A 118,321-nucleotide genomic window follows, 5' to 3' on the forward strand; every position below is an offset into this window, starting at 1 on the left:
CTGCCTCAATTTGCCGATTACTGACTGCTCAGGCCGATAATCGTTCAGTATAATAGCACGTTAAAAGGCAAATTACTGAAAGGTCATGATGTGTGAGCGAGCTGAGCATTAGAACACCAGTCCCCTCTCTCTCTCTCTCTCTGGGCCGCTAGAGGCGCTGTAGTCCCTGGCACTTGCCCCGGTAAGCCCTGTGCTGACTCCGGCCCTGATAATGTCTACAACATCTATAGAGACAGCCCCCGTGATAGATGTACATTACATATATGCACAGTTATGTAATCGTTGCAATATTCACAAGAATACAAATTATTCCAGTGTCTGACAACTAAAGATACACATGTATAACAGCAGGTGGCGCCACTGTACTTGGGATTGGCCACGTTCACTAATACATCAGTATTACTTTATGCAACTAGGTCTAATTTTTTATGCATTAGTGTATCAGTGTTGGAGACCTGTCCGATGCCTTAATAGACACCGGGTCTTGCCACAAGAGGACGTAATGACTTCCCTGGCTTCTATATAAATGCTGTCTCATAAAAAAGGAATCGGGACTCAAACAGTACTTTTTGCTAATTCTTTTCTTTGTTCAAAAAAAATGTAATACGAAATATTAAAACAAAGACATAACCACAGTGCAGAGACGTTCGGGAATCCGGTCTTCACGCCAGCAAGACGGCGCTCTTCGTTCTCCCTAGTCCATAGGAGACTCTCACTCTCGGGGAACTAGACAGAGACGTGCTCACGTCGCAGCGTTTCAGTGATCCTCCCCCTTTCTCAAGCGATAATATAAATATATTCTATAATAATGCTCCCAGGATTCCCAGGCATTATTTGTTTTTAGGGCTGAAAAAAACATTCTAAAATAGAATATGCGGTTTTGTTTCTGGTGTTTTATCCAGGGCTGGCTCCAAGTTTAGTGAGCCCTTGGGTGACAGAGCCTAAGCGGGCCCCTCATCCATCCATCCACTATGCACTTGAGTCACCGCTAACATACACAAACACACTCTATTGACACACACACACACGACTGAATGACAAACATTACTGACACACAATACTTACTGACTGACACACACACACATTACTGACTGACTCACACACGTATTACTGACTGACACATTCACAAGCACACACACAGATGATTGACAAACATTACTGACACATTAATTACTGCCTGACAAACATTACTGACTGACACACATTACTGACTGACACATACACACATTACTGATTAAATCATTAATTACTGACTAACACATTAATTACAGACACATATTATTAACTGACACACATATTACTGACTGACACACAAACATTACTTACACGCGCACACATATTACTGACTGACACACATATTACTGACTGACACACACACACTACTGACTGACACATACACACAACACTTACAGTTCACCTGTAATTAGGTTGAGGTCATGTGATCAGGTCCTTTATCTCTCTCTCTCTCTCTCTCTCTCTCTCTCTATGGAAGCGTTAGAGAGAGCCGGGTACAGCACTGTAAGAGAAACAGATCGCTGATCTCAGGGAGACCTGCCAAACGATAGCACTGCCGGTTAAAGCGCTCAATGCAGTGAAATCCTAGGTGCATTGCTCCCTGGGAAACATGAATATGAAAAAGAAGAGCCCGTGGATTCTCATTTAAGAGTCTCAAAACACAGGACTAGCCAGATATCCCTCCGGGAAGGACCCAGCCGGGGGGTGGGGGTTGGGGGGGGAGGGCTCCTGTAGGGAAACCACCAAAACCACCATATTAAGTGGCCCTACAAGTCAATGTAAGGACAAGGGGAAAAAACAAGGCCAGGTAACCATCCACATACAGCTGTTTTGGGTTGTTGACCCTCATCAGTGTGGAGCAGGATTCTGGCTAGGTGGGAACAATGCCTAGTAGAGCCATAAGAGAAACAGATCACTGATCTCAGCGAGACCAGCCAAACAACAACACTGTCGGCTGCCGATTAAAGTGCTCAATGCAGTGAAATCCTAGGGGCATTGCTCCCTGGGAAACATGAATATGCAAAAGTGGAGCCCGTAGAGCCTAATTTAAGAGTCTCAAAACACAGGACTAGCCAGATATCATCCCGACGGCATGAATAGAGCTGCAGGTCATGTGCCATACCAGCAGCTCTATTCAAAACAAAGGAGCCATGGGCCGATATTGAGGTTGTACCCCCGTCCCACCACCCCACGATCTCTAATAGGAGACAAGTTATTTTATCTTGAACTACCCCTTTAAGATTATACATAGGAATACAGTAGACCAGGGGTGCTCAACTGGCAGACCGTGGAGGCCAGCTGTCTGGACCCCTGGTCAGACCTCCTAACCGGCCTGGAACCGGTCCGTCCCGGGGCGGTTAAGAGGTCCCGCTCCGCACAGCAATGCCTCCCGCCCCATAGGCGTACTGTCCTTAGATGTCAGTACGCCTGTGGGGCTGGGGGCAGTGTCGGTCCGGCCCCCGGCTGATAAGCGGTCTCTGGGGACGTCCCGGGGATTCCCCAGCAGAGCGCGCACCAGTGACCTCAGTGTACGCCGCCGGCCTGAACTTCCGGGAAGTACATCAGCCGGGGGCCGGACCGACAGGAGAGAAGAAGAAGACAGCCGCAGCGAGGTGCTAGGTGAGTTGTGTTTTTTTTTGTTTTTTGTTTTTTTTTTGTCTGGGGGCCATCTATAAGGGGAGAGCGCACAGGGGGGCTATATACTACAGGGGGGACCTCACAGGGGGCTAAATACTACCGGGGGAGAGCACAGGGGGGCTATATACTACTGGGGGGAGCTCACAGGGGGCTATATACTACAGGGGGAGAGCACAGGGGCCTATATACTACTGCGGGGACCTCACAGGGGGCTATATACTACAAGGGGAGAGCAAAGGGGGCTATATACTACTGGGGGGAGCTCACAGGGGCTATATACTACAGGGGGAGAGCACAGCGGGGCTATATATATATTACTGGTGGGAGCTCACAGGGGGGCTATTTACTACTGGGGGGAGCTCACAGGGGGTTATATACTGCAGGGGGAGAGCACAGGGGGGCTATATACTACTGGGGGAGCACACATGGGGGCTATATACTACTGGGGGGAGCACACAGGGGGGCTATATACTACTGGGGGAGAGCGCACAGGGGGGCTATATACTACTGGGGGAGCTCACAGGGGGCTATATACTACTGGGGGACAGCGCACAGGGGGCTATATACTACAGGGGGTGAGCACACAGGGGGGCTATATACTACTGGGGGAGCAACAGGGGGCTGTATACTACTGGGGGAGAGCGCACAGGGGGGCTATACACTACTGGGGGAGCAACAGGAGGGCTGTATACTACCAGGGCAGTCACCCCCTTTGTACCTAATATCAAAGGGCTGGTGAGAGAGAAAATATGCCAGTTTTCCCGCTAATAAGCAGCAATTCCGTATGTAAATAAATGAACGTTTGTGAAAAGTAACAAAACACGTTTCCTACTGATGTTCAGCTCGGACCTTCACCTGACTATAGACCCCGGTAAGTGGACTTTCACTAAAAGTTGTTGAGTACCCCTGCAGTAGACAGTAAAATTTTATTCTGTTCTGAACCCCCCAGCCCCAGTAATGATGAGTCTGACCCTAGATCTGCGTAGATCCTCTCAGACACTCAGTGATTCATTTACCGGTGAGTGACGGGAGAGGCGACACACAGAGGTGAATGGTGTAAGAGAGGATACACGTGTGGGAAGGAATGTCCAATTTCAGGGTAGTGTCACTCAGGCATCAGCGCTCCGGTGGGACATTCTGCAGAATGAAATGTACTGCTGTTATATGAGACAGTATTATATGAAAGGCTTACATATAACACTCTGCTATTGGAAAGTGCATAAATGGAGACTTGTGCCCAGAATCTTTAAAGGAGTACTCCGGTGCCCACACCCCTCTCCACCAACGCACTACGTTCCGGCGCCCACACCCCTTCACACCAGCGTGCCACCTCCCGGCGCCCACACCCCTCCCCACTAACACGCACCATCCCGGCACCCACACCCCTCCCCACCAATGCGCTACATCCCGGCGCCCACACCCAATGCACTACCTCCTAGCGCCCACACCCCTCCCCACCAACACACTACATCCCGGCGCCCACACCCAATGCACTACCTCCTAGCGCCCACACCCAATGCGCTACCTCCCGGCGTCCACACCCCTCCCCACCAACGTGCAAACTCCCGGCGCCCACACCCCTCCCCACCAACGCGCAAACTCCCGGCGCCCACACCCAAAGCACTACCTCCCGGCGCCCACACCCAAAGCACTACCTCCCGGCGCCCACACCCAACGCGCTACCTCCCGGCGCCCACACCCCTCCCCTCCAACATATGAGGGCATCTGTGTGACCACTTGGCTGATGACTAAACTGACAGCATCGTAGGGATCTATAAGGATCTATCATGTTGTCACCTAGTCTGATTACATCTACGGCCAGAGATGGGCTTCCAACCATAACACAGACACAGAAATGCTCTCATAATACATTCTAAGCGAAAACATGGATAACTAAATGTAATAAGGAACCAAAGTGACAGTGTAGGAGCTGTAATATTTTATTACCTTTTGTACAGTAAACCATATCTGTCATTCTTTTTTTTTTCCCTTGAATTTATTTAGCAAAATACTGTATTTAAAGTGATTATTGTCACTCCCCACTACCCCTTACTCTATGTGCAGTTCTATACAGCATCCACAAGCTTCCATGCTGCACATTTGTGATATATATACAGGTATGGTTCAGGGAAGAAAAAGAGTGCTGCACCTCACACCTATGGCTGATACTAGTACCTCTCGGCTGCATAAAAAACATCAGAATTCTGTATGTGAATTGATCAAGCCACACGGCCCATGTACCGCGTGCAGGTATCTGATACACATGGGTCCCTACACTAAGTCCACACTGTGCCAGTCAGCGACCACCCCCCCCCCAGGCGTGCACAGTCAGGCAAGGGAGGCCATGGAATGGCCCTGCAACCCCCATGCCACAGGACCAGACCCAAAAATGCCACACCAAAACCCAGCCAGCACCACCGGCGGAGGAAGCTGCCCCCAAACAGCACAAGTCTGGATAAGGTATTGCACTCACCATAGCTATCAAAGATAGAATGGGACAGACAGGAGGGATTAAAACCATGAGCACTCAGGTGTCTCCTGCTAATTGCGGTCATGTGGGTCTCACCAGGAGGAGTGCAAAACACGGAGAAAAGAGAGAAACAAAATACGGTTCAGGGAAGAAAAAGAGTGCTGCACCTCACACCTATGGCTGATACTAGTACCTCTCGGCTGCATAAAAAACATCAGAATTCTGTATGTGAATTGATCAAGCCACACTGCCCCATGTACCGCGTGCAGGTATCTGATACACATGGGTCCCTACACTAAGTCCACACTGTGCCAGTCAGCGACCACCACCCCCGCAGGCGTGCACAGTCAGGGAAGGGAGGCCATGGAACGGCCCTGCAACCCCCATGCCACAGGACCAGACCCAAAAATGCCACACCAAAACCCAGCCAGCACCACCGGCGGAGGAAGCTGCCCCCAAACAGCACAAGTCTGGATAAGGTATTGCACTCACCATAGCTATCAAAGGTAGAATGGGACAGACAGGAGGGATTAAAACCATGAGCACTCAGGTGTCTCCTGCTAATTGCGGTCATGTGGGTCTCACCAGGAGGAGTGCAAAACACGGAGAAAAGAGAGAAACAAAATACGGTTCAGGGAAGAAAAAGAGTGCTGCACCTCACACCTATGGCTGATACTAGTACCTCTCGGCTGCATAAAAAACATCAGAACTCTGTATGTGAATTGATCAAGCCACACTGCCCCATGTACCGCGTGCAGGTATCTGATACACATGGGTAATATACAGGTATATTAGGTACAAGAGCCCACAATAGCAGCTTAGTGTGGCCCAGACACTTCAGACCTCCCCATCCATGCATGACTCATAGCCACTAGGTTGGGATGCCCACTAGACATTAGAAATGGCCCTGTGGCTGTCAATCATACCTGAAGCTTACAGAGCAGCAGAGGGGGTGTTGTGAAGTGTCTCGGCCATACTAAAGGCCCTATTCTACAGAATATTCCATGGCCCTATTCCACGGCCAATATTGGCCATTACATCTGAGAATCATACCGTGGAATAGAAGGCAACGATCAGCCGACATCATTCATGTACATGTTGAAAAACAATGGAATAGGAGCGGCGGCAGCCGACCGCCACTATCCTCTATGGCAGGGATGGGGAACCTTTGGCCCTCCAGCCGAAGGTTCTGCATTCCTGCTCTATGGGCTGCCTGGACGATCTAGCGATCACCTGGGCAGGGCAGCCCAGCCCTCGCGGCCCCTCCCGCATTCACCTGCTCGCTGCCACCACATGTAATAGCAGTGGCAGTGGGAGGAGAACAAGGAGCAAATGAGCGCTGATAGCGCTCGTTTTCTTCCCACTGTCGGCCGGTGGAATAGGGTACTAAGCTAGGGTGTTGTGGGTAGGGGAACACCCCCTGGGCTCTTCTGCCTAATTAGCATATTAATAAAAAGCAATGAATAACAGTAAAAAAAAAAATCACTTTTTATGTGCAAGCCGTTCAAACATTTCCAACTTTTCTGAATTTGGCGCAGACCTTGATAATTGTCCCTCATTTCTCTTAAACTCATGAGTAACGTTTCTCAAACACACGTCATATATGGAGGCTGGTAACAGATCGCCATTAGCTGGATATCTGGCAGAAACTCAAGTCTATTTTACCATGAGCTTTGCTATGTTATATTTTATATGTTATAGTGTATGTTATATTTGTTTCTCCTATCCAGACCTCAGTATGTTAGAGATCATCTCTTTTTTTTTTTAGTAACAATGACAGAGACACTTCAGTAGGCCCTTTTCTTGGTGACTTCTAGTCATGGGGGGTTCAGTGTGAGGAGTTATCCACAGGCCACGCTACACAGTGAGCCGAGTAGAAGCAGATTGTCTCCGTATGCTGAGTAGTGGTAATGACCTGTAACTGCAGCTAGAAGTGAGCAGGAGCTGAGCTGCAGTTACAGGTCACCACCACTACACAGTGTATGGAGACAAACTCCCTTCATTATGTAGTGTGAGCCCAGAAGAGCCGATGGCGGGTGCTGGGTGTCTGCACCCGACACATCAGTTATCCTGCCTCCAAAAAAACATTGTGATTGCACATTACTCTCCTGCACAGAGGGGGCGCTGTCATGTCAGCACAGCTGATCAGCATACAGAACTCATTTAAATGAAGAGAGTAGGATATCAGGGAAAATAGGAGCAAATCCCAGTATCTTCTCCCTCTCAGCCTCCAACCTATCCCTAATGCTGATAATACCTGTGAAGGGTGCAGACAGCAGGGGGCAGTATAACTCTAAAGAGATATATAGTCCCTGTTGGGGATGCTCTCGCCTTCCTCCTGTGTGGATCCTATAAAGCTTGGTTTACATATATAAGTTTGCATCAGTTGGAGTTTTTATCTAAAAACTGACCACAACTGATGCCAAAAATGCATCAGTTGTCATCAGTTTTTCTATCGTTTTTTTCATAAAAAACAATCATTTTCCATCAGTTGGCACAATTAGATCTCATCAGTTGACTTTTTTTCCCCTGTATGTTTTCCTGTCATTTTCAATGGGATTTTAAAGTCCTAATGGGGGGAGCTCAAGGGGGGCTATATGGGAGGGGGAGAGCGCACAGGGGGGGGGGGCTAATTGGGAGGGGGAGAGCGCACAGGGGGGGGCTATATATTACTGGGGGGAGCACACAGCAGGGCTATATACTACTGGGGGAGAGCACACAGCGGGGCTATATACTACTGGGGAAGAGCGCACATGGGGGCTATATACTAATGTGGGGAGCTCACAGGGGGGCTATATTGGGGAGAGCGCACAGGGGGGGGCTAATTGGGATGGGGAGAGCACACAGAGGGGCTATATACTACTGGGGGAGAGCACACAGGGGGGGCTTTATACTACTGGGGGAGAGCACACAGGGGGGCTATATACTACTGGGAGAGCAACAGGGGGGGCGATAAACTACTGGGGGAGCTGAATATTACTGGGGGAGCAACAGGGGGGGCTATATATTACTGGGGGAGAGATATGTTTATTGTATAGGGTGGGCTTTGAAAGGTCCCCTGGGTGCTGGCAGAGCACTCCTGGCTGAACGCTGGATGCCTCGCCGAACAGGACGCATGCCGTACGGCTTTGGCATCCGGCATTCAGCCAGGAGTGCTCTGCCAGCGCCCAGGGGGACCTTATAAAGCCCACCCTATACAATAAACATATCTCTCCCCCAGTGCACTCACCCCCAGTAATATATAGCCCCCCCCTGTTACTCCTCCAGTAATATTCAGCCCCCCCTGTTGCTCCCCCAGTAGTTTATGGCCCCCCCTGTTGCTCTCCCAGTAGTATATAGCCCCCCTGCTCTATTTGTTTAAATGGGTGCGGCGCCGGAGCGGCCATCCGTCAGGACGCTGCAAAATACGTCCAGACGCACCGACAGTTCGGCGATGCGGCAGCCCCTTTTTCCCCCTCCGCATGTTTTGAACGATCCCATTGAAAACAATGGGATCAGTTTAATGATGCGTTTCCCTCCGGCGCTTTTCTCCTGCGCTGGAGGGAAACGCTGCCGCACCTCCGCATATATGTAAACCCGCTATGTATGTTTGGTCCTTCTTCTGTGTTATGGGGACCCTACTACTACTACTACTGGGGGTCCTGTCACGCTACGGGGTCCTATAGGAGACAAGCTTTAGAGAAGCATTGGATGTCATTCTTATAGGGGAGGGGGGTCAGCGTCCGTCCCTGTTATGAGGGAGGTCAGTGGCTGTCACTGTTATTGGGAAGTGCTCTGTACTGTAGTTGTCATTATTATGGGGGTCTGAGCGCTTATCCGTGCGAATTCTTTAGTATGACCGGGCCCATAAGGGTTAAAGTCTCTAGCGATGGCAGTGGCTCTTGTCTGCTGTTACAGCACCTCCTTGCTAGGAAGCAATGAGTTGTGTGCATGAACATGTTAGGATACATTCACATGTTCCGGAATGTTTTAGGACCATATATTATGGCCATAGTCCACAAAGAATGCATTCATAATACATCTTAATTTGTAACATTGCCTGTGCTGAAATGCTGTACAGATCACTTTACAGCAGCCTCTTCTTATCACTACAGACACAGCAGGAAGTCTCAGCTTAGTTTTAGCCCCAGTGGTGAGAATGAGAACTGCAAGATATCAGTACTATTTTATAGTAGAGACAGAATAATAATGGGAAATTAGAAAAAAATGTCACCAAAAATTCTTTAAAAATATGTTTAACATAAAAACATTATTTAAACAAGAAGTCATTTTCTGAAGACACATTCCCTTTAAGACTCTTTTACAATGGCCGATTACCACTAAAAAGCAATCCTAGGGCCAGTGATCAGGCGATGAGCGGGCAAACTTATTGGCTGATTTGATCTTTTGTGCGATTAGTAAAATCGATATCGGCCATGCATCTGGCTAATCTCTGCCCGTCCACATGCTCTGTAGGGATGACTGACAGACAAAGAGGCCTGTTAGAAGCCATCCTGATACTGTACAAAGGTGTGGGGGGGGGGGAGCACCTATAAGACAGAATACACAGCTGGGGTCATCTGTAAGGGAGACTACACAGGGGGGCCATATATAAGGGGCACTACACAAAGGGGGGCATCTATAAACTACACGGATGGGGACCATATATAAAGGGGCCATCTGAAAGGGGGACAACACGGGGGGTGGGAGCGTATACGATAGGGGAGGCACAGTGGGGGGCAACTTCTATAGTGGACTACACAGAGGGGCCATCGATAAGGGGGGGTACAGAGAGGAGGGTTATATACTATAGGGGATGCACATGGGGCCATCTATATGGAAGACTGAACAAGGGGCCATCTATAAGGGGGCTACATAGAGGGAGGCATATACTATAAGGGGGATCACATAGAGTCAGCCTACCCACTAAATGAGGGCATAAAGGGCCAATACAGATGTGCAATCTGTAGAGAGATGAGGATGGTGCCGGAGTGAGGAGCCTAATATGTCTGTCTGGCAGATTCTGTGGATTCTGTGATTCTGAGAATTTCTCATAACCCCCCAGGGCAGATGGAGAAGAAGATGAAAAGGGAAGAACTCTGACCAGAGAAGACGTCCCCTGTGAGTCCCTTAATGTAACTGCACTGTGATGTATATGGTGTACAGAGCCTGTGTAGAGCTGGGTTTGTTTTCATGGCGTAGTGGTCGGTCGAGGGGGGCAATACAAAGTTTGCTATGAAGCCCAGCCAATTCTAGTTACGCCCCTGTCAGTACCGGCAGGTCTGCAGCCACCTGGGGGGTTGTGTGCGGAGGGATAGTTAACTCATTAACTCCTTCCTTACTGATACAGTGTTCTTTATTGATACTGAACACCTCACCTACCTTATTTTTGGGTTGCGAAACGAATCGCCTGCGTTTCAATTATTTTTTATGGGAAAATTTGCTTTGATATAACAGTGATTTGGATTTCAAGCACGTTTACAAAACGATTACTGCTGGTAATCCAAGATTTCACTGTATTGATCTACCAATGTGCAAAGACTTTGGAGGGAACGTTTGTATCTGACAACAAGCTGATTGCTGTTTCCAGCCAGGAGAGTTAGGGCCGTATTACACAGGACGATTATCATGCAAAAAATCGTTAAATCGTTCGAATTCAAACGATAATCGTTCTGTGTAATTGCAGGCAACAATCAGAAAATTGTTTGTGTGTCGATGATCGTTGACTTGGATCTGAACCTAAAATTATCGCTAATTGTTCCATGTAATCCCACATTCGCTCTAGTTCTGCATTTGTTCACTAACCGCTTAGTGTAATAGCACATAGTCCATTGTTTTGCTGGGATCAGAAGGAATAAACGATCATAGTAACGATTGTATCTAACGACTATCGTTCTGTGTAATATGGTGAACAATTTCAGGTTAACGATAAACAATCTCGTTTGCGATCGTTTATCGTTAGTCGCTAATAGTTAAAAATCGTTCCGTCTAATAGGACTTTTATGCCTGGGATTTCTTACAAGCTCAATGTAAAGTTATGTTATGTAGATCAGTTATATATATATATATATATATATATATATATATATATATATATATATATATATATATATATATTGGGATCAATGTATTATAATGAGTGTGCATGAGGAATATAGTATGTCCCCTCCGGAAATTCTTTCCGTATTTTTTCTTCAATGAAAATGAATTTCCCCATGAGGTATCCGTGGGTTCCGGGTCTGCTTCTGGTGTCAGTTCCTGATAACCCACCAGACGTGGCTCTTCCCATCATGATATTAGGTCACCTGTTTTATTTCAGCATTGTTTATTCTGCAACCTTTGCCGCTAGGTCTCACCGCAGCTTACAGGAAGGGCTCAGACTCATGATACTTGATGAAAGGTTTAAAGGATTATATGAGGAAGGTCATTGCCTGACACAGGAATTCCTGGATACAGGGATGGGAGAACGGTACAGAGCATGATAATGGATCAGGACTATTGCACAATAAAGACGCCTGTAGGTATTATTTACAATTAGAGCGGGTCTACGAACAGTCTGTTTTATATCCACCCAATCAGCTACAACTGTGACCATGGTAAAGTACTGCAAATAGGGCAATCTCTGTTCAATATTGCCTCCCAATGAGTCCCATTACAGTAGTTAAAGGGGAAGTTCACACATATATATATATATATATATATATATATATATATATATATATAGCAAGGTAGAAAACCGCAGCACTCCGGATAAATTCAAAAGAAAGTAGTATTTATTTTCACCCAAACACTTGCGACGTTTCGCTCTCGCTGACAGCTTTATCAAGCAGTGTAACAACATGTGCTCCAGTCAAAGTATAAATGTGTTCACATACAAATAGGATGATTGACAAACAATCAATAAATCAAGTGAATAAAGGTATAAAATTCATATGGCATATAGTGACAGTGATTGACAAAAAAATAAAGTATAATTATATTTTACATTGTGCATGTGTGACAGTACTGTGAATCCATTTTAGTGTAATATAATAATAGATATAACAGATAAATCTTCATAATACATCAATTGGGTACACAGCGGGGGGTCACTCACCAAGGAGACATGTACAGGTGTGGCAATAAGATCATAACAAGATACAAAGAAAGTCATGGCGATTGTATCCATTCGGCAGCAAACGATGGCGTCTCTGCGGTACAACTGCGCATGTCCATGCGGCAAGCCAATCGGATCGCCCTGTATACGTCACAGGGTAACCCGGACAGTTCATTGGTGGAGCCAACATGTATAGTAAACAAAACATCATGTGTTGTTGTAAAAACTGTTGCTAGATAAACAAACCATCAGCGAATAAGTGGGCATATACTCGGTATAACGACACTCACACCTCCGTCGCCCGACTCTCCAATTAACATGGGAAACAGATGCAGCCCCCCGGCGTGCAGCCAGCCGAAGGTCAGCCACGTACCGGTACGGCAAACCTGTAGAACGTAACAGTAAAAACCGCAGGAGCGCCGACACCGGAACACCATGCGATCCACCGAACATTCACCCCATGGGGGCCAAGGCTTGGGAGAAACCACACACACCACCGAGTCGGGAGTGGAACATTGAATAAGCAATGATGAAAAAGAAGACGCAACAGTGTGTACAGCAACCGAGTTTTAACAAACAGATTTTCATGCCACTGTCATCCTGGATTTTGTTAACCCCATGTGTCCCATAGAAAGATTGCTTGATTCTTTACATCTAAATAAAAGAGAGAAAGATTTTTTAGGTATACATAAATATATACTAGTATATACAGAGCATCATGTCTATACAGTGGTCCAATCGTCACTAGAGTAAGAGACCACAGGAAACCACAAAGGCAGGAGTAGAACGACTATCTTAGGTACCTCGGTAATATTTTGTAGTCGACATTTGAGACCCTTAGGCTTAAGGGAGTCAAGTTCGTGAATCCAACGTAACTCTTTCTTCTTAACTATAGCTAGCCTGTCACCACCCCTAGTGGATACAGGGACCTGATCGATGATCATCACCTTCAGGTCACCTTCATGATGTTGCATCTCAGAAAAGTGCTTAGGCACAGGAAGATCCATCCGTTGTGCACGGATGGTGTACCTGTGCTGGTTAAGTCGCGTCTTAGCATCGTAAGTTGTCTCACCAATATAGAGAAGAGGGCAAGGGCACCAGAGGGCATAAATAATCCATGACGAATTACAGGTGAGATGTCCCTTTATCTTGTATGTTTTACCTGAATTGGGATGGATAAACACATCTCCTTTAACGACATGTTTGCAATTAACACACCTCTTGCATGGAAAGCAGCCATCTCTAAGTGGACCGAGCAAAAGTTGTGTTGGGGGTCTGTCCTTGTGTATACTGGCTTTAACCAGTTTGTCTCTCAAGCTAGGTGGCCTTTTGTATGACAGTAAAGGTTTGTTTTGAAATTCTTCAATGTTCGGGAAAATCCTTTTAAGAATTGACCAATGTCTATGCAGAATCTGTGCTATCTGTCCACTAATACCACTAAACTCTGACACAAAGGGAATACGCTTGGTGTCAGCACGTTTCTGGCTTTTCTGTAGGAGACTACTTCGCTCAAGGGACATAACTTCATTTTTGTACCTAGAAGTAATTTTCTTGGGGTACCCATGTGAGTGAAATTGTGCAGCTTTAACATCAATGGCAGTACGTGCTTTGTCAGGGTCCTCAACTATCCGTTTTATACGAATAAATTGGCTCTTGGGCAAAGAGTCAATGGTTTTTCTGGGATGGTTAGATTCGTACCTTAGGAGAGTGCTTTTGTCCGTTGTTTTGGTATATAAGTCAGTCTTAAATTTATCACCATCTCTGTACACCAAAGTGTCTAAAAATTGGACCTGGTGCTCAGACACGGTGAGGGTGAATTTAATGTCAGGGTCCATGTTGTTTAACAGGTCATGAAAGGCGTGGAGGTCAGAAAGACTCCCCCCCCAAGCCAGGAACACATCATCTATGTATCTCCACCACGCCACAATGTGGCGGGCGTGGTGGGACACATAGATGTGCGATTCCTCAAGATGGGATACAAATAAATTAGCGAACGAAGGCGCCACGTTAGAGCCCATGGCGGTCCCCTTCTTTTGCAAGTACATCCTGTTATCGAAAAGAAAAAAATTACACCCCAAGATCATGTCTAATAAGGTTAAGAGAAAATCAACACAGCCCCTACTGTAGGTGGAACCATGTAATGTAGCAGCAATAGCCCTAATACCCTTTTCATGGCCTATGGATGTGTATAAGCTCTCTATGTCCAATGAGGCAATGTAGGTGACTTGAGAGGACTGTAAAGTACTGAGTCTATTTAAGAAATGGGTAGTGTCCTGTAAATGTGAAGACATTTTGTATACAAAAGGTTGTAGCACCCTATCCAAGTACTCAGAGGCTTTACACAGTATTGAACCCTGGCTGGCCACAATTGGGCGGCCATTGATCGATCCTACCTTAAAAGGAGTTTCCCGAACATTGAAGAATTTCAAAACAAACCTTTACTGTCATACAAAAGGCCACCTAGCTTGAGAGACAAACTGGTTAAAGCCAGTATACACAAGGACAGACCCCCAACACAACTTTTGCTCGGTCCACTTAGAGATGGCTGCTTTCCATGCAAGAGGTGTGTTAATTGCAAACATGTCGTTAAAGGAGATGTGTTTATCCATCCCAATTCAGGTAAAACATACAAGATAAAGGGACATCTCACCTGTAATTCGTCATGGATTATTTATGCCCTCTGGTGCCCTTGCCCTCTTCTCTATATTGGTGAGACAACTTACTATGCTAAGACGCGACTTAACCAGCACAGGTACACCATCCGTGCACAACGGATGGATCTTCCTGTGCCTAAGCACTTTTCTGAGATGCAACATCATGAAGGTGACCTGAAGGTGATGATCATCGATCAGGTCCCTGTATCCACTAGGGGTGGTGACAGGCTAGCTATACTTAAGAAGAAAGAGTTACGTTGGATTCACGAACTTGACTCCCTTAAGCCTAAGGGTCTCAATGTCGACTACAAAATATTACCGAGGTACCTAAGATAGTCGTTCTACTCCTGCCTTTGTGGTTTCCTGTGGTCTCTTACTCTAGTGACGATTGGACCACTGTATAGACATGATGCTCTGTATATACTAGTATATATTTATGTATACCTAAAAAATCTTTCTCTCTTTTATTTAGATGTAAAGAATCAAGCAATCTTTCTATGGGACACATGGGGTTAACAAAATCCAGGATGACAGTGGCATGAAAATCTGTTTGTTAAAACTCGGTTGCTGTACACACTGTTGCGTCTTCTTTTTCATCATTGCTTATTCAATGTTCCACTCCCGACTCGGTGGTGTGTGTGGTTTCTCCCAAGCCTTGGCCCCCATGGGGTGAATGTTCGGTGGATCGCATGGTGTTCCGGTGCCGGCGCTCCTGCGGTTTTTACTGTTACGTTCTACAGGTTTGCCAAACCGGTACGTGGCTGACCTTCGGCTGGCTGCACGCCTGCGGGCTGCATCTGTTTCCCATGTTAATTGGAGAGTCGGGCGACGGAGGTGTGAGTGTCGTTATACCGAGTATATGCCCACTTATTCGCTGATGGTTTGTTTATCTAGCAACAGTTTTTACAACAACACATGATGTTTTGTTTACTATACATGTCGGCTCCACCAATGAACTGTCCGGGTTACCCTGTGACGTATACAGGGCGATCCGATTGGCTTGCCGCATGGACATGCGCAGTTGTACCGCAGAGACGCCATCGTTTGCTGCCGAATGGATACAATCGCCATGACTTTCTTTGTATCTTGTTATGATCTTATTGCCACACCTGTACATGTCTCCTTGGTGAGTGACCCCCCGCTGTGTACCCAATTGATGTATTATGAAGATTTATCTGTTATATCTATTATTATATTACACTAAAATGGATTCACAGTACTGTCACACATGCACAATGTAAAATATAATTATACTTTATTTTTTTGTCAATCACTGTCACTATATGCCATATGAATTTTATACCTTTATTCACTTGATTTATTGATTGTTTGTCAATCATCCTATTTGTATGTGAACACATTTGTACTTTGCCTGGAGCACATGTTGTTACACTGCCTGATAAAGCTCTCAGCGAGAGCGAAACGTCGCAAGTGTTTGGGTGAAAATAAATACTACTTTCTTTTGAATTTATCCGGAGTGCTGCGGTTTTCTACCTTGCTATACGTTTGACACAACTGGTCTCTCGTGCCTACCGCTTGACACCAACTTATATTACAATTGTGGAGTGCTGCAGGATTTTTTCTTTGTGTATATATATATATAATTTTTTATTTATTTATTTATTTAAAATCAACTGGTGCCAAAAAGTGCCAGAGATTTGTAGTTTACTTCTATTAAAAAAAAAAATCTCATCTTCCAGTACTTATCAGCTGTTGTATATCCTACAGGAAGTGGTGACTTCTTTCCAGTGTGGAGAACAGGAGAGGTTTTCTATTGGAATGTGCTACTGCTCTGGACAGTTCCTGACATGGACAGAGGTGGCAGCAGAGAGCACTCTGTCAAACTGTAAAGAATACACCACTTCATACCAGACATACAGCAGCTGATACGTACTGGAAGACTGGAGATTTTTTTTTTTTTTTTTAAAGAAGTAAATTACAAATCTCTGACACTTGCTTGGACCAATTGATTTAATTTTTTTTTGTGAACTACCCCTTTAAGCCTCTCTGTGTGCCCGATACATTATTAGTTACTGTCTTCCTTTGTGCCTCTATAGAGTAGTTAGGTAATTTTTATTCCTCTGACACTCTTCTTGTCTTCATTCACCGTGCTGCAAGCCCAGACTGTTAACTGCAAGCAGACAGCTATGTTCATCTAATCTCAAATAACACCTTTAAATTGAATATCTAGAATCAGGATATCAATCTCAATCCGATCGCAAAGGGATTGAGATGCTCCTGTACTCTGATGGGGCCAATTCTCAATTGATTCCTTAATAGAACCAGTCGGATTCGCGATATTACATAGCTTATACGGAGGCAGCCATTGTGCAGGTTTATGGTCTTCACTAATGGTGGTCCCTGCCCCCCCCCCCCCCCCCCCCCCCCCCCCTCGCACACATTACGGCTATTTTTATAGGCAGCTAATTGACCCGTCAGCATGATTCAGGACTGTGGGAGCTCTTGGAAAGTACCAGAACATATTATAGCGGTATTGTATGCCGTACGCTCTATTTTAGTCTGAAGATGCACGGACAACTGAGGAGTAGAGATCAGCAAATATCCAGCACACTCTGTCCGAACCAGAACTAGCTGCATTTCAATATGGGAGGCTGAAGAAGATGGATGCCGCCCTAGGGAGTCCTGGAAGACATGTATACAGCCTGTGGCCTACGGCTGTATCCATGTTTTCCAGGTAGCCTGAAGGCCGCATCTAACTTCTCCAACCACCAGTAATGGATGAACTCGAACATGCTCAAATGTCGCTCATCTCTACTGAAGTGGCACCAGATGTATTAAATGGCATTCTTAAAGGGGTAGTGCAGTGTAAAGCATTATTTCACTAAATAATGCACATTACAAAGTTATACAACATTGTAATGTGTGTTATTTAAAGGGGTTATCCAGCGCTACAAAAACATGGCCACTTTCCCCCTACTGTTGTCTCCAGATTGGGTGGGTTTTCAAACTCAGTTTCATTGAAGTAAATGGAGCCTAATTGCAAACCGCACCTGAACTGGAGACAACAGTAGGGGGAAAGTGGCCATGTTTTTGTAGCGCTGGATAACCCCTTTAAGTGAATGGCCCCCTTCCCGTGTCCCCACCCTAGACCCGGAAGTGTGATGCTGTATACCCAGGCCGCCATCTTGGGACGATCACGTCATCCTAATGAGGCCGGACGGACCGCTCCAGCCCTCCCTCATACCGGCCCCCCGCCAGCGCGTCATCAGCTGCTCAGCCGCGATTGGCTGAGCAGTTATGCTCAGCCAATGGCGGCTGAGCAGCTGAAGAACAGATCCTCTCGGACAGACTACATTATTGGCAGAGAAGAGTCTGCTGGGAGCCATCTGTTGTCTGCTGATTATTTGCATACACATTTCTAATGAAAAAGAGTTGCTACTTACTACGGCCAAAATCAGCCGTTTCAGATAACTTCCAGCTAACACCCAGACAGAAATTACACGGAGCGATAATCTGCAAAATCAGGCAGCTATCTGCCATGTAATAGATCCAGTGAATATAGTTAGATGCACGGCCGGTGGCCAATGATTTTTTTTAGCAAATTGAAAGACCGTGATCAGCCGAGAAAAGGAGCATTTGCTCCCTTGCTGTTACACGGGTCAATATCTTCCCGATTCGGCAATTAATCAGACTTAAGAACCCGTCATCTAGACCAGACGTGTCACACTCAGGCCTCCAGCTGTTTTAAAACTACAATTCCCATCATGCCTGGCCAGGCATGATGGGACTTGTAGTTTTGCTACAGCTGGAGGGCCGCAGTTTGACATCCCTGATGCTATCTAATCTATCACCCTCTTGTTATAGAGCAGAAGGAGCTGAGCAGATTGATATGTATCTTTTGTAGGAAAATATTCAGTATAACTTGTAACATGTTGAAACTCCTGCTTATTCTCTAGTATCTGTGTGAGATTTAAAAAAAAAAAAAAAATCTCAAGTCTTTTATAGATGAGGCTGTTTCTTGATCTATGTTGCTCTCGTGCTGTATACATAAAATAAAAACATAAACGTAACATAAACATAAAAGCTTGTCTTCAAGTACTTAGCAGCTGCTGCATGTCCTGCAGGAAGTGGTGTATTCTTTCCAGTCTAGAAAGCAGAAGAGGTTTTCTATGATTTGCTCCTGCTCTGGACAGTTCCTGACATGGACAGAGGTGGCAGCATAGAGCACTGTGTCAGACTGGAAAGAGAACACCAGTTCCTGCAGGGCATACATCAGCTGATAAGTACTGGAAGACTGGAGATTTTTTTTTAATAGGAGTAAATTACAAATCCATATAACTTTCTGATACCAGTTGTTCTGAAAGAAAAAGATTTTTGACGGAGTACCCCTTTAATTAATCCAAAGTTTGCTGTGACATTTAAAGGAGTATTTCACCCATGCCCTCCCCAAACAAATTGTTCAGAAGCCCCTTGGTCTTACTCACAGACCCCCTTTAAGTTTTTAGACACCTCCCCTTTTGTTCTCGGGGCCTCTATTCTTCCGCTTAAACTTTCTGTATGTCAGGGACTTTATTAAAGATGGCCCCGGCCGAGAAGCTACATCCCCTGGCATGCCGCAGGCCTCCTGCATATTAGTATGTGTACCCACCTGCTTTTTATTTCCCGCCCAGTGCGACACTACTATGCTGCCTAACACAAAAGCAAGCAGGGGCCACAGGACTGGCGCTACTGGGAGATGTTGATCACGTATTGTCCGTTTTTGCAGTGGGCCGGGTTGTAAATGATAACCCGGCCCACTGCAGTGACGGAGGACTTATGATCCACGTCTCCGATGGGAGGGGGGAGAGAGGGGAGCGGGACGGAGTGGAAGCAGTTCAGCAGCTTTTTTAAGGGGTGAAACCACAGGAACGGTGCAGAGGCCGCTATTACAGCACAGTACAGAGATATAAAGATTGCTGCATACAATTCAATAGAGAGTTAATCCGTTTGAGAGGAATACCCCTTTAAGCTCACAGATACCTGTGGAACACAACATCAAGACAGCAGGTGCCTTCCCATCAGCCACAGATATGGGGCAGTAAAGAGCTGAAGAGTCACGTCTGGGCAGCTTCTTATAGCAGCATTGTCTGACTAATCGCACGTCAGGCTGAAGTCCACAATTACCAAGTGAGATAGGAAGTGTGATTTTATTCTGTGACATCTCAGCCACAAATAGCTTCTTATCCGTCTTGGCATCTGGACGGCAGCTACTGTCTTAAAAGAAATCTTCAGTCACAATGCCGAAATGAGTCTTAAAGGGGACCTGTCACCCTGGCTGCCAGGCTGAAGGCGGCCCGACCCCCCTGGTTGAGCCCCTTATACTTACCCCTTTCTCGAAGTCCCGCCGCCGAGAAAACCCTGTCGGAATCCGTGCACCCGCTCACCTGAGATGAGTCCGACGCCCATGGAGAATGACTGCTCCAAGGCCCTATTACACAAAGCGATTATCGGCCATATTTGGTTGATTATCGGCCATTTCGGGTGACAATCGCTTCGCTTTGTGTGTGTTCGTCCGCTGAACGCTGGCTCTGTTACATGGGAAGACATCTGCCTGATTTGTTGGATAATGTCTCCGTGTAATATAGGGCTTTGAGTGAAGGTGGCCGAACATCTTCAATAACCGACAGCCGAACAATCATCTTGTCTTCGGTTATCTTTCCTATACTCTCCCAGTCCTCCCGGTACAGAGGAATGTTCAGCACAGCCTTCCTGTATTCTCTATGGGAGGGTTTATTCGCAGCCAGAGAGCTCTGACTGCAGCTTTTCACCCCCAGAACAAAGGGGTCGGATGTTTATTTTCCCATCACGTCCGACCCCTATCTCCATCGACATCATCTGCTGGTGGACGGTCAGAAGAGCCCCATACACCCTATACTGATGGCCAAACCTGCTGTGAGCAGCCAACAAAAGTACTGTATAAAGTGTATGAGCACCTATAGGAAGAAGATAACTATATCAGGTTCTTAATATCCGTCCTCTAATGATAGGTAGAAGAGTATTGTTATTTAGAGTCACGTATGTATTAACCCCTTCGTGCTGCAGCTAGTTTGGGCCTTAATGACCAGGCTAATTTTTCAAAATCTGACCTGTCTCACTTTATGCTCTTATAGCTCAGTGATGCTTTCACTTATGCTAGCGATTCTGAGACTGTTTTTTCGTCACATATGGCACTTTATGTTAGTGGCAAAATTTGGTCACTACTTTGTGTGTTTTTTGTGAAAAACATCAAAATATCATGAAAAATTAAAAAAAATTAGCATTTTATGAACTTTGAAATTCTCTGCTTCTAAAAAAAGAAAGTTGTAGCACATAAATTAGTTACTAAGTCACATTACCAATATGTCTTGTTTATTCTGGCATAATTTGGTAAACATATTTTACTTTTTTAGGGTGTTATGGGGCTTAGAAATTTATCAGCAAATTATCACATTTTCGTGAAAGTTTCCAAAACTGATTTTTTTAGGGACCAGTTCTTTTTTTAAATGGATTTAGAAGTCTGGTATCCTGAAAACCCCCATAAGTGACCCCATTTTGGAAACTACACACCTTAAAGAATTAATCTAGGGGTACAATGAGCATTTTAACCCTACAGGGGCTGGAGGAAAGTATTCACAATTAGGCAGTAAAAAAACGGAAAATTAAAATTTTCCAATAATATATACGTTTAGATTAAAGTTTCTCATTTTCAAAAGGAACAAGAGAAAAAGGTACCACAAAATTTGTAAAGAAGGTTCTCCTAAGTGAAAAGGTACCTCATATGTGGGCATAAACCACTGTATGGGCACACAGCAGGGCTCAGAAGGAAAGGAGTGCCAATTAGCTTTTTCAATGCAGATTTTGCTGAAGAAGTTTCCGAGCGCCAGGTGCGTTTGCAGAGCCCCTGTAGTGCCAGCGGAGTAAAATCTCCCAATAAGTCACTCCATTTTGGAAAGTACACCCCTCAGAGAATTCATTTTGGGGTGCGGTGAGCATTTTGACCTCACAAGTATTAGAGGAAAGTATTCAAAAGTAGACAGTAAAAATAAAAAACACGAATTTTTCCAATAATATGTTCCTTTAGTTTGAAATTTCTCAATTTCACGAGGAACAGGAGAGAAATGTCACCCCAATATATGTAACACAGGTTCTCCTGAGTAGAACGGTACCCCATATGTGGGCATAAACCACTGCATGGGCACACAGCCGGGCTCAGAAGGGAAGGAGCGCCAATTAGCTTTTTCAGTGCAAATTCTTCTGAAGAAGTTTCTGAGCGCTAGGTGCGTTTGCAGAGCCTCTGTAGTGTCAGCAGAATAACCCCCCCCCCCCCAAAAGTCACCCCATTTTGGAAAGTACACCCCTCAAAGAATTCATCTTGGGGTGTGGTGACCATTTTGACCCCACAGGTATTAGAGGAAAGTATTCAAAATTGGCCAGTAAAAATGAAAAACTCGAATTTTTCCAATAATATGTTGGTTTAGTTTGAAATTTCTCAATTTCACGAGGAACAGGAGAGAAAATGTACCCCAAAATCTTTAACGCAGGTTCTCCTGAGTACAGCGGTACCCCATATGTGGGCATAAACCACTGTATGGGCACACAGCAGGGCTCAGAAGGGAAGGAGCGCCAATTTACTGGAGCAAAACCGCAGCTAGTAATGGTTATTAGAATAGCGCAGTTACTAAAATAAAATAAAAAAATGAGATTACAGGAAATGTGGGGTGTTTACAGGCAACCTGGGGTGGTTATGGGCAACCTGCTGTAGTTACGGCAACCTGGGGTGGTTACAGGCAACGTGGGGTGGTTACGGGCAACGTGTGGTGGTTACGGACAACCTGCAGTGCTTACAGACAATCTGGGGTAGTTACGGGCAATGTGGGGTGGTTACGGATAAACTGAAGTGCTTATAGGTAATCTCGGGTGTGTACCTGTAATCTGGCATGGTTACCGCAATCTGGAGGGGGTCATTGGCAATTTGGGGTGGTCAGAGGCAACGTGCGGTGGTCAGAGGCGACGTGGCGTGGTCAGAGGCAACGTGGCGTGGTCAGAGGCGACGTGCGGTGGTCACGGGCAACCTGCTGTTGTTACGGCAACCTGGGGTGGTTACAGGCAACGTGGGCTGGTTACGGGCAACGTGGGCTGGTTACTGGCAACCTGCTGTGCTTACAGACAATCTGGGGTGGATACGGACAACGTGGGGTGGTTACGGGCAACCTGCAGTGCTTACAGACAATGTGTGGTGGTTACGGGCAATGTGGGGTGGTTACGGATAAACTGAAGTTCTTATATGCAATCTAGGGTGTGTACCTGTAATCTGGCATGGTTACCGCAATCTGGAGGGGGTCATTGGCAATTTGTGGTGGTCAGAGGCAACGTGGCGTGGTCAGAGGCGACGTGCGGTGGTCAGAGGCAACGTGCGGTGGTCAGAGGCAACGTGCGGTGGTTACGTGCAATCTGGGGGGTTACATGTAATCTGGCGTGATTACGGGCAACCTGGGGGGGTTATGTGCAACCTGGAAGGGTTACAGACAATCTGGGATTGTTACTGATAAACTGAAGTGCTTATAGGTAATCTGGGGTGGGTACATGTAATTTGGGGTGGTTACGGGCAATCTGGAGGGGGTCACTGGCAATTTGGGGTGGTTACGGGCAACTTGCGGTGGTTACGGGCAACGTGCGGTGGCCACAGCCCGCACAGCTCTGTGAGTCGGGTCGTGACATCACCATGTTATCCAGGAAGTGACATCACCATATTATCCAGGAAGTGACATCACCATGTTATCCAGGAAGTGACATCACCATGTTATCCAGGAAGTGACATCACCATATTATCCAGGAAGTGACATCGCCATGTTATCCAGGAAGTGACATCGCCATGTTATCCAGGAAGTGACATCGCCATGTTATCCAGGAAGTGACATCACCATGTTATCCAGGAAGTGAAGCCTAGATGCAGTATTAAGTGCAGGGAAAAAAGCACTTTATAAGCATTTCCCATAACAAGGGTGTATTAGTGATTTATATAACTTTTGGGGGCACAACAATACTTTAATAAAAATTTTCATTGTACTTCTCCATTTAGCTTCTACCTATTAAGAAACCAATTACATTATCAGTTCATATTGAAAAGTCCCAGAGTTATGAAGCAGAAGTGTATTCTCTGCCCACATGGCACCTCACCCATCACCGTAGTCCTCCAGCTTCTGGGTATTGCTCTTGCGTGCTTTTCACTCCTTGCATTCCTCGAATTCCTTTATTTAACCTCATGGCAGGACCCAGAAGTAGAGGAAGGTTTGTAGTAAGCAGCCCCAGCCTCCAGGAACATACCATTCAGCCTTTACAGAGGTTGCGTCATCCTGAAGGTAGTCACCGACCAAGCAGCATGAATTATTGACAACCAGGGAAGCTGTAGACTTCCTCATTCACATCTCTCTTCCCAATATCACCATCATGATGGCCATATCGTGCTCCATGTGGTCTTTGTAATGCGCACTGCATGTCGTACCTCCTCCCTTATCCACAGTTACATTTATAATTCTAAGTTAAAATGTGTCCGTATTCCTGCTTATTCAGTGTCTGCATACTATATACTTGCAGTGATCTTTTTTTCTGGGAAATGTTATTTTTACATTGCAGTAAAGTATTATACCTACATTATACAGTGGTACCTTGGTTTAAGAGTAACTTGGATTAAGAGCATTGCTTTGGTGTAAGAGCTCCCTGTACTGGGTGGGAGGGGGAGTCGGGGAGGGGCATAGTCTGCATAGCGGGGTCTACAGCGCTGTACTCTGACCCAGGAAGTCTCCCTCACCTTCCAAATTATAGCAGAACCACTTCAGGCTGGGGCTTGCATCAGGGGACAGGACTGTGGAGGTAATCTCCTCATAGCTGTAACCCCTCTCTCCCCGGACAGAGAGCGCTGCATGTATGTGCCCACATCTGCCCTGCTCATTCCTACACAGAGACGTTTTTGTCACTGTCCTCCTGCACAGCTCTGTGATTGTCACTTCCTGATTGGTCCATGCTAAACACACCCCCTTCCCCACTGCAGTCATGTGACCACACAGACCTCTGACAGCAGCCCTGCTTCTCTATTCTAGCCTGTTGTACTACGCTACTGCATTATGGGGATCTGTAGTTCCATCCTGTATCCACAAACAGCTGCTGTTTTTCAGGTTTTTGCACTTACTCTACATTATACTCCACATGCTGATTGCTATACTGTGCAGTAACTTATAATATCACATATTCATCTATTTCGAAATGTTTGTTTCATCTGTTCTACATGTTATTCAGAATACAAAGTCATTATTTTGGGGGTTTGGAACCAATTGTCTGCATTTCAATACTTTCTTATGGGAAATTTTGCTTTGGTTTAAGAGTGGATTTGGATTACAAGCACAGTCCCGGAACGAATAATGCTCATAATCCAAGGCACCACTCTACCAATTCTTTTACTTGTCCTGCTAAATCGGTCTACATCCTCATCTGGCAGCTGACAACGCTTTCTCCCTATTTCCCCTGAAGAGGTTCTGATCCTTCCCTGACAAGCAGGAAACAAAGCTGTTTCTATTGGCGGCTCTGTGGTGAACAGAGAATCCAGAGAACTGGCTATGGGAAGAGTAACTGAGCATGTGTGTCCTCCAATTCTCAGCTCGTAGGTGGACTTGTACATCACTACACACTGTGACCACCAGGTGGCACTATACTATGTAAGTAAATTCATAACTCTTTTTTTTTCACAGCATGTAAATGTCAAATATATATATATATATATATATATATATATATGTGTGTGTGTGTAATATATATATATATATATATATATATATATATATATATATATACTGTATGTGTATATTACAAGCAATACAATGAATATAATATTTAATGTGAAACTAACCCTTAAAAGTTTTCTGGTTTAGACAACCATTTTTAAATTCCCAATTAATAAATGTAGGGAGCCACACATATTAGAGTGGCAAGCAGCTACACAGAAACACCTCTCTCTTTGGTGGACCCATGACAAAAGATTTGGTCGGTCAGGTTCTCAGTGTTTAGACCCTGACTGATTGTTAAGAAAAGCAGAGAGAGAAGTGAACGGCAGAGCACTTCTTTCTCCTTGCTCTTTGTGTGTGGCCGAGTCAGTCTGGGAGTCAGTCTTGGAATTACTTCTGGCCCATTCTAGTGACTGCATATTCCACGCTCCCCCTGTGCCCCCCTGCATCATCTTCAGGTTCCCAGATGAGAGATCCCACCTACTTTTCTGAGACAGACTTGTCTCGGCAGTGACAGCCCGCTCAGCCAATCACTGGCTGAGATGGGACAGAGTCACAGCCAGAGATTGGCTGAGCGGGCTGTCACTGTCACTTTCTCCGAAGTGGAGGCGGGGTCACTTGCAGCCAGCCGGGGTATATGGAAGAGAGTGAGGGGAATGAGGAGAGGCTGATTGTGGTAGTAGTCTCTCCTGAGTGTGGCGCTGAGCTCCTCAGTGAGGGGATGCACCGAGGGCTACAGAGGGAGAGTGTGCTGTACCTGCAGGATAGTTGGATCTTGTCACGGTCACAGGTGGGCACGAGGCTTCTGCAGGTACAGGGGGACTCTCTGGCGCTTTCTCTCTCTCTCTTCTGTGGGCTACTGCAGAGGTTCCTGTAGGGGGGCTGCACCTGTCCTGAAGATGATGCAGGGGGACATTGGGGACACAGAAGGGTAAGAATATGTTGTTTGTTATGTTATCTCCATAGCTAGCAAAATTTTAAATAATAAATATTTTTGAACAAGTCAAAAGCAAGGCTGTAACCCCACCCCAAACCACTGGTACCATTCCGTCGGTTTAATGAATCCATGCCCGGGGCCAAGGGGGGGGGGTCCTTTTGGTGCTGGTATTGCAATATCAATAGATTCACTTCAAAAGGAAACTAACAGCAGGTTCAAAGCATCTTACCTGCTGTTATGTCCTTATAGTACACAGGAAGCCTTGATTTACCTTGAAGGGACAGTGTGGGTCCTCTGAGTAATAGTAGCTGAGCCCTGCCCCCACTTCTTATAATCTATCCTGCTTTGTTTGTTACTAGAGATGGACTGAGCCTAACAGCAGGCAGTGCACAGCAAATTGCAGGGTAGTAAGATACCTAGCGGCCATGATTTTAGAGCTCTTTTTTCTGGCTAAAAGAGCAATTTTTAGTAAATTAAGTGACTATGTTACTATGTTAGGTCATATAGACTATGAGATGGAGGGAAGTTGTTTTAAAGGACAGTGACCATTTGAAAAAATACAGTCAAGATGTGTGGCTGCATGTGCTGTGAACCTTGTGGGCTGTGGTCACGTGTCAGACAATTGCACTAAACCACTGTCTAGTCTTTACGAAACTGCAAAATTTCAAATGCATTCTAAAGGATACCTATAATTTAAACAAACTTTTGACATGCCATAGCGACATACCGGTCGAGGTCCGGATGCTGAGACCCCCACAAATTGATAGAATGAAGGGGTCGGCGGAATTATAATGGAGCCCTATGGCACTTCTGGTGGATTTTCTCGCAATGGATGTGCCAGAAGTTCCATAGGGCTCCATTATAATTCCATCAGCTGCCAGTTTAGCAGTGAGAATGGATACGAAGAGGCAAAGCACGCTCCTAACGGTGCTCCGGACTGAGGATTACACTACTAACAGCACGGAACGGTGCAGAGGAGGAAGGTAAGAGGCATATCTTCCTCCTCAACGCCCCCTGCACAATAAGGGGCTATCAGCAGGAATCATCTACTCTGCTGATAGATCCCCTTTAAATCATAGGTACCATTTAAGAAAATGGTGATGAAATGACAAGTTCATTGAATAGCGACTGCAGAAAACCCTGTCAGTGCACACTATGGAGCGAGCGGCTCCGGACGGATGCTCCATAGACGCTCCATAGGCCGGTCTTATACAGTGTGTGAACATAGCCCAAAATAAATACAGTCCCCACTACAAAAAAATAAAAAATAAAATACAAGCATCAGACCCCTTAACAAAGATCCTCAAAATACAGTCTAATACAGTTACATAGGCTTAAGAATACACAGCTCCACCCCTGTCATCAGGCTGTGTGTGGTATTACAATGCAGCTCCATTCACTTCAATGCAACTGAGCTGCAAAACCTCACACCCAGACAGAGGACAGGGGAGGTGCTGTTTCTGGAAGAAGAAGGAGAAGAAGAATATAATACCTATAGATCCCAAGAGAGTACTTCCCATGTCAAGTGTAATGGATGCCCCGCTCAGCCAATCAGTGACTGTTATGGGAAACCACTGCAGTCTCTGATTGGCTCAACAGCTAGTCCATCAGCTGGCTCAGGCTTTTTCCTCGTGACGTCATCAGAACTCGGGGGAAAATGCCTTCTGGCGCAGGCAGGGGAGAGGTAAGTAGCTTTTTCTTATGATGTTCCCCTCTGCCCTGCCATATTTTAAATTTTTTTTAAAAAAGGCGGTCTTCTCCTTTCAGCTGAAAAAAAGTAAAAAAATCATAAAAGATGATAAAAGGTGACAAACGATTGATGAAAAGTATCAATTCTGGAAGAATGCAGCCATGTTTTTCTATGGCTGGGTTCACACTACGTTTCAAAAAAACGGATGAAAACTAATGAAAAAACCGATGCATTTGTGTGCATCCGGTTTTCCCATTGACTTTTCTATTATAAAGGAAAAAAAACGGATTGAAACGGGGGTCGACTACGTTTTTGTGTATGTTAAAAAAACGATTCCGTCAACGGAAAAACTGATCAAAACTGATGCACACAAATGCATCATTTTTTTTTTTGCAAAAAACGGATTGCAAAAACGTAGTGTGAACCCAGCCTAAGGGCCCTATTACTCGGGACGATTATCGTGCGAAAAAATCGTTATAGCATTCGAATTTAAACTATAATCGTTCTGTGTAATTGCAGGCAACGATCGACAAAACGTTCGTATGTCGTTGATCGTTGATTTAGATCTGAACCTAAAATTATCATTAATCGTTCGCTGTAATGCCACATTCGTTCGCACAAAATCTGCATTTTTTCACTAATCTTTCAGTGTAATTGCACATTGTTCATTATTTTGCTGGGATCAGAGTAAAGATCGAAATAACGATCGTAGTAACGACCATCGTTCTGTGTAATATGGCGAACGATTACAGGTTAACGATAAACAATATCGTTTATCGTTAGTTGTTAATCGTTCAAAATCCTGCCAGGACAACCACTTTAAATGCACACCGAGACTAGACACCCTAAACATACACACACCCAATCTGCTGCAGCTTGCAGTTCTCCTAACTCTTTGCCGCCATAGACTGTCCAGGGCTGCAGGAACAGGGAGAGGTGAGTATAGTGTCAGGAACATTTCAGGTAAATCCTCGGTTCTCCTCGTAGAGAGTTTGTAAGTATTTTTTTGTATTCTTTACATGAAGCAGTTGCTATATCTCCTCTTCTTGCCTCTATGACACCTGCTCTCACATAAGCTTTCTCCGAAATCTCCTTCAATGCCTGTTAATCCCTACTTTGTAGCTCCTGCTGATCCTTCAGTTTTCTTGGTCCCCTCCTATTCCCGTCCTCTGCCCCCACCCTCTGACTCTCTGATGTATTTCTGTCCCAGCCACGGCAGGGAGCGAGTACTAGGCTCCTGGAAGCAGAGCTGCAGGAAGGAGACAGGTACTGTGCCCTGTGTGAGTATGGGAGGACAATCTACACACACCAGCTGCTTGCTGCTATTCCGCCTGTTTACGACTCTGCTCTATAATCTCCAACTAAATATCCGTCGCCTTATTGCGGGGACTGCTTCTGATTGTATGTGAATGCTATATTATTCCGAGAATACAAAAGCTTTGAGAGTGAATGCGAGCGATATCGTAATGTGGATGTAGCAGAGCTGAATTTGTGGCTTTTTTATGCGTTTTGTCACGCTTTGTCACGATATTGCAGCGGTCTTGTGTAAAGCCAAAGATTAACAATAACTGACATACTCAGCTCTAATGTACCTAACAAAATCAGCTCTGCTACATCTGGGCTTTTAGTGCAGCTGTCCGAGGATATGTATTCGGGTACGTGACCCATGCGCTGGATGCACACACTCGTTTCTAGCTTAGACGTCTTGTATTATTAGCAGTGGTGCAATGCAGGGGCTGAGCTGCCTGGGATTTCTCTCTTACCTTATGTACAGTAAGCTGACGCCCCCTCCTCTCATTGTTTTGGTGACGACGGTGATTACTATGGGGGTAACCTTGGCTGTCTGCTGTCAGAGGTGAAGGGGGATTAGATCAACCATCTTATATTTTTACTGTTAATCCTTAATTCTACCTGAGATAGCGATGCAGGATGGATCCGATCACTTCTAATCCTCCCGCTCCCCTTTAAAAAAAAATAAAAAAAAGGTCAAAGACAGAAAAGCAGCATCTGTTGTGCCACGCATTTCACATTAACAGGACGACTGATACTACTGAAATATATACAGAACAGCCGACCCGGTGAAGATGCCAATGTATTACAGAATACAGGGTTATAGGATCCCATAGACGACGCGTTTCATGCCGGAGGTCTATAAAGATAAACTAAGTGTAGTGAGATGGTCTGATCGTACCCAGTGTCTGCATTATGGTATGTATGGGTATGCATTATAGTGTGTATGGGTATGCATTATAGTATGTATGGGTATGCCTTATAGTGTGTATGGGTATGCATTATAGTATGTATGGGTATGCATTATAGTATGTATGGGTATGCATTATAGTGTGTATGGGTATGCATTATAGTATGTATGGGTATGCATTATAGTATGTATGGGTATGCATTATAGTGTGTATGGGTATGCATTATAGTGTGTATGGGTATGCATTATAGTATGTATGGGTATGCATTATAGTATGTATGGGTATGCATTATAGTGTGTATGGGTATGCATTATAGTGTGTATGGGTATGCATTATAGTGTGTATGGGTATGCATTATAGTATGTATGGGTATGCATTATAGTATGTATGGGTATGCATTATAGTGTGTATGGGTATGCATTATAGTGTGTATGGGTATGCATTATAGTGTGTATGGTTATGCCGCTTCCTGATGGTTGTGACTGATAGGCTGTTACTGCAGTCAGGTTGTAGAGACTTTGTGTCCTGGAGACTGACATTAGGTGTCATACTGCATAGTGGGGACATGTACGCTGATGTAGCAGAGCTGAAATCCTCATGTAATGTATTTCATATCTATATATCTATCTATTCAGGTATATCTATTGTCTATCTATCTTATATACAGTATATCATATGTCTATCTATCTATCTATCTATCTATCTATCTATCTATCTATCTATCATCTATCTCCTATCTATCTATCTCCTATCTATCTATCTCCTATCTATCTATCTATCTATCTATCTATCTATCTATCTATCTATCTATCTATCTATCTATCTATCTATCTATCTTTCTCTCTTTCTATACAAGTACTGTATTGATTTGGGCAGCTACAGTACCATGAACAATTGAATGTAAAACCGAGTCATGTGACAGTAAATGGCGTGTCGTACAAGCATCTGATTCTCTCTGTCCATGAAAGGGCCTTTTATTTCTACAGTATTAGTTTTGTGTGATGCTGTATATATTACCGCTTTATTGGGTTTTATACATGCAGGAAGCAATTCTCTCTCTTAGTCCTTGATGTCATTTCTCTATTATCAGTTTGGGAACTGGCATTTGTCTTAAAATCAGGTCAGACTTACTTTTATGCTTCGGAAATATACTGAAATATACTTCCAACTAGACATATATATATATATAGGCATACATAGCATACTGTATATATAGGCATACATAGCATACTGTATATATCGGTATACATAGCATACTAATATATATATATATATATATATATATATATATATATATATAGATACATAGCATAATGTATATATAGGCATACATGGCATACATATATATATATATATATATATATATATATATGTTCTCCCCGGCTGCTCTCAATCAACTTCTGGACCAAATCCTGACTGATAGCAGTCCATTCTTGCACAATCAATGCTTGCATTTTGTCAGAATTTGTTGGTTTTTGTTTGTCCACCCGTCTCTTGATGATTGACCACAAGTTCTCAATGGGATTAAGATCTGGGGAGTTTCCAGGCCATGGACCCAAAATCTCTATGTTTTGTTCCCTGAGCCATTTAGTTATCACCTTTGCTTTATGGCAAGGTGCTCCATCATGCTGGAAAAGGCATTGTTGATGGCCAAACTGCTCTTGGACGGTTGGGAGAAGTTGCTCTTGGAGGACATTCTGGTACCATTCTTTATTCATGGTTGTGTTTTTAGGCAAGACTGTGAGAGAGCCGATTCCCTTGGCTGAGAAGCAACCCCACACATGAATGGTTTCAGGATGCTTTACAGTTGGCATGAGACAAGACTGGTGGTAGCGCTCACCTCGTCTTCTCCGAATAAGCTGTTTTCCAGATGTCCCAAACAATTGGAAAGGGGATTCATCAGAGAAAATGACTTTACCCCAGTCCTCAGCAGTCCACTCCCTGTACTTTTGCAGAATATCAGTCTGTCCCTGATGTTTTTTCTGGAGAGAAGTGGCTTCTTTGCTGCCCTCCTTGAGACCAGGCCTTGCTCCAAGAGTCTCCGCCTCACAGTGCATGCAGATACACTTACACCTGCCTGCTGCCATTCCTGAGCAAGCTCTGCACTGCTGGTAGCCCCATCCCGCAGCTGAAACACTTTTAAGAGACGGTCCTGGCGCTTGCTGGTCTTTCTTGGGCGATTTGTACAACACAAACATTGTCTGTGAATAAATGGCATCCACGCACACGGATGCTCTCCCATCCGAATTCAGCAGGAATGAAGATCAGCACCGGCCGGAATGGTCTTCCTAAACCCCGGCTGTTCTGTGACCCGGCCAGGTCAAAGAACGGCCGGGTTCCCACATTTTATGTATGTCACCACGTACAGCCGAAACCTCCAATAGGCGTATGGCCACTAATCCTGGTAACTGCACATGACTACTGGGGAAGAAATGGGAGCCTGGTTTCGGCCACCTGCATTTCTCTACATGTAGAAACATTGTCTGAATCGCGTTTTTCATGGTTTTTAACAGCTTTAAACTTTTCCAAAAAAAATTCCACATAGAATCAATGATTAGATCTGTCTGCATATTGTCTGAGGGAATTCTCACCACAGGACTGGTAGATTAGTAGGTAATATTTCCAGGTGTCACATTTACCACAGTCACCAGACCTGACCAATACCGCCATACTGTGACTGGATAACACCACCACACCAGTCCTGACCAATACCGCCATACTGTGACTGGATAACACCGCCACACCAAACCTGACCAATACCACCATACTGTGACTGGATAACACTGCCACACCAAACCTGACCAATACCACCATACTGTGACTGGATAACACTGCCACACCAAACCTGACCAATACCACCATACTGTGACTGGATAACACTGCCACACCAAACCTGACTAATACCACCATACTGTGACTGGATAACACCACCATACCAAACCTGACCAATACCACCATCCTCTCCCCCTCTCAAAAAGACACCAGATTTACTGGCAAGTCTGAACAGGAGGTGGGAGACTAGAATGTCTAATTTTATACAGAGCACAAAATACTTTAGGCTGTGTTCACACTATCATTCGTTGCCCCCTTCCACAGTTCCCTCATTTGATGAAAGAATAGAGCAGCATGCAGGACTAATATTCCCATTAAAAAGACAGACGTGACAATGCTACCTCGACACAACCAAAGTCAGTGTGAGCCGTCGAGGGCCATTTGCAACTGATGGTCCAAAGCTGCCATGATGAATTATAATATAATGGATACCATGATGGCAGCATGGACAGATTCTTACATGACCAGGAAATGTCTGTAGATGACCAGTAAGGTAGTTTTAATGCGACTGGTAATCAATACTGAAGAAATATAGAAGTTTCCAATTTTTTTTCTAGTGTCCCACCATGAGTGTTCTTTATCTCTCATTTGCACCTCTCAAAAAAGCTTCTTACTCCAGGTAAATTGGTTATAGTGTGCACCACTAGATGTCAGTATTTTATATATGTATGCTCTTATGTATTGCACAGCTGAAGCTAGCAATGGGTTATTATTTTATATGTACCATGTGCTTTTGCTGACTTATAGGAGATGCTCTTTACTTTTGGCCTATCTCTTTCTTTCTCTTGCACACACTGCTTCCCACCACTCACATGGTAAATTGCTCAGCCCCTGTAGGAAGTAGTCACTTTGTGGGAGGAAGTGTAACGTCAGTTCTTACCCAGATTCTCGTGGAAGAAGGACACACAGAGCCAACATCCATACTGTAGCCAAGCCAGGGCCAGGCTTATGCCAGGACCCTCATCCGGGACAGAAGTTCAGTTCAGTTCAGTTGGTTGAGTCTAAGACATGTGTGGTCAGATGCAGCTAGACATGACCATTTCTTTCAGTACTTATACTATATCTACTATGCAGTGCTAAACACTACAAAGGGAAAAGAGTCTAGGAACATCCTAGCCCACGCCGTGAACCAGTCTAAAAAGTGCAGGGTGGTGTCCTGATACCGAAAAAGGAAGTAGCCTGGATAGGGCAAAGCTACCAAGAGGGTCTACATATCCTATCTTGCAGTGCAGGTAACTGGCACATCCCCAGAAAATTAGCTTCACCTAGGTAACCACAACTGGGACTTGTATCACCCTTGGAGGACGAGTCACTCGACACTGTAGGGCAGAAGGTGGCCAGACTAAAACACAGCAATCGCTGAGCTCAGGGAGACCAGCGACAAAACAATCAAATGGAGTACTCACTGAAGAGTCTCCACTGATGCATTGCCTCCTATAAATTTAAATATGCAAAAGAAGGGTCCGTGGAGTCTCAGTTACGAGTCTTAAAACACTGGAACAGCCAGATATCCCTCCAGGGGAAGAAAGCCTATTGCCAAGGGGGTGCCTCCCAGTGGGGAGATCACCAAACCACCCTGGTACGTAGCCCCTTAAGTCCCACTCGGTTGAGAGTATTGGAACATAAATAGGGAAATATCAGGGTGGCCCCTTTAACGTCAAAGTCTAACTCTGTATTGCGACATGACAAGGGTTTACCAAGGCAGGCATCCATCGCCACAGAGTTATGCTATGTTTACACGTACGATTATCGTTCGTTATCGTTACGTTAAAGGGGCCACCCTGATATTTCCCTATTTATGTTCCAATACTCGCAACCGAGTGGGACTTAAGGGGCTACGTACCAGGGTGGTTTGGTGGTCTCCCCACTGGGAGGCACCCCCTTGGCAATAGGTTTCCCTCCCCTGGAGGGATATCTGGCTATTCACGTGTTTTAAAACTCGTAGCTGAGATTCCACGGACCCTTCTTTTGCACAGACTAAAGTCTATACACAGGTACAAGTAACTTCTCACTCTAAAGTATTCTCTCAGGTTCCGGCAGAGTCCATTGCTACATTGGGTTGGGACTCCCTTGACAAACTCTTCTCCTCTATGCTACTCTACTTCCAACTCTTCAAGCACCGCTACAACTACCTAAACTCTAGTCAACTTCTTCAAGCATCTTCTGAGCACAAACAAGTTCCATCACTAAAGTCTGTGTAAAGATCTATTTTCTGCAAAAGTGTATTGTGCTACCAAAAGACTGTACAGTAAAGCTGTTATATTTTTATATCACTGGGACTCAGTCATCCTTTCCTCCGCACCAGCACCTATACACAATAGCTGTACACCTTGGGTTATTTTTCTCCTTTCTGTGGGTGGCGGTACCAATAGTCCGGGTGGGTCAATTGCCACTCAGGACTACTGTGACAAGAGCCCAAGGGACCCACTACAGCCCGGCAGGTTACCGACCAATTAGGGAACACTACAGACCGGCCACACTAAAGTAGGTACCAACATCACACCTGTTTGCTGGACTAGCACTGGCGTCACAACAATACCACCACATACATACACTGTATAATGACATTTTTCAGATGTGTATTTTTTAGCTACAGGGCCCCAGTACATCTATAACAGGGATAAAGGATGCAGCCATTGTACTCACACTCAGACGCTATCATCTATTCTTTTTTACAATCAGGAAGTAATTTCAAATGAAAAAACTCTATTATCTCACTAATAATGTAGTTTAAGGCGGAAAACAAAATAGAAAATGATATCATAGCACCATAAAACTAAGCAGGTGTGCCCTTCCCTGTTATAGTCACAGGCTGTCAATGCTGTGATGTCTTAAGGCTGGAATGAGCTTTTCCTGGTGATGCAGATGACCTTTATACCTACAGGTTATAGGTTCTCCCTATTACTGACAGCTAACCAGGGCAGACCTGGTAGATCAGAAATTTCACAACCTGACCTGTGACAGTGCCACCTTTAAAGGGATATTCAATTTGTTAGCTGAGAAAAATTAAATATTATCATCATTAACCCCTAGACGACCCTGGACGTAGGGTTACGTCATGGAAGTCTGTCCCCAGACGACCCATGACGTAACCCTACGTCCTGGGTGTTTCTCCCGCTATGAAGCGCGCTCCGGAGCGGAGCACGCTTCATAGCAGGTCGGGGCCGGCTGCAGTGAGCAGCCGGGACCTCACCGGTAATGACACGCTGCAGCGATCGCGCTGCCGCGTGTCACTAACCCCTTAATCGGCGCACCGCGGCGTTTAAGTGTAAGTGACAGGGGGAGTGCCCTGTCACTTACTGATCGGGACCCCCGCAGTCCCGATCGTTGAAACGGACCGCCGGAGGTCTCTCACCTGCCTCCATGCGGTCCGATCGGCGATCTGCTACACTGAGCCTGCACAGGTAGGCTCAATGAGCAGAGCGCCGATAACACTGATCAATGCTATGCCTATGGCATAGCAATGATCAGTGTGGAAATCAAATTATTGAATGTAAAAGTCCCCCAAAGGGACTTCAAATGTGTAAAAAAAAAAAAGTTCAAAACACTATTACACTACCCCAAAACCCCTCCCCCAATAAAAGTTGAAATCACCCCCCTTTCCCATTATATAAATAAAACATATAAAAATAAATAGATAAACATATAATATACAGTAGCGTGCGTAATTGTCCGATCTATTAAAATATAACAAGCGTCATTGCGAACGGTAAACGGCGTACACGAAAAGAGGGGAAAAACTGCGCAGATTAACGATTTTATGTTACATTATATATTAAAAAAAATCAATAAGTGATCAAAACGTCCGATCTTCACAAATATGGTATTAATAAAAACTAGAGATCATGGCGGAAAAAATGACACCCCATACAGCCCCATAGGTGAAAAAATAAAACCGTTATAAGCGTCACAATAGGCCCATTTTATTAATATTTAATTGCCAAAAAAAAGGATTTCATAAAAAAAAAAAAATTTAAACATTAGAGAATCTGTGTAACCTGCATATGGTTGTGTTCGGACTGACCTATAGAATAATAGTATCATGTCGCTGTTACCATATAGTGCATTACGTAGACACAGGAACCCCCCAAACGTTACCATATTGCATTCTTTTTAACGATTTCACCTATTTATATCTTCATAAATAATATATTTGGGGTTCCATCATACATGTTATGGTAAAATGAATGACGCCATTACAAAGTACAACTATTCCTGTAAAAAACAAGCACTTACATGGCTTGTAGATAGAAAACTGAAAGTGCTAGAGCTCTTAGAAAGGGAGGAGGGAAAAACGAAAACACTAAGATCAAAATTTGCGCGGTCCACTGGGTCATTTTGGGCCTGGTCCTCAAAGGGTTATAGGGGAACTCCGGATAAGGAAAACTTGTTTTCTATTAAAAGTACATTAAAAGTTATATAGATGTGTCTATACAATGTATTACCGTATCTGTACAGTTCTGCCACACTGGTAGCTGATAGAAATCCAGGAAGTGAAAAAAAATGGCCTCTGTGCCAATCCACATTGTCTCCAGCTCCTTCTGCTATCCCCCTTAGGAGACAAATCTTCCATTCCTCTGTCTCACATTGTGTGTATCTGCTGGGGACAGGCTGATGATGCAGACAGGAGGCAGGGCGTGCTTCACCATCTCTGACCGGCCAGATGCAGGTACTTTAACTTGTGCAAAAGTCTACAGAGAAATTAGGGCTGTGTTCACACATGTTGGAGTGTCATTGCAGTACTGCAGCATCTGCACAAAAATGATGCAGTAACACAAATAGATAATGCTAAACAGCAGAGAGGATAAGAGCCGACACTGCCAATCCCACCTGCACAAAAAACAAGGCATAAACAGTATATCATGTAAGATAATATCGGATAAAGTCCTTTTTGTGGGAATCAACTTCAAAAATAAAAGATGCTTGATCATAATGTGTGTGGAAAGGAAAAAAAAAATTGTTAAAAAAGTTATTTGCTTTATTCCAATATCAGCATTACAGGTAGAGTATACAGTGTGCTGTGCGGGTGGGACCACAATGAAATGATTAAGTACTGCAAATAATTCAGTAACACAATGAAACTGCAATGTGTGAACACAGCCTAGATGTTCTGCAACAGATTTGGGCGGGGAATAGGCAGGGTGGGGGACTGTGATGGAACAGCTGAGGGAAAGCATTGCATTCTGGAACCTGTAGTACTGAGTACATCTGCTCAACCAGGAAATACAGAAACACAAAATAGAACAAAACCCCCCAAAACAAATGGATTTTCGGTAGTTTCAAAACTGGGATAGACAGGTAAGTAATGTTATATGCTTCTGCAGAAGTTTCATTTTTTTTCTACCTCTACCCGGAGTTCCCCTTTAAGGTCCCCATACACCTAATACCAAAGTAATCCATACCCAGCTATGCTATGGAGAGAAAACTGCCAACAATTCTTTAAAGAGAATGGCCACCTGCGTAAAACTTCTGCACAGTACTATGTTCTATTAAAAAAAAAGGGATAGTTACCTTCCCCCCCCCCCCCCCCCAATCTCCTCAGGTGCCTCCCAGTCCTTGTTTTTCACTGCTTCTTTCTTGCTTCTGTGATGTGCCGCCCCCACAGGGCCCACCCTGCTCAGCCAGACAGTGACAGTCAATCAGAGCAGCAGCTGCAGGAGGTTGGGGGAGGTGAGTATCAGCGCTGTTTGGTAATCTCATAGAGCTACTAGCCATATATATAATATATTTTTTTTTAACCCCCGCACAACCTTTTTTGTGTTCTATTTTTTGTAATATGTTTCTAGAAGCTGCAGCTGTTATTTTGTCATCGGAAAGTAGAAACTGTCTCGGAATGTTATTTGCAGATGTGCTGCTCCTTTGCCATGCGATGCAATGTGTATGACGGTCTTGGTTTATTGGAGTAACATGACTCCTCGGGAGGCCTCTGTTTGTGTAACATATCCATAGGGGGATCCCGCTCATAAGGTGTGGCGGAGGTTCAGACGCAGGGTACCTTGTCATGTTGTACACATATGGTGACTGTAGAGGAAGTAATTGCTGTTAGGGGTGATACCTGCTGTAAGTCATAGACCACGCCATTCCCTCTCATTATAAATGCAGCAAGGATGTAACAGCTATGTGTAATTGCGCAAAGTGTGGTAAAAAGAAATATGAGACATGAATTTAATTATTTTTCCGTCATAAAATTAACCACTTCTGTCAAAAAAGATTAAAATATCTCAATATTTGTTTAAACATTGTACCAATTTTTTTGCGCCATGATGTGTATTTCTGTCAGTCTTTTGGTCAGTATTTGTACTGTGGAACTGACAGGGCAAAATTATAATGGAAAAATTTGCAGTTAGTTTATGTTACCATTTCACTTCCCATTTAACCAGATGGTCGTGTGCCCCAAAAGACTGGCGGAAATACTATGTGTGAACATAACCTAACTGTGCAAACCTTTCTATGTTTTTAACCCACTCCTGGTTTTGGTTGAAATAATACTAACCAAATGACCGTCAGGTCTGCCCCAGATCTGTGACGCCTCCCCTTTCTTCCTCCCCGCCCTCCTCATCATTAGAAACACCCCCAGGCAGGATTTCTATTCATAGCTCTCCAAAATACTGCCTGGGGGTGTTTCTAATGATGAGGAGGGTGGGAAGAAGAAAGGGGAGGCGTCACAGACCTGGGGCACAGACAATCTAGGCCACCCCAGTATGACACAGCGCTGCAAGTTAAACAGATCATTTTTTGGTCTATCCAAGGCACCAGGCACAATTTAAAAGACACAACCGGTAAAGACTTACTCTCATCAAACAGATGGTACTAGCAGTTTGGTGGGGTGGGGTGGTGGATACAGAGTCGCCTCAAATTCAAGAACTTAGCAGTAATCACAAAGCCTTAAAGGGATTTTCTGGGACATTTAGGGCCCTATTCCACCGGACGATTATCGTTAGCATAATTATTAACGATTAACGATCTCAAACGACCGCTATTGCGAAAGACCTGAAAACGTTCACTCATTTCCATGGAACGATAATCGTTACTTATGATCATAATTGCGATCGTTTCTTCTTCCGTATTTATTCGCTATTGCGTTCGTATCTATTGCGAACGACCGAACGATGTCTTATTCAATGCGAATGATTTGCGAACGAGCAACGATAAAAATAGGTCCAGGTCTTATAAAGCGATCAACGATTTCTCGTTCGGTCGTTAATCGTTAACTGCATTTCAACCGAACGATTATTGTTTAGATTCGAACGATTTAACGATAATCTGAACGATAATCGTCCGGTGGAATAGGGCCCTTAGAGTGATCGGTTATCATCAGATCATCAGTGTCTGATTGTCAGGATTCCACCAGCCAGCTACCCCACAGATCAGCTGTTCGGCAAAGCTACAGCTGTGGCATATACACAATGACCAGGGCCAGAGGCAGTCTGTGCTGGGATACTGTAGCTTAGCTCCCATTGAAGTGGATCGGAGCTGCAGTAACCAGATACAGCCACTGCACAATGAATGGTACCATCTATTTCCAGTCCCGTTCATGGTGTATATGCCACAGCTGCGGCTCTGCCAAACAGGCATTATTCACCTTTTCTTATGATAGGTCATATTGGATTTGTGATACAAGTTACAGTGGGGATTTGTCCATAAGGTCTCCAGCCCATCACAAGAATATGGGTCTCAAGTGCCCCTGTATTAAAGGGGTTATCCAGCGCTACAAAAAAAATGGCTACTTTCCCCCCTCTCTAGTCTCCAGTTCAGGTTTGGTTTGCAATTAAGCTCCATTTACTTCCATGGAACTTCAATGGAAATGGAGTTCCAAACCCCACCCAATCTGGAAACAAGAGAGGGGAAAAAGTGGCCATGTTTTTGTAGCACAGGATAACCCCTTTAAGTTCTAAGTTCAACAACTTAGCTATCTTTGGGAGTCCCGTAGTGTTTGTATAGAGTGGCAGTGTGCAGACTCGATAGGAACATTTGGGTCACACATTTTTATGATTGGGTTTCAGCTTTCAAGCACCTGCAGACCAGACATTTATCATCTAGTGTTTGTATAGGTGCTAAATTATCACCAGCAGAAATCTTTTACTTTCAAATTAACTGGTGTCAGAAAGTTGTGTAGATTTGTAATTTACTTCTATTTAAAAATCTCAAGTCTTCCCATACTTATCAGCTGCCGTATGCATTGCTGAAAATGGTGCTTTCATTCTAGTCTGACACAGTGATCTCTACTGCCACCTCTATCCGAGACAGAAACTGTACAGAGCAGGAGAGGTTTTCTATGGGGAATGCTCTGGACAGTTCCTGAGGTGGCACCAGAGAGCAGAGGTCAGACTGGAAAAAAACAGCACTTCCTGCAGGACATACAGCAGCTGATAAGTAGCAACCAGTTGATTCGAAAGAAAAAGATTTTCGATGGAGTACCCCTTTAAGAAATCAACCTTTAAAACTCCAGCAAATAATTTCACTTTACAACCTCTTTACATAGTAACTATAAAAATAGGAGAATGGCAGAATGACAGCTCTATTGTTATCTTGGTAAGCCTTGATAAATGTGACCTAGACAGGCAGAGGTAAGAGATGCTGTGTGTCAGCTGTAGCTCAAAGGATGCAATTAAAACTCCCTTTACATGGGCCAATTATCAGCCAGGAGCCTTGCTAGAAACTCATTTGGCCAATGATCGGCCCATTTTAAGTGTACCTGTCATTACAACTAAAATCTAAATCAACAGTAGATGTGATATAGACAAGTTTGCAATATACATTCATTATTTATTTATTTTTTTTTTTATCATGCTGTAAAACAAAGCTGTACTTACCAGAAATCCAGGTCCAGTCTCCTGAAGCTTATGAGTCTTGTGTTGGTTGAAAAAAAGAGACTACACACATGAAGTCCCGGCCAGTACAGAGAGTCACAGCTCAATGTGTCCATCAATCACATGACTGCCTTCTCTCTGTGAGCGCTCAGATGGCCTGGGGTACACAGGAGTTCTTGTGTTTAGACTCTTTGGGGAAAAAAAAGTCAGAAAACAGGAAGTGCCGTGTAAATTGCAAATATGCTTTATATCACATCTACTGCTGATTTAGATTTTGAAAGTTGTAACGACAGCGACACTAAAAGTATCAGCGATTAGCCAAGGAGCGGGATCTTCGGCTGATCACATCTTTTGTGCAAGCATTATAGGGAATCGGTCAGCACCCGGGTCCTACCTGAGGTGGTGTCAGTGTGCTGTAGCTGGCAGTCCCCTAGTGAGCATGGTACTGTTTGGTTATTTGTCCGTGCAGTGGATTATGCACGATCTCAGGTCTCCTACTGTAATGAAGAGTCAAAGAGGAGCTGTGGCTCAGTGTTTGTGCCGCACTCTAGCACTCCTAAACTCCTTTCTTCTCCCTCTTCAGATATAGTTGAAGCTTCTAGGGGGAGATTTATCATCAATATTGTGTAAAGCAGGGGTGGGGAACCTTTTCCATGTCGAGGGCCAGTCAGGCATTAATAAAATAATTTGAGGGCCGCATACTGTGCGCGGCAGTTAGTAGCGTGGGTTTGCAGCACCCGGGGCAAGGCAAAGTATTGTTCCCCTAGTGCCCCTGCTATTGTAGTTAACCCCCAGTGATGCCCCTTGTAGTCTAGTTAACCCCCAAGTCATGCCTCTGGTAGGCCTAGTTAACCCCCCAGTGATGTCCCTGGTAGCCTAGTTAACACCCCCCCCCCCCCCCCCCAGTGATGTCTCTGGTAGCCTAGTTAACCCCCCCCCCCCAGTGATGTCCCTGGTAGCCTAGTTAACACCCCCCCCCAGTGATGTCTCTGGTAGCCTAGTTAACCCCCCCAGTGATGTCCCTGGTAGCCTAGTTAACACCCTCCCCCAGTCATGTCCCTGGTAGCTTAGTTAACCCCCCCAGTCATGTCCCTGGTAGCCTAGTTAACACCCCCCCCAGTCATGTCCCTGGTAGCCTAGTTAACCCCCCCCAGTCATGTCCCTGGTAGCCTACTTAACATGTGGGTATGTCGAGGCCAGCCACTATGCATAGTAGGCATCACCGAAAGAGGTGGTGTGCGGACCAAGGGGGTGTTCTGTGGGACCGAGGAAGGCCCCCAGTGCTCCTATGAAGATGACTTGCATATTTCATCTTAATCAAAATGCTGAAAAGTGGCGGGACCAGCAGGAAAATGAAGACACGTTTGCACGAACCTGCTGATAGTTTCCTTTTAAGATCTATCTCCATAATGTAGATACTAATCCCGGGATTGTCGCTGTCGGCTGAAAATCTTTCCTTAATTAAAGACTAATTAGGTTATTGCTGATCAGCTGAATGTTGACCGCCCGGCTGTCAGAGACGGCCTGACACTGTGGAGAAGACTGTAGCAGTTTTCACCATGTCTGTCTGCTCTGATTCTGGCTCTATTGGTCCGGCTTGTCACATGAATGCTCACAGGATTAAAGAGATGCGATTGCTGATATAGCAGTCTCAGTTACAAAAAAAACAATAGTGTAAACTTCTGTCTTGTGGTGAACAGACTAAAAAAAAGGATACATAAAAATAAGCACTGTCCTTTCAAAAATGCCCCCAAGAAATATTGCAGTATAGCTAAACTCAAATTTCTGTTAAAAGAAAAACTAATTCCAACCTAAAGCCTAAAAAAAAGTGAAATAAAAAAATTAAAAGATTAAATTTATAATTCAACAAATTTGGTCACATGCTTTTTCTGATTTAAACTTATTTGTCCCCTATACATGGGACAAGCATGAGACCGTGGAGGGGGCCACCCCGGCTTCTTTGTTTTGAATGAAGCCATGGGTCAGCGCATGAACTGCAGCTCTATTAATTCTCTATGGAGCCACCGGAAAGAGTCAAGTAGCATCAACCCGCGACTCCATTAACCCCTAGACGACCCAGGATGTACAGTTACTCCCTGGCTGCCTGTCACCAGACGACCCTGAGCGTAACTGTACTTCTTGGGTGTTTATCCCGCTATGAAGCGTGCTCCGGACCGGATCGAGCTTCATAGCAGGTGGGGGCGGCTGCAGTGAGTAGCTGGGCCCTCACCGTTAATGACAGGCTGCAGCGTTAATGATAGGCGCGACCGCGACGTTTAAGTGTAAGTGACAGGGGCAGCCCCTGTCATTTACCGATCGGGACCCCCACAGTCTGACAAGCGGGAGTCCCGATCGTTTTAATGGACCGACGAAGGTCTCTTACCTTCCTCTGTGCAGTCCGATCGGCGCTCTGCTGATTGAGTCTGCCACAGGCAGACTGAGCACAGTGCCTGTTACACTGATCAATGCTAGTCCTATGGCATAGCATTGTACAGTGTATGCAATGTAAGTATTGCAGGTAAAAGTTCCCCAGGGGGACTTAAAATGTGTAAAAAAAAAAAAAAAAAGTAAACATTTCTTTAAAAACACCCCAAAGCCCCTCCCCCAATAAAAGTTAAAATCACCCCCCTTTCCTATTATATAAATAAAACATATAAAAAAAAATAAGTAAACCTATTATATATCGTAGCGTGCATATTTGTCAGATCTATTAAAATATAACAATCGTCATCGTGAACGGCGTAAACGAAAAGGGAAAAAATGCGAGGATTTCCGATTTTTTGTTACTATATATATATATATATATATATATATACAAAAAAAATAATAAAAAGTGATCAAAATGTCCGAGCTACACAAATATGGTATTAATAAAAACGAGAGATCATGGCGCAAAAAATGACACCCCATACAGCCCCGTAGGTGAAAAACTAAAACCGTTATAAGCGTCACAATAGGACCACTTTATTAATAATTAATTGTAAAAAAAATTATAACATTAGAGAATCTGTGTAAACCTGCATATGGTTGTGTTCGGGCTGACCTATAGAATAATAGTATCATGTCGCTTTTACCATATAGTGCATTACGTAGACACAGGAACCCCTCAAAAGTTACCATATTGCATTCTTTTTTACGATTTCACCAATTTAAATAAATGATATTTTTGAGATTCCATCATACATGTTGTGGTAGAATGAAAGACGCCATTACACAGTACAACTATTCCTGAAAATAACAAGGCCTCACATGGCCCTGTAGATAGAAAACTGAAAGTGCTAGAGCTCTTAAAGGTGGAGGAGGGAAAAACGAAAACACAAAAATGAAGATTTGTGCGGTCCACTGGGTCATTTTGGGCCTGGTTAAAAACAGGGTTAAAAACAAAGAAGCTAGTGCATCGGTCTAGAGATTCCCGGTGGGATCTTGTGGATAGGGGACAAGTAAGTTTAAGTTGGAAAGCCCCTTTAAATGGCTAAACTATGTATAATCCAGAAGGCGCAGATTGTCTTGTTCTGGCGATGACGTCACCAGCTCTCAAGTTCTTCAGTAATCTAGATCTCAAAGTTTTGCCTTGTAAATGAATTCTTCCACATCTGCAGACAGATGAATTAACTCTTATCATACCCTAGTGATTGCCGAGACGGGCGTCTCATGGAATATAGCCAGTAATAAGTAACCTATAAAAATGGCTGTATAACTGGGCTATCTTTGTTTTAATCCACACTATGTTTGAGCGCTGGCTTTCAGCTTCACGGCCTTGTCCAAAATGCTAGAAAGGTCCCATAAAAATATAGATTGATCTCAGGGTGTTCCTCTGCTGAGACCTCGAGTGATCTCTACATTGGTAATATGTAACCACTGTGCTGCTCCACTGCAGAACCAATTGACATGAATGGGCTTTTTGTGCATAGACTCTAGCGATACCATCAGTACAGAAGACTACGCCCATTAACACAAAAACTCTAATAGAATGTTTTCTAAGCCAGACAGCCCGGACAACAAGGTGACAAGGTGAGGTTGGATAAGGCCACAGGTGGGAAATGTTTCTTTCCTGATATCATTTTACAGTATCTTTTTTTTTTTTTTTAATGCTTATGTTTCTTTACTCCTCCGTTTTTCTGAAACATAACAGTTTACTTTACATAGGATTCTGCAAATTCTAATAATTTACAAAGTAGTGAATGTAAAAGTCCTATTGTACACGTGACAACGTGGAGGAAACACCATCATTTCCCATTTTCCTTAAAAATATTGATGGAAATCACTGGTGTGTGGAGTTCCTGGATCTGCATGCGTCTAAACCCAATAGCAAAGGTTATTGAACCATCCAGGGCTCTGTTCTCTAGTGTTCTCTGAAAGTCCCATAGCAGCTAGATTTTCTGACTATATGAGGTGTACACCACTGACGAAAAAAAAAAAAAAATTGTAACATAGAAGATAAAAAAAAAACGAAGGACAAGAATGAAATGTAATCAAAACCTGCTGAGAACCAAAGAACCGATGGAGCACAGTGACAACCGGAAGAGCAGGATGGGATCAGGACAGAAAAGTGAACCAATGAAATGAGGTCAAAGTTAAGCGGGGAGGGGGGGACATCATCATTTTAAAGGTTAATGTAAATCAACCCACCATTGAAAATAGACCATCGTAGAGAGTGACAGGTTCCAAAGTCAACTCCAAATGTGGTTGTATTCTGCTGGATCCTGGTGACCCGGTGGACAGAAAAGAAAGTGAACATCGCAACTAGGACTCGTAGCACATGGTCCCTATTGTTGACCAGTTTCTGCTTTCCATCCTTACTTCAGACATGTCTCTATTTAGGGTCTGATAGACTAAGGGCCCCTGTTACATGAAGCGATTATCGTCCGTATTTGGCCAAGTAATAGAAGGCAGCGATCAGCCGACATGAACGATGTCGGCAGATTGTTTTTTAGCGTTGTTTTTCAACAGGTTGGAAGACAAACGACAGGGATAGCAAAGATCTGCTGCGTGTAATAGGAGCGGCAGCAGCAGACCACCGCTATTTCCTATGGGCTGCCCGGACAACCAGCTCCCCACGCCTCCCCCGCCTGCACTTACCCGCTCACTGTCAGTGTGTGTAATAGTGTAAGCAGCGAACAAAGAGCAAGTGAGTGCTGACCTGACAGACCTGACCTGACCTTGCTCTGGGAGATGACCCCGTGTAATAGGGGCTTAGGGTCTTAATACACAGGGCAATTTAGGGCAGAGCAGGCTGATCTAACCCGTGTAATAGCACTAGTGATCAGCCGATAGCCAATGAACAAGCAAATGCTGATCGGCCAGTCTTACCTGCTTGGTCATACATCTCGGATATATGCGATATGCGGCCAAAGCTTGGCGCTTCCCATAGCACAGTAGACAACCTGTAGTCACAGATCACAGCTATGTCCTTAAAATTAACCAGGCAGCAAGATCAAAGGGGAAAAAAATTAGCAGATTCTGCCTTTCATATCATTTGTCAGCTCTTGGCTGCACAGTCTTTGAAATCAAGAAGCGGTGCCAGTTATTATTACATATGCGGTTAATAACGTTAGATGAGCCGTCCTTTGGCACTTGTTATTCTTTACGTGTGATTATTGGATGAGCACATGGAACAACAAGAGTCACAAAGCCACTGCGTCTTTAAGCGACCTTAGAGATAAAAAAAAAAAAAAAAAAAAATTGCCTTTCTCGTTTTTCCTACTAAACCCATCCACACAAGTGTTAACACTCAGCTGAACGTGAATTCCAAGAGTAAGATAAGAGGACTTGAAGAGTAATACGGAATGTGTACTTATGTTCTGAGAGCGAAGCCATAAAGGTTGAGTCACCTCTGAGACCTGAATACCATTCCTCCTACTAAAGATGTCTGCTTATTGACAAAGACAAAAAAGAAAGTCCCCCCCCCCCTCCACCTTCCCCCATCATAGCACTTAGGAAAGCATTGTTCAGATAAAGAAGTCATTGACCTTGTTACTGCATACATTTTAGATGATAATCCCCCTCTTGTCTGATAACCAATTGACGAATATATAGCATTGCTACTTTATACATATTATTACTATTACTACTATGCTACTTTTCTATTTCCCAGCTTTCTTAGTCCTGTGCCGGTGACCTTGTTTGACATTGCCACCTGAGAAGACGCAGAGATCTATATTCTCCTGCAGACAATAGTTGCCTTCTAAATGACTTTCCGCTCAATCGGAAACTATTGATGCTCAGCTAGGTGCCCAACGTTCAGTGTCAAACTAAGCTTCCTTGGGCCCAGAGGAAATTATTATGTACACGTACACTCTTCATCATTATCTTTGCATTCATTGTACAGGATATACAGTATCATCTGAGATGCCTATACACCTTCAGGAGTTATTTCTCCCGCTCTCCCATATACATAAATATTTGATACTGTCAACTCTTCCCTAAAGGCCCTATACCACGGGTCGTTTAGAGGAGCAATATCGTTCGTATTCGGCCGATAACGGCCGCTACGAACGATATTCGTCCCGTGGAATAGAGTGCAACGATCAACCGACATCGTTCATGTCGGCTGATCGTTGCAGTCGTTTGTTTTTCAACATGTTGAAAAACAAGCGACTGATATAGCAGCGATCTGCTGCCGTCGCTCCGTTGAATAGGACCGTCGGCAGCAGATGCTGCTATATCCTATGGGCTGCCCGGACGATCAGCGATCCCCCGGGCAGCCCCCCCAGCAGCTCCCCGCCGCCCCTCCCGCACTCACCCGCTCGCTGACGCCGCGTTGAATAGCGGCGGCAGCGAGCGGGGAAAGAGGAGCAAACGAGCGCGAATAGCGCTCGTTTGCTCCTCCAAACGACTCGTGGAATAGGGGCATTAGGGCCCTATTCCACCGGACGATTATCGTTTGCATAATCGTTAATGATCTCAAACGACCGCTATTGCGAAAGACCTGAAAACGTTCACTCATTTCCATGGAACGATAATCGTTACTTATGATCGTAATTGCGATCGTTTTTCTTTGCTATTTATTCGCTATTGCGTTCGTATCTATTGCGAACGACCGAATGATGTCTTAGGGCCCTATTCCACCGGACGATTATTGTTCAGATTATCGTTAAATCGTTCGAATCTAAACGATAATCGTTCGGTTGAAATGCAGTTAACGATTAACGACCGAACGAGAAATCGTTGATCGCTTTATAAGACCTGGACCTATTTTTATCGTTGCTCGTTCGCAAATCGTTCGCATTGAAAGACATCGTTCGGTCATGCGCAATAGATACGAACGCAATAGCGAATAAATAAAGAAGAAAAAACGATTGCAATTACGATTATAAGTAATGATTATCGTTCCATGGAAATGAGTGAACGTTTTCAGGTCTTTAATAATAGCGGTCATTTGAGATCGTTAATCGTTAACGATTATGCAAACGATGATCATCCGGTGGAATAGGGCCCTTATTCAATGCAAACGATTTGCGAACGTTTTGCGAACGAGCAACAATAAAAATAGGTCCAGGTCTTATAAAACGATTAACAGTTTCTCGTTCGGTCGTTAATCGTTAACTGCATTTCAACCGAACGATTATCGTTTAGATTAGAACGATTTAACGATAATCTGAACGATAATCGTCCGGTGGAATAGGGCCATAAGGATCCCATTACACGGGCAGTTTAGGGCTGATATTACCCTGTGTAATAGCACTAGCGATCAGCTGATAGCCGATGAAAGAGCAAATGCTGATCGGACCATCGGACCTGCTTGGTCACACATCTCCTGGTATATGCGATATGCGGCCAAAGCTTGGCACTTCCCGTAGACAGAGTAGAAAACATGTAGTCACAGATCACAGCTTTTTTCTTAAAATTAACCAGGCAGCAAGATCTAAGGAAAAAAAATTGCAGATTCCGCCTTTCATATCATTTGTCAGCTCTTGGCTGCTCAGTCTTTGAAATCAAGAAGCGGTGCCAGTTATTATTACATATGCAGATAATAACGTTAGATGAGCCGTCCTTGTTATTCCTTACCTGAAGCCCTGCCTAGGTGACACTGCCCAATGTTGGGCCAGGCCTTAGACCCACGAGGGAGGCTTGTGGTACTCCGCTGCACTTATCCATCTCCACCCACATTACATTATGTCAGATCCTGAGGTATTATTAATCCCTGATCATGAGCTTAGAATTCAGTTTCACAAATCCTGCCCAAATCATCAAGGTCAAGAAGTAATCATTTCTCCGGGCGTCTCCATCTTACCTCCATTCCACTACAGCAAAAGGCCTCAACGAAACAAGAATATTCAAGTACATAGAACCTAGCGACTAACATACAATGTATAATACGGAGAAGATTGTTATATATTCATATCCATAGTCAGTGTCCAATATCCCACCAGGTTTATTCACGTACCATCAGAGTTTTCGGGGGAGACTTAAAAGGGTAATCCAGTGGGTTTTTTTTTCCTTTTAGTGTCACTGGTGTCAGAAAGTTATTTAGATTTGTAATTTAATTCTATTTAAAAATCGCAAGTCTTCCAGTACTTATCATTTGCTGTATGTCCTGCAGGAAGTGGTGGATTCTTTCCAGTCTGACACAGTGCTTTCTGCTGCCATCTCTGTCCGTGTCAGGAACTGTCCAGAACAGTAGAGGTTTCTATGGAGATTTGCTGTGGCTTTGGACAGTTGCTGTCACGGACAGAGGTGGCAGAAAAGAGCGCTGTGTCTAAATAGAAAGAATACACCACAGCTGATAAATATTGGAAGACTGGGATTTTTTTTAATAAAAGTACATTACAGATCTCTGGTACTTTTTAAAAAAAAAAGATTTTTTTTTTTTGCTGGAGTACCTCTTTTACTACTCGGTCTCTTATAGATGCACCCCTACCCCAGTCCTAACATTGTGACACAGCGGTCAGCACTAGAGATGAGCGAACTGGGTTCGGGTTCGAGTCGATCCGAACCTGAACGGTCGGCATTTGATTAGCGGTGGCTGCTGAACTTGGATAAAGCTCTAAGGTTGTCTGGAAAACATGGATACGGCCAATGACTATATCCATGTTTTCCACATAGCCTTAGGGCTTTATCCAAGTTCAGCAGCCACCGCTAATCAAATGCCGAACGATCGGGTTCGGATCGACTCGAGCATGCTCCAGGTTCGCTCATCTCTAGTCAGCACCACAACACTTACCATCACATTAGCACAATGCTGTAATACAATGGCTCCTGCTGACCTCCTCCTCCTGGGAGCTGGCATCCAGGAAACGTAACTGGTGCCAACTACCCTGACAGGATACGGCAGTGCACAGCGGTCTGTCAGCCCTTTACATCCCTAGGCTAACAGGTGCATGGGCTCTGTGGGATATATAATCACATAGTACAGAAATAGCCACATAAGCATAGCAATAACGCATTCTCACAGACAGATATAGATATATATATATATACATATATATATATATATATATATATATATATATATATATACACTCACCGGCCACCCTGCAGTGTTGTCTGGTTTTGGTTGTGAGGACAGAATACTTAGGGTCCTATTACACGGATCGATTTTTAACGACTAACGCAAACGAGATAGTTTATCGTTAACCTGAAATCGTTCTTCATATTACACAGAACGATGGTCGTTAGTTACGATCGTTACTATGATCGTTATTGCGATCGTTACTGTGATTGTTTACTCCTTCTGATCCCAGCAAAACAATGGGCAATGTGCAATTACACTGAAAGATTAGTGAACAAATGTGGAATTACAGCAAACGATTAACGATAATGTTAGGTTCAGATCTAAATCAACGATCGACATACGAACGATTTTCTGATCGTTGCCTGCAATTACAATCGATGTTATCGATATAACGATTTTTGGCACGATAATCGTCGCGTGTTATAGGGCCCTAAGGGTTACAGAAGACTGTTCTGCCATAACTAATCCTGCTTTTACACGGAGCGATAATTCGCCCGATCGTACGTTTTCGTTAACGTTTTCGAAGCAACGATTTTTTTTTTTTTTATAAAGATCAGCGTTTAGACGGAACGATATATCGTACGGAAAAATCGTACGATCGCTTAAGCCTATCTCGCACATAGGTTAAATCGGTGAACGACTGATTACACGGAACGATCTGCAAATTTTTTGCGAACAACGATTTAAGAACATGTTGTAAGATCAAAATGAACGATTTCTCGCTCGTCGTTTGATCATTCGCTGCGTTTACACGTAAGATTGTCGTTCGAATTTGATCGTTATCGTGCAAATTCGAACAATAATCGTTCCGTGTACATGCAGCATTAGGGTCCTGGGGCATAGACTTCAGACATCCCCCCCCATGCTATGGATCTCATACGCTGTCCTGTGTCGGGACATGTTATGTGTGAACGGAAATTTAAAAAGAACATTTTTTACATAATAATCGGTAACTGCAGTCACCCCCTGTCTTCCCTCCACAGCTGCGATCACTTATTCCACACCATTTTAGTGGCAGCAATCTGTTTCCAGTTCCTTGCATCTCTGGGCTTTCCCTCTCCCTCCAATTACTTTCAGGCCGATGATTTCACAATTCATGCAGTGTGGAGCATCATGTTACATAACAGTGGAGCCTGCGCTCCTCGCCGCTGCCTCCTCTCCCGCTGAGTTCCTCGTACGATTCCTTACACAAGTGCTATGCCAAGCAAAAAAACCAGGATCATTGTTGTTTGGACAAACATCTGCGCTCTCCATGGCCTCTAGAAACATAGCAGGAATTCCTTCTTCAGAGACACTCCTATTGTTCCTCCATACTGTATGTTCTTCTAGCAGCTTTTATTCAGGATTTAGGGTATTTGGGTCCTAAGAATTTTATATATATATATATATATATATATATATATATATATATATATATATATATATAATATTATATATGTACTCTGACAATTTTGTTTTCAAATCTGGTGTCAGAAAGTTGTATAGATTTGTAATTTACTTCTATTTAGAAATCCTAAGTCTTCCCATATTTATCAGCTGCGGGAAGTGGTGTATTCTCTCCAGTCTGACACAGTGCTCTCTGCTGCCACCTCTGTCCATGTCAGGAACTGTCCAGAGCAGGAGGATTTTTTATAGGGATTTGCTGCTGCTGTGGACATTTCCTGACATGGACAGAGGTGGCAGCAGAGAGCACTGTTTCAGACTGGAGAGAATACACCCCTTCCTGCAGCACATACAGCAGCTGTTAAGTACTGAAAGACTCAAGATTTTTAAATAGAAGTAAATTACAAATCTATATAACCTTCTGAAACTAGTTGATTTGAAAGAAAAGAGTAACCCTTAAGGCTATGTGTGCATAACCATGCTAAATTGTCTGTATGCTATCCACAAGGTCTGATTGTACTTATTTAGTATAGTGCTGATAATATAGACCCATTCTATTCTATAGGCCAATACACATGACCTTGGATTCCACAGTCCGTGCATTTGCCCATTAAGAAAAAAATAGGACATGTAATTATATGGTCTGGATTTGCACTCCAGGCTTCTACGCTTGTGTGCATGGTCTGTGACTGCGGGCGGCCTGCAGATGACACTTGTTCAGTAAAACCACTATGGTCGAGTGCAGGAGGTCTGAGATGTGCAGTGTGAGACCTTATGCTTACAGCAAAATTCAAATTGATAATCACAATTACAGCAGAATTCAAACGATAATCGTACGTGTAAACAAAGCGAACGATCGAACGACGAGCGAGAAATTGTTCATGTTGATCTTTGAACATGTTCTTAAATTGTCGCTCGTCGTTTGCAAAAAAATCGCAGATCGTTCCGTATAAACAGTCGTTCACCGATTTTACCTATGTGCGAGATAGGCTTAAGCGATCGCAAAACGAATGTTCCGTACGATTTATCTTTACATCCGTACGATGATATCTTTCCATCTAAATGCTGATTGTTTAAAAAAAATTGTTACTTCGAAATCGTTAATCGTACGATCGGGCGAATTATCGTTCCATGTAAACGCAGCATTAGGGTCCATTTACACAGAAAGATTATCTGACAGATTATCTGTCAAAAATTTGAAGCCAAAGCCAGAAATGGATTCGAAAAGAGGAAAAATCTCAGGCTTTTCTTTATTACCTGATCTTTGTTTATAGTCTGTTTCTGGCTTTGGCTTTAACCCCTAGGCGACCTAGGACGTACCGGTACGTCCTGGAAGTCTGTCCCCAGACGACCCTTGACGTACCGGTACGTCCTGAGCTATGAAGCGCTCTCCGGAGCGGAGCGCGCTTCATAGCAGGTGGGGGCAGGCTGCAATCAGCAGCCGGGACCTCACCGGTAATGACACGCTGCAGCAATCGCGCTGCCGCATGTCACTAACCCTTTAAACGCCGCAGCGTTTAAGTGTAAGTGACAGGGGGAGTCCCCTGTCACTTATCGATCGGGACCCCCGCAGTGTGACTGCGGGGGTCCCGATCGGTAAAACGGACCGCCGGAGGTCTCTCTCCTGCCTCTGTGCGGTCCGATCGGCGCTCTGGTCACTCTGGTGTATGTACAAGTCCCCCAAAGGGACTTAAAATGTATAAAAAAAACAAGTTTAAAACACCAACACACAACCCCAATACCCCTCCCCCAATAAAAGTTTAAAACACCCCCCATTTCCCATTATATAAATAAAACATATAAAAAAAAAAAAATAAATAAACATATAATATACCGTAGCTTGCGTAATTGTCCGATCTATTAAACTATAACAAGCGTCATTGCGAACGGCGAACGGCGTACACGAAAAGAGGGAAAAAATGCGTGAATTACCGATTTTATGTTACATTATATATAAAAAAAATTATAAAAAGTGATCAAATATCTTCACAAATATGGTATTATTAAAAACTAGAGATCATGGCGGAAAAAATGACACCCCATACAGCCCCGTAGGTGAAAAAATAAAACCGTTATAAGCGTCACAATAGGCCCATTTTATTAATATTTAATTGCCAAAAAAAAGGATTTCATTAAAAAAATACATATATAACATTAGAGAATCTGCGTAAACCTGCATATGGTTGTGTTCGGACTGACCTATAGAATAATAGTATCATGTCGCTGTTACCATATAGTGCATTACGTAGACACAGGAACCGACCAAACGTTACCATATTGCATTCTTTTTTACGATTTCACCAATTTATATCTTCATAAATAATATATTTGGGATTCCATCATACATGTTATGGTAGAATGAAAGACGCCATTACAAAGTACAACTATTCCTGTAACAAACAAGCACTTACATGGTTTGTAGATAGAAAACTGAAAGTGCTGGAGCTCTTAGATGGGGAGGAGGGAAAAACGAAAGCGCAAAGATCAAAATTTGCGCGGTCCACTGGGTCATTTTGGGCCTGGTCCTCAAAGGGTTAAATCTTTGGCAGATAATCTGTCAGATAATCTTTCTGTGTAAATGGCCCCTAACATCCATCCATATGTGCCAAGTGTCTTAAAGGGGTTGTCCAGTGCTACAAAAACATGGCCGCTTTCTTCCAGAGACAGCCTCTTGTCTCCAGATTGGGTGGGGTTTGCAGCTTGGTTCCATTGAAGTGAATGGAGCTTAACTGCAAACCGCACCCGAACTGGAGACGAGCAGTGCTGTCTCTAGAAGAAAGTGGCCATGCTTTTGTAGCGCTGGATAACCCCTTTTAAAGTTCTGAATGTGTCACAGGGAGGACACTGCTGCCAGACACATCTAAGCAGCAGTACAAAAGGATTAGGTAGTTAAAATGGAACATGAAGAACCCTTATTTCCACAGATATCTGTGGGGAGTTAGGAAGCCACCATACACATTAATGGTCGATCCATATTGGAAAAGTGTGTGTGTGGGGGGTTTCATTGACACATATATTGATAAGTTTTTATGGCTCCTTATTACATGTCCCACCACATGGCGCTTCCATATGGCACTATATTCTCTAAACGCAATGCTTCCCGCTTCTCCCATGTAACAAGGCGTGCTATGGTTATACAGTATACTGGAGTAACACAGAGGACCTCCTTATTATATCAGTAATACACAGGTTCACCCCTCTACCTGACACTAGTGGCATATGCTATATATACACTATGGGGGACATTTATTACCTGGCGCTGGGCAAATATTCTGGTGCAGATGGCCACGATGCAAATAATTTATTCACAAACACCTATTTTGCAAATAAATAATTTGCATCTTGCCCATCTGTGCTGCTTGCACCGAAGAGGTGGGAATAGGGCGGTACAGTAGGCACGGCCACCCACCACATTTATTCCCCATAAAAATGTCCGTGAAGCCTACGACAGCTCCGAGCTGACATAGGTTTCAGTTTGTCCACATGGAGGGGCTTTGGTGGATTTATGTGGAGACATTGGGGGAGATTTATCAAACATGGTGTGAAGTAAAACTGGCTCAGTTGCCCCTAGCAACCAATCAGATTCCACCTTTTATTTTCCAAAGAATCTATGGGAAATGAAAGGTGGAATCTGATTGGTTGCTAGGGGCAACTGAGCCAGTTTCACTTTACAGCATGTTTGATAAAGCTCCCCCTTCGTGCTCCTCTGCGCCAAGGGGATAGTGTTTACGACCAGTGCTAAGAAAGCCCTCTCCCCTATCCCCTTGCCTGTGGTCAGTGGCGGCAGCGGCCTTCGGACCCCTACTGGGCTTCGGGATCTTCGGCGCTGCACACCTCACAACCCGGCTGATGGACTGGCTGCTCAGCCACCCAGTGACTGGGGCGGGAAGCAAGTGGCCAATTCTGGGGCGGGAGTGGCCAGTCCATCAAACAAGACAGGTGTTTTCCCCTCATGACTTCCGGTGGGGTCCTGAGGCCAGTCCCGCAACTCACCGCAGGCACGGGGAGAGGTAAGTTCCTACTCGTTATCGAATTACCCCTGCCAGCTGCCGGATTTTAAAAATCTCCTTTAATAAATGCCCCCCTATATATGTCTATGGTTAGAGTAACCATTTACATTTGATGCCCTTCTTGAGTCCTTCTGGAGTTTAACTTGAAGCTCCTGGGCCCTAAAGCAAATGCTGTTTAGACCCCTCCGACCTATCACGTCCCATTGATAGTCGTTGCATCCTCATATGTCGCAGAGAGTCCTTTGGGTATCCCCAGGCCTGGGAGTGACCGCTACCTCAGCACTCACTATACTATCCACAGTGCTAAATTTCCCACCACACTTCACGTGCATTATTATTCATAACATATGTCTAGTTTACTACTTTTCTAGACGCCGATGAGATCCGTGACTAACAAGCTAGCGGATTTAGGATGGTCTTTTGTGCATTGTGTTTTTTAGCATGTGTTTTTGTTGCATTGCAGCCAGCCAGCACAGAATTTTCTATTCTCCTTCGGGTTCCCATGGAAACAGAGGGCGGAATAATTGGAGGGAGTGAATGGGGACTAGGGGATGGGATAGCTCCAGCGCTTGTTCAGTGTAATGTACAGAATATACGAGAAGCTCGGCTTAGAGACAGGTAATTAGGATGTCAGTCATATAGGAGTCTTATCCGGGGGATCGGGCGCTCGCTGATCTACATGGAGATTTGAGGTAAGGATTTTTAAAGTGATTCTAATGCGGTAGATATATATATATATATATATATATATATATATATATATATATACATAACCATGACGATGGATCAGACGAGGTGGAAAGGACGTTTATACATATCAATCACTATCACTAGGTGACTATATATATATATATATATATATATATATATATATATATATATATATATATAAAATCAGCATTTTGCTCATCTATAAGGAACAATAATGATTATAAGCAATGTCGTATATAGCAGAGACGGAGCCCATAGCGATGATCTAACTGGCCTTATGTCATGGTGTTCTGGTTATCAGAAGGGCCTTGTGTTTGTCTTTTCCAGCTCTTTGTTTGCTATCAATGTTCTTAGTGTTATTACCTCCCATATGAAAGGGAATGGCGTTAACCTGGGCCGGGCCCTCCCTTGCCCGGAGGGCACCTCAGCAGCTGCATGGATTGCCTTTATAGCATGTACACTGTTGGTTACAAGCCAATATTGCCGATCATGTATAAATATGCAGTCATGTGTTTCTCCTTTCAATCTGCCGCTTCTACTGCCAAAATACATGCCACTCCAGCCTAATACAGCTGTATTTTTGGATTGGTATCATGGTGATAAGTCCCAGCCCCGTTGTTGGTCTAGTGATTCGACAGTAAGCGTTATAGACTCATTGTTGTGTTCAAATCATTAGACATGCGGTCATACTAGAACTTGTAGGTATAAAACTGGTGCAACAATGCAGCTGTATTACATGGGTTTGAATACAGGCTTAGGCCCCGTTCACACTGAGCAAAAACGGCGAAATTTTGCGGAATGCTTCCGCGCTCAGTGTCCGGAACGGCCACTGTCTGAGATGTTCAACCCAGTCATTGTTTGCACAATTAGGGCCGTTGTTATGATATATGGCTGTTGTTTTTACATAGTGTGTACCTAGCCTTACATCGTTTAAAAATCTGTTGCTGACCACTGGATTGTCTGACTTAACTTTTGGCTGCCATTCTGGGACTTTTACTACTGGAAGTTATCTAGGATTAGAAAAATTTACAGTAGTTGCTTTCTTCCAAAAACAGCTCCACACCTGTCCTTAGGTTGTATATGGTATTACAGCTTGGCTCCATTTACTTTAAATGGTTTCTCCAATTAAAAAGTATGAGATCACACGGGGTCTGACCTCCATACCCCCATTCATTCTCTATGGAGCTGCCGGAACGAACCGAGTGCTGTACGCTTTCTCTCCTGCGGCTCCATAAACAATGAATGGAGCTTCGGGTTATGTTCCGACCTGTGGCTGTATTCATAACAAAGGTGCTGGGGTGTCGATCTAGAGATGCCTGATTGTCACAGAAGTCAGACCCCCCCCCCCCCCCCCACACACACACAAAATCTCTCACACTTGTCCTGTGGATACGGGACAAGTAAGATTAAAGCGACTTCGTACCCACAATCTGACTCTCCAAACCGCTTGAAACTTCAGTTCAGCAGGTGATGCAGTTATTGTCCTAAAAAACAACTTTTAAACTTCCAGCCCTGTGTCAAACTGGTCTGGCCTAGATCGTGTATGCATTAGGGCTGGCACCGCCTCTCTGTCCTTCCTCACCGCCCTCCTCATCACTAGGAATGCTCCAGGCAGGTATTATCCTATTCCTCACCTGTCTGAGCACTGCACATGTGCTGGATTGTTTAGGCACCTGTGCAGTGTTCACACAAGTGATGAATAGGAAAAGTTTTGCCCAGGGCCATTCCTAATGATGAGGAGGGACGGAGAGGCGGTGCAAGGTTAGGGCATAGACACTCTAGGCCACACCAATTTGACACAGGGCTGCAAGTGTAAAAGTTGTTTTTTAGGACAATAACTGCATCACCTGCCGAACGGACCCCAGGACAGATCTTGGATTAAAAGCAGCTATCCGAAGGTACAAGTGGTTTGGGGAGGCAGATTGTGGGTACAGGGTCACTTTAAGTCAAAAAACCCCTTTAAAAAAAACTAAGCCATAATACTATACACAAACTAAGGACAAGAGTGGCGCTGTTACTCTATATTATATAATCCTGGAAACCCGCTATATTACTGTCTTGCCCTTGCCCTGCTTTTACTTCACATGCAGTACTGGTGCCCACTTCCCTTTGCTCTTTGCTCTATCAAACAGTGACTGTCCTGCAGACACTACCTGAGAGCTGCCAGAACCTAAAAGGAACCTGCCACACTAAAAGTACAGTCCAATCTGCAGGCACCACGTTATAGAGCAGGTGGAGCTGAGCAGATTGATATATAGTTTTGTAAGAAAAGTCCCAGGATAACTTGTCATTTTGCCATGTAAGTCTCTGCTCATTCTGGGCTGAGTAGTCATGTGGGCGGTCCTACTCACTGATTGACAGCTATCTGTGTTCAGCTTGAGAGATCTGTCAATCACTGAGTAGTGAGTAGATCACTCACTCATTGACTTATAGGGCCACTTAATATGGTGGTTTTGGTGGTTTCCTTAAAGGAGCCACCCCTTGGCTGGGTCCTTCCCAGAGGGATATCTGGCTACTCCTGTGTTTCGAGACTCTTCAATGAGGCTTCACAGGCTCTTCTTTTGCATATTCATGTTTCCCAGGGGGCAATGCACCTACGATTTCACCGCATTGAGCGCTTTCGCTAGCAGCCGGCGGTGTTATCGTTTGGCTGGTCTCCCTGAGATCAGTGATCTGTGTCTCTAATCACTGAGTAGGACCACCCAATTGACTTATAACCCCAGAATAGGTAGAACAGCTAAGTGAGTAGTCCTACTCAGTGATTGACAGCTCTTTCTAACAGTACACCTACATACAGATAGCTGTCAGTCTCGGAATAGAACCGCCCACATGACTACTCAGCCCAGAATGAGCAGAGATTTACATGATTAATGACAAGTTATCCTGGAAAAAAAAAAACTATATTAAAACTATATATCGTTGTATTCTATAACATGCTGCCTACAGACTGCATTCACAACGTGACAGGTTCCCTTAAAGGGGTAGTTCACCAAAAAATATTTTCTTTTAAATCAACTGGTGCCAGAAAGTGCCAGAGATTTTTTAATTTACTTCTATTAAAGAATCTCACGTCTTCCAGTACTTATCAGCTGCCGTATGTCCTGCAGAGATTTGTAATTTACTTCTATTAAAGAATCTCACGTCTTCCAGTACTTATCAGCTGCTGTAGATTCTTTCCAGTGTGACACAGTGCTCTCTGCTGCCTCCTCTGACTGAGACAGGAACTGTCCAGAGCAGGAGAGGCTTTCTAGGTGGATTTGCTGCTGCTCTGGACAATTCCTGACATGGGCAGAGATGGCAGCAGAGAACACTGTGTCAGACTGGAGAGAATATACTACTTCCTGCAGGATATACAGCAGCTGATACGTACTGGAAAACTTGAGATTTTTTAGTAAAAGTAAATTACAAATCTCTAGCACTTTGTGGCACCAGTTGATTTGAAAAAAATTTGTGAACAACCCCTTTAAGGTCTGATCCTTGTAGAATGTGTACAGTAGGGATGCAGAACCTTTGGCCCTCCAGCTGTTGCAAAACATCAAGGCATGATGGGTATTGTAGTTTTGCAGCAGCTGGAGGGCGAACAGGTTCCCCCATCCCTGATTTAAAGGACTAAATCTAACAGTGGGAACTGCATATGGCAAACAAGCAGACCATATCATATATATTACATGTATGTATGTATATCCCTTTGCCATTTGTAATGGGATCAATTATTTATTCCCAGTTAGCAGACTCCATTGGTAGACAAAGTGATAAATGTACCCGAGCATCTATATTTTACAGTGCAGATGCCGTCAGCTATTTTGGTCGGACTATTGCACTGGGCGTTGACATCCTTCATTCCAGACACTTTTCATGAATAATAAGCTGAGAATATGTGTTGAAATGAAGCCATGATAGAACAAGTCACAGTGCAGTGGCCGGCCTCATTACCGCCATAGTCCTACAGTCTACTTCAGATTATTCCGTGCATTCTCTTCTTGGTAAGGTATGCCGCCAAGTGTGTAGCCAAACAGGTGACTGCCCTCTTAAGGAAAAAGTGGCCCTCCACTATTTGAATCTGAATTTCAGTATGCCACTTATGGCGTGATGAAGCTTTCCGTGCAGATATCTGTAGTCGTCTCTGCTCCACTTGCACAATGGAGCTCAGTGTTCTTAAGAAAAAAAAAGTCCTTTGTTCTTCTTTCGGAGGGAGAAATGAGTCACTTGATGACACTTTGACATTTTGATCATAGATTTTTTTTTTTTGTAGGCAACAGCGCCACTGTCCTTTACGGGGCTGTGTCTGGTATTGCAGCTATGCCAGACTTACTTTAATCAGACTCGGCTATAGTAGTGGTGCCGCCTTGTGACTGTAACTGTACATCTGAATGCAGTTTCCCAATCCCTGTACCTCTGCGGCTGTATGTGTGTAATATTGTAGGGTGTTGGTGGCGCATTTTATTATTGTATTGGGGAACCATGTATTCATATTGTATTTTTATTCACCGTAAACAATCCTGCAGTGGTCTTGCAAGGGTTAACTATGTTCTCTGCTGAATCACTGTACCATCTGCCTGAGAGACAGTAAGCCTGATCACCGCCCCCAGTGAGCCTGATCACCGCCCCCAGTGAGCCTGATCACCGCCCCCTTCTAAACCTATCGCTGAGCTCCAAGTATCACCATATCTTTCAGAACCAATCAGTATCCGAGTTGCCTCAGGCCTCTTTCCACCAATGGGAAACCTTCTTGTAACACATAAAAGGGTTGACTGAGATTTGTGGGCGGTTTTTCTTCCAGAATTTCTTTAGAGGAAGTCAGAGTAAGAGAAAAGTCAGTCTAGGAGCCTGGCCTTTGGCCAGGGTCCATGTCGGTCAGTGTTCCAGCCAGAAGAGCTCCTGTGTTTCTGTCAGCTATGTAGCTTTAATCACCAAGACTGGGATTACCCCTGAGTTGCCAGTCCAAGTTGTGAGGTCCATCCAGGGTTGGAGAAATTGCCAGAAAAAGACCACTTGCTCCATCTAGTCTGCCCTTTCTTATTATCTTAGGATAGATATATGTTTATCCCAGGCAGGTTTACATTCAGTTATTGTAGATTTACCAACCACATCTGCTGGAAGTTTGTTCCAGGCATGTACTACTCTTTCAGTAAAGTAATATTCAGTCACCTTTCTTATTACCTTTCCCCCAACTAACCTCCGAGAGAGAATGTTCCTAGTGATCAGTCAGGATCTGAACTCTTGGACCTGGCAATTTTTTTTTTTAATGGGACAGTGCCCATTTAAAGGTACCTGAATAGTAGTTTTTTGTGGCTGGGCTGGTCACTACTATGGCCAGTGATTGGCTTAGTGGATAACCCCTATAAAGAGGTTTTGTAGTCAACTATAGAGGGTATTTTGAGTTGTGGCAGCACAGTATAGTTTGGTATGTCAACTTGGAGGAAAAAATGTCCTTTACGTATGATGGCTAAAACTACTGGGTCTGTAAAGTCATAGAACTAACAATGGTGTATAGTGTTAGTATAGCATCCAGAATGTAGCCGCTGGTTCACACGTGCTGGATTTTTGCTGCCTGACTCTTTTGTTCGTGGAGGAATAAGCCAATGCAAGAGCAGTCTAGTTGTGGCAAACTCCACCAAGGAGACATATGGAGACTTTAAAATCGGATCTCCATTACAGTCAATCTCACAGAACTTCTTTGGAGTCTATTTATGTTTGTTTGAGAAAGGGAGTGGTCCCCCGACACATTGCACAGCATGCTTCACTGCCAACTCCTCTTCATGTGGTGTTTCTTAAAGGAGAAGTCCAGCGAAAATTTTTATTGAAGTATTGTATTCCCCCCCCCCCCCCCCCTTCAAAGTTATAAAAATTACCAATATACATTTATTACAGGAAATGCCAATAAAATGCCTTTTTCCCTGCATTTACTACTGCATCAAGGCTTCCCTTTCTGGATAAAATGGTGATGTCACGACCGAGACAGACCGAGTCCCGCCTGGAAAACAAGAATACAACATATGGCCCAGGCTGTATTCCTGTTTTCCAGGCAGGACTCTAGCTGTCTCCACCTTCCCCACGGAACGGGAAGACTGTGGGAGTCAAATACCGATGGTTCGAGTTCGTAAGAAACTAAACATCAGCGCTGTTCAATCATCTCTACTCCTGTGTTTCTGTCAGCTATGTAGCTGTAATCACCAAGACTGTGATTACCCCTGAGCAGGGGTGATTCTAGCCTCTCTGCTGCCCGAGGCGAACTATAGAATGACGCCCCCCCCCCCCCCGTCAATCCGCCCACATTATAATCCACTACTGCCCCCCCCCCCACTGCTGTCCCCAATAAACATAATGTTTGGTCCCTTGCTGCACAGAGGATGTCAGGAGAGGAGGAGGCTAATCCTATAGGAGAGGTCCCAGCAGCACAGAGGATGTCAGGAGATGAGGGTGCTAATCCTATAGGAGAGGTCCCAGCAGCACAGAGGATGTCAGGAGAGGAGGGTGCTAATCCTATAGGAGAAGTCCCAGCAGCACAGAGGATGTCAGGAGAGGAGGGTGCTGATCTTTTAGGAGATGGTCCCCCTCTTCCCCCCTTATAGATGGTTGCGATGCCCTGGCCCCTGGGGGCCACTTCCGCAGTGCTGGTGTTATGAGCGGGCAATGACCGGGGCAGCTGCAGGGGTTATACTTGTCACGGTATAGGCCTGAGGGCGGCACAGCTGTAGGGCCGGTCTGTGGAATCTGCGGGTGATGATGGGCATGCGATTCTTCGCTGCACCTAGTCAGGGCACCAGTTAGTGGACACCAATGCCAGGGTTCAGTAACAGCGGTTTTATTATAGATGAGGTAACTAGTAGCAACAGTTCTGTCCGGATGCAACCGGGTATATAGCAGGCTTTGACAAATAAAGCAGGAGTGGTGCTGCATAGGCTGTGAGAATACGTGCCGGATGATGGGAGTAGGAGTATGAGAGAAATAGCGTTGCTGGGTGGATTAGCTTGAGAATAATACTTGCTGTGAATCCTTGCAGCGATGAGGAGAGATAACGGAATGACACCCAGATGAGAGGAAAAGAATCCGGTCACTTGAGCAGGCAGAAACAGCCGAAGACTGGTATATAGCAGCAGACTTAGTCACTCTTCTGTGGGAGAGGATAGAACCACACAACCTCCTTGCTTGGAAGCCGGGGGAAGACTAACTTGTCAGCAGGAAGTGGGAGGTCACATGGTTGCTCCTGGCCAGAGCTAGTCGGCCATTGGAGGAACCATGGTTACAGGTCACGTGATCAACAGCCTTGCATACCACTATACACTGTAATACACAGGAACACATGAGAATACACATGAAAATGCACAAAATACTAGGGGAAAACCAGCAGCAGTTGCAGTGCAAACACTTACCAGAACAGGCATTGACACAGCAATAGAAATGGCCATAATAGGAGTAGTAGTCTGCATGTTCTGGGACACTGCATACCTCCCTAGCAAGTTTGAGCCGACCTCGGCGAATCTAGAAGGCAGCAAACATGAATAGACTGGACAATCAAACAACAGGAATGAATGATGAGAGTGAGTGTGAGGAGGTGTGTGTTTCCCACGCCCAAGGCACAGGTGAGAAAAGAGAGAGAATGAGAAACCCTAGTGGCAGGACTTCACCTAGGGGTGCCTAACGTACTCTGGCGACCAGGTAGCTAGTGCGTGAACCATCTGACGTGTAAGCCAGGACAACTTAACTGCTGGCGGGTGACCCTCCATATTCCAGCCAGTTAGACAGTAGGTTTTCTGTTAAATGTGTTACCCTACTGGAAAAGAGAACTGTGAAGACCTGTGTACTACCTTGGCGTGTCTGAGTAGTGTCTTGGATACCTGGAAGAGCAAAGAACAAAATAATAAAAGCAAACATACATGGGGAGCTCCCTTTCATATCACTCAATCACACACACAAGCACTCCACAGGCCAAACACACGAAAAGGCATCCAAGGTGCAATATGTATGGACCAGTGTGAATATTAGGTAAGACTATGTGTGATAACTACTGTGTTGGGACAAGACAGAGGCGAACAAATACTGGAAAATAAAAGGAAGGGAAACACAAGGGACAACAAATACTGCGAGGTCTTGAGGAGAACTGGCTCACATGAATCTGAATGAAAATCTGAGAAAAATCTGAATGAAAATCTGAGAAAAATCTGCATACGAACTGGCTCAACTAAATCTTTCCAGCTATAGATATGATAATAATACACAATAATGAGACTGGATGAGAAAATACACTCCTACATAAACTGGACTTTCTCTGAGGTATATGTAAACTGACTTCTCTTACTCAGAGGAGGAGCTATCTGACTTCGATAACACTGGAATGCAATGGTACAATAAGTGCAATAATGAAATAAGTGCAATAATACCCTGTGTGGAACACACAATCACAGGAAAGTGCATTAGGAAGGAATGGGTTAAGTGTCTCTGTTAGGTAGAGTCTCTTTTTGGCAATTAGACATCGTCCATGTAAAAGGCTCTGGGACAGGCACTAGAGAACTTTTTGTTATTGTAAGTGTCCATCAGCTCATGGCTGGTTAGTACAGGGAACTTGGTCAGGAGGACCAGGCACGAACCTTGAACGTTGCAGGAACTAGAACAAAACAGTTAGACAACAAAACAGTTTAAGGGCTCTGGTCTCTGTAGCGAAGTGGAGGAATTCCTCTGGTAGAGCGCTCAGACCGTCTCAGCGGAGGATCCTCTTCAACAGTGATTGGTGCAGGTACCGGTGGAAGATCACCCCCAGTGTCTGGTTGTAGAGACGGAGTCGTTGGAGGCACAATTGGAAGTGGAGAAACCGCTGGAACGGGTACAGGGAATGCTGGATAGCCTACGGCCATGAGGAACGGTTCAACTTGGAACATTTCTTCCAGAGAGAGAGGTTTAGCTGGAGCTGCTGGGGGAGCCGGAGGCGTGGATGCAGGTACCGGACACGGTGCTGTAAGGCCCTGTAGGTCCTCCTTAGTGCAACGTTTTATCCTATTCCGATGCACCGTCTGTGGGGCTAGCCCAGGCTTTTTGACTTCATACACATCAGTCTCTGGGTAAGGGATAGAGGAGATGACATAGGGCTCAGGCTCCCAAAGGCTTTCAAGTTTGTGAGAGCGATGATATTTCTTTAGCCAAACTTTATCCCCCACTTGTAGTGGTGTGGCATTCGCCCTTAGGTTGTAGGCATCCTCTTGGCGCTGCTGAGCCTCCCCCATCCTCCGGTCAACAATTTCCCGGGCATCCTGGATTCTCCTCTGATGTTCCCGAACCCAGTCAGTTTCAGGTAGGGGGTTGAAGGTGTCAGGAGCTTGGACTCCAAGAGCACGGTCCTGAGGAAGTTGGCCTTGGCGGCCGAACATCAGGTAGAACGGGGAGTAGCCAGTGGAACAATGAGTGGTATTGTTATAGATCTCCACTAGTTCATCCAACAAGTGGGGCCACTCTACTCTCTTGGTCACTGAAGCCGTTCGGAGCATGTTGATAAAGACCTGGTTAACTTTTTCACACAGACCATTCCCTTGAGGGTGATAGGCCGTGGTGCGGAGCTTCTTACATTCATGGTAGGCACACAGCTCCTGGAAAAGTTGCGACTCGAAGGCCGGACCCCGGTCCGTCAGCAGAGACTCTGGGCACCCATAGTGCTTTACGTACTCCTTGTAAAAAGTAAGAGCAGTGGTCTTGGCGGTCAAGTCCCTGACAGGTACCACGACTACCCACTTGGAGTAGTGGTCAACCATGGTGAGGGCGTAGGTATACCCGCATCTTGTAGGGGCTAGCTTCACATGGTCCAGGGCGACTAGCTGATTCGGCCGGTGGGAGGTGATTGGATGCAAAGGGGCCCTGACTTCTCTTCCCCCAGCTTTGGAGATATTACAGGCAGGGCACTCGGCACACCAGTTCTCGATGTCAGCCCTCATCCCGATCCAGTAGAACCGCTGTCGGATAGTGGCCTCCGTCTTGTGTACCCCGAAATGACCGGACCGGTCATGGTAGGCATCTAGCACCATCTTAGCGTCTCGTCGGGGAATGAGGATCTGGTGACACCTCTCCCCGGAGACCGGGTCAAGAGAGTTCCGCAGGATCAGTCCCTTCTGTAGGAAGAGCCTCTTTCTTTGCCTCCAGAGTCGCCTTAGCTCGACATCAGGATAGGGCCTCTTTATCCGCATGGGGACCCGACCAGTAGAGAGGTAGTCATAGATCTCCCCCAGGACGCGGGACTCTTCCTGGATGGTCTGCCACCTGGCCAAGTCTTGCGGGGCCCTAGGTGGAGGCGAAGGCGTTTCAGGCCTAGCTGCATCAATAGCACTCTGGGTAGCGAACCTTTGGTAGAAGGGAGGCATTTCTACATCTTCCCAATCGCTGTCCTCTGGGGCCTCTTCGCCCTTGGGTAGTCGGGACAGGAGGTCTGCATTGACGTTAGCCTTGCCACTGCGGTACTTAATTTCAAACTGGAAATTGGCCAGTCGAGAAGCCCACCGCTGTTCCAGGGCGCCCAGCCGAGCAGTGTTGAGATGCGCCAACGGGTTGTTATCCGTATAGATGGTAACAGGGGTGGCAGCCAGGTAGTCCTTGAACTTTTCGGTGACGGCCCACACTAGGGCTAGTAACTCCAACTTGAAGGAGCTATAATTGTTGTCGTTCTTTTCAGCGCCCCGAAGACTCCGGCTGGCATAAGCTACAACTCTCTCTTGGCCATCTTGAACCTGGGACAGCACAGCTCCCAGGCCTTGGAAGCTGGCGTCCGTGTAGAGCCGGAAAGGAAGGTTATAGTCTGGGTAGGCCAGGATAGGAGGCGTAGTCAACAGGCGTTTCAGGGTTTGAAAGGCAACCTCCTGCCGTTCGGACCACTCGACGGGGAGCCGTCGGTTGTAGCTTTCTCGAGGGCAACCCCGGAGTAACTCATTGAGGGGCTCGGCCACTTGGGCAAAGTGGGGAATGAAGCGGCGGTAATAGCCGGCAAATCCCAGAAAACTTCTCACCTCCTTGACGGTCTTAGGGGTATCCCAGTGTTCCACAGCCGAGATCTTCTCTGGATCGGGTTGTATCCCCTCAGCACTCACAACATGCCCCAGATAGTTCACTTGGGGTCCTGTGGTGGTGGAGGTGTTGGATAGGCCCCTTGTAGCCCCCTTAGGGCTTGGCAGAGAGAGTCAACCACTTGCGTAAGGAGAGCAGGGATCGCTGGTGAATTAGCCGGGATAGACTGTTGGGCAGCTTGTATAGCGGAAACTGGTGGAACCATAGTGGGCACTGGAGGTGGGGGTATAGGTCCCACCGGATCCGGGCAATCTGAACCTGGAGTACAGCCGGCACAGGGATTGTCAATGCCAACCACCCTCAGAGCCAGAGTCTTGAAGTCCAGGAAAGGCATTGTAGGGTTTTGGGCAGCTAGCATACGCAGTTGGCTCTGGATGAGTCTAGAGTCCACCCCCTCTATGAAGCGGTCAGTGATCATACTCTCCACAGCCGAGGGGTCTATGGTATCAACTTGTCTCAGGGCCCGGTAGGCAGATTGGAGTGCTAGTGCATAGTCTCTGAGGGTCTCACCTGGCCTTTGTCGTCGGTCATAAAACTTAAGGCGGACCTCCGTGGGTGACTGTACCTCAAATTCTTTACTCAGCCGGGTCAGGATCTGTTGTACATTAGCTTTCTCCGTAGCTGGCCATGACCGCACCTCCTCAGCAGCGGGACCCTCAAGTTGTCCTAGCAGCAACTGCACCTGCTGAGTGGGAGAGAGTGAGACAAGTTCAAGGGTGCGGGAAATTTTTTCCTTGAAATCAGCCAACGTGTGGGGTTCTCCTTTATAACTGGGAAGATTGTTGGGCCCAATGAAGAATGGGACCGCTGCGGTAGCCATAGCAACGGGAGCCGCGGGAAGCCTTCTTCGGGCCGTCGGCGAACTGCCGGACCCGTCAGAGTCACTGTGATGGCCGGTGGACATGACGAGGGGTTCTGGTGTAAGGCGCCTGGAAGAAAGTAGGGGCGAGGAGAGCTTGCGGGAACAGCAGGCACCGATAGGCAGGGTGTCCGGGACCGGAGAGGAATAGGGCGGAAGTCAGCATCAACACTTCCGGCGGTCCGGGCACAATCTCCTTCCCTCCTGCAACAGAGGCTTGGATACTGCAGGGCCGGTGCGGAGCGCGCGCGCGCGCGAAGACAGTGCGTCACCGGCTGACTTGACCCCTTAGCAGGCCGCAGCGCGGCAATAGCAAAGTCTCTGGGGGGGATTAGCAGTACAGTTCTGGGGACACTGACAGTTGGCACAACACAGTCTGTATCCTGTTCGTGACGCCAAAAATGCGATGCCCTGGCCCCTGGGGGCCACTTCCGCAGTGCTGGTGTTATGAGCGGGCAATGACCGGGGCAGCTGCAGGGGTTATACTTGTCACGGTATAGGCCTGAGGGCGGCACAGCTGTAGGGCCGGTCTGTGGAATCTGCGGGTGATGATGGGCATGCGATTCTTCGCTGCACCTAGTCAGGGCACCAGTTAGTGGACACCAATGCCAGGGTTCAGTAACAGCGGTTTTATTATAGATGAGGTAACTAGTAGCAACAGTTCTGTCCGGATGCAACCGGGTATATAGCAGGCTTTGACAAATAAAGCAGGAGTGGTGCTGCATAGGCTGTGAGAATACGTGCCGGATGATGGGAGTAGGAGTATGAGAGAAATAGCGTTGCTGGGTGGATTAGCTTGAGAATAATACTTGCTGTGAATCCTTGCAGCGATGAGGAGAGATAACGGAATGACACCCAGATGAGAGGAAAAGAATCCGGTCACTTGAGCAGGCAGAAACAGCCGAAGACTGGTATATAGCAGCAGACTTAGTCACTCTTCTGTGGGAGAGGATAGAACCACACAACCTCCTTGCTTGGAAGCCGGGGGAAGACTAACTTGTCAGCAGGAAGTGGGAGGTCACATGGTTGCTCCTGGCCAGAGCTAGTCGGCCATTGGAGGAACCATGGTTACAGGTCACGTGATCAACAGCCTTGCATACCACTATACACTGTAATACACAGGAACACATGAGAATACACATGAAAATGCACAAAATACTAGGGGAAAACCAGCAGCAGTTGCAGTGCAAACACTTACCAGAACAGGCATTGACACAGCAATAGAAATGGCCATAATAGGAGTAGTAGTCTGCATGTTCTGGGACACTGCATGGTCCCCCTCTTCCCCCCTTATAGATGGTCCCCCTCTTCCCCCCCTTATAGATGGTCCCCTCTCCCTTATAGATGGTCCCCCTCTCCCCCCTCCCTTATAGATGGTCCCCCTCTCCCCCCTCCCTTATAGATGGTCCCCCTCTTTCCCCTCCCTTATAGATGGTCCCCCTCTTTCCCCTCCCTTATAGATGGTCCCCCTCTTCCCCCCTTATAGATGGTCCCCCTCTTCCCCCCCCCTTATAGTTGGTCCCCCTCTTCCCTCTCTCCCCCCCTTATAGATGGTCCCCCTCTCCCCCCCCCCTTATAGATGGTCCCCCTCTCCCCCCCCCCTTATAGATGGTCCCCCTCTTCCCTCTCTCCCCCTCCCTTATAGATGGTCCCCTTTCCCTTATAGATGGTCCCCCTCCCCCCCTTATACATGGTCCCCCTCTCCCCCCTCCCTTATAGATGCCCCCTTATAGATGGTCCCCCTCTTTCCCCCTCCCTTATAGATGGTCCCCCTCTCCCCCTTATACATGGTCCCCCTCTTCCCCCCCCTTATAGACGGTCCCCCTCCCGCCCCTCCCTTATAGATGGTCCCCCCCTTATAGATGGTCCCCCTCTTTCCCCCCTCCCTTATAGATGCCCCCCCCCCTTATAGATGGTCCCCCTCTTTCCCCCCTCCCTTATAGATGGCCCCCCCTATAGATGGTCCCCCTCTTCCCTCTCCCCCTCCCTTATAGATGGCCCCCCCCCTTATAGATCGTCCCCTCTTTCCCCCCTCCCTTATAGATCGTCCCCCTCTTCCCCCTCCCTTATAGATGGCCCCCTTCCCCCCCCCTACCTTATAGATGGTCCCCCTCTCCCCCCCCCCCCCCTGCACAGCAGATAAAACAAAAACAAAAAACAGCACACAACTCACCTGCCCTCCGTTCCCCCGTCGAGCCTCTCTGGTCTGGTCCCGGCTGATGTGCGGCTGCCCGGGGTGTCCCGTCCTGTCCCCGGCAGCGCGCGCATCACAGAGCTCCCCGTGCGCCTGTGGCTGTGACTTCCGGCGCACGGGGAGCTCTGTGATGCGCGCGCTGCCGGGGACAGGACGGGACACCCCGGGCAGCCGCACATCAGCCGGGGGACTAAGGCTGCATTCCCACGTTCCGTGATCCTGACGGATCACGGACGTGGAATGCATGTACTGGAGCCCCCCCGCCCCCGGGAAGTATCTGTAATGAGATGCTGGGAGCGGGGGAGACTGTATTTATAAGCGCCGCGCTGTAGTATCAGCACCGCGCGGCTGATTTAGTACAGCGCGGCGCTTATGAATACAGTCTCCCCCGCTCACAGCATCTCATTACAGATACTGCCCGGGGGCGGGGGGGCTCCAGTACATGGTACAGTCAGGGCCGTTTTAATACATTGGTGGGCCCAGTGCACAGCCCTCAAGAGTGGGCCCCCCCTTACCTTTCTGCACATTGTATAATGTACTGAATTTGCCCCCACACTGTATCAAGAGCCCCAATACATACAGTAGTTACCTTATAACACTATTTCCACCATTCAGTGATTACATATTACATAAAAACTGCACTAAACAAAACAGAAAGATATCACCAATGATACCATTACATAATACCGCCATACCATGACCCCTATCAGTACAAGCCTATAACAGAGTGAAGTTACATCCAGTGACTCACCGGAGGCGTCTTCTCCGATCAGAGTCTGTCACCTTTTCTTTTTCTCTCCATCCAGCCTGGGCCACCTTGAAGTCTTCTCCTGGCTGTGAATCTTCTCTCCAGAATCTGCCAGACAAATATTTTAGGCTCCAACACATACAGTAGTTAGGTCCCTTGTACCCCTATACAGTAGTAACACCCCTCTGTACCCCTACATAGTTACACCCTTCTGTGCCTCCATAGTTTTAAGGTGTCCCTGTAGTATATAGACCCTCATGTGCTCCTCCAGTTATATACAGCCCTCCTGTGCGCTCCCCCATTAGTATATAGCCCCCCTGTGCACTCTCCCCAGTAGTATATAGCCCCCTGTGCTCACCCACAATAGTATATAGCCCCCCTGTGCTCTCCCCCAATAGTATATAGCCCCCCTGTGCTCTCCCACAATAGTATATAGCCCCCCTGTGCTCTCCCTCAATAGTATATAGCCCCCTGTGCTCTCCCCCAATAGTATATAGCCCCCCTGTGCTCTCCCACAATAGTATATAGCCCCCCTGTGCTCTCCCCCAATAGTATATAGCCCCCCTGTGCTCCCCCTCAATAGTATATAGCCCCCCTGTGCTCTCCATAATATATAGCCCCCTGTGCTCTCCCCCATAGTATATAGACCCCTGTGCTCCCCAATAGTATATAGCTCCCCTGTGCTCCCCAATAGTATATAGCCCCTGTGCTCCCCAATAGTATATAGCTAACCTGTGCTCCCCAATAGTATATAACCCCCTGTGCTCCCCCATAGTATATAGCCCCCTGTGCTCCCCCATAGTATATAGCCCCCTGTGCTCCCCAGTAGTATATAGCCCCCTGTGCTCCCCATAGTATATAGCTCCCCTGTGCTCCCCCATAGTATATAGCTCCCCTGTGCTCCCCCATAGTATATAGCCCCCTGTGCTCCCCCATAGTATATAGCTCCCCTGTGCTCCCCAATAGTATATAGCCCCCTGTGCTCCCCAATAGTATATAGCTCCCCTGTGCTCCCCAATAGTATATAGCTCCCCTGTGCTCCCCCATAGTGTATAGCCCCCTGTGCTCCCCCATAGTATATAGCTCCCCTGTGCTCCCCCATAGTATATAGCTCCCCTGTGCTCCCCCATAGTATATAGCCCCCTGTGCTCCCCAATAGTATATAGCCCCCGTTCTCCCCCATAGTATATAGCCCCCTGTGCTCCCCAATAGTATATAGCCCCCGTTCTCCCCCATAGTATATAGCCCCCTGTGCTCCCCAATAGTATATAGCCCCCGTTCTCCCCCATAGTATATAGCCCCCCTGTGCTCCCTGATAGTATATAGCTCCCCCATAGTATATAGCTCCCCTGTGCTCCCCCATAGTATATAGCCCCCCTGTGCTCCCCAATAGTATATAGCCCCCGTTCTCCCCCATAGTATATAGCCCCACTGTGCTCCCCAATAGTATATAGCCCCCGTTCTCCCCCATAGTATATAGCCCCCTGTTCTCCCCCATAGTATATAGCCCCCTGTGCCCCCCCATAGTATATAGCTCCCCTGTGCTCCCCATAGTATACAGCCCCCTGTGCCCCCCCATAGTATATAGCCCCCCTGCTATATAACATTGAAAAAAACAAACACTGTTACTCACCCGGGTCCTCGCGTTCCTCTTCTCTTCCCTCCTGTGGCCGCACTTCCTCCGGTCACAAGAGGCTGCACTCCCCTTACCCTCGCGCCGACGCTCCAGTGACGTCGGGCGCTAGAGGGAGAGCGCGGCCTCTTGTGACCGCAGGAAGTGCGGCCACAAGAGTGAGTGACTGACAGGGAGGGAGCCAATGGCTCTCTCTCTGTCAGTGTCGCTGCTGCTGCAGCGCTGAAGCGCCGCAGCAGCAGCGGACGGGGGCAGCGGCGGACGGGGGGGCCCTGCAGGGGGCGCCATGGAGGGGTAAGTAGATTACCCATCCATGGCGCTCCCCCCTGACAGGCTGGTGGCCGGAGCCCTGTGCGACCGCACTGGTCGCACATAGCAACGGCCGGCCTGCTCGGGGGGGGCCCCTTTAACCAGTGGGCCCGGTGCACGTGCACCATGTGCCCTCTGGTTAAAGCGGCCCTGGGTACAGTCAGTGGCGGATTATAATGTGGGCGGCCGCCCGAACCGCTCATATTATAATCTGCCACTGAATGCCGCCCCCATGGTGACAGCTAGTGGCGCCGCCTGAGGCAGACGATTCAGGTCGCCTCATGATTGCGGCGCCCCTGCCCCTGAGTTGCCGATCCAAGTTGTGAGGTCTATCCAGGGTTGGAGAAATTGCCAGAAAAAGACCATTTGGTCCATCTAGTCTGCTAAAATGGTGATGTCACGCCCCGACTCCCAGAGCTTTGCGGGCTGTGGCTGCTGGAGGGGATGATGGCAGGGGGGCACTGAGGGACACAGGGCACTGGAGGGACACTGAGCATCCCTCTGCCATCATCCTCTCCAGCAGCCACAACCCGCACAGCTCTGGGAGTTGGGTCGTGACATCACCAAGTTATCCAGGAAGTGACATCACCATGTTATCCAGGAAGTGACGTCACCATGTTATCCAGGAAGTGACATCACCATGTTATCCAGGAAGTGACATCACCATGTTATCCAGGAAGTGACATCACCATGTTATCCAGGAAGTGAAGCCTTGATGCAGTAGTAAGTGCAGGGAAAAAAGTACTTTATAAGCATTTCCTGTAATAAGTGTATATTGGTGATTTGTATAACTTTTGGGGCCAATACAATACTTTAATAAAAAAATTTTGCCGGACTTCTCCTTTAAAAGGCTTTGTAATCCGAGTACATCAGGAAGAAGTCTGATCTCCCGACTAATGGACATGAACATTGGATGATTTTACATGTTTAATGATTGAGTGATGAGTATGAAATAAAAAAAAAAATCTCAAAAAAAGAGTTTGTGTGGTTAATTGTATGAAGAATTATGGCAGTGGAGCGTGAAAGTCTCCTGAACATGGTGTACCCATTTGTTCTTCCCCTATATACAGAGTCTGGATTGTTTGTTGTCTAAAATTGGATCACCATCTGCTAAACCGTTTTCAGTTTTAGAGGGCGCTTTCTTACATTTGAGACCCTGTAGGCGCATTTATGTTTTACCATATGTAAATCAAAGAGGTTTTTCTCTGTCATTTACATACTTGGCAACAATGTTTCTATCATGTTCCAATGATGCATACACATGGCTTCTGTCTATATTAAAGGGGAACTCTGGCATAAATAGTTTTTTTTTTTTTTTCAAATCAACTGGTTTCAAAAAGTTTTATTGTAAGTATTTGTAATGTACTTCTATTTAAAAATTTAAAAGGGATGCTTTCAGATCAACTATAGACAAAAACTCAAGTCCAGTACTTATCAGCTGCTGTATGTCCTGCAGCAAGTGGTGTATTCTTTCCAGTCTGACACAGTGCTCTCTGCTGCCACCTCTGTCCATGTCAGGAACTGTCCAGAGCAGTAGCAAATCCCCATAATTACTTTTTTTGCTTTGGACAGTTCCTGACATGGACAGAGGTGACAGCAGAGAGCACTGTGTAAGACTGCACTTCCTGCAGGACATACAGCAGCTGATAAGTATTGGAAGACTGGAGATTTTTAAATTACAAATCTATATAACTGTATGACACCAGTTTATTCGAAAGAAGAAAATAAAATTGCCAAAGTACCCCTTTAAGTCCATATAGTCTTCCAAAAAGTAAAAAAAAAAAATCATTAAATGACCCCAAAAAACTCTTGCTCTCTTTGTTGCCAACGCTTGTTCTCTTTTGTTCCTTTAGGATTTGATTTCAAGAGGTCTCGACATGTCTGGAAGCCATTCTACAGTTCTTAGAAGCTTTGTACTGTCAGGTAAGAACTAACACACATCTGTGATATCTCTATGTTATGTCTGTCATTTACATAGGGGAAAAGAGGAGGGAAAGCATGGTGTCAGCTCACATTAGAGTATACCAAACCTCAATTCTAAAGGAAATAAATTCAGGTTATAGTTTCCTCTACAAAAATCAGCTATTCCCAGAGGTGTTCGGAGCTGTCCCTGCAATGATCCGCCATACTAGTTGGTGTTTGTCGATCCTACCACAGTCCGTTTAATCCAGTGATAAGCAGAAGGTGTCTATAGGCCTTAGGGCCCTATTCCACGTGACGAATATCGTTCAAAAAAATCGTTAGATCGTTAGATAATTGTTTTGTGTAATAGCAGGCAACGATTACACGACCAACGAGAAATCGTTGATCGTTTAATTGAATCTAGACCTATTTTTATTGTTTGATCGTTCGCAAATCATTTGCACATTGTTCAGTGGAATAAGAAGTCATAGCTGAAACGTACGCAATAGCGGACCACTAAACGACCACAAGAATGATCACAATCCTTGTTCCATGTAATTAAGTGAACAATTTTGGGTCGTTTGCCGTAGCGGTCATTTAAGATCGTTTATCGTTAATCGTTAGATGTCAAAAAATCGCTTGGTGTAATAGTACCCTTAGACGAAAGTTGGTCAAACCTGACTTTGAAAAAAGGAGTCTCTGCCTCTGTGGAGACAAGTATAGAGTGCATTGGATTTTTTGTGCCTCCCCTACTGTATTGTAAGTAACAAGTCATAGGTATGTGGAGGGTGAGCTCTTAAAGGGGTTATCCAGCGGTACAAAAACATGGCCACTTTCTTCCAGAGACACCATCACTGTTGTCTCCAGCTTGGGCAGGGTTTTGCCGCTCAGTTCCATTGAAGTGAATGGAGCTTAATTGCAAACCGCACCTGAACTGAAGACAAGAGTCGTGTTGTCTCTGAAAGAAAGTGGCCATGTTTTTTTAGCGCTGGTTAACCCCTTTAAGCTCACTCACCTGGTAGAGTTGTGCTAAGGGATAGGCACAACTCTATGGAGCGCTTTTAGCATGGAGACACCGCGGCCAGGGTAGGAGCACCAATAAATTGATGTGTAGAGATGAGGAGCAGTGATGCGAATTGGACCAGAGGACCAGGGAGTTCTCCTTTTACACCGGTGATGGTGCAGAGATCAGACAGGGTAACAACGTCCAAGTGTACTATGTAATTTTTTTTTTTCCAGGAAACTCGTCATCAAAGACAATTACTTTAATTTAGGTGTTTTATAAAAATTGCCAACTAACCTTATGAATTAATAGCAGTCTTGTGTAAATCTATATAGATAATACCAGGGTATTGTGTCTCCGTGCACTTTTACGAGATGTAAGAAAGTTCCCTAGGGCCACAACGCCTCTGTGTAAAAATTGCTGCCCTCCTGCTGCTTGATGCATAGGCAACAGTGTTGAGCGACTCCGATGAACGGTCAGGTTCTCCCAAAACCAATCACCCTGCCTTTGATACCCGGTGGCTGAAGAAGTTAGATGCAGCCCTAGAAAAACATGGAGACAGCCTGTGGTTGTATCCTTGTTGTCCAGGACTTCCTATGGCTGCATCTAACTTCACCAGCCACAGGGAGGCAAATGCCGAGCACCTGGATTCCGGAGAACCTGAGCGTTAACCAGGTTCGCTCAACGCTGTTGCCTTCTCCAGCCACGGGGAGTCCATTGTAAAGTGGTTGGGTTCCGAATAACCCAAATGTTTGGCAGGTTCTCTCAACACTAACAGGCAGGGCTTGGCTTACAGTGCTTACATCCTGTACCAGCTGACGATATTGATATCCAGTTTTACTTTGCATTTCTTCCAGTTCTTCTCCATGCCTGTATAGGTGCAACCAATAAACTCAACATTGAAGTCCTTCCCGTTAAACCTAAATCTGGAGAGACCCTCACACTGAAAGTTAGTGGCGTTAACGGCAACATCCTCTTTGCGTCTTGGTATAAAGGACTAAGCACCAGTGCAACCGATCAGATACTAACTCATCTCAATGGTAAAGACATTAAAGGGCCTCAATTCTTCAAAGAAGCTAGCTGCAATCCTAATGGCTCATTGGTGATTCAGAATTTTCAGGAGACATTTAAAGGCGACTACACGGTTCAGATACAGACAAATCTGGTTCTACAAGATGGTCATGTGGCAGTCGACGGTGAGTAAAAATTAAATATTAGGTTCAGTTTGTAAAATCTAAGGTCAGTTAGTGGTCACCCACAGCCAGGGCCAAAGGTCCCAATTGGTAAAAGAGGCTCCTGTCAAGGGATTGCCCCATGAACGGCCTTAGGGTTATGTCACCTGTGTGGTCCTATAGGACATGCCTCCATCACTACTGGGGCTTGGCACACATGGCTTGCTACCACCAAGAATGTTAATATTCATTGAGTATTAGTATTATTTAGACTGTCTATGGTAGTATTTTTTGGGTACTATATAATGATATTTAACGTCTAATCACTGGGGTACTAACATCCGACACTCCGACCAATCAGCTGTTCAGTAGAGCCATGGCTACATAATAAACAGGGCGGTAGTTCTGTGTCCATGCATTGTATAGGGGTTACTGCAACTCCATTTCCATTTACTTCAATGGAAGCCATGCTGCAGTAACCCAACCCTACCACTACACAATGACTGGAGCTGTCTACTTCCACCCTGTTCATTGTGTATATGCTATAGCCATGGCTTTGCCAGACAAGCATAGATTCTTCCAATCATACACTGATTATGAGCATAGTCCATCAGTGTAAAATTCCTTCAGATTCTCCTTAAATCTATATAATATAGATACATCCCAGCAAGTGGAGATCTGGGAAAACAGGGAAATGCGATAGATTTTGAATAAAAATTTATAGGAAACCATAGACTAATGATCTTTATTTCTTTTGCCAGGTGTTGCCTCTGCAGTGTTCTCTCCATTTACTGTTCTGTTAGGGTTACTATTATCCGTCACTTTCCTATGATACCAAGTCAAGTAAAGGTAAGCAGGGGAAAAAAATGGTCAGGTTTAATGGCGGGATTACTTTTAGGCCAGGTCTAGGATGGTCATTGATAAGTTGAATAAGTATCTTGTTCTGGCCAAAATAAATTTGGACAATGGGAAGGAGAATCCAGATGTTGCAGAATGGCCATCAGGTTCCATTACCTGTTCTAGAGCACATTTGACCGAATGCTCTAGAACTTCGGGACACTTGAATTCATGGGTATACAAATTGCATCAGGATACATGCGTTATACAAATGTTCTTGGTCATTTGTAGAGCAAGGGAGAAAGGGTGAGGGGCCCCATCTAGTGCAATATCCTCGAATCCCAGCCCTTAGTATGGTGAAAGTGGTGAACTCACGCACACTCACACTCACCTTGTGTAGTTGTGCATAGATAAGCACAACGTTATGAAAGGGTTCAGAGGAAGTCAGTGTCACCGCTGCTCGCCAGGGACCATCACAGGAAAGCACTGGGATCTCAGCATACGATAATAAACCGGCTTGGACCCAACCAGCCCATCAGGCACGGGACATGAGGGCAGGTGACCACCAATGATTTGTCACTCTGGTCGCAGATCACACACTATCTACGATTAGAGTGACTCTTGGTCACTGTGCTCATGTTTGTGCCTGATGGGAATTTTTTGAGCTGGTTGGATCCAAGCCGGTTTATTATCCTTTGTCATTTATGAAATATCATAAAATTATATCATTAAAGTAGATTAGAAAATGACAAGGCCATGGTAAGGTCCATTGGTTTTGCCATTAAGGTGCCCCAGTATATATACAGCTGTCTGAGGACCCCGCTAGGCTTTGGTTATGCTAGGAATTGCTTAATCTCTCTAAGCTTATGGACATACAGTATATAGAGTATCCCCTTATTTAATACGGTCATAGCTTCTCTAATCCTTCAGACATTGTGGTGGAATGTGTGTAGGGGGGACCCGGGAGCGAGCGTGTGTGAGCACAATGTCCCAAGTGCTTGGTAGGCCTAAAGGTTCTTTGATGGGGAGGAGCCAGGCCAGGCCTAGGCCCAATACCACTGAGGGGACTGGCACAGACACATGTACACTCACCTATGTGGTATATTCTTTACTGGAAAACTTGTTAACATGTACATATAAAAAGGGGGGTACAAAGCTTAAAGAGTACACATTACAGCAGATACTGTCTGACTCTCCATAACACTCTCTCCCACAGCTAGAGTAGTCTCATAAAACTCGCTGTCTATATAAAGCTGTAACCTGAGAAGTCATGTGCCCTTTATGCAGTTTCTGCTCCTACAAGGATCTTTCTGTAGAATTGCTCTTGTGCACACCGCAACCCAGTAATGGGTCCTCGTCTTCTACCTAGGAAAATCTTCTCTGTCCAGACAGGCACTAGGCACTCGGACCATTTGGCTAACATGGTGTGCCAGCTCTTATACGGGCACAGTGTCCTTACCCCATCACCCGACCCCATTGGCAGAGAAAGGGGCAGCAGTTCACAGCTGTATAGGCACTTCTAGAAAGTTCCACATTACATCAAGCTATTAATTTTTCCTTCTTTAGGGTGCGTTCACACCTACAGGATCTGCAGCAGATACGCAGCAGATTTGACGGTGCAGATTTGATGCTGTGTTCAGTTATTGAAATGAAATCTGTTGCGGATCTGCTGCGGATCCGCAGCAGAAAATAAGCTGCGGATCCGGTAAGTGTGAATGTACCTTAAAGGTGGTTTCCAGGCTGACAAAAACATGTTTTATTTCCAGAAACAGCACCAATCCTGTTCTGTGTGGGTTTTGCAGCTCTGTTCCATTGATGTTAATAGAGCTAAACTGCAATACCACTCATGACCTGAGGATAGGGTGGTGCTGTTTTTGCAAGTAGCTGTGTTCATTCGAATCCTGGATAACCCCTTTAACGCACAAGAAATCTAATATAGTCCAATCCCAATGCTAACACGGCATAACACAGGCCACACTCCTATTCCCAAGGGTCTCATTATCCATACCCTGGTTTAGGGCCTAATACCACTTCCATAGCAACAAACATAGCACTGACCTGTAAGGGGCTGGCCTAACATGTTGAAGTAAAAAGGATTTAGTAACATCTAAAGGACTTATTGAATAGGAAACAGATATGGCTTGTACAGTATGGGGGAGATTTATCAAGCTGGTGTAAAGTGAAACTGGCTAGGGGCTAGCAACCAATCAGATTCCTCCTTTCATTTTCCAAAGAGTCTGTAAGGAATGAAAGGTGGAATCTGATTGGTTGCTAGGGGCAACTGAGCCAGTTTCACTTTACACCAGTTTGATAAATCTCCCCCTATGTGTGCAAACTTAGGGACTACAAGCTACTGTAAAAAAAAAAAAATTCCTTCCCATGTCAAAAGTTTAAATCATTCCTATTTTTCCATTTTCCCATAAATAAAAATAAGTTAAACAAAAAATCTACTTACTATCACCGCATGCAGAATCGAGCTGTTAGATTATCTTATTCCTGATATCGCACGGTAATGGGTGTAAACGCAAATAACCGCTGGAGTGCGATATTGCTGATTTTTGGTCACACCAAATCCGAAAAAAATTTGGATAAAAAGTGATCAAAAAGTTGCTTCTACGCAAGCAAGCTAACAATAGAAAGTACAGATCATGGTGCCAGAAACGACACCTTTTAAAGGGCCAAAAGCCCAGAAAAACACTAGTGGCCTCCTACATATTAAAACATAACTTTTAATACATGATACTACACATATAATGTACACACACATTTAAAGCAACTCTGTACCCACAATCTGACCCCCCCAAATCACATGTACTTTCGGATAGCTGCTTTTAATCCAAGATCTGTCCTGGGGTCCGTTCGGCAGGTGACGCAGTTATTGTCCTAAAAAACAACTTTTAAATTTGCAGCCCAATGCCCAACGGCCGTGGCCTAGATTGTGTATGCATTAAGCTGGCACAACCTCTCTGTCCCTCCAAGACCCCCCCCCCCCCCTCCTTCATCATTAGGAATACTCCGGCCAGATTGTCTCCTATTCATCAGCTGTGTCAGCCCGGCACATGGGCTGGATCGTTAAGCTCCTGTGCAATGTTCAGACAGGGGAAAATGTTTCAGTGGCATTCCTAATGATGGAGAGGGTGGGGAGGAGGGATGGAGGGGTGGTGCAAAGTTAGGGCACAGATACTCCCGTTGGGCACGGGGCTGCAAGTTTAAAAGTAGTTTTTTAGGACAATAACTGCATCACCTGCCGAACGGACTCCAGGACAGATCTTTGATTAAAAGCAGCTATACAAAGATGCAAGTGCTTTGGGGGGGGGGGGCGGTCAGATTGTGGGTACAGAGTCCCTTTAAACCATAAACCATACAACTCCGAGGGACTGCAAAAAGTCTATGTAATAAGCTCCACCTAGTGGTGGTTGAACATATGTGCAATGAGTATATGTTATGTGGCCCCTCCCCCGTAAGACTCCTAATAGTCATGTGATGCGGTCTCATAACCTAACCTCACAGGCTCTCCATAGTGGTTTACATAAAGGGGTAATAATAATAACCATTTTTAATATTCTATTTTTTCATCTAGATCATTCCGGGGGAAAAAAAATAATAAAAAAAACAACCCATATTCCCCTTTGACTGACTGGAAGCAATACAAATCTTTCTCTTATTTCCAACAGATGTTGAAGAGATTTTCTACTTAAGTTCACAAGATCATATGCCCCATGAATGGATCAAAAGGCAAAATGACAGATGTGCGTTAAGCCGCCACTGGAATTGACAGAGTGAAGTCATCTCAAAGGGAAAAAAAATTACAAAAACACAAAAAAAGGCATATAAAGAAGACACTATAAGAATTAGCTACATATCTGAGGATATCCATGGATATATGGAGACCCGCACCGGGTATCTACCCAACCATTCTATCCATCTCTTCCATCTCCATTACCGGCCATTGCTCATCTCGTACTTGACGCACTTTTATCGATGGCTCTGTGATCCTGACATTTACGGACTAATTTATTCCATACTGACGACTATTAAAGGTACAAGCAACAATATTACCATCATTAACCCACTGTATGCTGAGGAACATGATTATCCATCCACGGTACTGCAAATAAAATAAAAAGAAAATCTTTGGCTTTCCTTCATTGACCTATCGAAGCATGATGGTCTCCAACGTGTAGCTCTCCTTCTGTTTCCATACTACTACTCCCAGCATGCCACCACCCACTGTTGTAGCAGATTTAGTACTACTGTCTGGTCTGACCTAGTCAACTTTAGTCGTAGCATTACACTAGAAAAGTCGTAGGAGTTGTTGAACCCTATTATATTATGGACAACTCCTAACCAAGACCCTACCGCAAACAGATGATCTGGTCATCAACGCCATGGACTGACAAGCCTTTCCGCTACTGTCAGTGAAGATTGACTATCCGTTTCTTGAACATTCTTGCTGCACGGTGCATGGTGGAACGGTGCCCACCAAGGATATGCGTGCCGTCTCTGAGGTTGGACCACATGATGCAACACTGTAAATACATGTGTTGTAAACCCCCCCCCCCCCCCCCCCCCCTCTTTATTCCATTGGTTGCTGATATTTTATTATTGTGCTGTTTGCTTTATCTTTGCCCCCCCCCCCCCCCATATCTCATATCTATAAAACCTAGCTAAACTTTATTTGACTGTGCGGTGAATCTTCTCACATCGGTTCGGCTTTTTTTTTTTTTTTCTCGTTTCTCGCCTTAACCAGCCATGCTCGTTGATATTGTTTCTCTTGTTTGCTATAACGTTTACATTTTATGCAGAAATGGATCATTTGTTCCTTGTTGTACACTGCTGAAAAGATGAAATTGTATATTTGAAAATAAAAATGTAAATACAGTCAAACTGTGTGCATAAATGGGGACTATGGGATGTATCTTTGAAGAGACTATGGTTTTTGTTTTGTTTTTTTGCATAATTTTAGTCAATAGCAATACATAAAGGTTTTTTTTCATGAATTTTTTTTTTTCTTTCAAATCAACTGGTGCCACAAAAGTGCCAGACATTTGTAATTTACTTCTATTAAAATGTTCAAGTCTTACAGTATTTATCAGCTGCTGTATGTCCTGCAGGAAGTGGTGTATTTTTTCCAGTCTGACACAGTGCTCTCTGCTGCCATCTCTGTCCATGACAGAAAATGTCCAGAGTAGAAGCAAATCCCCATAAAAAAAAAACTTTCCTGCTCTCTAGACTGGAAAGAATACACCACTTCCTTCAGGACATACAGCAGCTTATAAGTACCGGAAGACTGGAGATTTTCTTTAATAGAAGTAACAAATCTCTGGCACCTTCTGGCACCAGTTGATTTGAAAGAATTTATTTTATCATTTTTTTCATGAGCTACCCCTTTGAAGGAAATGTGTCACCTAAATTTTCTTTTGCAGATTACAGTCAAATACAAGAATTGTTATTTTATTTTAATGTTTCTATTTTCTTACAGTAATTTCTTTTATTTCACTTTTTGTACATTGTTATGGGGGCGGCCATCTTGCCCGGGCTGTTCCTCACAGCATTTAGTGACGTGCTTTACAGCAAGCCTCATGGACATAGACAACAGTAGGCAGAGTCTGTCCCCTTGAGATATATGTGAAATATCACTGAGCGCACTCTATGACCTGTGAAGAGGTTATTCCACAGGGAGCAAATGTGTGTAACATAAAACCATTATTTAAACAATCTTATTTTCTGTTGACACATTCCCTTTAAAGGGCTACTTGCGATAAGCAAGAATACAGCCGACAGAGCAGAGTCATTGGCCCCACCTCCCCTGTGACATTCACAGGTCACATGATATTCACGTGGCCTGTAAACATCACAGGGAGGCGGGGCCATTGGCTCTGCCCTGGCGGCTGTATTCTCTCTCTTGCTTACCGCGAGAGTACGGCATACAAGCATTGTCTGTGAAGAGGAGGGCGGCACATCCCTTTAGAAGAGACGCCCAACGCAAGACGCCCAAGCTGATGTCACAGCACAATATGGCAGCGCTGGAACACAGCCGGGCCGAGGCAGGAGCATTTTCACAACACTTCCAGCAGTCACAGTAAGTGAGCTTTGGCCTGAGTGCCCCTTTAAAGGGGTATTTCCATCTCGGCTAATACTTGTAGGGCTTGTTAAAGAGTCACTGTCGTATTTTTTTTTTTTTTTGCAGAAATCAATAGTCCAGGCGATTTTTTAAGAAACTTTGTAATTGGGTTTATTAGCCAAATCTGCCATTATCTGCATGTAAAAAGCCTTTTCCCAGGTCCCCCCCTCCTTCCTCTTTTTCATCCACTCTGAAAAATCTGAAAATTGTGACTTGTTGCAGGAGTCGTCCCCTGTCTGCTCTAGGGAGAGGGGAGGGGGGAGGAGGAAGGAGGGAGTTAGCCGGCAGCAGAAAGCAGATAACAGAGGATTACAGGCACGGAGCTGGGTGACAGCTGTAATCCGAGCTCAGACAGGTCACTGGTGACTGTCACAGGAGATATCCCGTGAGGGATTTGTAGATTAACTCTTTGTTGTCCTGTTTTGGTCTTTTCTTTAGCTCTCTCCATAGGAGAACAATGAAGACAGGGGGGAGAGCTTCAAACTGCTTTTTCATGATAAAAATGCATTTTTCGCATAATAAACCCAATTACAAAGTTTCTTAAAATCGCCTGGACTATTGATTTCTGCAAAAAAAAATTCACGACAGTGACACTTTAAGTTAAAGATTTTTGTAAAAACATTCATTTAGCAAACTTCCCTCCTTCTCCTGATATGCTGCTCTTTCCCTCCCATTGCTGACAGCACCAGGTTACCGACCACCACTCTGCACTAAAAACAGTGGTCTGGCTGGTGTACACATAATTTAGTATGCATAGTTAGATATATTATACAGTATGTATACGTGAAGGGGGAGATTTATCAAACATGGTGTAAAGTAAACTGGCTTAGTTGCCCCTAGCAACCAATCAGATTCCACTTTTAATTTCTCACAGACTTTTTGGAAAATGAAAGGTGGAATCTGATTGGTTGCTAGGGGCAACTGAGCCAGTTTCACTTTAGACCAGTTTGATAAATCTCCCCCTATATCTATATACAGCTACATTATAACTATATATACACCAACCAAACCACTGCTTTTAGAGCAGAACGGTTGTCGGTCTCCTAGACAACGAGCTGTCAGCAATAGGAGGAAAAGACATTCATTTAGCAAACTTCCCTCCTTCTCCTGATATGCTACTCTTTCTCTCCCATTGTTGACAGCACCAGGTTACCGATCACCAGCATCAGGTTACCGACCACCACTCTGCTCTACAAACAGTGGTCTCGCTGGTGTATACATAATTTAGTATGCATATTTAGATATATTATACAGTATGTATGCACTATACCTATATACAGCTACATTATAACTATATATACACCATCCAAACCACTGCTTTTAGAGCAGAGGGGTTGTTGGTCTCCTAGACAACGCACTGTCAGCATTAGGAGGAAAAGGAGGAAAGTTTGCTAAAAGAATGTATTTTCAAAAGTATATAATTTGATGACCCCCTTAAGTTTAAGTATGTTAGCTGAGAATGGAATACCCCTTTAAGGGTGCGTTCACACGTACAGGATCCACAGCAGATTTGGTGGCTCGGATTTGATGATGTGTTCAGTTATTTAGTTACATTGATATCAAATCTGCTGTGGATCCTGTATGTGTGAACGCACCCTAAATGTTCTGCTGAAGGTAAGTCACCACTGTTTGGATGTGAGGCCTCACCTCCAGCGCCTTCTACAGGCCATATAAATCCTGCCCACACAGAGTCTTGTGCAATATCTTCATATATACAGTCATGACATTAAAACTACCTTCTTAATATCACATAAGTCTCACCTGTGTTACCAAAATGCTCAATGAGAATAAGGGTCCTATTACACGGGCCGATAGGGGCCCAATAACTGTAAACAAGCGCTTGTTTACTGGGCCTATTCCACGGCCCGATTATCGTTTAACAAGGGCTGCATGGACATTGTTACCGATGTCCTTGCAGCCCTTGCTAAACTTTAAACATTACCTGTCCAGGCTGCAGGGCTCCTCTTGCGGTCTTCTCCCCGGATCCCGCGTGCTCCAGCTTTAGAGCGGCCTGTATCAGCTGACAGGCCGCTCAGTCAATCACTGGCCGCGGCGGTCCCGACCTGTGATTGGCTGAGCGGCCTGTCAGCTAAGATAGGCTGCTCTGAAGCTGGAGCGTGCGGGACCTGGGGAGAAGAAGACCGCAAGAGGAGCCCTGGAGTGTGGACAGGTAATGTAAATCGTTAGCTGCCAGCCGCACACCGTATTACACGTAGTGATGCGCGGTCGGCGCCCGACAATTACAGGTTCAAACCTGTATCAACGATCAGCCGATGATCGTTGTCATCGGCTGATCATTGTATTTATTACCTGGAGCGATTATCGGCCGAATTGGGCCGATTCGGCTGATTATCGCTCCGTGGAATAGGCCCCTAAGATCTGGAAAATTTGGAGTCATGAATGCCAGGACCCAAGGCTTCCCAGCAGAACAATGCCTATAGCATCACACTGCCTATGCCAGCTTACCTCCTACCCACAGTGCATCTTCCCCAGGTAAGTGATGGACATACTGCTGTCTCCATGATACATGGGAAAAAGTGATTTACCAGACCAGGCCACGTGATCCAGTCTTGTTGTTCTTAGACCCATTGTGGACAAGAGTTAGAATGGCCATACTGACCAGTCTGTGGCTATGCAGTGACATGCAGAACAAGCTATGATGTCCCATGTCTCCTGACACCTTCCTGGCAAACAAATTGTACTATGGTGGCTCTAATGATGGATCAGACCTGATGGACTGGCCTTTGCTTCCCACAAGCTTCCATGCGTTGTTCATTATTCTTTCTTGGAGTACTTTTGGTAGCTATTAACCACTGCATACTGGGAATACCTACTAGGTGTGGTGCTTTGGAGGTGTTCTTACCCAGACGTATCCCCGTCACAATTCCGATGAGTTATTCAGATCCACATTATTGGACGTTTTCCTGCTTCTAACACTGACTCTTCACTTTCTACCTAACATATCCCAACCCTTGACAGGTGCCATTTTTTGTGAAACAACCAATGTTACTCCCTTCGTCTCCCGGTGGTTTTAATGTTATGGCTATTCAGTTATTGCTTGACTTTGCTTCTAGCTCCACCTACAGGTCATATTTGTAGAGCACTTAACCCTATAGTGGTTATTCTGAGGGTGCAGGTGGTGGGTTCCCGACCTACAATACAGTATTAGTATCCTATACTCCTCCTGTACACATCATCTCTACAATTTATTTGCTTCTTTATTGGAACTATATAGATACATTGGATGTATGGTTGTGGACGTTTGTGTATCATTTTATTGTGTTGTGCCATGTGAAAGCATACTGATGATGTCATTGATCAAACAAGAAGTAATGCTCAGCTGCAGCAAATCCTAGAATAAAAGGAATTCTAGTTGTGCTTTATGTACTCACCTGCCCCCCATCCCCTGCTGCTACCGTCATGACAGCGGCCAGTCCTAGCTGCACCGTGCTGCTTCCTTAGCTGCATCGCCCCTACAGTAAATGCTCACTTGTCCAATCACTGGCCGCAGCGGAGACCTGTCTTAGTGACTGGCAGCGCAGGCATTTCCTGCAGGATCAACATGTCAGGATTTTTATTGTTTTTAAACCATGTGTTCTTTATAGAAAAACAAACATTTAAAGTGTTACTGTTGTTAAAACTAAATCTAAATCAGCAGGGGATGTGATATACAGTATACATATATATATATATATATATATATAATTATTTTTTTTGTTTTTTTTTGTTATCATGCTGTAAAACAAATCTGTACTTACCAGAAATCCAGATCCAGTCTCCTGAAGCTTTTTAGTTTTGTGCTGGTTGATAAAAAGAGACTGAACACATGAAGTTGCGGCCAGATAAGAGATTCACGGCTCAATGTGTCCATCCATCACATGACTGCCTTCTCTGAGAGCGCTTAGATGACCGTGACTTCCTGTGTTTAGTCTTTTTTTCCCAAAGAGACTCAAAACAGGAAGTGCCGTGTTTTCCATGATAACTGAAAATAAAATAATGAATGTAAATTACAAACCCGCTTTATATCACATCTACTGTTGGTTAAGATTTTGAAAGTTATAACAACAGGTGCACTTTAAGCCCTGGACTACCCCTTTAGGATTATTATAAAACTTCTTAGGTTTGCCTTCTGCAATGTTAATACATACATACATACAATACATAATTTCAGGCTGTTTCGGAGTGAAATCCAGTCCCGTGTGGCTCTTCTCCAGCTCCACTCTCCTCCTAAAAATTTATAACCAAATCTGAGGCCAGGAGTATTGTAATTCAGTACATACTCAGCGCACGTTTAGGCCTTGATGCTTATTATTGAAGGATAGCAGTTAATATAGAACACACGTATAATGTGCACGGACAACAAAATAATCAGACAATCTGGAAACTGTTAGAATTTTATCTTAAAATCTGAACATTTGGTTAAATGTGGAAAATGTCATGAGAAGAATTTCCTTCAAATGCTGAATTTTTCATAGCTCCACCTAGTGTCCATTCTGCAACACTGCATGGTGGGATTAGTGCCATTTACAGTACAGTACAGTAGAATTGCAATGCACATTTTTCCTGACCATTTACTTTTTTTTTTTATTTTCCAGCACCCTATAGGCCTTATTATAGAGGAATACCTGAATTAGTATCCCTTCCATTCACATCAATTTTGGCAACAGTGGGGGAATAAATTAGCTGTCTTTTTTATTGCATTAGCTTTAGTTATATGGCGAGCCACTTCTGGGCGCAAAAATCAATGCAGTTGTGTCGCAAGTGTTTTTATTGGCATCCATCATAGCTATAGCTATACATAAGGAAATGATTCTCTGTTTTCCCCAAATTTGTCCCGTAATAAAATGAAAACAAAGAAACATAATTTCCTAATTTCTGCTAAGGTCATAATACCTGCCCATTTAGTTTGCCTAAATTTTCCCATGATGATAACAATGTGTGAAGATTTTGACAATGGGATAAAAGAGGGCTGATAATAAACCCTTGGCCTAAACTGGAACCTATATAGATTCTGGGAGATTCACTACTCTCCAGTTACAGTAACCTGTGCATAGGGACTAGGAATTGTATTATAATTTACATCCTTGACATCCTGTACAGCTTGGTACATGGGAATGGGTTTTATATATAGGTATTGTGATAAAAGCTAATAGATGGGCCCATATCTAAGACTCCCTCCCATTGCATTTATTGATTTTCCTGCTATTTGTTGGTGCCTGGCATCATATATCAATGTTACTGGATGTCTATATGGTATTTTTATATTCCTCCTCAATTTTAGGGAAGAATCTGCAATTTTCTTAGCATAATCATTTTCACACAAATGGTTTCAGGTTCAGGGAATATTGAGGATACCAAGGGCTTTGATTTCAGTGTTGTCACTGGAACTGGACAGTATAAGTATGGTCAGTATCCTCCTCCACTCTAAGACGGGTAAAACAGGCGCAGGTCCAAGGGGTAATAGTGATATAAAATATCTGGTCTCTTCGGGGATGTGGTCATGTGAGCGGACGTGAGCACGTAGCGTCCGCCCGCCCTCCCCCTGACCTGACCGACGAGACCGAGGGTAATGGAGGAGGTGTAGAGAGGTGGAACTTCGGCGGGTGAACTGGCGGCAGACGTGCAGCAAGGACGGAGAGAGCGGATGATGGCCAGCTGAGGATCTAGCCGGTGACGTGCAGTGGAGGTGGAGAGTGGACGAGCCGAGAGGAGTCTGAGGCACAGCGTGGACGCGGTGCACCCAACACGGTGGAGAGGACAGAGGGAGATCGGGTCCGAGGAAGAGGTGTTGCCGGCAAGGGAGTGAAGCAAGGCGGGAGCCAGGGGCGGAGTGTGGACGGAGCGACGCAGGGGCTCTGGCGGTGTTAGTGTGGAGCGAGTGGAGGACTGGAGAGCGAACGGTGCCACCGGGTGAGATCTTTCTGAAGGGGGGCCAGACACGTGGAGGATAGAGGCCGCACTGTAAAAAAAAAAAAATTTTTTTTTTTTTTTTTTTTCTGACTGAACTGTGATAGGGGATGTTGGTGTAAGTGGCGGATCAGTGTCGGCAAAGAGGGACCTCAAACTCAAGATCCAGAGTGTTGAGCTATTGGTGGGAAAGCTAGAGGGAGACTGTGTCTTCAGTGGATAGAAGACCCACCTATGGTATCAGCTGGTTGCCTGTCTGAAACGTGGCCTGCTGGAAGGACTAGAGACTGGTATATATACCGTGGCCGCAGGCTGCCTGTTGGTGGGACTTGGTTGGTAATAACAGAATCCGGTTATATTTAGCACGTTTGCATATGGTCTGTCAGTAGAACTATGAACTCCGGGTAAAGAGGGCATATAACTAAGAGCTGTGGTGGATTGGGAGGGATTGTTCCATAGTATAAATAGAGGGCAATAGTGGCCTGTGTGCGTCTCTCTCTTTTCCTTTTTTCATTTACTTCATTTTACATGCCATAACTGGAAGTTCTCTGTTGTTGTTTTGTTTGTTTGCTCCTTTTCCTGAAGGGTGTATCGCTCACTGTGTTTGTCTCTCTCTTCTCCTTTTTCCATCTACTTCATTTTATAGGCCATAACTGGGGGTTCTCTGTTGTTGTTTCGTTTGTTTGCTCCTTTTCCTGAAGGGTGTATTGCTCACTGTGGAACTTGGCCCCTAAAATGGCCCCTAAAAAGGCTAAGGAGGATCCTAATGTGCGAAGATCGTGGGGAGGGGGGTCGGGGACTGGAAGTCAGTCTAAGCTGAGTGGTCAGAAAATGGATAGATTCTTGCAATCCCCGTCAACGAAAGACAAGCCCTTAAAAGTCACCCCGGGGATACAGGGGGAGGGCCCCGAGGAGGAAAGAGAAGAAATAGAGGGGGGTTGCCCACGGCCTGTATCACTAGATGTAGAGGGGGAGTTGGTGGTGGGCAATATAGACCAGATGTCAGCAATGGTATCTATGATTCAGAAATTGGATTTAGCAGTTAAGGAAGTTTTGGTGCAAACAGGAAGTATTGGATCGGATGTGTCCATTATAAAAAACGAATTAAGTAAGATGAGAGAAAGGGTGGGGGAGGCGGAAACTAGAATATCACAGGTAGAGGACGAACAAAACAACCTTAAAAAAGAGGTGCAGGATCTGAAAAAAACAGTAGACCTGAACCAGAAGAAAATCTTGGATATGGAGGATAGACAGAGAAGAGCTAATATCAATATCGGGTGGGGGGGGGGGGGGGGGGGGAGGGGGAGGGTGGGGGGGAGGGGGGGTTGGGGGGGGGGTATTTATTGATTTATTTACTTATTTTTTTTCTTTTTGTACCTGGGTTTCTTTATATAAGTAAGAGGAGATTGTGGAGGAAAAGAGGGAGTGGATTAGGGCGCTGGAAAGGAGGATGGGCAAGTTCAAAATTGTGACATGGAACATAAGGGGTTTGGCGAGTAGAGAGAAAAGGGTTGCTATCTTTAATGCCTTACATGGATACTTGCCGGCGATCATATGTCTCCAGGAGACCCATTTAACGCAGGAGTCCCTAAATAGCATCAATAGAAGATGGGTAGGTACTAGTTTCCACTCCATTTTTTCTAACTATTCTAGAGGAGTGAGTGTGCTTATCCATAGGGCCCTGAAGGTGGAGGTATTTCAGAAAAGGGTGGATGAGTTAGGGAGATTTATTATACTACACTTAGTCTGCGAGGATGTGGAGTTCCTTCTCTGTACGGTATATTGCCCCCCACCGTTTACAAGGAAACTGTTTGTGGAGATAGATAGAATGATGGATAGGATGGCAGAGTGCCCTAAAGTGTGGTTGGGGGACTTCAATGAAGTATTTGATTTTGAGAGAGATAGATGTTATACGGGGGAAAGGGTTAAGGGGAAGGGTAGATCACAACTGGCTAAGATCTGTGCAGAGCTGAATTGGCATGATATATGGCGGATTAAAAACGGTGACAGGGAGGAGTACTCATGTGTGAACAAAACCCATAAATGTATGTCTAGAATAGATCTGGTGCTGGGAGATAGACAAATGGTTGAGTATGTTAAGAAGGCTAAATTTGGCCATAGGGGGTTTTCCGACCATATACCTCTGATGATAGTAGTAGAAAGCAAAGGAAGTGGCCCAGGTAAGCCATTCAGGTTGAATGCGTCATGGTTGAATATTATCGACTTAGATTGGCGGGATAGTATAGAAGAGTTTTTCCGGTTTAATAAGGGGACAGCAGAGAGTAGAATAGTGTGGGATGCCATGAAGGCAACATTGAGGGGTTTGCTCTTTCAGAAAATCGTACATAAAAAGAGAGAAACGAAAGAGAAAGAAAAGAAATATTATGAAGGGGTGGAAGAAGCAGAAAGGGAGTATAAAGCGGACCCAGTACAGGAGAAGTGGTGTAAATGGGTGGAGGAACAAGAACAGCTGGAGAAAATACTATTGGAGAAGAGTGCGGTTAGGCAGATGTTTTGGAAGGCTAGAGGGGGAGTGGAGGGTGAGCGCCCAGGAAGAATGTTGTCTAGACTGGTGGAGAGTAACCGGGGTTCGGCAGGGATAGTGGCAGTAGAATGGCAGGGAAGACAGGTCTCTACAACCAAGAAGATCTTGGAGGCCTTCGTACAGTACTACAGTAAGATATATACCTCGGAAGGAAGTTATGGACCAGAGGAGTTAGAGGACTATTTGGAGGGTATCCGACTACCGGTACTTGAGGATAATGAGAGGGAACAGTTGGACGACCCATTTACGCTGGAGGAACTTAAGAAAGCACTAGGGGAGATGGGGGACGGTAAGGCTCCGGGCTCGGATGGTTTACCAGCTGAACTATATAAAGTAGCAGGAGGGAGGTTGCTAGAAGAACTATTGGAGGTGGTAAATGGTGCATGGCAGAGTGGGAGGCTGCCAGAATCCATGAAGGAAGCTATAATTATTATGCTGCCGAAGGAGGGGAAAGGTTCTAGGGGCCCGGAGTCTTACAGACCCATCTCCCTTATCAATGTGGATACTAAGGTGGCCACTAAGATGTTAGCCAATAGGCTTAAGAGTGTAATTAGTAAATTAATACACAAAGACCAGTCGGGGTTCATACCAGGGAGAGGGGTATATTATAATATCAGGAGGGCCTATAGCAATATACAGGAGGAGAGTAAAGATCCAGGGGGGAGGGCCATTCTTACCCTGGATGCAACAAAAGCTTTTGATAGGGTGGAATGGCCCTACCTGTGGAGAGTTATGAAGAAAATGGGCATTGGAGAGGGATATATCAACTGTGTTAAACTTTTTTATTCAGAGCCTAGAGCAAGGATATCGGTCAATGGGCAGGTATCAGATCCTTTCCCGTTGTCCAGAGGTACGAGACAGGGGTGTCCGCTGTCCCCTCTCCTGTTCGCAATAGCAATGGAGCCACTGGCGGAGTACATTAGATGTTCAAGAGAAATTGGGGGTTTCGAGCACTCCTCACGAACCGAGAAAATATCATTGTTTGCAGACGATGTGATGCTGTTCCTGGGGTGTGTGGGGCCCTCAATAAGGGGGGTAATGGATGCAGTTGAGCTTTATGGGAGGTTTTCGGGCTTCTCCATCAACTGGGGGAAGTCATCACTTCTGCTGTTGGATGGTAGGGAGGGAGATAACTATGGTCAGCTGAAGGTTTGTGCTCCCGAGGTTCCAATTAAATACTTAGGGGTAGAGGTGTCACCTAAGTTGGAGAGCTTTATAAAATTGAACTGGACCCCGTTAATGAGGAAAATACAGGGGAAAATTAAAGTCTGGGGGAAGTTCCCGCTTAGTTTGGCCGATAGGGTGGATTTAGTTAAAATGATCGTGCTACCACAGGTTCTGTATGTCATGGCCAACAGCCCGGTATGGTTAGGGAAAAAAGTCCTGGGTGAAATAAGGGGTTTATGTAATGAACTAATTTGGAATGGGAAAATCCCAAGGGTTAAGTATGAAATGTTGACGAAAAAGTGGGAGCAGGGGGGATTTAACCTTCCGAACTTTGAGATCTACTTTCTGGCGGCGCAGTTGGCCTATATAGTAAAATGGAAAGAGTATGACTCTGGGGGAGTGTGGCAAGATCAGCTGGATATATGTAGCCCAAATCTAATGGCAATGTTGGAAGCGGGGAGGGTTGAGGTGAAAAATAAACCCCTAAATTGTCTTTATAGGAAGGTGTGGTCCTATAGTAAAAAGCTATTGGGTCTACATAAGAGCAACCAATTTACTCCACTGTGGTGCAATGAAAACTTAGACCAATTTGATACATTCTCAGACTGGCCATTTTGGGCAAAGCGGGGGGCTGTAAACATAAACGATATATTTGAGAGTGATGGAGAATTAAAGTCATTTGAGGTCCTGTCTGAGGAGTGGGGATTGAGTAAGGGGGACGCCATACGTTATTTTCAGCTCAAATATTTGGTGAGAGACTCTAAAGAAAAAGATAAGTTTGTGGTGGAGGATTTTTTTTTTATTTAATGATAAAACAATGAAAATGGGTAAAGGCACGGTGGGGAAATTGTATAAGATGCTGATGAACACGGTAAATGAGTCACTGGAGGAGAAGTTTAAAGAGTCACTGTCGTATTTTTTTTTTTTGCAGAAATCAATAGTCCAGGCGATTTTAAGAAACTTTGTAATTGGGTTTATTAGCCAAATCTGCCATTATCTGCATGTAAAAAGCCTTTTCCCAGGTCCCCCCCTCCTTCCTCTTTTTCATCCACTCTGAAAAATCTGAAAATTGTGACTTGTTGCAGGAGACGTCCCCTGTCTGTTCTAGGGAGAGGGGAGGGGGGAGGAGGAAGGAGGGAGTTAGCCGGCAGCAGAAAGCAGATAACAGAGGATTACAGGCACAGAGCTGGGTGACAGCTGTAATCCGAGCTCAGACAGGTCACTGGTGATGGTCAGAACAGATAACGGGTGAGGGATTTGTAGATTAACTCTTTGTTGTCCTGTTTTGGTCTTTTCTTTAGCTCTCTCCATAGGAGAACAATGAAGACAGGGGGGAGAGCTTCAAACTGCTTTTTCATGATAAAAATGCATTTTTCGGATAATAAACCCAATTACAAAGTTTCTTAAAATCGCCTAGACTATTGATTTCTGCAAAAAAAAAAAATTCACGACAGTGACACTTTAAATATAAATGGGAAGAAGATTTGGGGAACAATGAAATAGACTGGGGAAGTGCTCTGGGTAATATAAAGGAGTGTAGTTTGAGAATGAACCACAGAGTGTCACAGATATTTATAATTAGAAGGTTACACTATACACCAGATAAGTTATTTAAAATGAAATCACGGGATACAGATTTGTGTGATAGATGTAAAGTGGATAAGGGGGATTTAATTCACTTGATGTGGAGATGTCCTAAACTTAAAAGGTATTGGGGAGAAATATTTGGTATAATTAAAGATAGATTAGGGTTGGAATTGAAGGTATGTCCGAAGATTGCATTGTTGGGGGATATGGGGGGGTTAGAGATCACTAGAGTGCAAAAAAGTATAGTAAATAGAGTAATGTTTGCAGCTAGGTTTTGTGTACTAAAAAAATGGATTTCCCCGTGTGCACCGTCAGTGGAGGATTGGAAAAAGGAGATAAAGAGCCTAAAATTGATGGATTATGTAAAAGCCCTACAGTCCAATAGATTAGAGGAATACGAAAGCATGTGGTCAAATTGGTAGAAGGAAGAAACCCGGGGAAGGGGGGGGAGGTTTTTTTTTTTTTTTTGTTTATTTTGGTTGTGTTGTGGGAGGGGGGGGAGGGAAATATGGGGGAAAAAATAGGGGATGGAGGAGGGCTTAAGCTTTCTGTAAATCGGTATGCATTTGTAAGGGAGGGCAGGCCTGGATGGGTAGGTAGTAGGTGAGGATAAATTGTGGGAGAGAGTAAAAGGGAAGGGGCGCCAACCCTCTCCGCATGGTTAAGGTTTAAGAGGGTAGGGGGTGTGCGGGGGTAGGGGGTGGGGAGGGGGGCGTGCGAGGGGGTGAGGTTGAGAGTGTGTGGAAAGAGAGTATGAGACCAAGAGAAACCCCATAAAGAGAAGTTTTAGTAGTAATATAATAATGTGGTAATGAGAGTATAGGCTGGCCAGTGGCCTCTGTTGGGGACGGGTGACCTTAATATAAGGTTATCTTTGTGCCTGGGGGAGGACTAGGGACCAGCCTTATTAATTGAAAGGTCCAGGGGGTCGTAGCACCCATGAAGGGGTCCTCCTGAGAAGGGGGTGCCAGGCGGGGGTGTGAGACCAAATGGGCCAGGACAATAATTAGAGGGTGTAATAGGGAAAAGGGGTTTAGTCGGTGAGTAAGAGTTGTGTAAGAGTTGAAGGAGTGAGTCGCCCGGCGTGCGCCCTCTTCCCCCTCTGCCACGGACATGTCTCCCAGGGGCGGTAGATAAAGATATGAAGTGGAGGGTGGGGGAGTAATGGGATATCTTTGGAATACATAATGGCTTTAATGCGGATTGGGCTGGTGCTTAGAGTAATCGAGAGAGGTTTAAGGGGGAAGAAGGGGGGAGGGATGGGGTAAGTAGTTATGATAGCTAATAAGAGAGAGTTGTACCATGCCGATCCAGGTCTGCCCTTCTAGAGGGGAAGATTGTAAAAAGGGGGAAAAGGGAGGGATTGGGTAGATTTTATTGGGAGTATTGTTGGCCTCCCCTTGGACTGTGGGAGTAAAAGAACTGGAGCCCTACCTTCTATAGGAGAGGGGAAGGAAAGAGGTTATAGTCAAACCCTGGATGTTCATTTTTAGTGTTGGTGTACATATGTGAAGCCTAATAAAAATTATTTAAAAAAAAAAAAAAAAAAAAATATCTGGTCTCTTCATCAAGTGTCTAATCAACTTAGACACTTGACACTTGATAAACGCCTTGTGTCACTGGAATAATTCTTTTAATAAATTTGATATTACTATTACCCCTTGGACCTGCGCCTGTTTTACCCGTCTTGGAGTGCAGGAGGATACTGACTGTGGGGATTAGTTGGGAGTGGCTGCTGTTCATTGACATGCTATCAGTAAGAGTTGTGCCTTACATCAGCGAGAGTTCTATGTGCTTACTTTCACCACTTCAGCCTTGTTGTTTCTATTACTATTACAGGGAACGATAATCGGCTGAATTGTCCCGATTTGGCCGATTATCGCTCCATGTAATAAATACAACGATCAGCCAATCACAACGATCATCGGCTGATCGTTGATATAGGTTTGGATCTATTTTCGTCGGGCGCCGACCGCGCACTGCTACGTGTAATAGCGGTGTGCGGCCGGCGACTAACGATATACATTACCTATCCAGTTCCAGGGTTCCTGCTGCAGTCTTCTTCTCCCTGGGTCCTGCGCGCTCTAGCTTCAGAGTGGCCTGTCAGCTGACAGGCCGCCCGGCCAATCACAGGCGACAGCGGTGATTGGCCGGGCGGCCTGTCAGCTGACAGGCCACTCTGAAGAAGACCGCAGCAGCAGCCCTGGAACCTGGATAGGTATTGTATATAGTTAAGCAAGGGCTGCAAGGACATCGGTAATGATGTCCTTGCAGCCCTTGTTTAATGATTATCGGGCCGTGTAATAGTTCCAGTAAATGAGCGACGATTTAGCAGATCGCTGCTCGTTTACAGGTATTATCGGGCCCCCATCGTCCCGTGTAATACCGCCCTAAGTATGGAGACTACCTCACTCTTCCTGTCGGGATCTGAACAGAACATTGCATGATAATATAGTGTATACATTCTGTATTTGATGTGTATATTATATTTATATCACTGCATTATAATTTAGTGTATACAGTCTGTATTTGTTGTGTATATTAATTAATTACACTAATTAATTATATAATACATCCTGTATTTGATGTGTATATTATATGACTGCATTATAATATAGTGTATAGATTCTGTATCTGAATTGGGGGAACCACACAGGCACATAGCAGTCCAGCGGTACTGGAGATTCCCCAGTGATGATAATGGTGACTGCTATGGTTGTTACACCAGTTATGTTTATTATGTATAGGCCCATAAAGATTAGTAGGAGACAATTTTGTGGCCATAAAAAGCCCAAGGCCTCAGGCTCAGTGTGCTGCCGGGGTAAATCATTTACCATTTATTGTAGTGTGCAGCTACTGTAGAGACTCTGCTTAGCTGCGCTGTGCATTATGGTGTGCAGTATCTGGTGTGCATCGTGAGGATTTGCATGACAGGGGGTAGCCCAGACCATTCCTTTACCTTACAGTAAGAAACCTCCCTTCCCCCCTTCCGCTGGACCAACCCTCTCGTCCCCGAATAAGACACAGAAACCTGCTTGGAAAAAATTGGCCACAGCAGCCATTTTATTAACAAAACAACATACAAAATATTGCACCAAACATTAACTCCAAATATTAAAACTAAATATAGAAATAAATATATATATATACATATCCAACGGCCAAACAAGTAATGTTAGATACGTATATATATATCGAGCCTTCTTAATGTGCAGGGGGTCCTTGGGGCTCCAATTTCCCAAACAATCTGCTCCCCATCAATTTAAACCTCCAGCCGCCCGCTACCGGCTCAAAGGCCCCACACCCTCTATATAAAGCTCAGCAGATGGCTGTATTGACCATAACTATAACACCGCTCCCCGTGACACCACACTGGCAGGAGCCCAGAACTTCCCCTGATGATACCAGTACATCAGAGGATTGCTACCCATGTACCCCCAAATCAGAATCCAAGACCAACCCCAAGGACCCTCTACACCCGCCACAGCTGCCATGACGAGAGAAACAAAAACCCCCCTCCCACATACCCAAACGTACAGGCACCCACGGCCAAAAATAAGGGAGGGTGGGCGGGACTCTTCACACTGCTCTCTCCTCCCGAGTGTTACCATGAGGAGAGAGCCAGTCCCTTAAGTAAACTCTGTCCCCTCCTTGTCCCCTCCCCTACCCCTCCCCTAGCAACTCCCGCGTTATACTTCCTTTCTACCAATTTTAACCCCTTCATGGCTGGACACCCCGTCATGGCGGCTTACCGCTCACGAGGGTCGCGTGCAGCCTTTCTGTAGCTCAGGTGTGCATTAGGATGTTCCGCAGTGGCTGAGGTTTGTATTACAAAGTTCTGCAGCAGCTGAGGTGTGTTTTATGATATTCTCAAGCAGTTGAGGTGTCTATTATGTTCTGCAGCAGCTGAGGTGTTTATTATGAGGTTCTGCAGCAGCTGAGGTGTGTATTATACAGTTCTGCAGCAGATGAGGTGAGTATTATGTGGTTCTGCAGCAGCTGAGGTGTATTATGATGTTCTGCAGCAGCTGAGGTGTATTATGATGTTCTGCGGTAACTGAGGTGTGTATTATGATATTTTGCAGAAGCTGAGGTGTGTAATATGAGGTTCTGCAACAGCTGAGGTATGTATTATGAGGTTCTGCAGCAGATGAGGTGTAGTATGATGTTCTGCAGCAGATGAGGTGTGTATTATGATGGTCTGCAGCAGCTGAGGTGTATTATGAGGTTCTGCAGTAGATGAGGTGATGAGGTGTGTATTGTACAGTTCTGCAGCAGATGAGGTGTGTATTATAATGTTCTGCAGCAGCTAAAGTTTGTTTTAAGTAGTTCTGCAGCAGCAGAGGTGTGTATTATGATGGTCTGCAGCAGCTGAGGTGTATTAAGAGGTTCTGCAGCAGCTGAGGTGTGAATTATGAGGTTCTGCAGCAGCTGAGGTGTGTATTAAGAGGTTCTGCAGCAGATGGGGTATGTATTATGAGGTTCTGCAGCAACTGAGGTGTGTTATGACATTCTGTAGCAACTGAGGTGTGTATAATGAGGTTCTGCAGCAACTGAAGCACAGTGCAAACACATTGCAAAGGCTGGGTTCACACTGTGTTTTTGCAATTCGTTTAACGTATCCATTTTATGGAAAAAACGGATGCAACTGTGTGCCATGCGTTTGGATCCATTTTTCCCTTGACTTCCATTATAAAAAAAAAAAAAAGATCAAAACGTTTTTCTATCCGTTAAAAGTAACCAAATAAAAACGGATAGGTTAAACGGATTGCAAAAACGCAGTGTGAACCCAGCCTAAACCTTTTCCTAAATAAATAAGGAGCACCATAGGACAGTCATTGGGTGTGACTGGGCTAACACCACCTGTGATCGCTCTGTTAATATGATTGACCAATCATAGTGCAGTATATTTAAACTGTGGTAAACCAGCTCCTTGAGCTGTGACTGGATCATCAATCTGTCAGGGTTGAGGGCAAAAGATGCTGCCAGTCCATGAGGTGAACTTGTAAGGGTAAAAATACATGCCTCTATATAAGGGGAACACACTGACAATGCTCCCCTGCATGACTATATATATAGTGGTCTGTCTCTTTAAATGGAGCCCAGAAACCGGCCTGTCCTGCTCAGGAGCAGGTGTAAATCTTGGTACATCTGTTGTGGTAGAAGGCCCACCTTGTCACGCCCCCCTGCCCACCCATCAGGGTTACCAGGGGATACGGCTGACATACGCCAGGGAGAAGCGATGAATCTGCGCCTTTTCCCTGGCGTATGCCAGAAAGCAGCGCTCTTAAGTGTCCCCCGTAGGGTCCAGCCTACATAGTGTGCACAACTGTTGGGGTATAATACCACTCTGTACCTTTCCTAGAGCTGATGATGGTTGAAAAATTTATAAAATCACCTTTGTATTTCTCAGCCAAGTGTCAAGGAGGTGGTGCTAACCAGCTTAAGTGCCCCAGCCTGGCATGCCTCCTCAGTTGCACTCACCTCATAGCCCCCACTTGATTGTAAGCCACGCCTTGTCTGTCAATCAAGAAGGGGCTAGGAGGTGAGGGTGAGCGAGAAGATGTGCCGACAAATCTGGATTGAGGAGAGATGGCCAACCTGTTCCCACATTGGTGATCATTGTCTCTATAGCCTCTGTGTATTTTATCAGAGCACCTGCTGGTCAGGGGTGTCTGAGTTTGGTCTCCTTGAGCCTACACCGGCATTACTTCTGCCATGAAGCCAACATTCCCGATATCTTGATTTCCTGCCTTAGTTCCTACCTTGCCTTTGCCTGACGCTAAGCTGCTGGTTGTGTCCTAGCCTTTTTGACCTGGTAGTCTGACCTTCTTTCTGATTTTGACCCTTTGGTGTGTTTTATGGTATTTCTCTTGTTTTCTGATTTTACCCCATACTTAATGTGACACAAAAGAAAAGCAGAGCTTAAAGTGTCACTGTCGTGAATTTTTTTTTTGCAGAAATCAATAGTACAGGTGATTTTAAGAAACTTTGTAATTGGGTTTATTAGCCGAAAAATGCATTTTTATCATGAAAAAGCAGTTTGAAGCTCTCCCCCCATCTTCATTGTTCTCCTATGGAGAGAGCTAAATAAAAGACCAAAACAGGACAACAAAGAGTTAATCTACAAATACCTCACCCTTTATCTCCTCTGACAGTCACCACTGACCTCTCTGACCTCTGATTACAGCTGTCACCCAGATCCGTGCCTGTAATCCTCTGTTATCTGCTTTGTGCTGCTGTTTAACTCCCTCCTCCCCCCTTCTCCCCCCCTCTCTATAGGAACAGACTGGGGACGTCTGATGCAACAAGTCACAATTTCCTGATTTTTTTGCAGTGGATGGAAAAGAGGAAGGAGGGGGGGGGGGGACCTGGGAAAAGGCTTTTTAAATGCAGATAATGGCATATTTGGCTAAGAAACCGAATTACAAAGTTTCTTAAAATCGCCTGGTCTATTGATTTCTACAAAAAAAAAAAATAAAAAAAATACGACAGTGACTCTTTAACCCCTTAGGGACCAAGCCTGTTTGGGCCTTAAAGGAGAAGTCCGGCCAAAATTTATTTTTTATATGTTATTACTTATGGAAAGTTATACAATTTTCTAATGTACATTAATTATGGGAAATGCTCATATACTGCTATTTCCCTTAATTTAGTGTATCAGGAAGTGTTAGAATTCTCTCAGAAGCAGTGACGTCACGGCGAACGGTAATTGACTTCTATATATAGTGCGCCCCTGCTGGACACTTCATTGGAATTACAATGGATGTGTGTATGTAATGTAATGTACTGTACTTTGCGATTGAATACATTTATGGAATACTTTGGGGAGCAAGTGTCCTTGCTCCCTAAAGTATCCCATAAATGTAATCAATAAATACATTTGCTGGGCACGAGCAGGGAGGGAGAGAGGTGCCATCTACCTCCCCCTCCCTGCTCGGTGCTGGGAACATATACAAAGTACTACTCCCCCATTATCTGCAGATAATGGGGGAGTAGTACCTGTTCTATCTTATCGCCGCTGGCGCCGCCGCTCACAGTAATGCCCCCTCCTCCTATGCTCCCCCTCCTCCTCGAAACACTATGGCCCCGCTGACTCCCCGCCGCCCGTGCCGCTCCTCACACTATCCGGCCGGCCACCGCTCTCTGCTCCTGCAGGCCGGCCGCGTCAGCCCTTACCCACACCGGCCTGGGACACCAGAAAGCACCAGGAGCGCCGGCCGGGCTGACGCGGCTGGCCTGCAGGAGCAGAGAGCAGTAGCCGGATAGTGTGAGGAGTGGCACGGGCGGCGGGGAGTCAGCGGGGCCATAGTGTTTTGAGGAGAAGGGGGAGCATAGGAGGAGGGGGCACTACTGTGAGCGGCGGCGGAGCGGGCGACACTTGTGTGAGCGGTGGCGCAGGCGGCGATAAGATAGCACAGGTACTACTCCCCCATTATCTGCAGATAATGGGGGAGTAGTACTTTGTATATGTTCCCAGCACCGAGCAGGGAGGGGGGAGGTAGATGGCACCTCTCTCCCTCCCTGCTTGGTGCCCAGCAAATGTATTTATTGATTACATGTATGGGATACTTTGGGGAGCAAGGACACTTGCTCCCCAAAGTATTCCATAAATGTATTCAATCGCAAAGTACAGTACATTACATTACATACACACATCCATTGTAATTCCAATGGAGTGTCCAGCAGGGGGCGCTCTCTATATAGAAGTCAATGAGTACCATTGACTTCTATATATAGTGCGCCCCTGCTGGACACTCCATAGGAATTAAACCGTTCGCCGTGACGTCACTGCTTCTGAGAGAATTCTAACACTTCCTGATACACTAAATTAAGGGAAATAGCAGTATATGAACATTTCCCATAATTAATGTACATTAGAAAATTGTATAACTTTCCATAAGTAATAACATATAAAAAATAAATTTTGGCCGGACTTCTCCTTTAATGACCAGGCTCATTTTTCAAAATCTGACCTGTCTCACTTTATGCGCTTATAGCTCAGTGATGCTTTAACGTATGCTAGCGATTCTGAGACAGTTTTTTCGTAACATATGGTACTTTATGTTAGTGGCAAAATTTGGTCACTGTCTTGTGTGTTTTATGTGAAAAACATCAAAATATAATGAAAAATTTGAAAATTTTGCACTTTACGAACTTTGAAATTCTTTGCTTCAAAAAAAAAAAAAAAGGGCACATGACAAAATTAGTTAGTAAGTCACATTATCAATATGTCCTCTTTATTCTGATTTCATTTCGTAAACATATTTCACTGTTTTAGGGTGTTACGGGGCTTAGAAATGTATCAGCAAATTATCACATTTTCATGAAATTTCCAAAACTGATTTTTTTTTTAGGGACCAGTTCTTATTTTAAGTTGATTTAGGAGGCTTGTTTACTGGAAACCCCCATAAGGGACCCCATTTTGGAAACTAGACACCTTATAGAATTAATCTAGGGGTATAATGAGCATTTTAACCCTACAGGGGCTGGAGGAAAGTATTCACCATTAGGCCGGAAAAAAATGGAAAATAGAAATTTTTTAATAATATATTTGTTAAGATTAAAGTATCTCATTTTCATAATAAACATGAGAGAAAATGCACCCCAAATTTTGTAACGCAGGTTCTCCTGAGTACAACGGTACCCCATATGTGGGCGTAAACCACTGTATGGGCACACAGCAGGGCTTAGAAGGGAAGGAGCGCCTATTAGCATTTCCAGTTCAGATTTTGCTGAAGAAGTTTCTGAGCGTCAGGTGCGTTTGCAGAGCCCCTGTAGTGTCAGCAGAATAACCCCCCTCCAAAAGTCACCCCATTTAGGAAAGTGCACCCCTCAAAGAATACATCTTGGGGTGTGGTGACCATTTTGACCCCACAGGTATTAGAGGAAAGTATTCAAAAGAAGACAGTAAAAATGAAAAAATAGAATTTTTCCAATAACATGTTTGTTTAGTTTGAAATTTCTCAATTTCACGAGGAACAGGGGAGAAAACTCACCCCAATATATGTAACGCAGGTTCTCGTGAGTAGAACAGTACCCCATATGTGGGCATAAACCACTGTATGGGCACACAGCGGGGCTCAGAAGGAAGGGAGCGCCAATTAGCATTTTCAGTGCATGATTTTTCTGAAGAAGTTTCTGAGCGCCAGGTGCGTTTGCAGAGCCCCTGTAGTGTCAGCAGAATAGAACCCCCCAAAAGTCACCCCATTTAGGAAAGTGCACCCCTCAAAGAATTCATCTTGGGGTTTGGTGACCATTTTGACCCCACAGGTATTAGAGGAAAGTATTCAAAACTAGACCGTAAAAATGAAAAAAATTTAATTTTTCCAATAACATGTTTGTGTAGTTAAAAATTTCTCAATTTCACGAGGAACAGGGGAGAAAAAGCACCCCAAAATTTGTAACGGAGGTTCTCCTGAATACAATGGTACCCCATATGTGGGCATAAACCACTGTATGGGCACACAGCGGGGCTCAGAAGGGAAGGAGTGTCATTTTAGTTACAGGCAATATGTGGGTGTTTACTGGTTATCTGGGGTGGTAATGGACAATCTTGGGGTGTTTACTGGCTATCTGAGGTGGCAACAGGCAATCTGGTGTGGTTACGGGCAATCTGGGGGTGTTTACTGGCTGTATGGGGTGGTTATGGGCAATCTTGGGGTGTTTACTGGCTATCTAGGGGTGGTTACTGGCTATCTGGGGTGGTGATGGACAATCTGGGGGTGTTCACTGGCTATCTGGGGTGGTGACGGGCAATCTGGTGGTGTTCACTGACTATCTGGGGTTGCAACGGGCAATCTGGGGTGGTGACGGGAAATCTGGGGTGGTGACGGGCAATCTGGGGTGGTTGCGAGCAATCTGGGGTGGTTACAGGCAATTTGGGGTAGTTACAGGCAGTCTGTGGCAATCTGGGGTGGTTACGGGCAATCTGTGGTGGTTACGGGCTGTATGGAATGGTTATGGGCAATCTGGGGAGATTACGGGCAATCTGGGGAGATTACAGGCAATCTGGGGTAGTGACAGGCAATCTGGGGAGGTGACTGGCAATCTGGGGTGGTTATGGGCAATCTGGGGTGGTTATGGGCTGTCTGGGATGGTTATGGGCTGTCTGGGGTGGATACGGGCAATCTAAGGAGATTACAGGCAATCTGGGGTGGTGACGGGCAATCTGGGGTGGTGACGGGCAATCTGGGGTGGTTACAGGTAATCTGGGGTGGTTACAGGTAATCTGGGGTGATTACAAGTAATCCAGGGTGGTTACGGGTAATCCAGGGCACTTGACTTTGGTGACAGGCGTAAAAAGGTGCCTGCACCATTTGGAACAAGCGATCAGCGGTATATAGTATATACCGCTGATCACTTGTACTGGGACCACACTGGGTGGTCACCGATCATTGCCCCATGCTCTCCACCACCTCCGGTGGTGGAGAGAATGAAGCTTTGATCATTTTTAGGAATCCATCACTGTGAACAGAGTCTGTTCACAGTGATGGCGGCGGCCATCTTGGATCAGATGGCCGACCTGGGAGGGGAGGGTCAGTGACCAGGTCACTAGGGTTAATTCTGGGGACAGGGGGGGACATGTTCTCATCTCCTCTCACTGTGGATTCACGGTGAGAAGAGATGAAAGCGTTCAGCTGTGCTGGCAATGCCTGTTACCGTTGGCCGCCGTTATATTGATAATAGCAGCGATCGCCGGTGAGGGGACTGGCCGGGACTGACCCCACACTCAGCCCAAACAGGGGGCTGCGGGCATTACCGGCGCCGCTGCACTATTCTGCGCCATCGCCATAAAGAGCTGATGGCAGCAGAATAGAGCCCATTAGTGATCGCCGTAAAAATCCGTATCGGCGGTCACTAATAACATAATACATGTATTCTCTGGGTCGCTGCGGTTACGGCGATACCACATTTGTATAGTTTTTTTAACTATTACCGCTTTGGCGCAATAGAAACTATCTTCCTAGCAAAAACCCACAAAAACTGTCGCCACATTGCAAGATCCATAGCGTTCTCATCTTTTGCTGGTTTTGGGCTTATTTTTCGGGAAGATCTGTAGTTTCTATTGATACCAAGTTTTATATGTATATATGACTTTTTGATCTCTTTTATGACGTATTTTCTAAAGTGGATTGATAAAATACAGCTATTCTGGTACTGTTTTTTTTATTTTTTTTTTACAGCGTGTGTCGTGCGATATAATTATTGACATAGTTTTATAGATTGGGTCGTTACGTAACGATACCAAATATGTATATGATTTGTGTTTTTGATCACTTTTATGTCACGTTTTATTGTGTATGGGGAATGTAATGCATCTTTATTATTAGGGGTGGGGGGGGCTGTGTTGTGTTTGGTGCACATTTTTTTTCACTTTTTTTTACTTTTACACTAGTGTACATTACTTTTATCACTCCCCTGCTCTTATTTGCTATGACTATCGCTTTAGCCATTTTGTTTTCCTTCCTCGCCTAGATCACTGTTGCCATAAGCTACATAGACAAAATTTTAAAATATGATTAGAGCAGTGAGAAGAGGGTCTGTGTGGAGGCAGACAAAGAGAAACCTGTGAGGAGATGTAGGACAAGGACATAACAGGGCTCTGGCTTTACTTTGCACCCTGGCTGCTAAATTGTTGCATATACTGAGAACCTGCACCCTACAGCTGGGAATTGCACTATTTTAGAATGAACAAAGGGGAAATACATCATAAACAGAATGTCTGCCTTCATCTGAAAACCTGACTACTCAAGTACTGTATACAGTATACGTATGGTGAGAGTTCCGGCCGGCACTAACTACAAGGTACACCCAATGTGGGAAACCCGGGACTGGAGTATATAGCACACAGACTGTATCCAAACCGTGGAGCGGCGGTGCAGAGCGGTGTGGTTCCTAGCCCGACGAAGCGCCTCTGTAGGCGTGAAACATTTTGTTGCTCCTGCTGAACACACCTGCTTCACCATCTCCCCTCTCCCCGCCTAGCCTACTCTGATGTATCGGAAATAAACCACTTGCATCTTCAGTCCGGTGAGTGCGAGACTCTGTTTCTTGATCCTTGTTCACTGTATACAGTATACTGAAGTGGGTATCCCTAAGGCTAGGCCGAGAATGGAGCCTGTATTGTATCTGTATGTGTTTATTAATATGATATATTAAGTATCACAGAGGTGGACTAAGCTAGAGATGGCTGCATACTTACAAGCACACACCACATTCAGGGAGTTTACACAATAGTGCCACCAACTGCCTCCTGGGAGAAGTACAGCAGTTAGCTGAGACTGCTAGGATACCCTTTGCCACGTGAATGGTGCTAGCTAAATAACTGCACAGACAACAGTTCCAATTTTAGTGGACGGGGTCGGCCACAGCTTTTATTAACTTAACCAATATCAACCAAACTTCGTCGGGGTTGTGCCAGCCGTCGGAAGGCCGACGGGCACTGCCTCCATTTCTCCTTCTCTTCACCGCCAGCTGTGACTTTATAAAACACATTCTTTTTTTTTTATTTTTTTTATTTTTTTTTTGACGTAACACACACACCAACCTCTTAAACAGACAAACCAACGCCACTGAGTACAAAACATAGGGAGGGAGGGAGGGACAAACTCCTGTTGAGGCAAAGCCGAAAGAGGGTAAGCCCGCCCCTTCCTCGGGCTTATGTATCCTTGCCTCCACCCATAGCCTGCCTTTTCCTGGTAACTACTCCTCCCCTAGTTACCACCGGAACTTCCCATGTGCAGCCATCCCAGCTATACCCCCTTCACTAACCATTAACCCCTTACGCTCACCACCGCCCCATCAGTCCAAGACACCATGCCTTATACAGGCTGGTGTCCCCTAGACTGCTAGGATACCCTTTGCCACGTGAATGGTGCTAGCTAAATAACTGCACAGACAACAGTTCCAATTTTAGTGGACGGGGTCGGCCACAGCTTTTATTAACTTAACCAATATCAACCAAACTTCGTCGGGGTTGTGCCAGCCGTCGGAAGGCCGACGGGCACTGCCTCCATTTCTCCTTCTCTTCACCGCCACGGAGGGGCTCGGCTAAGCCTAGACCGAGCCCCGACCCCCCCCCAAAATATACAAGGCCTGTTCCACCCCGTCCTGGAGCCCCGACAGGAAAATATCCAAACCAATATCATTCAGGTGCGTTCCGTCAGCAATCATTAATCTCCGATTGTCCCCTTCCAATTGCCTATGGCGAACCACCACACCCCCGTTCGCCCGCACGAATCTAGAAGTGCGAGCGTTAACAGTCCTACGGGCCCTCTCCATCGCCGCTGCATCCCTAGCGCCCTGCCACTTGACCCTTGAAACTATTTCTGACCAAACCAACACCACTTCATTAAAAAAGCCCGGCAATCTCTCAAAGTCGGAACGAATGATGGTCAGTAACTCATTCAAACGAAGTAGGCACAAATCATTCCCCCCCGCATGTATAACCAAAACCACTGGAGAACGAGCAGAACGTCCTATCTCGATCGCCTGGGACAGGACCTCGGACCAGCGGAGCCCCTTGACTCCTTTCCAATGCACCTCCAAATCCCGGAAACCAAGAGACCGGCCTCCCGGGCAATGCGCTGCTCTCTGTGCCGCCCAATAAATGTACGAGTGGCCAATTAGCCACACCACCGGACGTCTAGGACCTGCAAGAAAAACACATTAGCAAAGAAGTTCCGGCCTAACATAAGAGGCATAACATGCGGACCTCCAGCGCCCTATCCTCATCACTTGCTCCTCTGACAACCCCGCTCTAGCTGCCTCCGTCGCCGCGCCAATTCTAAAGGAATGCGTCCCAAACTCGGCCTGGGGGGCACCGGCCGCCTCCAAGGCCTTTTTCATCAATGCTTGAAACTGGTACCTAGATAAGGGAACACCATCTGCGTGTACCAGAAACTGGGTGCACCTAGGACGAGCCGCCATGTACCTAGAGACAATGCTGACGGGACAAGCCGGACCTTGAACCGGGGATAGGGGGGGCCATGCACCCAGACCCAAAAGATCTGTCTTGGATCTGCGGACCCTAACCCTAAGCACCCCGTTGGATAACAACACATCCTCGGTCAAAAGGCCTCCAGCCCGAAGACTAGATGGAGGAACCAGCTCACTGACTCTAAACGCCCCAAAAAAAAAACCAGGACAAAGGCAGCAGAAAACAGTAAAACTTCAAACTCGGTCCGACATAACTTATCTAACTGATCTAATAAACGAACTAACAACGAATAAGAAATCGGCCTGCGACTGTCCTTAGGAGTCTGACTCCTCCTCCAGCCCATAAGGGCCTGACGGATAGTAAAATTGCCACTAACGTCCGCCCAACCTCGCAACTTAAAGTGGAAATTAATGCCCGCTATCCTACGCTGCGCAACCACACCTGATAGTCCTTAATCCCGTAGAGACAGAAGGTACTCAACCGTAGTAGACACACGGTCGTCCTCGCTCAGCATGACATTTCTTGAACCGACACAACCCAACCACTCATCCCATGCCTTACCATACGCAGACCACGTCGATTGCGACACTGAAGCCTGCACTAGCGGGAGCAGCCGTGTGTCACTAAGTCCCAGAGGTGCTCCGGGCATGCCAGTCCATTCGGCGCCGCTTCCGGACGGAGCTGTCGAAAAACCTGCCAATCAAAACGGGATAAAGCGTCAGCAACCACATTAATTTTACCTGGAACATGTTGTGCCCTGAACACAATATTACCCTCGAGGCAACGCAAAACTAAGTGTCGCAACAAAGCTAACACCGGGAGGGAAGACGAGGTTAACTTATTAATACAGAAAACGACACTGAGGTTATCTGTCCAAAAACATACCCGCCTGTTAGCCAGAACTCTTCCCCAAAGTTCAACAGCAACCACTATGGGAAAGAGCTCCAGCAGCGTAAGATTACGACAGAGACCAAGCTCCTGCCAATCCGGAGGCCACGCCTCGGCACACCAATCGTTGCCCAGGATGGCCCCAAAACCGCAGGAACCGGCCGCGTCTGTGAACAATTCCAATTCGTCGCTGGAAACCTCCTGAGAGGGCCAGCAAGTGCGACCATTGTAGGAACCCAAAAATTCCTTCCACACCATCAGATCGGCCTTCAAGGCAGCGGTCAGCCGGATGCGGTGGCTGGGCAACCTGACTCCTCTGGTGGACAGCGATAAGCGCCTGCAGAAAACCCTGCCCATCGGCATGATTCTGCAGGCAAAAACTAGCAATCCCAACAGGGATTGCATTTGCCGTAATGAGACCTTACGCACAGCCAGGAAACCGTCAATCAGAGAAGCCAAGCGAGCCAGCTTGTCCGCCGGAAGTCGAAAAACCATGTCCATGGAATCGAGTTCGATCCCAAGAAAAGACAGCGAAGTCGCCGGGCCCTCAGTCTTTTCCCCGGCAATAGGAACACCAAATTTACGCATATAAAAAAGGAAGGTGTTCAACAAAAAACGACACCAATGGGAATCTGCTGGGGCAACAAACAAAAAATCATCCAAATAATGAATGATCGCATTACTCCCGGTTTCATAGCGCACCACCCATTCGAGGAAGGAACTGAACATCTCGAAGAAGTGACACGAAATGGAACAACCCATAGGGAGACAAGTGTCATAGTAATACAAACCGTTTATCTGAAAACCCAGCAGATGATAACATTCCGGATGCACCGGGAGGAGACGAAAGGCAGACTGTATATCCGACTTCGCAAGGAGGGCACCGCGGCCGGCCGCAACAAGAAGGCGGACAGCACTATCAAAAGAAACATAAGAAACCGCGGCGTCCTCCTTGGGAATACCGTCGTTGACAGAACTGCCCTTAGGATGAGAAAGGTGATGTATCAAACGAAACTTACCAACTTCTTTCTTAGGGACAACACCGAGAGGTGACACCCTCAAATTCTCAAAAGGAGGAACAACAAAAGGACCCTCAACCCTACCCAGGGCTAACTCCTGACTAACCTTATCAACGAGGACCTCATGTGCTTCCCGGGCAGATTTCAGATTATCCGCCCATAACGGATAGGGAGAAAAATAGAAAGGTATGAAAAACCCATGGGTAAAACCATGTAACAATTGACTAGCTGCATCACGCTTAGGATAACTACTTAACCACGGGCGCATCGCGTCCACGTTCACCGGGGTCTTTCCCGTCAACACCCGCAGCTGGCTTACCTGGCAACTTAGATCGCTGGCATCTAACCGCCGCGTGCTGCCCCCCGCAGGAGGAGCACTCGTGGCGGAACTTACAGAGTCCGAAGAACTTGCAATGGCCCTCATTAAAAAGCCAGCAGGTTCCTGGCCGTCGCACGGCCACTGCCCCGGGTACTGCAGGCGCTGAGGCAGTGGCCGCTGAGGGAAAGGGATTGCTCTTCTGAGCCATCATCAAGCGCAGCCACACATCCGTGGCCTTCACACCCCACCCAATTTCAGGCTGCAAAGCAAGGCGGCGGCGAAATTCCTCATCGTACCGCCACCAAGCGCTGCCCCCATGTGACTTAAAAGCACTATAAATTGAGTCCATATAAATGAAAAGCTCAGAGCAACGCTCCGGGTGCTTCATACCCATAACACAACCCAGTACAGAGAAAGCCTGTAGCCAGTTGTTTATGGTCTTTGCGACCTTTGGTCGTTTATCATAACGGTCAGCAGCGACGCGTCGCTCTTTGTCGACGGTGTGCTGATCCGTAGTGATCAAGGACCAAATATCAACATATTGGTTAGCCCAAATTTTACTCTTTGTGTCATCGTCCAAATGCGTGCCCAGCGGGCTAATCCCACAGAAAAAGGCGTCCTTATGAACGCCAGCTTTTGCCGGAGGCTGCCTAGCTCCAGCCTGTGGCGGGGGAACCGGGTCAATTTTGCTAAGAATCGCCTTAAGGGCAGGCACTAAATCACCCGCCCCCCCACCCCATGCCCGTGCAAAGTCAAACTCACCCCCAACTGCAGATGACGCCTGACCAGGCATCTCCTGAGGAATAGGCATCGAAATCGAGGGCAACATCGGTGCTGCCGATAACGTCTGTACCGGCGCCGGCGGGGCTGACGGCAGAGTCTGTGCACTTGGAGCCGCCGCTTCTGGCCGAACTGAGCAGCATGGACTCCTCTTCCGGCGTGAAGGCTCCCGCCTTTTCTTGCCACGAACTGACTCCCCATCAGAGCTCGAGGGGGTACGAGACGAGGACCCAGAGGAAGGGGATCGCCACCTAGAACTTCTGGAGCGCCTCGATCGGCTCCGTTGTCTAGACTCCCTATGGTGACGTCTGGAATAGCGAACTCTAGAGTCGCGGGATCTATGGCGCCTATGCCTGGAAGATCCTCTGGAGGACGCATAGGATGGCGAGCGGGAGCGCCTATGCCCGCACACACTGGCACGAGACCCACCGCACGCCTGCGAAGTCACAGGCAGCCGCTCCCCACAGGAGGCCTGATCGAAACCACGCTGCGCGGTGAAGCCTAATGCAACGGGAGGCTGGCTGGGCGGCATAAGGGTGGGAGGGGGGGGGGGAAGGGGGGGGTCATCAGGAAGGGAGAGGGGATGGACCTCATGCTGTGTAACAGGAGGGGGGGGAAGGGCAGTCAGGCTCGGGCAGTTAACAGTAGCCTGCTGCAAAGGGCTGGGAGAGCTGCACTCACCGGACTCATGTGAGGCAGGGGAGACTCCAGCCTGATTGCCCATCGCTGCTGACACTGATAAAGAGGGGGGGGGACCGGGCACTGGTGGAGACTGTGCAGCCGCGGTACACCCGGACACGATGCTGGCAGCGTGGGCGCAGGGCGGAAGGGGCGGAGCCAACGGCGGCGCAACCGGAAGTGACGCCGGTGCAACCGCTAATGCGGCTCTACCACCTCCCCCTTGCCGGCGCCGGGCAGAGAGCGGGGGACTGGGACTAAGGCGCGCGGGTGGGCGGATGCGCCGAGCGGACCGCCTGCCACCACTGGACAAAACCTGCCCCGACTCTTCCCCCAAACCTGCCAGCAGGCGGCCGAGGAAAGACGGGTCCTGCTGCAGCTGCAGCCGCAAAGCTTCGGTCAGACTCTCCTGAGACATGACAAACTCCTGTTGAGGCAAAGCCGAAAGAGGGTAAGCCCGCCCCTTCCTCGGGCTTATGTATCCTTGCCTCCACCCATAGCCTGCCTTTTCCTGGTAACTACTCCTCCCCTAGTTACCACCGGAACTTCCCATGTGCAGCCATCCCAGCTATACCCCCTTCACTAACCATTAACCCCTTACGCTCACCACCGCCCCATCAGTCCAAGACACCATGCCTTATACAGGCTGGTGTCCCCTAGAAACATCTAGAAAGGGGGTGGAGCTATGTAAATGGACTCCAATATAAAATTTGAATGTACATGTGGTAGAGAGAGAACATCATCAGATGGGACCACGTGCTGTGTGGTGTATTGAGGAGATAACTAGGAGACAGCTCAAGTAGGACTGAGATAGTATGACGGTAGTGAGTTTCTCAAGCCAACAAGTTTTTTTTTGTCAGGAGAGGAAGCTTGCACAGCTTTTCTCTTCGAGGTACTCTTGTCCTGAAAGACAAGTATCAAAATACCTTTAGGCCTCATTCACACTTTCAGTAATTTTTCTGGGCCGCAAAAACCTCTGCTATTTTCTCTCTGCAGTTCGTGGAAAATGATCTGTAATTTAAACCGTAATTGAATCCGTGTCTGTTGTTTTCCCTGATGTGTATCACCCCAGCGTATTCCCCACGAGCGCCCAACACCCCCGCCCTGACCATGTCACCTGTATCCCCTCAGATGAGCACCCAACACCCCACAACCCACCCTGACCATGTCACCTGTATCCCCTCAGATGAGCGCCCAACACCCCACACTGACCATGTCACCTGTATCCCCTCAGATGAGCACCCAACACCCCACAACCCACCCTGACCATGTCACCTGTATCCCCTCAGATGAGCGCCCAACACCCCACACTGACCATGTCACCTGTATCCCCTCAGATGAGCACCCAACACCCCACAACCCACCCTGACCATGTCACCTGTATCCCCTCAGATGAGCGCCCAACACCCCACACTGACCATGTCACCTGTATCCCCTCAGATGAGCGCCCAACACCCCACACTGACCATGTCACCTGTATCCCCTCAGATGAGCGCCCAACACCCCACAACCCACCCTCACCATGTCACCTGTATGCCCTCAGATTAGCACCCAACACCCCACCCTGACCATGTCACCTGTATCCCCTCAGATGAGCGCCCAACACCCCACAACCCACCCTCACCATGTCACCTGTATGCCCTCAGATTAGCACCCAACACCCCACCCTGACCATGTCACCTGTATCCCCTCAGATTAGCACCCAACGCCCCACCCTGACCATGTCACCTGTATCCCCTCAGATTAGCACCCAACACCCCACCCTGACCATGTCACCTGTATCCCCTCAGATTAGCACCCAACGCCCCACCCTGACCATGTCACCTGTATGCCCTCAGATTAGCACCCAACACCCCACTCTGACCATGTCACCTGTATGCCCTCAGATGAGCACCCAACACCCCACATTGACCATGTCACCTGTATCCCCTCAGATGAGCGCCCAACACCCCACAACCCACCCTGACCATATCACCTGCATTCCCTCAGATGAGCGCCCAACACCCCACACCCCACCCTGACCATGTCACCTGTATCCCCTCAGATGAGCGCCCAACACCCCACATTGACCATGTCACCTGTATCCCCTCAGATGAGCGCCCAACACCCCACCCTGACCATGTCACCTGTATCCCCTCAGATGAGCGCCCAACACCCCACCCTGACCATGTCACCTGTATGCCCTCAGATGAGCGCCCAACACCCCACACTGACCATGTCACCTGTATCCCCTCAGATGAGCGCCCAACACCCCACCCTGACCATGTCACCTGTATCCCCTCAGATGAGCGCCCAACACCCCACACTGACCATGTCACCTGTATCCCCTCAGATGAGCGCCCAACACCCCACAACCCACCCTGACCATGTCACCTGTATGCCCTCAGATGAGCGCCCAACACCCCACCCTGACCATGTCACCTGTATCCCCTCAGATGAGCGCCCAACACCCCACACTGACCATGTCACCTGTATCCCCTCAGATGAGCGCCCAACACCCCACCCTGACCATGTCACCTGTATCCCCTCAGATGAGCGCCCAACACCCCACACTGACCATGTCACCTGCATTCCCTCAGATGAGCGCCCAACACCCCACACTGACCATGTCACCTGTATCCCCTCAGATGAGCGCCCAACACCCCACAACCCACCCTGACCATGTCACCTGTATCCCCTCAGATGAGCGCCCAACACCCCACCCTGACCATGTCACCTGCATTCCCTCAGATGAGCGCCCAACACCCCACAACCCACCCTGACCATGTCACCTGTATCCCCTCAGATGAGCGCCCAACACCCCACAACCCACCCTGACCATGTCACCTGTATCCCCTCAGATGAGCGTAGTCCCTGCTGCTTCCTTTTCCTGGCTCTCGGGTGCATAAGTGATTTGTGCCCTGGGAAGCTGAGAGAAGGAAGTAGTGCAGAACTATGCTGGTTGAGCTGAGACTTGAGTTTGTCTGGGGCTGGTAATGCTCTGCCAGGTCCGGGCAGGGTTCGGGCACTTATCTGAAGGCATGCAGGTGACATGGTCAAGGTGGGGGTGTTTTGGCCACTCATGAGGATGCACTGCCAGGTGGGGAAAGGGGTCTGATGCAGGTGACATGTTTTTCACGGATTCCACGGATGTCCAGCAGTTCTCCACTCCTACCCTGGTGTAGTTTCATCAAGGTCTTTGCGTCTAGTTATACATTTTGAGCAAAGTCTGTGACTTTTTGCGCAGCATGTAAAAAATGCACAAATACAAAAAAAAAAAATGGTCAGATGATAAGTGTTCCTTTATCATTTTCAAAGTGCACGGCTTAGAAGAAACAGTGGTCAGATCGAACAATGGTCCCATGTAGTTTCACCATAAATTAATGTAACTGTATATCTGTAAAGCTCTAAATCTATTGTTTTTACAGACAAATACATTAAGAGTTGCACTTGTGATTTCCATAGTTTGGCAGTAAAGACTGTAACCTTTTGTTAGTATACAATTATTGTATCCAGTATTTCTATATGACACAAAGCATGCATTATTACTAACGGACACAAGGTGGCGCTGTGATTGAATCACTGCTTGGAGTAAATACTAGCACATGACAGCTCCTGCTCTCTGAAGAACATGGAATCCTCCTTGATCACAGGAATGAAGAGGTTTTGCTCTGTCTTCATCTACTACAGATTTAAAAGCCACATACTAATGATATTCATGCAAAATAATGTATACGCTGCATTGCAAACCTGTGAATAGAGAGATAAGTCTATGCTGCATTGATGATATAATGAGGCCAATATATACTGCACAATAAACAGACTGCATTTGTATTACATCCTATATGATCAGTTACCAGCTGATCCCCAGAGACTCACAACAAACATAGATTTAGTGGATGCAGGGAATATGGAGTTTTACATGGCGGCCATTCAGAAGTCACAAGTCTAGCAGATTGTGAGCAGCTGTCACTTCTAGCTGATAGTACAATGTGACAGGGAAGATGATATTATAGTAATATAGTAGGACTATTTTATATGCGTCTACATATATAT

The 118,321-nt window shown here is 45.7% G+C and overlaps 1 protein-coding gene across 1 annotated transcript; it reads left to right on the forward strand.

Moving 5' to 3' along the window:
* The first annotated feature begins 29,461 nt into the window (after nt 1–29,461).
* On the forward strand, nt 29,462–84,217 carry LOC138769996 (carcinoembryonic antigen-related cell adhesion molecule 16-like). Its single transcript, XM_069948804.1, has 5 exons — nt 29,462–29,512; nt 76,270–76,339; nt 78,179–78,517; nt 79,255–79,342; nt 83,005–84,217. The coding sequence occupies exons 2-4, from the start codon at nt 76,294–76,296 to the stop codon at nt 79,323–79,325; spliced, it is 456 nt and encodes a 151-aa protein (XP_069804905.1). The 5' UTR covers nt 29,462–29,512; nt 76,270–76,293; the 3' UTR covers nt 79,326–79,342; nt 83,005–84,217.
* Nucleotides 84,218–118,321: the final 34,104 nt, after the last annotated feature.

The sequence above is a fragment of the Dendropsophus ebraccatus genome, chromosome 12 (assembly GCF_027789765.1).
Source record: "Dendropsophus ebraccatus isolate aDenEbr1 chromosome 12, aDenEbr1.pat, whole genome shotgun sequence".
NCBI classification, from domain to species: Eukaryota; Metazoa; Chordata; class Amphibia; order Anura; family Hylidae; genus Dendropsophus; species Dendropsophus ebraccatus.

Excerpts from the sequence above, each read along its gene's own strand:
- LOC138769996 (XM_069948804.1), top strand. The coding sequence starts at position 76,294 with ATGTCTGGAAGCCATTCTACAGTTCTTAGAAGCTTTGTACTGTCAG. Across the intron at positions 76,340-78,178 it reads TAGAAGCTTTGTACTGTCAG|TTCTTCTCCATGCCTGTATA; the intron begins GTAAGAACTAAC and ends CATTTCTTCCAG. Across the intron at positions 78,518-79,254 it reads TGGTCATGTGGCAGTCGACG|GTGTTGCCTCTGCAGTGTTC; the intron begins GTGAGTAAAAAT and ends TTCTTTTGCCAG.